The 120,127-nt window shown below is 43.6% G+C and overlaps 1 protein-coding gene and 1 long non-coding RNA gene across 2 annotated transcripts; both read right to left on the reverse strand.

Annotated features, from left to right (window-relative positions):
- Positions 1–18,460: 18,460 nt before the first annotated feature.
- LOC134035228 (uncharacterized) lies at positions 18,461–19,288 on the reverse strand. Its single transcript, XR_009932329.1, has 4 exons — positions 19,100–19,288; positions 18,876–19,056; positions 18,754–18,840; positions 18,461–18,622 (listed from the first exon to the last, which is right to left on the reverse strand). It is a non-coding gene; the product is annotated as an uncharacterized LOC134035228 (long non-coding RNA).
- A 27,329-nt stretch (positions 19,289–46,617) lies between these two features.
- LOC134035285 (cyclic nucleotide-gated cation channel beta-3-like) lies at positions 46,618–117,531 on the reverse strand. The gene is made up of 18 exons (XM_062480277.1): positions 117,358–117,531; positions 116,689–116,740; positions 115,478–115,604; positions 106,319–106,479; positions 105,767–106,060; positions 105,335–105,543; positions 104,950–105,000; positions 104,677–104,763; positions 104,360–104,424; positions 103,805–103,927; positions 102,774–102,915; positions 55,735–55,894; positions 53,795–53,892; positions 53,540–53,623; positions 53,208–53,326; positions 52,340–52,492; positions 47,295–47,445; positions 46,618–46,822 (listed from the first exon to the last, which is right to left on the reverse strand). Exons 1-18 carry the CDS (start codon positions 117,523–117,525, stop codon positions 46,808–46,810), a joined length of 2,259 nt encoding a protein of 752 aa, XP_062336261.1. The 5' UTR covers positions 117,526–117,531; the 3' UTR covers positions 46,618–46,807.
- Positions 117,532–120,127: the final 2,596 nt, after the last annotated feature.

Here is a 120,127-nt window from a genome sequence, read left to right on the forward strand (position 1 = left end):
TTTCAACACACGAAATCACTGTACAAATGTCTGAGAAGCCTGCACCGTTTAAATCACACTGGAATCAAATTGAATTCCCATCACAATTATCAACTAGAGAGGGTACAATTTCTTGGGAAATTGTAGGGTGTGCTTGCTTGCGTCGGTTGCACAGGGGTCCGTTTTTGAATGAAATTTTTACAACTGATATTTCTGTATATTTTATATAAAAATACATACTTATTAATTATAAAGATTACATAGATTTAAAAGCATTTTATTTTGCTGCTCATTTACAACTCAAAATACGAGTGAAGTGTAGAATGAAATAGATGTCTTCTCATTTCCCCTGCAAGAGGCAGCCTCATAGCTGAATCAAAACGAATACATTTGGTAGACCGGTGTAAAAAATCAAGAGTCATTGTGATCCTTGAGAAAACTAACATCGGGTCAAGCGAACCATTCCTAAGTACCGTTGTAGTCCCGGAACAAGTGCGTCTTGAGCCTTTTCTTGAAGGTGGAGAGACAGTCAGTGTCTCTGATGGTGGTGGGAAGTTGATTCCACCACTGGGGGGCCAGACAGGAGAAGAGCTTGTGTTGGGACCGGGCGGTCTTGAGCGGTGGGACCACCAGGCGGTTATCTGAAGAAGACCGTAGGTGACGGGTGGGGGTGTAAGGCTGCAGGAGAGACTTGATGTAGACGGGTGCAGTCCCGTTCACTGCTCGGAAGGTCAATACCAGGGTCTTGAATCTGATACGGGCTATGATAGGTAGCCAGTGGAGAGAGATGAGGAGCGGGGTAACATGGGAGCGTCTGGGTAGATTGTAGACCAGGCGGGCCGCTGCGTTCTGAATCCTCTAAAGAGGGCGGGTTGCACATGCTCGGAGACCAGCGAGCAGCGAGTTGCAATAGTCCAACTTGGAGAGGACAAGTGCTTGGACTAGCAGCTGGGTGGAGTGCTCAGACAGGTATCTCCTGATCCTCCGGATGTTGTAGAGGGTGAATCTACACGACCGGGAGACCGCAGCAATGTGGGCCGTGAGGGAGAGCTCATCGTCCATGGTAACCCCAAGGTTCCTGGCAGAGGATGAAGGTGTCACCGTCGCAGATCCCAGGGTGATTGAGAGATCGTGGGAGATGGAGGGTTTAGCCGGGATGATGAGAAGTTCTGTTTTGGCGAGGTTCAGCTGGAGGTGGTGCTCGGTCATCCAGGCGGAGATGTCTGTGAGGCAGGCCTCAATCCTAGCTGAGATCCCTGGATCGGTCGGGGGGAACGACAGGTACAGCTGCGTGTCGTCAGCGTAGCAGTGGTAGGAGAAGCCATGGGAGGTGATGATTGGTCCAAGTGAGGTGGTGTACAGAGAGAAGTGGAGGGGTCCAAGGATGGAGCCCTGTGGGACACCAGTGGAGAGCTGGCGAGGGCCTGACAGTTTGCCTCCCAAGGAAACCTGGTAGGATCTTCCCGACAGGTAGGATGAGATCCACTGGAGTGCAGTGCCAGTGATGCCCATCTCAGAAAGTCTGGCGAGCAGGATCTGGTGGTTAACCGTATCAAACGCTGCAGAAAGGTCCAGCAGAATGATGACGGATGACCTGGAAGCCGCTCTGGCAGACTGGAGGGCAGTGGTGACTGAAAGGAGGGCAGTCTCTGTGGAGTGGCCAGTCTTGAAGCCCGATTGGTTGGGGTCAAGCAGGTTGTTCTGAGAGAGAAAGTTAGACAGTTGGTTAGATACAGCACGTTCAATTGTTTTTGAAAGGAAGGGTAACAGTGATACCGGTCTGTAGTTCTGGAGAACGGCAGGGTTAAGGGAGGGTTTTTTGAGTAGAGGGGTAACTCTAGCCTGTTTGAAGGCAGAGGGGAAGGTGCCAGAGGTAAGAGAGGAGTTTAGGACATGGAGAAGAAAAGTTATGATGGAGGGGGAGATGGTTTGAAAGAGAGGGGAGGGTATAGGATCAAGGGGACAGGAGGTGGGGCGATGAGAGAGAATGAGGTCAGAGATCTCTGCCTCAGACAGGGGAGAAAAAGAGTTTAGACATTTAGTTGGGTCAGTCATGGAGGGTGAGAGGGGAGGAAAGGTGGGTTTAGGGAACCGACTGCTAATGTCGGCGACTTTTTTCTCAAAGAAGGAGGAGAAGTCGTCTGCTGTCAGGGTGGAGGGAGGGGGTGGGGGAGGTGGGTTAAGAAGGGTGGAGAAGGTAGAAAAAAGTTTGTGGGGGTTTGAAGCAGAGTTAATTTTTTTCAGAAAGTAGAGGGTTTTAGCACCAGTTATGTGAGAAGAGAAGGATTTGAGGAGGGAGTGATACTTATCAAGGTCCAGACCGCCTTTGGACTTGCGCCATCTCCTCTCAGCTTCCCGAAGGGTGGACCGTTCTTCACGAATAACATCCGTAAGCCACGGGCAGGAGGGAGAAGATCGCGCAGGCCTGGTTGACAGGGGACAGAGAGAGTCAAGTGATGCAGTTAAAGTGGTTAACAAGGTGTCGGTGGCAGTGTTAGTGGGGTGGGACGAGAACTCGTCAATGGGGGGGAGGGAGGATGTTACAATAGAGGAGAAATGGGAGGGGGATAGGGAGCGGAGGTTGCGCCGGAAAGTTACAAGGGGAGGGGAGGTAGAAGGGAGAAGGGAGAGAGATAGAGAATTGGATAAAGTAGTGATCAGAAATATGCAGTGGGGTTACAGAGGTTAAGTCAGTGATACAGTTACGTGTCAGGATGAGGTCTAGCTGTTTGCCTGCCTTGTGGGTCGCCGGTGTGCTCAGCAGCGTCAGGTCGAAGGAGGTCAGGAGAGACAAGAAGTCGACGGCCTGAGTTCCTTGGAGGTGGATGTTGAAGTCCCCAAGGACTATCAGGGGGGTTCCATCATCCGGGAGGACGCTGAGGAGCATGTCCAGCTCCTCCACAAAGTCGGCTAGCGGGCCTGGTGGGCGATAAAGAACAATTAAGCATGCTTTGATAGGATCAGTTAGCATCGCACAATGGTGTTCAAATGATTTGGCAGTAACAGGGAGTGGTGTGGATGTGTATTTAATATGTGGGGAAAGAAGCAACCCTGTCCCACCACCCCGCCCGGTTGAGCGGGGTGAGTGAGTGAAGGAGTGGTTGACGGAGAGAGCAGCTGGAGTTGCAGTGTTCTCAGGGCGGATCCATGTCTCTGTCAGCGCAAGGGCATGAAGAGAAGCATGAGATGCAAACGCTGGGATGAAGTCTGCCTTGTTCACAGCAGACTGGCAGTTCCAGAGCCCTATAGAAAGAGAGAGGGCAGGTGGAGAAGATCTGGATAGGCAGGGCTCCAGACTAACTTGTTGCCTTGGTTGCACTGGTGCGCCTAACTTTTTTATTTAGGTGCACCAGCACAAAATTTAGGTGCACCCACATTTTTCCTTGCGTCGCCACAATTTCAAGGTCACCTTTTTATCACGCTCCATATACATTCATATATATTATGTAAATGATCTTAAACAAGAATAAGGTGTAGGTAAATATATTTTTTATTTGAAGCACAATCATACTGTATATATATTTAAAAAAAATCTTTTAAGTGCTTCACTGAGCTACCAAACTAAAACATTTTAAGCAAAATAAAACATTTCAAAATAGAAAGTGCTACTGTTTAAAAGTGCTTCCCTGAACTGAGACCTAACATTTCATGGCTCAAAGTCTTATAGCGGGTCCCACCTTGCTGCCGCATGCCCTTCAGATGGCCAACACCTGTAATTTGGCCTTCTTGCCCTATGGCCTTGGCTAAATCATCTTGCCACACTCTCCCTAGCATCAAAATCCTAGCTCCATGGGTTAGCTCCATGGCCCAGCTTCGTAACTCAGGGGTCCGCAATTCATTTTTACAAGGGGCCACATGAGAAACCTGAAATGTGTTGGAGGGCCTCATCAATTTGCTCACTATTCATTTTCTCCCATTGTAAAAAGCAGTAAAGTATATATTTTGATTAGCTGCTACTGGTTATCAGAAGAATAAGGATATTCTGTAAATATTTATATAAATATTTTAGATTTTGGTGTAGGTCAAATAGGAAAGATTATAGAAGTAATAAACAGTATAAACAACAACAACAGTGTTTCATTTTATTTGTAACCAGTTAATCTTCACAAACACTGAAAAGTTGTTTTGCAGTATGTTAAAGATGTGGAATTGATCAACTTTATACAAAAAGCAATACGTTTTTTCAGTTCATTTTGTTCTGTGAGAGAAATCCAGTGGGCTTGAACAAGTGCATCGAAATCTGTCTGAATGTCTGAGGTGGATATGCGAAGGACAGCTGACAGGTAATGATCAGGGTCTGCAGTTCAACTAGCAAACCATCAGCCCGCGCCCACTGAATCAGTCAAGTTCTTATTATGTCCGCGTTAGTTTTTTTTCTTCACAGCTTTCACTTTGACCTCAGTAAACAGATACTTAGAAGTCCATGTCTTGTTAAAAGTTAATCAGTGGCAAAGTTTTTCATTTTCGAGGGCTAACCAACAGCTAACTCTCCTGTCGGTGAGGTTGCGCAAGCGCACATATGTAAATCGCTTGATCACTGTAGTCTTTCAGGACTACATATTTACTACCGCTCAACACATTTATTTATTTTAAATTTTTGATTTACCTCACGCTGGCCGGATTGAGACAGCCTGTGGCCGGTTATGGCCCGCGGGCCATACAATGCCCAGGTCTGCTAAACTGACTCTGGTGCTCAGTTCGTAATGTCAATCACACAGCACGGAGCTACAGGAATATCTGGACCACAGCCAATCAGAGGCAAAGACCCGCCCATCTCTGTCTCTGATTGGTTTAGACCACGATATGATCCAACCATGAGTGTCAGTTCCGTCTTAGGATAACAAACGCTTCGTTTGTGGAGAGACAGCGGATGCGAGGAGGTTAGGTGCACCGGTGCGACCTAGGAAACAATTTAGTCGCACCCGTACACATTTTGGTCGCATTGTGCGACCAAATTGGTCGCACTCTAGAGCCCTGATAGGTAGTGAAGGTTAGAAGTTGACCGTATATACTTTGTGATATATCTACGTCTACGGGTAGGGTAATGAACGGGAATGCTGAAGAAACACATGCTAGCTATGAATATGTTCTAGGTGGATTAGAATACAGATAGGGTGATACTTATCAGAAGAGGTGATCCACCACGTCGGCCATCCTCGGTGGACTCCCGCAGGTAGACTCCCTGTCTTTGTTCGACCGAGTCGTCATGCACCGAGGCTGCCAGACGAGGCTGCTTCTGCAGTGCTAATCGCCTAAATATGCTAAAGGCGCAGCTGACAATGGCCCTAATTATGTAAACAAAGCCAGGGTCTCACTCGGCGGCAAGTACCCTGAAACTCGATCTCTAGCTAGCTACCTATTGACCAATTTAGCTGCTATACCCTTATCCTCTGTCCTTGCGGCAAAGTTTTAGCAAAACACAAATGAATGAAACAAACTCTGGTTACTTACAGTCAGATGGCAGTCACGAAGTACACTCAGTAAGACACTATTAGCTCTGTGACAATTGTGACAATTGTGTGTCATATCACAAAGTAAAATTAGTAAATAGTTATCACCCTGGCCTCTTTGCTTGTGGCGTTTCTGCAGCTGCCTTGCAGTAAAGCAGTTAGCTTAGCTATCTCCCAGAAGTTAACAAGCTGCTAAACTAATGTTCTGCTAGAGGTAGTCACGCGAGTTTTCGTGACGTTAGTGACGTAAGTAGCGTCATTGACTGTGGCTAGCAAGTTAGCCACCGTTAGCTTCACTTTTCGCCACAAAAACTTAATTTCCACTTAAACCATACAACGGAACGTAAATCCCAATAGAATCAACTCAATCGCTACCAAGACGAAACTTTTGACACATAGGTTGTCTATGTAGGCCAAATATTGACTGAGTTTTAGGGGGGCAAAAAGAATAAAAAGAATAATAATAATATATATGTGAGATAACAAAGGTTGTGCTCTCGCCGAAGGCTTGAGCACACCCAACTAGAGAGGGTACAATTTCTGGGGAAATTGTAGGATGTGCTTGCTTGCGTCGGTTGCACAGGGGTCCGTTTTTTAATGACATTTTTACAACTGATATTTCTGTATACTTTATATAAAAATGCATACTTATTATTAATAAAGATTACATAGATTTAAAAGCATTTTTTTTTGCTGCTCATTTACAACTGAAAATACGAGTGAAGTGTAGAATGAAATAGATGTCTTATTTCACCTGCAAGAGGCAGCCTCATCGTTGAATCAAAACGAATAAATTTGGCAGACCGGTGTAAAAATTGACCTAATCTCTATGACTTAAACGTCCTTTTAAGTTTTTCCCTTCTCGTGATATTTTAAGGAATTTAGCCTACTCATATTGCATTCATTCATGAATAAAGAACCCCTTTTGAAGATTATTCTACGACGTTACCGGCAGTAGAAGATGGAATCGCGATTCAAACAGTACCATCTGCTAACTGAAAATATCCTATAGGGGGGTTCCATCATCCGGGAGGACGCTGAGGAGCATGTCCAGCTCCTCCACAAAGTCGGCTAGCGGGCCTGGTGGGCGATAAAGAACAATTAAGCATGCTTTGATAGGATCAGTTAGCATCGCACAATGGTGTTCAAATGATTTGGCAGTAACAGGGAGTGGTGTGGATGTGTATTTAATATGTGGGGAAAGAATGCCCTAACCCTAACCCTAACCCAAAAACGTAAATAAGCTTGACATTTATTTAGTGGAAAATCGCTTTCATAAAAAGCTCACTGGTAGCGATCATTGTCAGTAACAACGCCAAGTGCGATACAGTATAGCCCTGTGTGGAGAAGCTGCCCCGGTAAATTGTACTACGGTACAGTACTAGACTACTGCTGTTTTGAAACCACATGTAATGATAATTTCACCCACAAATCGTTTACTTGTAATGTAATGTCATAATAAATCCTACAACGAAAATGTATTTGTGAGGAATGTTTATTTTAAAGATTGAAAACAGATGCATCATAGACCACTGTAGTATGTGTTGCCCGGGCAACAGAAGCTAATGTCATGATGCTAATGCTTCAGTGAAATAGTAGACTACCGTTTCCAAAAGTAGATGTGGGCCTACTTCCTTAATAATATCAGCTAATATTGTACATTACATTTAATAATTGTGTTTCACATCACAAAGTAAAATGAGTAAATAGTTATCACCCTGGCCTCTTTGCTTGTGGCGTTCCTGCAGCTGCCTTGCAGTAAAGCTATAGTTAGCCTAGCTATCCCCCAAGTTAACAGATGTGAAACGAATGTTCTGCTACAGGTAGTCACGCGTGTTTTCGTGACGTTAGTGACGTAGTGACGTTAGTAACGTCAGTGACTGTGGCTAGCAAATTAGCCACCGTTAGCTTCACTTTTCACCACAAAAACGCAATTTCTACTTAAACCATGCAACGGAACGTAAATAAAAATACAACCAACGCAGTCGCTACCAAGACGAACCTTTTGACACCGCCGTTGTGTATGTAGTCCAAATATTGACTGATCTTTAGGGGGGCGAAAATAAACAATAAACTAGAAAGGTACATTTCCTGAAGAAAATGTGTGTGTTTGCTGTAAGCAGTTGAAACGATTGTTTTGATGGCTTGAATAGTGAAGAAGGATTTTTTTTTTTTTTAAAGAGGTATGTGCTTTAAAAACAAAATGGTGAGAAAAAGTGTTAAAAGTATATCTGTCATTGTTATGCATTGCGATATTTTCTTACTATTGAAAATGGAGAAAAAACAGTGATGAAAAGAGTATCTTATTGACTTTCATACATTTTTAATCGTTAAAAGTAGTGGTGGGCATAGATTAATTTTTAGAAGCAAGAATAGAAGCAACTCAATCGCTACCAAGACGAAACTTTTGACACCTAGGTTGTCTATGTAGGCCAAATATTGACTGAGTTTTAGGGGGGCAAAAAGAATAATAAAAATAATAATATATATGTGAGAGAACAAAGGTTGTGCCCTTGCCGAAGGCAAAGCACACCCAATGATGCATGAGTTATCAGTCACCCGTAATCTATACTCGCACAAACAAAACCTCACTCCACACTTGACAAAGAATGAGTAAAAGATCATGCGGCTAATCTACTCTACACTTCACACTTAGACAATCATTTGGTCAAAACTCCTTCCGAGCAAGGATAAAATCACCAAATGTCATCTTTTAGTGCGACAATGCTAAGTTCACAACACTCACATGCTAAACATACATAACTCTCAACACAATTCATTATTACGACTATTCATTATAACATCATTACATCCCTAACGTAAGGAAGGCTCTGAACTTAAATCATCATTGCACACAAACAAATTTCAAGAAAGAGGATGTCTTCATCCGAGGTTCAGCCGAACTCGAATTCCTCTCTAGGTATGGCCTCTCCTTCTCCTCTCCTTCTCCATCTGTCCGACTCAGTTTGCACTCATAATTAGACATTTCATGACATGCAACACTATCTCTACTAATCAACATTGTCGATGGAATCTATGGACGAGAATGAACTTTCAGAAGAAGTATCGGAACGTCCTCTAATGGACTTGATGTTAACCGTAGTAATAACCGGCATGTTAGTGATGGAGTGCAGAGATCTCACCATCAGTGCTCGAAATATTGGAAAACAGCAACCCATGATCACTATAACAAGTATGATTACCAGAAACACTGGTGCCAAAATGCCTACAATCCATGTCAGTAGAGAATTGCCTTTGAACATGTTAGCTATGACATCCAAGATCTGATTATTATGATATCCTCCTAACATTCTGGCATCTCGATTGGTCCTAACGATGTTCTCCTGTATGTCTCTAATGTTGTCAATAGCTTTAGACAAATTACCAAGACCTTCAGATTCTGAGGGAAGATAGGTACAACATGAATCGTCACCTACAATAGCACAAACACCTCCCTGAGCGGCAGTGATTGCGTCCAAAGCAATTCTATTATTTATGGTAAATTCTCTAATTGCAGCAACTTCAGCTCCCAACGCCTGAAATCCCATAAGTGTAGCATTAGCCACTCTAGCAACATCATGACGAGTTAATGCTATCATGTAATGATTATAATATTGAAGTTCAGTATTCCAAAAGATGGTTTTGAACACTAGCTGAGTACGTGTAAATATCCTGAAATCACGGGGTAGAGCACTATATCTATCAGCCAAATCAGTTGCATCAGTGTTTTGCAAATGTACATAACCCATAGTTTCAACATTGGAACGCTTAGCTCTAGAACCAGTGCGATGATGTGTCATGAATTCAATAGGCTCGACTACATATAATAGATCGTTCAACGTACATACTCCACAAAGTCCTCTGAATAACAGTGGTAGACTTGTCCATACATTATCACCACAGCAGCAATTAAAACCTGGGGTGGGCGGAGTTCCCATTGCTGTAACGTGATATCCTAAGCCCGGATACTCAAAGATGCTCTGACACTGAGCGATTCGCAAGAAACCTACGTCTTTTGCTCCAAAAGAATCCTTCTCTACTCCTCTAAGGCAAACTTCATAACTTGAGGACGAATTGATATTAGCTGAAACTTTAGTAGGAACTACAGATAAATCATTAGGCAAGGAAACCATATGCTTCTTGTAGAATATTGTACATCCTACCAATGACGGCAAAACCTTAGGTACAGAGAATATAGTAGCATGAGAATTCTGTAAATCCGGCTCATTTCCCTGATTTATGGAAATATTTGTATAGATTATATACTGTGACATCATATTCAATAATCCTTTGGCTTTGACTACCATGTTACTAGATTTGGCTACGTAGCTGTTATTCAGCACAATAATTGGTCGTAATGGAATCTTTGAATTAGGTTGATCACCTAACAAAGGATGCTTTTGCAATACATACTGATAAGCAAGAAGGCACATGGATGGTAATCCTTCAGGACCTTGAAGTGGAACTGTCCAATAGGGAAACAATTCTTCTGTTGATTGAGGTAACATGGAGCATGCATAGCAAGAATTAGGTGTTAGTTTTCGAACCCTACCTTTAAGAGCGCTGTACCATAGATTAGATACAAAAGGATGATCCTTATTGACTGGCATATCCTCATCGGTATATTTTACTTCATCGTTTTCTTTAAAGGTCCCAGATAGATCATTAGGTTAACTTTCTGGCCATGATGTGGGAATTGTAACTCTCCCAAATACAGTACTAGGTGGTATCCAATAGGGAGCACATCTACCTTTCCAATAAAGTGGAAGATAAGTGTAAATGTTGTTATCACAAAGCCAAATCATAAGATCAGTAGCAGGCCACGGATGAAGTGTTCCCAGGAAGATCCTCTTATCTGGACAACCCTGAGTAAAAACCCATCTCATGCACTGTTTTAACGCCTTGTGTATAACTTAGACAAGTTAGAGGTGCCTTCATTCGTGTAGCTTTAATAACTATTGGTTGAATATTATCATAAGCATCCAAATCTCTCTGAACTAGAAACTTAGGAGTGAGCTTCTTCCAGAATGCATTACAGTACTCAACAGTAACTGTGCTGGGCTCGGTAAACATAAGTGCTTGACTTAGTATTAACACTTCTTCACCGTCAAGTGATTCGTATTCTGCCTTGATTGCTAGCGCTGTTTCCGTCATGATAAGATATTCCACTTTCTGAACATAGAATGGTTTTCTTCCTGTTGTCATCAACGGATAAATTAAACAAATCATGTCTGATTCATTCATAGGAATATGATTCTGTACTTCCACTCCAAGAATACTTGTAGTTGTTGGAACGTTACGGCGTACATGTGTATGAACATGCTGATCAGAGTTAGAATGTTCAGTTAACCCTCGTGCTGCCTTCGGGTCACATGACCCAAAGGTTCATAACGAACCATCATTGTGTTTACCCAATTTTACCCAATACAAAAACAAATTAAAATAATTTTCTTTTAACCTTTGCAATGTGGGGGGTCTGAGACAGCCCAACGGTTAAAAGAAAATGCTTCACTTTGTCTTTGTATGCGGTAAATCTGTCGCAATACGACGGTGGGTCACAATGACTGATGGGTCAGAATGACCCGAAGATAACACAAGGGTTAATTCTTTTTGAACCACTATCCCTGCCTTGGTATCTTCCCATGAATCATCATCCGAATTAGTAGGGTGTTCGAGCATGACCGCATAATTGACCGTAATCAACGCTAGTATGAAGATGATGCTCCGCACGACCACGAACTTGATCCGAATTCTCTGTGGAGTATCCCCCATCCTTTTTTCTGATCTTGTGGTGCTCACTGCTTGGTATTACCGCCAATATCTCCACTGCTATATATCATGAAACAGAAAGAGAAAAACAACACCATATCCATACTCAAGATAATGAAACATTTATGCTGAGGCGAGAAATATTTCCCATCCTTTGATGTTCTGTCTGCATCATTCCATAAGTCCTATATCGCATCTGCTATAGGAGGTGCTTGTCATAGTCGCGACGCATGGATCCATTGTGGTTGACCTTTAACCTTAACCCTTGTGCTGCCTTCGGGTCACATGACCCAAAGGTTCATAACGAACCATCGTTGTATTTAGACAATTTTACCCAATACAAAAACAAATAAAAATAATTTTCTTTTAACCTTCGCAATGTGGGGGGTCTGAGACAGCCCAACGGTTGAAAGAAAATGCTTCACTTTGTTTTTGTATGCGGTAAAGTTGTCGCAATACGACGGTGGGTCACAATGACTGATGGGTCAGAATGACCCGAAGATAACACAAGGGTTAACAGCTATTCTGGTTGCCAAAAGAACCTGAGTTGAAGGTCCAAACCTTGGCTGATCTTGCTGCGCCAATGTTTTTAAACTGCGTACTAAAACATAATCACCTGGCTTAAAACTATGAATACTCTGCTCACCTGGAGCGGGAAGAGAATTTGTTACTTGTTGATTATTGTCAGACACAAAAGACCATAACTGCTTCACATAATTTTGTTGAGTCTCCTGCAACAAGGTTAAATCATTTGCTGGTGTCTTGTCCATCAGCACACCTAAAGGAAAAGGTCTAGCCATTAAAACGTCATGGGGGGCCAATCCTGTACCTGAATTAGCCATAGCTCTGATTGATAGAAGAACCTGTGGAAGGGCGTCTATCAAGTCGTCTGTTTAGTCTGATGTAGTTTCACCAGTTTTTCTTTAATGGTCCTATTCGTTCTTTCCACTTGTGCTGAGCTTTGAGGGTTATAAGGAATATGAAATGTCCAATTAATCCCCAATGCAGCTGCCAATTGTTTAGTTACTCTAGACGTGAAAGGAGTGCCATTGTCAGAATCTATTCCATTTGGTATCCCAAAGCGAGGAATAACATGTTCCATCAAACACTTGACTACTGTTTGAGCGTTTTCTTTCCTTGTTGCGAAGGCTTCTGGCCATTTTGAAAATCGATCCACTATCACTAGAAGATACGAAAATCCTCTGCACTTGGGCATGTGAGTAAAATCTATCTGTAATTGTTGGAAAGGACCTTCAGGTTTTGGCAAATGATCTCTTTTAGCTGGATTGACATGTGGATTACAACGAGCGCATTAAGCGATTAAGCGCTTAACAAAATCTCTAACTTGTTGTTCCAATCCAATTGTGAAGAACAATTGTGAAATATAGTGCATGATGTTTTTATACCCCACATGAGTAACGCCATGTACATAGGATATTAAGGATTCATACGCTATTTTTGGTAATGCTATTCTGTCATCCACATTTTTCCATAAACCATCATCGCGCTTCACGCATCCTTTCTTCTCCTAAAGTTGAACTTCAGATTGCGTTGCCTGAGTCTGAAAAGATATCAAGTCATCAACAGTAAACGGAGGATCTGAAATTTGAATATTCACGAAAGAGTGATTCATCCACGGTGGGAAGGACGCATTTAACGTTGCTTCCTTTGCATGTTTGTCGGCCAAGTTATTACCTTTTGCAATATCAGAATCTGCCTTTGAATGACCCGCACATTTTACTATAGCAATGTTAGTTGGTAACATCATAGCATCTAATAATCCTCTTACTAAATCTGCGTGCTGTATGGGCCTACCTGCAGTAGTTACAAAACCTCTATTTTCCCAAATCTTACTGAAATCATGTGCCATATTTGGAGTCCGTATATGTGGTAACTGATTTATCTTTGGCGTATATACAAGATCTAGTTAACGCTACTAATTCGGCAGTTTGAGCAGAAGACACAGGTAATCTATGTGCTTCGATACAATTTCCAAAATTATCCACTATGGAATATCCTGAAAGAATAGTTTTATCATCTGGGCGCATAGATGAACCATCACAAAATAAAGTAAAATCACTATGTTCCAAAGCTGTTTGTTGTAAGTCTGTCCTTACACTGGATGACGAATTGATGATATCCATGCAATCATGAGGAACTACATCATCTAACTCTGTTCCATGCAATAAAGCTTTTAAATGCACAGCTGGATTAGTGTGTGTGGTCGTGGAAATAGTCAAATTTTGAGTTCCTGTCAAAATGTGTTCGTAATTGCTACGCCTTTGGCTTGTCATATGTTGTGTAGTAATATTCACTAAGATAATGTTCACGGTATGTGAAGTGTGTAATACCATGGGATGTCCAAGAACTATAGTTTGTGCCTTTTCCACCATCAAAGCAGCTGATGCTACAGCTCTTAAACACGGAACCATGCCTTTAACTATTAATGGCAACATTTTACCGTAATAGGCTACTGGCCTAACTCCATTTCCATGTTCCTGTCCCAGAACGGCTGAAACTACTTCACCATTATCTGCAACGTATAAATGAAAAGTCAGTTTGTAGTCGGGTAATCCCAGTGCAGGTGCAGTACACAAAAGATACTTGATGGGACGAAAAGCATGTTTCATTTCCTCATTCCACTGAATGACCTCTGGAGAGTCTTTGAGGGTGGCTTGATGAAGAAAGTGTTTTGTCCGTCTCTTCATAAACGGAGTGACTAAGTTCAGTTGAGTTCTGGATTTTAATAAGTATTATCAATCTGCAGATTGGGAGAGAAAACCAGACCTCTGACAATAAATGACCACACAACACCAGGCTTAGGTCTCAATCATGTCTCTCTCCGCTCTGAAAGCCGGAGGACCATCTTTTATAGGGCACAGGAATGTAAACATAGATAGTGACAGTCAGGCAGTAATGACGTTACAACAGTCTCAGAGGAAGAGATTCACAGCTCCCAACACATGACCACTCAGACTAGAGAGATCATAGTTGGCGCTCTCCTTGTAGTCATGACCAAGGACGTTTACCCAGTACTTTCTCCTGATCACGAACATCTATTAACCCTGACACATAGACACCATATACTGTTATTAATAGCAAGCTTACATGATAAACGTACTAACTAGTATCCAATGACTAGTTCTATTGATTAGTGATTAGTGTAAGCACACAGGAAATCCCAATTTCTTCCACAGGCTTTGCGCAGTTCTGCATCATGAACTGCGTATTCAGAAATCCAATGTCTGCAATAGTTCACCAATCCTAGGAAAGACAACATCTCAGTTTTGTTCCTTGGTCGTACAATGTCCTTAACCCTTGTGTTCTCCTCGGGTCGTTCTGACCCATCAGTCATTGTGACCCACCGTCGTATTGCGACAACTTTACCGCATACAAAAACAAAGTGAAGCATTTTCTTTTAACCGTCGGGCTGTCTCAGACCCCCCACATTGCGAAGGTTAAAAGAAAAGTATTTTTATTTGGTTTTGTATTGGGTAAAATTGGGTAAACACAATGATGGTTCGTTATGAACCTTTGGGTCATGTGACCCGAAGGCAGCACGAGGGTTAATGCTGTTCACTCTTTCCTGTGACAGAGATCGACAGCCATCCTTTAAAATATATCCCAGATAGTTCACCAATTCTTGACAGAATTGAAGTTTAGCAAGTGAGGCCCGGTGTCCACCTGCTGCCAAATGTTTGAGCAGGGCTATCGAATCTGAGACACATTCTGTCTCATTTCTGGCCGCCACCAGAATGTCGTCCACATATTGCAATAAGGTCGAGTTACATGGGAATGATAATTCTGCCAGATGCCTATTAACCATTGCACTATAGACAGCTGCTGAATCAACATAACCCATTGGAAGGCGTGTCCAAATATATTGTTGTTGTTGAAATGTAAATGCAAATAACGGTTGAGTGTTTTTATGAATAGGGATTGAGAAATATGCAGATGAGAGATCGACCACTGTGTACCATTGAGAGTCAGCTGGTAATGCTGTTAGTATTGAATTAATGTCAGGTACTATAGGTGAAATAGGTATGACTGGGACTGAGCTTTACATATAACGCCGTGCTGTAATAAACTGTCAATAACAGGTTTAATCCCCTCTTCTTTTTCTTTGGATAAAGGATACTGTTTAATGTAAACCGGATATTTACTCATGTTAACCTTAGCTTCATAAGGTGGTACATCCAATAATCCCACATGGTTTGCATGTAGTGCCCATAGAGTAGAAGGCACCTCACGCAACACAGATGGTGCACATAATGATATCTTAATATTACCATCATTACAAATCTGTGGTTTCACATCAGTTTGTACGTCTTTAATAAAAAAGTGAGTAGGTTCCAAGCCATACGTCCAGATGACACAACTTTTAGTCTCCTTTTTGAGTCTCCTCATGATCAGGGGACTTCAATAAATATTGATTAAAAGAATCAACCAAATGCGGGACATCCGAAAAATCATTCCTTACTGCACACACAAAGGTCTCAATGTTATCAGAAGTAGTCTTCCATAATAACAGAATCCCATGTGGTGAGATAAATATGTTCCTTGGCACTTCCTGTAAGGTGTCTGGATCTATAAGTTTATCTGAAAAAGGAACATCAACTGATTTCAGATTAACAATCCTAGCAGCTGCAGCAACATTACAAGAGGCCAATTTCTTAATACCACTAATGGTAGATAAAGTTTTCACAAACTCAACGTCTTCTAAAATAGACTTAGCTATATGGTATGTCTCAACACAACCAGAGAAAAGCTGATAAGCATTATTCGGGGGTATGTGGACCTCGATCCCATCCTGCGAACATAAGATGGTTGCATTCAATTTACTTAATAAGTCTCTTCCCAATAATGCCATTGGAGAAGTTGCGCTAACAATGAAAGAATGTTGTCATTTATAATCATCAAAATCAATCTGTAATGGAAGTGACATAGGGTCTATCTGAGGCTTACCACTGATGCCGACGGACTGGACAGTATTTTTACTCAGGGGACAATCAATATCTGTTTTCCTTAAGCAGGAAATGGTGGCTCCAGTATCAACCAAAAAGGGAATTCTTTTTCCTGCAATACTCAAACTTAATTGTGGTATTTCAGAGGGTTTATCGGAAATATGAAATTGTGGGGCATTAATGATACATTTAACATTGTTCAGATCCATCGATATACAGCGTCACTTATCCCACATCAAATTGGCTGGGGTGTCTGTGTGCTGTGTGGCCTGTGGTACCCTGATTGGCCTCTGGGGAGTGCATTCCATGATTGGGAGGGGCGAGGTACTTCTCGATCATGAACACCTCTCTCCTCATCCTGCATTCTTAAGAGACAATCTCTGAACCAATGACCTGGTCTGCGACAGTAGCGACATGTGCCTTTATTTCCTCAAAATGGTCTTTGTCCATTCCTATTGAAGTTGGAACAACCTCTATTTGAGGTGGAATTGTTCATGTTAAAATGCACATTCCTTCCTTTGATCCTTTGAGCTTCAGTATTGTTAGTCAGGTAGGTCTAATTGCACTGCCTGAAATTGTGACGATTGAACGTTAAACAATCCGACTGCCTCAAGTTCCCTTATTTTTCTCATCAATCTCACTGGACTCAATGAAAACAAATCTGGTGCAGACAATTTGAGTGTATGGGCCGATCTAGGATCCAATCCATTTAAGAACATGCTAACAAAGAAAGTATCTTCAGAGTCGTTAATGTCTAATTTAGCGTCATCTTTCCACGTTTTTTGAAAGCGATTGGCATATTCAGAAACCGTCTCATCAGATTTACGTTTACAATTTAGTACCTGAGTCACATCACGTTCTTGGAATGCGTGTTTCTGTAAGAATTCAGACACTTCCGCAATGTGGGCTTGTTTATGCGCATGCGTCAACTATGGATGGGCACTGGTCACTGGCGCTGGAGCGCTTTCCAGCACCCCTCCCAGAGACTCCAAAAAGGGTGGGTACTCTGCGCTGCCGTTTGGTGCGTAAGCACAAACAACAGTGAGGACCCGTCCCCCCCACCCGAAGGAGGGAGGCTACCCTCTCGTCCACCGGGGTGAACCCCAACGTATAGGCGCCAAACCGAGGGGAAACAAGTATTCCCACCCCAGCTCGACGCCTCTCACCGAGGGCAACTCCAGAGTGGAAGAGAGTCCAGCCCCTCTCAAGGATACTGGTTCCGGAGCCGATGCTGTGCGTTGAGGCGAGGCCGACTATATCTAGACGGAACTTCTCTACCTCGCGCACCAGCTCCGGCTCCTTTCCCGCCAGCGAGGTGACGTTCCACGTCCCTAGAGCTAGCTTCTGCAGCCGAGGATCGGACCGCCAAGGCCCCCGCCTTCGGCCGCCGCCCGTCTCACACTGCACCCGACCCCCATGATGCGGATGGTGAGCCCACTGGAAGGGGGTCCCACGTTGTCTCTTCGGGCCGTGCCCGACCGGGCCCCATGGGAAAAGGCCCGGCCACCAGGCGCTCGCCATCGAGCCCCACCCCCGGGCCTGGCTCCAGGGGGGGCCCCCGGTGACCCGCTTCCGGGCAGGGGCAACTGAGAACCATTGTTTGTTTTCTTCATGGTAGGTTTTTGAGCCACGCTTTGTCTGGTCCTTCGCCTGGAACCTGTTTGCCTTGGGTGATCCTACCAGGGGCATAAAGCCCCCGACAACATAGCTTCCAGGATCACTAGGATACGCAAACCCCTCCACCGCGGTAAGGTGGTGACTCAGGGAGGGGACAATGGATTTTGGTGTTTCAAAACCCATTGACACTGTATGACTATGTTTAGCCTGTGTTCTGCTCCTCTCATCATCTCATAAAGATGCAGCTAAGGAGGTAGATAAGTGCCTAAATGTGTTACAAATACAACATGTTATATATACATTACATTTAGTATGTAAAGCACTTTGAGCTGCAATTCTTGTATGAAAAGTGCTATATAAATAAAGTCTTACTTACGTTTACATTTAGTCATTTAGCAGACGCTCTTATCCAGAGCGACTTACAGTAAGTACAGGGACATTCCCCCAAGGCAAGTAGGGTGAAGTGCCTTGCCCAATGACACAACGTCATTTTGCACGGCCGGGAATCGAACTGGCAACCTTCAGATTACTAGCCCGATTCCTTAACCGCTCAGCCACCTGACTCCCTATATCTGAATTTATGAGTGACATGCAGTGTTGCCACAGTTACTTTGAAAAAGTAATCTGATTACTGATTACTCCTTTAAAAAGTAAGTACGTTACTTTACAGATTACTTGATTTTAAAAGTAACTAAATTAGATTACAAGTTACTTTATTAGTTACATTCAACAGCTGCCGACAACACCCCGGTTTTGCCAACACTCACTTTAAGAGAAGTGCATTTTTAACAGTAATGTACACAACAACAATGTACAATGTATCTCCTGACATTTTAAGTTGAACTTAATAGTGATTGTATTTCCAACTCGAAAATGGGCATCTCTCTCCTCCTCCATTGTTGTTTGTGTCTCTGCGTGGTACTTCAATTGTCTCCAAACATCTCCACTGTAACTTAACCGATGAGAGGCAAGACACAAGTGTAATGTTGATTTATAGACAAGAGTTTCTTTTGAAATGTTGACCTAAGAATGCACTTGGAAAAACGACTCAAGTCGTAGGCCTACTTTGGGGAAAAAAACAAACCATAAAAAACACCCCGAGTACAGTATATCTGAGATCATTTGCGAACCATTACTTTTAGAAAAAACATTGATTTAGTTGCGGTTTGTTGCATTTGTTCATGTAATAGTTTATTAATCTTATTGGTCTTTCTTATTTTTCACATATAACCAAATCGAGATGGCACCGGAGCAAAGGGGCTTGAGGAAAGTGGTGACTCAGAGACACTGGGAGGGAGTGGTAGGTCTATGTATATACACGTGACCCTCATGCTGAAAACGTGACTTAATTGTCGCATAGGCTACATGACTTCACTCCCAGAGACGCAAGAAGAAATCAAATATATATTTTACTATTAATGACAAAATAGTAACGCACAGTGACTTGGACAAGTAACTTTACTGATTACTGGTTTGGAAATAGTAACACGATAGATTACTCGTTACTGAAAAAAGTGGTCAGATTAGAGTAACGCGTTACCTGCATCACTGGTGAAATGCAAAAACTATTGGTCAGCTACTGCTATGTAAATGTACCAGAGAGAAAGAATTGAGGTAGATGTACAGTTACTGGGTCTTGAAACGGCTAGTGGAAAAAATCAAATCTGACAGTTAGCAAAGCTCTGAATGACTACATTTTGCCATCCTGTGGGGATTTTGTGGGAAATGGCAATCACTTGAGTATCACAGTGATTTACTGTAGTGTAATTTTACTTCGCTAAAATAAACATTTTCATTTGATTTCTTTTTCCTTGTCATGCTAAACGTTAAATTGCATTAGACATTTACAAACGTAAGTTAGCTCATTTCATGTCTACACAGCCAATGGTTGGAAAGTATAGATATTGTAAAACCCAATCAAGTCCTTCACTTCTCAAATTCATATTTTGTGCGGGACAATATGGCTACGGTGATTTGCTATGATAGCTCATGGACAAGGTTCCTTCCACTTCACCTCTTATTAGACAATGCATTGAAACTCATCATGCCAACAGTCCGGTGTAAACGGCACTACGGTGAGTAAATCCACACATTTGTTGTGTTGCCATTCATTCATAAATTGTATATTATCTTATACATCTCCAGGTTGAGGATAGGTCCAGTCCAGTGTTAGCGGAAGACAGCATTGAGGTTGATGACAGGCCCAGTCCAGTGGAAGAGAGAGTCAGGGAAGGCCAGGATGCCAGACCAACTTTTGATTATTTTAAGAGACCCAAGTCATAACACTTACACGTTTTCTTTAGTTTCCACCCAAAGCAGGAATCAAAAACCTCAGTGGTACAGAGGGTTTTCTGTGTTAAAAACGGCACAAATCGGAAATGGCTGTCATACAATGAAGAAAGCCATGCATTATACTGTTCAATTTGTATGGCCTTTGCAAAACCTACTGACAGCAGTACTTTTATGAGTGGAATGACTGATTGGAAACATGTTCACCAAAGGGTAGAGGAGCATGAGGAAAGTAACATGCACAGAAGTAAGTAAGTAAGTCAGGGAGTCAGGTGGCTGAGCGGTTAGGGAAGCGGGCTTTTAATCAGAAGGTTGCCAGTTCGATTCCCGGCCGTGCCAAATGACGTTGTGTCCTTGGGCAAGGCACTTCACCCTACTTGCCTCGGGGGAATGTCCCTGTACTTACTGTAAATCGCTCTGGATAAGAGCGTCTGCTAAATGACTAAATGTAAACGTAAGTAAGACTTTATTTATATAGCACTTTTCATACAAGAATTGCAGCTCAAAGTGCTTTACATAAAATCAACAAAAACAATAATACAAGTGTTGATCTAAAACATATAACAAACCAAACTAGCCGCACTCTATCTGCGGTCTCTCGAATCCGTCTTAGATACAGGCTGCCACTTGCAGTTTCTAATACACAAACATGTCAAGGGGGTAGACAGGACGGGAAGACAAGGTTAAATTTCAGCATAACATGAGGAGAGAGAGGAGAAAAAAAGGCAACCCCCAGACTATGCTCCTAGAGGAGTACAGTGTGGGAACAGGCAAAAAACACCTCAGCACATAAGCACAGACATTGTACAACATTACAGAACCACATGACTTGCAACGGGGAGGGGGGGAGGGGTATGGACAAGCAGCATCTGGACCTGCAGCCATAATAGGCACTGGTCACAGACCCGCCAGCCACACCGGGGGAACAAGCAGGCGAAGGCGTTGGATGGTGTTAGTTCGTTTCCTCCAGGATCACAATGACTCGTATTGAGAGACTTGTTGCTCTTGTTGGTTAGTTGTAACGGTTTCAAATTCTTGTACTCGCTGTGAAATATTTTACTGTTGATTGTTTTTTCTACAGGTACACTCTTGTGGGGAGTTTCATGTTGTTCAATTGTAACTTGTTTAACTGCATGCTCTTGGGGTTCTTCCCTTTGGCACTTATTTGGTTTTCCACAATGTATGCTTCATGCTTTGGCTGCTCGCAATGTTTGGGGCTATCTCGTTGTTATGATCAGTGACCTATGCTCTTTTGTAAAACTCTCTCTTGGAAGTCGCTTTGGATAAAAGCGTAATGGGGGAAGGGGTGTGATAGCATATCTGTAGTAGATGAAAGTTAGTGTATGAGTGTGCCTGGGTTGGCGCCTTCGCCTAGGCCACAATCACAGTCATATTCTCAGTTCGCAGATAGTATTGCCATGGAGACATCCTTGGTCATGACCCAAGACAGAGACGCAATCCACAGGTGTCTGTGGGAGGGGGAAGGGAAGAGACTACAGAGAGTCTCACTGCAGCGCTCTCCAGGGGAGTTGTTGTTCCAGCAACGACCTTGGCCAAGGCCTGAGCTGGTTACGGGGCCGAAAGCAGATAAGATTGGGGTAGTTGTTTGGTCGAGTAGGCGCCACGTCTACTCATCATTATGGCCTCCAAGTCGGTTCACTTTCCTTTGCAGAGCCGCTAGTGTTGCACACTTGAAGAAAGTGATACTCTCAACAGTGTGCGGGGGGAGATTGTCTTCTTTTATTCAAACTTTAAGGTTTCACTTACACACAACGACTGCTTCTTTGTCTTTCCCTCGACAACTCGTCTAGCTTAGCTTTTTTCTTCTTCCTAACCGTCATGCAACTGCAGTATCATTTCTTACTAACAGCGCCATCTAAGCCCAAAACATGCAACAGCATAGTAAATTAAGAAAATAAAAGGCCACAAAATCATGAAACGGGACCAAAGAAAAGACAAAATGGGGGGTATGCCACACTCCCCTGCTTAACTAAATGTCGTCCCGACATTTCCCGGCTCAGTTGCTTCTGTTTTAAACAGTTTGATCACTTACAGGTTCAAGTCCATTATTCAAGACACACATCTGATGACAGATTTCACATCACATCTATCTCAACTTAATGCCATGTGTTAAACAGAGGAAGTCATTGTGCACTACGACAACCATCCATTTACTCCGCTGTGTTCACGGGTAGCTTGTCTTGACTGGACTAGGCGTGACCTTTGACCTGTAGTGTAATCACATCACATAGAATCTCATACTTCAATGATACTAATAACACATCACTTTTCCTCATATCGTTTTGTTATAAGATTCTTTTCACAGTTAGTCTTTTCAACCATACTCCTGTAAACACATTATCTTAAAACCACCATTTCTTCTTCAATTATCCTTGTGCGATTCTAAGTGTACAAACTGACTTTGTGTGGGCCTATACAAACTAAAAGTAGCTTTTCTTAAACATTTTCTTCACAACACATTTCCATTTTCACTCCATCCTATGACTTTGACATGAACAGGAACTTACAAATTGCATCCATCCTAATACTGGATGGCAAGAACTGGCATCTCTAAAATGCATCATATGATCTCATAAACTTAATTCAGTTACGGTGGGCTGCCCCAACATATCATATGTGAATGTTTTGGGAGCATGTCTATTTCTGAAAGGATATTGTCTTGCAGGTGGTGAGGATGGTGGAGCCACTTCTCCCTCATTGCTTGCTGTCTTCAGCTCAGCATCTTCTATTTCCTCACTCGGACCTGCTGTCACCGTCACTTCATTTTCCAGTTCAGTCCCAATCTGTTCTTCCTGCTTTCTATCGGCATCTGATGTCCACAGGGTCTGTTCTCCTATCACATCATCTCCCTCAGGTGCTGGTGTTGCAGCCCGTGGCTGGAAGGCTGTAGCCTCTGGTCTGAGGTTGCTCCTGGTTTGTGCTGCGGAATCTCCTTTGGGCCATCCGGACATGCATCGCCAGTCATCCTCTTCAGAGTCAGATGAAGACTCGGGTTCTGCATTCTGTGTTGTTGATGTCTTTTTGTCTGTGTGTGTTCTCTCACCTCTTTTCTTTTCAGGCTTGTGTGACTCAACTGGCAGGAAGTCACAGGGGAGTAGCAGATTCCGATGAAGCACTCTGGTGCGACCCTGGCCATCCTCTGGTTGTACTTCGTAAACTTCCCGGGTCCACCTCTTTCGGTCAAGTTCCTTATGAGAACTCTGCAGCCAGGATACAGCTCGGCACCTTGAACCTTCCGGTCATACAGGTTTTTCCCCCTGTTTCCACTTGCCTTTGCAGCCTTGGAGGCTAACTGGTACGCCTCTTCCATCCTCTGTTTCCATTTCTTTGCATAGTCATCATGAGATGCACTGCCATCACTGTGAGGGATACCGAACAAGATGTCAATAGGCAATCTGGGGTTCCGACCAAAGAGCAGGTAATATGGTGCGTATCCGGTGGACTCATTGCGCATGCAATTGTAGGTGTGTACTACTTTGGCAAGAGAGTTTTTCCAATCTGCTTTAGCTTGATTATCCAGGTTACGCAGCATGGCTAGCAGGGTGCGGTTGAAGCGTTCCACTTGACCGTTCCCCTGTGGGTGGTATGGGGTGGTGCGAGAACCTTGGATGCCACAGTATTTTTGGAGCTCTGCAAATAACTTATTCTCAAACTCTCTACTCTGATCATGGTGTAATTTACTGGGGAAGCCGAATTTGAGAACAAAGTCACCAAATATCTTCTCAGCTGCAGTTCGAGCACTGTTATTTGTACACGCATACGCCTGAGTGAATCGTGTAAAATGATCCATGACCACCAGAATGTACTCATATCCTCCTTTACACTTCTCTAGGTGCATGAAGTCAATTGAGACCATCTCAAAGGGGTATGTTGTCACAATACTGGTAAGTGGTGCTCTTACTTTTACGTTTTCTGTGGTCTTTTCCATTTCACACAGTTGCACACCTTGTTGATGTGATGCTCAACGTCTCTCTGCATGTGAGGCCAGAAAAAGCGCTGACGGATTAGATGGAGTGTCCGTTCAACACCCAAGTGTCCCATCTCTTCATGCAGCTCTCTCACGATGAGGGGACGGAACTTTGGAGGCACAACCAGTTGTGTTCGTGTTGCTGTTTGTCTCCGGAGAACATCCTCAGCATCAATCACCAACTTTGCTTTCTCCCTTGCAAACACCACCAACTCACTGTGAGTGTCCTTCACCCTTGGCCACTGCTGTTGTGCGACCTGCTGTTTCACTTGCTTCAGCAGTGGATCCTCGTCTTGAGCTGTTCTCAGTGCTTGAGGGGCGATCTGCTTCGCTGCGCTCATCCCCGGCTCACTGCTCAGCTCTGCGATGGCTGTGGTGATGGTCACTGGACACAGCAACGGCTCTCTCTCCACCTGGTGGACTGACAACCCTTTGGAGACGCTGGACAAGATTTCAGGTTGTATCTGTTGTGAACATGTTAGCATATACTTCTCTATGTCAAGGGGCATTCTTGATAGGCCGTCTGCGTCAGAGTTAGCCTTCCCTGTCCTGTACTTAATTGAAAATCGGAAATCTGCCAATTCAGCCACCCATCTCAGCAGTGTAGCATTCAATTTAGCTGTTGTCAGCACATATGTGAGAGGGTTATTATCTGTATATACAACAAACGATGGAGTATAATACAAATAATCCCTAAACCTCTCGCATATGGCCCATTTCATTGCCAAAAACTCTAGCTTGCCAGAGTGTAGATGGTAATTCTTCTCTGGAGCAGAGAGTGTGCGGGAGCCATACGCGATGACCTTTAACCTTCCCTCCTGTCTTTGATAGAGCACCGCTCCAAGTCCCTCCTGGGACGCATCACAATGTGTAACTAGAGAGGGTAAAATTTCTGGGGAAATTGTAGGGTGTGCTTGCTTGCGTCGGTTGCACAGGGGTCCGTTTTTGAATGACATTTTTACAACTGATATTTCTGTATATTTTATATAAAAATGCATACTTATTATTTATAAAGATTACATAGATTTAAAAGCACTTTTTTTGCTGCTCATTTACAACTGAAAATACGAGTGAAGTGTAGAATGAAATAGATGTCTTCTCATTTCCCCTGCAAGAGGCAGCCTCATCGTTGAATCAAAACGAATAAATTTGGCAGACCGGTGTAAAAATTGACCTAATCTCTATGACTTAAACGTCATTTTAAGTTATTCCCTTCTCATGATATTTTCAGGCATTTAGCCTACTCATTGCATTCATTCATTAATAAAGAACCCCCTTTGAAGATTATTCTACGACGTTACCCGGCAGTAGAAGATGGAATCGCGATTCAAACAGTACCATCTGCTAACTGAAAATATGCCCCCCAAAACGTAAATAAGATTGACATTTATTTAGTGGAAAATCGCTCATTCATAAAAAGCTCACTGGTAGCGATCATTGTCAGTAACAACGCAAAATGCGATATAGCCCTGTGTGGAGAAGCTGCCCCGGTAAATTGTACTACTACGGTACAGTACTAGACTACTGCTGTGTTCGTCTTGGTAGCGATTGCATTGGTTGAATTGGATTTAACGTTCCGTTGTACGGTTTAAGATGAAATTAATTATTTTCATGAACAGATTGACAACGTTTAGGCTGTGGCAATGAAGTTCAGGTTAGTAGTTAGATAGACTTTTGATTTAAGTAAGGGGAGTGCCGAACATGTTCTGTCGCCGTTTGACTTCCTAAACAGCTGTGTAGTGTAGATGTTTTTGTAGTGTGTCTCGCGTAAGCTACAGCGTTGCAGTGAGCTACACTGGTTTGAAACCACAGGTAATGGTAATTTCACCAACAAATCGTTTACTAATTTCAGAATAAATCCTACAACGAAAATGTATATGTGAGGAATGTTTATTTTAACGATTGAAAACAGATAACGCTACATCATAGACCACTGTAGTATGTGTTGCCCGGGCAACACAGGCTAATGTCATGATGCTAATACTTCAGTGAAATAGTAGACTACTGTTTCCGAAAGTAGATGTACTTCCTTAATAATATCAGCTTATACTGTACATTACACATCACAATTGTGTGTCATATCACAAAGTAAAATGAGTAAATAGTTATCACCCTGGCCTCTTTGCTTGTGGCGTTTCTGCAGCTGCCTTGCAGTAAAGCTATAGTTAGCCTAGCTATCACCCAAGTTAACAGATGTGAAACGAATGTTCTGCCAAAGGTAGTCACGCGTGTTTTCGTGACGTTAGTGACGTAGTGACGTTAGTAACGTCAGTGACTGTGGCTAGCAAATTAGCCACCGTTAGCTTCACTTTTCGCCACAAAAACTTAACTTGAACCTAAACAATGCAACGGAACGTAAATTCCAATAGAAGCAACTCAATCGCTACCAAGACGAAACTTTTGACACCTACGTTGTCTATGTAGGCCAAATATTGACTGAGTTTTAGGGGGGCAAAAAAAAAAAAAAAAAAAATAATAATATATATGTGAGAGAACAAAGGTTGTGCTCTCGCCGAAGGCTTGAGCACACCCAATGAACGGTTCTTCAAAGTCTGGGTAGCCCATGACAGGAGGACTGGAGAGGTGATCTATCAGCTGACTGAGAACTGTACTGTGTTCTTCTGTCCACATGATACGCTGGTGTGAGGGTACCTGGCTTTGCTTTGTCTTTCTCACCACAGCCTTCTGCTTCTTCGTCTCTTTTGGGGTCTCACTGCTTGGCTTCTCAGCGCACAGCAGAGAATAGAGAGGCTTAGCTATGCGAGAGAAGTTTGGAATATAGGCTCGGTAGCATGAGATGAATCCCAGCACTTTCCGCACCTCACCCACTGTAGCTGGCTTCCTCCACTTCATATCTTGCACTGGGGCTACCTCTGCAGGATCCATTGTGTAGCCTTCCTTTGATACGATTTTTCCCAGAAATTTGACTTGGTTCTTGAAGAGCTCACATTTCTTTGCAGTCAATTTCACCCCGTGCTGTTGGTAGCGCTGAAGCACCTTTCTCACATCTTCCAGGTGATTATCAAATGTTTGGCTATGCACCAGGTTATCGTCTAGATATGGCTCGCAAATTTCATCTCTGAGTCCGGATAAGCACTCTTCCATGCTGCGCTGGAATTCGGAGGGTGCGGCCGACAAGCCAAAAGGGATTTGGATCCACTCGTATAGGCCCCAGGGCGTTATAAAGGCTGTGAGTGGTCTACTACTCTCTTCCATGAACCCTTGATGGTAGGCCTTGCCTTGGTCTAACACTGAAAACCAGGCACTACCATGTAAACTATCAAGCATATCTTGAATGCGGGGAATAGGATGGCGATCTGGCAGAGACTTACGGTTGAGTTCTCTATAATCACAGCACAGACGGAGGTTACCATCTTTTTTCCGCACACAGACAATGGGAGATGAGTAGTGTGACCTTGATTTTTGGATCCAGCCCCTGTTTAACAAGTCCTCTAAGTACTGTTTTACTTCTTTGTGAAGTGGCTTAGGCACAGACACATAGGTACGTCTTACAGGTTTTGTATCTGTGAGTCTGATTTTCAGTTGTAGGGAAGGGATGTATCCAACGTCATCATCGTCTCTGGCGAACGCTTTGCATTCCTCCCTTAACCCTTGTGTTATCTTCGGGTCATTCTGACCCATCAGCCGTGTGACCCACCGTCGTATTGCGACAAATTTACCCCATACAAAAACAATGTGAAGCATTTTCTTTTAACCGTTGGGCTGTCGCAGACCCCCCACATTGCAAAGGTTAAAAGAAAATTATTTTTATTTGTTTTTGTATTGGGTAAAACTGGGTAAACACAACGATGGTTCGTTATGAACCTTTGGGTCATGTGACCCGAAGGCAGCACAAGGGTTAACATCTGCTTCACTTGTCGCTGCTGAGCCAGGGGGAGGTAAGTCAGTGTGAGTGGTGGGTCCCACCGTTCCTCGTCCTCCGCTGTCCTTCTCTCAGGCTCAGGCTCGTCCTCTCTGCTGACCTCTGGACATTCAACGGGAGAAGCTGGCCGGGAAGTGACTGGCTTGGCGTCCACTGGATAGACAGCTTTGACAAGTTCAACCTGTCCCAACACTGTGCGTGGGCTCAGGGTGACATCATGACAGGTGTTATTGGTGATAGGCAGTGCTATGCGAGAATATCTCCCTTCATTCAAGAGTCATCATGCTCTCTGACATACTCAGGCCATCTGGCCAGGAGGCATGTTCATCAGGCAGAAAAAGAGCTTCTTGACTGGACAGTAGCGGACCTGTTCTCACTGCGCATTTTACAGTTCTCACCTGACCAGCTGGGATCACTTCCTTCTGCCTGCCCACTCTCACTAGGCCGTCACTGCCCTGAGGGTCACTGTTTTTAATAATGTTCACTAACATTTCAGTCTTCTTACAGTTAAAAGAGAAAGCTGTGCTCACAGCCTGTGTTATTACTTCATGTGGACCCTCCACACCCTTCTTTAATAACAGTTCAATTACATTGTAACCAATGATTGGTTCTTCTGCTGCTCCTTTCTCACCTGTCACGAGCATGGGCACTTGAAGCGTGAACTCTGGAGCATGTGATGGGTCTAGCTGGAACGTGACCTCCACCCACCCTAGGAAAGGGATGTCGGTCTGGTTGACGGCTTTCCCCACAAGTGAACCAGGGCCAAGGAGATCTTCAGTGCTCCGTACCTTCACCTTTGGGATGCACTTCTTCCTCCAGGTGTCATTGATGAGACACACTTGCGATCCAGTGTCCCATAAGGCTTGGGTCTTCACTCCATCTAGATAACAACTCACCATGCATCTCTTTCCAATAAGACACAGCAGCTGTGAATGATGTCGAGGGGAGATATGGCTAACATAAGCAGACCCTCCCAATCTTCCACCTGGGGAACACCTTTCTGCTCGCAGTCTCTCTTCTAATTGGAAAATGCTTTCTCTGAGAATAGTTGGGGTGTTGGGTGACCCGCTCTGTTGTTCTGGAGTGGCAGGGGAGGTATATTCTACGGTCTGTCCTTTGATATTAGCTGAATCAGTGCTACCTCTTGTGTTCCTTTGGCCTCTGCATCCTTTTGAGAAGTGTCCACTCAGGCCGCATTTGAAGCAGTGGTCACACTGTTCATCTTCTCCCCGGTCTTGACATCCTCTGCATGCCCTCTTCCCTCTGCTTTGGAACTGGCGAGATGGTCTTGCTGAGTACTGAACATTCTTTCTCAGCTCAGCCACTTCTTCTCTCAATTGTTTCACTGCATCCATCAGTTCAGTTTCTGCTGGACTTTTTGCAGCTTGTATCTTCTGGCTTTTAACACTGGCCTTGACTGAAGTCCTGTGTTCAGACGGCTGGCCAAAGTCTGTTTCCCTGTCACTATACAGCTGGTAAGTAGTTGTTTCTGTTTGTAGTTCATTTATTCTGGCTGGCTTATTCTGGATACTTTTCTTCAATTTATGCTGTGTCTCCCAATCAACAGCAGCAGCATCATTCATTTTCTCTATTAGTATCTCGTCAGTCACTCCTAGATCATCCAGGTGAGATTTCAGCTGCATTTTAACATTATCACTCAGTAGTCCTGTACTGACTGACCTAAGAAACTTCTTCTGAATGAGGTCCGGGCTATACTGTACGTCTGAGCTGGCATCTTTTGCAGCTGCCAGTAGCCTCTCTTTGAGTTCAACTGCACGAAAAAGAAAGTTTTGAGGGGATTCTTTTGCATCTTGAGTTATGTTAATGAGTCTGTGGAACATATCTGTAGTACGGTTTTCTTTGAAATGGGCTTTGAGAATCGTCTTCAAGTGCACCAGTGTCAAATTACTTTTAGCTTCCAGGGTGTCCATATGTGCACTTGGCACCAGGACGCCCGAGGTCTCAGTTCGATGATCGACTTTGTAGTCGTGTCGTCGGATCTGAGGCCGAATGTCTTGGACACTCGGGTGAGGAGAGGGGCGGAGCTGTCAACTGATCACCACCTGGTGGTGAGTTGGCTACGATGGTGGGGGAAGACGCCGGTCAGGCCTGGCAGGCCCAAACGTAATGTGAGGGTCTGCTGGGAACGGCTGGCAGAATCCCCTGTCAGAAGGAGCTTCAACTCCCACCTCCGGGAGAGCTTCGATCATGTCTCGGGGGAGGCCGGGGACATTGAGTCCGAATGGGCCATGTTCCGGGCCTCCATTGTTGAGGCGGCTGACGGGAGCTGCGGACGCAAGGCGGTCGGTGCATGTCGCGGCGGTAACCCTCGGACCCGGTGGTGGACGCCGGAGGTGAGGGATGCTGTCAAGCTGAAGAAGGAGGCCTATCGGACTTTGTTGGCTGGTAGGACTCCAGAGGCAGCTGATGTGTACCGGCAGGCCAAGCAGAATGCGGCTTTGGCGGTCGCGGAGGCAAAAACCCGGGCGTGGGAGGAGTTTGGCAAGGCCATGGAGAATGACTTCCGAACGGCTTCGAAGAGGTTCTGGACCACCATCCGGCGACTCAGGAGGGGGAAGCAGTGTACTGTCAACGCTGTATATGGTGGGGATGGTGCGCTGCTGACCTCGATGGGGGACGTCCTGGATCGGTGGAAGGAATACTTTGAAGACCTCCTTAATCCCACCAACATGCGTTCCGACGTGGAGGCAGAGTCTGGGGACATTGGGGGGGGGCCTTCTATCTCTGGGGCTGAGGTCGCCGAGGTGGTTGAAAAGCTCCGCGGTGGCAGGGCCCCTGGGGTGGATGAGGTCCGCCCGGAGTTCCTTAAGGCTCTGGATGTTGTAGGGCTGTCTTGGTTGACACGACTCTGCAACATCGCGTGGACATCGGGGACAGTGCCTCTGGACTGGCAGACCGGGGTGGTGGTTCCCCTCTTTAAAAAGGGGGACCGGAGGGTGTGCTCCAACTTTAGGGGGATCACACTCCTCAGACTCCCTGGGAAAGTCTATTCAGGGGTTCTGGAGAGGAGGGTCCGTCGGATTGTCGAACCTCGGATTCAGGAGGAGCAATGTGGTTTTCGTCCTGGCCGTGGAACTGTGGACCAGCTCTATACCCTCGGCAGGTTTCTGGAGGGTGCATGGGAGTTCGCCCAACCAGTCTACACATGTTTTGTGGATTTGGAAAAGGCGTTCGACCGTGTACCTCGGGGGCTCATGTGGGGGGTGCTCCGGGAGTACGGGGTACCGGACTCCCTGATCGGGGCTGTTCGGTCCCTGTACGACCGGTGCCAGAGTTTGGTCCGCATTGCCGGTAGTAAGTCGAACTTATTCCCGGTGAGGGTTGGACTCCGCCAGGGCTGCCCTTTGTCACGATTCTGTTCATAACTTATATGGACAGAATTTCTAGGCGCAGCCAGGGCGTTGAGGGGGTCCGGTTTGGTGGCCTCAGGATCGGGTCGCTGCTTTTTGCAGATGATGTGGTCCTGTTGGCTTCATCGGGCCGTGACCTTCAGCTCTCACTGGAGCGGTTCGCAACCAAATGCGAAGCGGCTGGGATGGGAATCAGCACCTCCAAATCTGAGGCCATGGTTATCGACCGGAAAAGGGTGGAGTGCAACCTCAGGGTCGGGGAGATCTTGTCCCAAGCGGAGGAGTTCAAGTATCTCGGGGTCTTGTTCACGAGTGAGGGAAGGATGGAGCGTGAGATCGACAGGCGGATCGGTGCGGCATCCGCAGTGATGCGGGCTCTGCATCGGTCCGTCGTGGTGAAGAAGGAGCTGAGTCGAAAGGCGAAGCTCTCTATTTACCAGTCGATCTACGTTCCTACCCTCACCTATGGTCACGAACTGTGGGTAGTGACTGAAAGAACGAGATTGCGAATACAAGCGGCCGAAATGAGTTTTCTCCGCAGGGTGTCCGGGCTCTCCCTTAGAGATAGGGTGAGAAGCTCGGTCATCCGGGAGGGGCTCAGAGTAGAACCGCTGCTCCTCCGCGTCGAGAGGGGCCAGTTGAGGTGGTTCGGGCATCTGATAAGGATTCCTCCTGGACGCCTCCCTGGTGAGGTGTTCTGGGCACGTCCCACTGGGAAGAGGCCCCGGGGAAGACCCAGGACACGCTGGAGGGACTATGTCTCTCGGCTGGCCTGGGAACGCCTCGGGGTCCCCCAGGAAGAGCTGGTGGAAGTGGCCGGGGAGAGGGAAGTCTGGGCCTCCCTGCTTAGGTTGCTGCCCCCGCGACCTGACCCCCGGATAAGCGGAAGATGATGGATGGATGGACAATTAAACAACATGAACCTCAAAAGTGCAAGAGTGTACCTGTAGAAAACCAAGCAACAATAATATATTATATATATATATATATTTCACAGCGAGTACAATAATTTTAAATCAGTTACAACTAACCAACAAGAGCAACAAATCTCTCAATAAGAGTCATTTGTGATCCTGGAGGAAACTGACATTACGACCAGCAAATCATTCTTAAGTACCGTTGTACTCCCGGAACAAGTGCGTTTTGAGCCTTTCTTGAAGGTGGGGAGACAGTCAGTGTCTTTGATGGAGGTGGGGAGTTGATTCCGCCATTGGGGGGTCAGACAGGAGAAGAGCTTGTGTTGGGACCGGGCGCTCTTGAGCGGTGGGACCACCAGACGCTTGTCAGAAGAAGACCGTAGGTGGCGGGTGGGGGTGTAAGGCTTGAGGAGAGACTTAGAGAAGATGGACTAACGTGACAAACGTTTTCAATTGGTAAAACCTTGTCTAGTGATGCCATCACTCCGGTGTTCTGGCCCTGCTCCCATCCATCCTCCCTGACGCGTATCGTTACGGTAGTTCCGCCCGGCCCAGCTATCGGTAGCCTATCTGAGAAAACTTTTTGGAAAAGACGGGCTATGAACCCAACCAACTCTATTTGGGAGGGGAGAACTCCCTCACATGGTACAACCCATGCAGAGGCTGCGGTGTCAGAATGCGGAACGTGTGTAGCCTACTCTAAGAGAAGATGGACTAACGTGACAAATGTCAACAAACAAAAAATCCTCGACCGACCCAAAAGTGAAGCGGCCCACCGGCCCAAAAGTAAACTGCCCACGGGAACTCTCCCGATTACCCACCCCGGGCCTGCACGCAATCCCAACTGCGGTGAGAAGCGCGTGTCCATGCTATTCTCTTACATGCACTCTAACAATCACTGCTGATAAACGGACACAAATTTTGTACAGCCCTATTTCTGATACCGTGGCGGCAGAAATTTAGGAGTTACTGCGAGAACGGAACAGGATGAAGGACAAACTTGATGACTTGGAATCGAGGTCTAGAAGGAATAATCTGCGAATATACGGCATACCAGAAGACACAGAGACAACCTCGGTGCTGTCGTTTGTGGAAGAGTGACTCCGCACTGAATTATCGATTGATAGAGACCTCCAGATTGAACGTATTCATAGAGCGCTTGCTAAGAAACCGAAAGCGGAGGAGCCTCCACTGTCACTGGTGGTCAACGTTCTCCAATACACAGAGAAATAGCTATTTTTGAGCAAAGCATGGAAGAATAAAATCATCACGTTGGGAGTCAATCGCATTCATTTTGACATGACTACAGTGCGGGAGTGTTGCGAAAGCGCAAAGCATACGCAAAAGTGAAGACGGTTTTGAAAACCATGAAGGCATTCACTTCCAGACACTGTTTACCAAAATGCGTATTCACTGGGCCAACGGTCAGAAAACATACAATACAGCAGAGGAGGCTACCGAAGACCTACGAAAGAGGGGAATTGAAGTGGAAAGTCCAGCATGTCAGAATGGTCCTCCCCAACTTGAATGGCTGCTGTCATCCAAAGCTGCAGCCTGGCAGCGCGTTGGACGGGATGGAATCTGGGGAGTCAGGTGGCTGAGCGGTTAGGGAATCGGGCTAGTAATCAGAAGGTTGCCGGTTCGATTCCCCGCCAGGCCAATGACGTTGTGTCCTTGGGCAAGGCACTTCACCCTACTTGCCTCGGGGGAATGTATCCTGTACTTACTGTAAGTCGCTCTGGATAAGAGCGTCTGCTAAATGACGAAATGACTTAAAATGAAATGAATCTCGGAAACAAGAAGACGGACCAGACAGAAGTTCACGTTTCCTAGAGGACAGGATCTTACGCACAACGTGTCCTCTTATCGTGGATGTCCACGATAAGAGGAGGCGGCGGGACAGGAGAGACATGAGGAGAGTGGGGAGAGCGCAACACGGGTTTGACACGGGACACGTGGAACACGGGATGGATGCGATGCAGCCCATGAGGCAACCGAAGCCTGACCACCGCCGGACTGACCACCTTGGTGATGGGATAGGGCCCAATAAACTTGGGAGCCAGCTTGCGGGAGGGAGCGCGCAGCGGCAGGTCTTTAGTGGAGAGCCACACTTTCTGACCACTGACGTAAGATGGGGCCCTAGTCCGGCGTCGGTCAGCCATCTGTTTGGTGCGTTCCCTGGTATGGAGCAACGCCTCTCTGGCTCTCCTCCAGGTACGGCGAGCCCGTTGCACAAACGCCTGGACCGAGGGAACCGCCGCTTCGGCCACCTGGGACTGAAAGAGAGGAGGTGAGTAACCCAGACAACAGTGAAACGGAGAAAGCCCAGTAGCAGGCACCGGCAAAGAGTTGTGGGCATACTCCACCCACGGTAGCTGCTGACACCAGGTAGAGGGGTTGTGGGAGACCATACATCTAAGTGCCCGTCAGAGATCCTGGTTTGCCTGCTCGGTTTGGCCGTTGGTCTGTGGATGGAACCCTGAGGACAGACTGACGGTAGCACCCATCTGTCGACAGAATTCCCTCCAGAAGTGAGAGGTGAACTGGGGCCCCCTATCAGAGACCACATCCTCCGGCATGCCATGGAACCGGAAGACGTGGTCGATGACCATACGGGACATCTCTTTCGCGGAGGGGAGCTTGGGAAGGGGAATGAAGTGAACCGCCTTAGAAAAGCGGTCAACCATGGTGAGAATCACAGTATTGCCACTAGATGGAGAAAGACCGTGACGAAATCTAGGGCAATATGCGACCAGGGACAGGATGGGGTTGTAACAGACCAGCGGGAGGCGAATTGGAGGTTTTATTTTGAGCACAAACCGAGCAGGCCCCCACGAACCGACGGACATCCACGGCCATCAAAAGCGCTGGCGGATGGCTGCCAACGACCTCCTCGTCCCGGGATGAGCCTGGAACGTGAGCCTGGAAGAGTGACCCCACTGGAGGACATCTGCCCGCACCGACCCGGGAACAAAGAGCAGACCCTCCGGACACCCCTCGGGCACCTCAACTCCAGCCAGAGCCTGCCCGACGCGTGCCTCCACATCCCAGACAAAGGATCAGGTGTTATGAGGATAGGAGCCGAAGTAAAATGGGCTTTGAGCATACCAAATGCAGCTTGGGCTGAAGGAGACGACAGAAACAGAACCTTCGTGGAGGTCAATGACATCAGCGGACCTGCAACCTGGCTGTAGTTGCGAATGAATCGCCTGTAAACGTTAGCAAAGCCCAAAAACTGCTGAAGGGCCTTGCGAGAGCCAGGTTGCGGCCAGTCGGTGACAGCCCTCACCTTAGCAGGGTCCATGCGAATCCCCTCCACCGAGATGATGGACCCCAAGAACGGAACCGACTGGACGTGGAACTCGCATTTCTCCGCTTTAACGTAAATCTGGTTCTCCAGCAGCCTCTGAAGCACCTGCCTGACGTGCTGGATGTGTGCCTGGAGAGATGCAGAAAAGATGAGAATATCATCCAGGTACACAAACTTGCTTGTTGATCATGTCTCTTAGCACGTCATTGACAAGCACGTGGAAGACGGCTGGAGCATTGGTCAGCCCAAAGGGCAGAACCAAGTATTCAAAGTGCCCCACAGGAGTGTTAAAAGCCGTCTTCCATTCGTCCCCTTCACGTATCCGAACCAGGTGGTAAGCGTTGCGAAGATCCAACTTTGTGAACACCCTTGCCCCCTGCAAGAGATCGAAGGCCGATGACCTAAGCGCCAGGGGGTACCGGTTCTTATCGTTATGTCATTCAACCCCCGATAATCTATACAGGGGCGCAACGAGCCCTCCTTTTTCTTCACAAAGAAGAACCCCGCCCCGGCCAGAGACGTGGAGGGACGAATGATACCCGCTGCTAGAGAATCATCCAAGTACTTCTCCATGGCCGCCCGCTCAGGGGCAGACAGGGAGAAAAGACGGCCAGAGGAGGTGAAGTGCCGGGGAGCAGGTCAATGGCACAATTGTAGGGCCGGCGAGGAGGGAGAAATGCAGCCCGTGACCGACTGAAAACAACCCGCAGATCATGGTACACAGCTGGGACCCCGGAAACGTCCATGTCGTCCTGTAACACAGGAACAGAAACAGGCACAGAAGGACAGGCAGACACAAGACAATGGGCATGACAATAAGGACTCCAAGACAATATGGACGACGCCGACCACTTAATATGAGTATTATGGAAGGAGAGCCAGGGGTGGCCCAAAACCATGGGCACAGAGGGAGAGTCAAGAACAAAAAAGGACATGTTCTCTCTGTGGTTACCCGAGGTCACGAGACCCACGGACTCGGTGACTTGGGTGATGGTGGTAAGTTCCGTGTACACACCGCTAATGGTGTGTACACGGTACACACCATTAGCGGTTACACACCTGTTCTTAACGGCCCAGCCAATGTCCATGAAATTCCCCTCTGCACCCGAGTCCACCAAGGCAGAGCAGGAGAGGGACAAACGATCCCATGACAGGGTAACAGAAATCAGTGTACGGGCACCGACTGATGGAGAGATAGAAGAACCGCTCGCCAGGACTCCCTTGTTCACCGGCGAGCAGGAGCTTTTAACTGACACTTTTAACTGACACAAGTTAACAGAATTTTCAAGAGGCAGAATCCCTGCAAAGCAGCTGGGCCGGACTCTGTCTCTCCAGCCACCCTCAAGCACTGCGCTGACCAGCTGCCTCCGGTGTTTACCTACAGCTTTAACACCTCCCTTGAGATATGCCATGTGCCAGCCTGTCTCAAGTACTCCACCATCATCCCTGTGCCCAAAAAGCCAAGGCCAACAGGACATAATGACTAAAGACCCGTCGCCCTGACCTCTGTGGTAATGAAGTCTTTCGAGCGCCTGGTGCTGGCACACCTTAAATCCATCACAGACCCTCTACTTAACCCCCTGCAGTTTTCCTACAGAGCCAAAAGGTCTGTGGACGATGCAGTTAAAATGGCCCTCCACTTCACCCTACAGCACCTGGACTCCCCAGCATCCTATGCCAGGATCCTGTTTGTGGACTTCAGCTCTGCCTTCAATACCATCATCCCCACCCTGCTTCAGGACAAGCTCTCCCAGCTGAACGTGCCTGATTCCACCTGCAGGTGGATCACAGACTTCCTGTCTGACAGGAAGCAGTGCGTTAAGCTGGGAACACAAGTCTCTGACTCCCGGTCCATCAGCACTAGATCACCCCAGGGCTGCGTCCTTTCTCCTCTGCTCTTCTCACTGTACACCAACAGCTGCACCTCTAGTCATCCGTCCGTCAAACTCCTGAAGTTTGCGGACGACACCATCCTCATTGGGCTCATCTCTGGTGGAGACGAGTCTGATTATAGGTGGGAAGCTGACAACCTGGTGACCTGGTGCAGCCAGAACAACCTAGAGCTCAATGCTCTTAAGACAGTGGAGATGGTTGTGTACTTCAGAAAGAATACAGCCCCACTCACCCCCATCACCCTGTGTGACTCCCCAGTCAACACTGTGGAGTCCTTCCGCTTCCTGGGCACTATCCTCTCCCAGGACCTCAAGTGGGAACTGAACATCAGCTCCTTCACCAAGAAAGCACAACAGAGGATGTACTTCCTACGGCAGCTGAAGAAATTCAACCTGCCAAAGACAATGATGGTGCACTTCTACACAGCCATCATTGAGTCCATCCTCACCTCCTCCATCACCATCTGGTACGCTGCTGCCACTGCCAAAGACAAGAGCAGACTGCAGCGTATCATCCGCACTGCTGAGAAGGTGATTGCAATCTGCCTACCCTTGAGGACCTGCACACCTCGAGGACCCTGAGGCGAGCGAGGAAGATTGTGGCCAACTCCTCCCACCCTGGTCACTCCCTGTTTCAGTCACTCCCCTCCGGCAGAAGGCTGCGGTCCATCAGGACCAATACCACACGCCACAAAAACAGTTTCTTCCCTTCCGCTGTTGGCCTCTTCAACATGGCCAAGGGTTCACAGTGACTTCATGCCTTAATGTCCTTAAAACACACTGCTTTTTGCACTGCACTACACAATCTTGTACCATTTGTATTTTTTGTAATACTTGTATTTTTATATTGTAAATTACTGCAACTTATATTTTATTTTATATTTTATTGTATAGTTTATTTTAATTCTAATTCCACTTAGTATTGCTAGTTATGTACCCTTAGTATAGTTAGTCCTCATATTTAAATTTTGGATTCCTATATGTTTAATGTTTGCACTTTCCTGCCAAAGCAAATTCCTTGTCTGTGCAAACTTTCATGGCGAATAAAACCCATTCTAATTCTGATTCTGACTTACAAACTAGGTGGCGTAGTCGGCTCAGCACTACACACCGGCCACACATACATCACCCTTAGGGTAACTTCCCTGTTAATACACACAAGGCAAGACCTGGGCGGACCACCCCTTGTATTTCGGTTAGGGCGCCTTGTGCGTGTGCCAGGTTAGTTTTAGAGTGTAGTTAGGTAAGGGGTGGAACTTCTAAGTTTTAATTTCTTTGCTTTGGTTCCGTCCAGCCCCTTCCCTAACATTTACCATGGGTAAATTAAACCCTTTGTTTTTACGGTACATTTTTGCCTTTGTGTCCTTGCTCACACCCACGACTCCATGCCCTTTTCACTGTCCTGAGTGTCATTGAGCAGCGGGCTTTCGGTCCCCACCATCCTGGGTGGTGTACGTAACAATTGCCAGTAAAAAGGGCTGTACAAATAAATTTGATTTGATGATGAACTGATTTTAATATTTATATTGTATATTTAAGGATAGCACACACACTTTAAGATTCAATATGTTTATTATATGTTTACTGTACGCACCTACCCACCACAGTAAAGTCCTTGTTTGTGAACACTTACTTGGCGATTAAACACAATTCTGATTCTGAGTGTGTTAGATGTTTGTTTAGAGTGCAAATGGCTTTCTGTTTGATGTATTCCTACAGTAACAATAGCTCTATAACTCCATGACAGGTTAAATGATTATTACAAAAGTGGACTTGCATGTAAAATTGTCAGAATTAAATATGGATTTTGACAAAGTATATAGAGAAACGATTTATTAAACAGAAGTAATGCTACATTTAGCTGACGGAAGGCACATTCCATCTGTACAAATAAAGTAGGTTCCATATCTCTTTAAGGTAAACAAAGCTGTGTGTGGTCTCAAGAAGCTACTCTTAAATTCATTACGATTAACTTCTGTTTTTCTGCTCAGCCTAAGGTAATCAAAAGCAACACAGCAGCAGATCATCACTTCTTGTGATACCTATGACTATGTCCCTTCCCTGCACTTTATATTTGTGATCTTGTTACACAGTCTAGCAAGAAACTGCACTCACAAGTAATCGATTTTGCACAGATATGTTGTTGTTTCTCCTGCATTGTACTTAGCACTGCACTTCACAAGGCATTACAGTAATTGAGATGTCATTGTAAGCTTGTAGTTGAGTAATTAAGAAGTTATTATTGCACTATTGTTCAGAACAACGTGACAATCAGCAACAGTGTAAAACGAGGGGTTTGAGAATAAGTGTATAATTTGCACGTGAACACTCTACCCCTGACCTTCTTAAATCATAAATACTGCTAAGCCTATAATCTCCTCCAAGCTTCTTTTGGAAACGCAAGCTGCAAGTCATAGTGTGAACAGCAAGGTAAACAATCTGCATACGCAAGCCATCCTTTCTCAACTGTAGGCATATCAAATGTAGGAACCATATAGTATGTACTGTGTGTCCGTGTAAGTTATACCGGTCTGGAAAAAATTGAGAGACCACTGCTCTTTTTTCTTTCATAAAAAAAGTTGAGAAGGACCAATTTGAGTGTGGAACAGAAGAGTAAAATTATATTTAAGGGTAGGCTACTTGACTTGATATCAAATCTGCCGATTCACTACTTGATTAGGAGGGGGGATGGGTATGTACTTTGTACAAGCAAATACAGCCTACATACGAAACTTTACAGCTAGTACCACCGCGCTAGCATAAGTAGGGTAGTAGTAGTAGGGAAAAACCGTCTGCACCGTGATATAAATCAAATCACATCACGCATGATGCACCCATGATTTAACTGGAAGCTTAGGTAAACAATAACAAATGTTGAGTATTTAGTGATCCTAAACTTGTTGATTATTATATTGAGTGGCTTCTTAAATACTTTCAGTTGTAAAAAAAATCGGTTGTGTTTGCATTCCACACAAAAGAATCATATGAAAAGTATTAAACAGGAACTTTGGAGGAGTTTGTTTTGCTCTGAATTGTGTGATCTGAATTTAAAAAGGTAAGTAACTAATAGTTTTGTTTTGCACTGAGATACAAGTATAACCAGACTTCAGGGCCATGATTATTGCAGAACCTTCAGCTTCACAGTCTAAGATTAAGGCCAGAGCTGCCAACTCTCACGGTTTCGCTGTGTGACACACGCATTTCAACCATTTCTCACGCTCTCACGCCACACATTGTATATCTCACGCTGAAAAGGCAACGCCAAACAAGTAGCCAAGCTAACGTTGTAAACAGTAACGGACGAGGCGCAGGTTAACGGAGTGAAGCATCATTGACGCGCAAACAGCCGTGTAAACTCGCCTGGGGGTGGAGTGAAGCTCGCGAAAGCTCGCCTAAGGGGGGGGGGGGGGGGGGTGTTGTGGGGGGTGAAGCTCGCAATAGCTCGCCCCTGGGGGGGGGGGGGGGGGGGGGGGTGCTACCAAATCTCACGCCAAGGTTTTTGGAAAAGTTGGCAGCCCTGTAAGGCTGAATCCCAATACTCTGTCTTACCCCTACCCCTTACCCCTACCCTTTACTTTAGCGCGTTCACATGAGAATAAGTGGTGTCCCAATACTCTTTTTGCTCGAGGGGTAGGGCTAAGACAAAGGGGTATACACCCCTTAAAACCAAGTGTTTTCGGGAGCTTTGTTGAAACCGAGGGGTAGGTGAATACTGCGCAAACTGCAACAATCCCATTAAAAAGTCCCATAAATGTAATATTTTCTGCTTAAATAATTGATAAAAAAATTAGGATAGTCTTGTTTTGTGCTCGACACAGTCCTGTTCATATGTATTTGCAACCATGTTCTTAATTTAAAGGTTTTAAAAAATCGCTAGTTTGCTACGCTAACGTTACATTGCTGATTTGCACAACAGTCCCGCATTTCTCTGATTAGCCTTGAATGGACTCCATGCATGTCTACAGTTTTAATTAAACTCCATTAGCAGTGAATTTAATTTGATATCAGTGCATAACACTACTTGCTTTGGAGACATCGATATACGTAACCAAGTGGTGTCTCATTTCATAGGGCTATGTAGCCCTTACCCGTCCGTTTCGAGGGACAAGGGCTAGGGGTAAACTAAGGGGTAGGGGAAGACAGATAATTGGGATTCGGCCTAAGTCTGGGATACATAACAAAAAATCTTCACACATAGTAATCGTTCCAGACCTAGTGGCTTCTTAGGCTTTGGCTTATCTGACTCAGTTGCTGGGGTTTGATGTATTTCTATGGAATCACCGTGCTGACTAAGGAGAATAGATAGTGACTGCTCATAGATTGAGACTCAAGGGAAACCTAATAAGAAACAATAAACCAATAGAATTATTTTATTTTCATTTTAAACCTTTGATGAAAAATTATGTAAAACCTCCTGCATGCATAAAAATCCATACTACTGTCACAAATACAATACATTAAATATTCAATGTTTGGACTTATGGAACTGTAACATTTGTTTTAATTAACCAATTGAGCACTTTTAAAACACATATTAATCATGAATTAGTTGTTTTTCATTTATTATTGAACCAGGTATTATTCACAGATAACTGTTAACACTTAACAGTGTAAATCAGCAGTTTAGTCTCACACAACTCCAGCTCCAGTAGCCATAGTTGTGTAAATGAGTAAAAACATAAAGGTTTTACCTTGTCTGATGCAGGTGTAGCATCAGCAGCCACCAACACTGAGTGTGATTCTTGTGCCTCAAACAGCTTTTTTAGCTTGCTGAACATGGTGAGTAGTTGTGTGGGCAACAGCAAAGAAGCAAGCCCATCCAGTTCTCTATTCCTTGTGTTGTTATTCCTTGTTGTTTCCTCTACCACTTCAGCCTTGCTGTGTCCTTGGGCAAGGCACTTCACCCTCAGCCAACGGTCCTCACAGTCCCCACCAGCAAACAATGGAAGGAACAGATGCACGCTAGCCTGTGGTTATTAATTCTCATTAATCCCTGAAGTAACTGCCTCTTGTCTCATGGGTAGACAGAGATCAGCCATCACTGCCGCCGTTCCCAATTCGTGTTCTCGTGTTCCTGTGACACCTGCTAAGTGGACATACCCGACAACAAATGTGTTTCCTTTTGTCCACTTTGTCCCCTGCCATTGGCTGCATTTAAAAACCCTAAAACTGAGGTAATCTCCCACCCTGGTCACTCCCTGTTTCAGTCACTCCCCTCCGGCAGAACGCTGCGGTCCATCAGGACCAATACCACACGCCACAAAAACAGTTTCTTCCCTTCCGCTGTTGGCCTCTTCAACAAGGCCAAGGGTTCACACTGACTTCATGACTCAATGCCCTTAAAACACACTGCTTTTTGCACTGCACAATACAATCTTGCACTGCATAATACAATCTTGTACCATTTGTTTTTTTGTAATATTTGTATTTTTATATTGTAAATTACTGCAACTTATATTTTATTTTATTGTATTTTATTGTATAGTTTATTTTAATCTAATTCCACTTAGTATTGCTAGTTATGTACCCTTAGTATAGTTAGTCCTCATATTAATTTTTTTTGATTCCTATATGTTTAATGTTTGCACCTTCTTGCTTGTCTGTGCAAACTTTCATGGCGAATAAAACCCATTCTGATCTATCATCATCAAACAAATTAAATTCAGTATGATGATGGTTTACCAAATTAAACAATATAAAACAACTCTACAGTAACTCAAAAGCAACTCAGATCTAAAGAGAATGTATCTATGCTTACACAGAGAAAGCAAGCAACACACTTATTTACCTTGTCACTCTGGATGCACTTCATCCCTTACCACAACTTTTTCCTGGGGCTATTTTTGTCTTGCCTGGCTGTTGAGCAGATACCAAGGCCGTAATCATAATACATATTGGGGGGGACACATCCACCCCCCCCCACCCCCCCCAAAAAAATATTCAAATCTGGTCAAAATGTCCCCCCCAATACATTGATATAAAAATTTAAATGAGACCATTTACTTAAACAAACCTCAAAATATCCTGGTGTCTGAGAAATTCAGAATGTAATGTTGTATTCTGAAAATACTGGTACTTGGCATTTCTTGTCAGCAGAGAACCCTCTCCCCACATGACCTATAGATAACACTAGGCTTGCGTAAACAAACTGACTTAGACTGACCATTATCTTACTAGAGGTGCAATAAATATGTTTAACCCTTGTGTTATCTTCGGGTCATTCTGACCCATCAGTCGTTGTGACCCACCGTCGTATTGCGACAACTTTACCGCATACAAAAACAAAGTAAAGCAATTTTGTATTTTTGTAAGCATGCGTCAGACCCCCCACATTGCGAAGGTTAGGCAATGCTTGATAGATTAATATTTCTGACACCTGGGGCCCATTCTCCGTACGTCGCTAACTCAGTTAGGCAGTCTGGCATCTACACAATCTTTAGCTCATAAAAAAGAATGAGTCCTGCTAAGCTACCAAAAAAAAGTTTGTCGCTGAAATTCCAGTCAATTGTCGATGCGTCTATGTTTTATGCAGAACTAGTTTCTTCAGAGCGTAATAGGATTTTGGTGGCACGGTTCGACACATGATCCTTCTACACCAATAAGGTAGCTGCTTTTTGTCAACATGGATGGATATGGTTGTCAAATAGAGGATGGGACCTTGCACGTTAGTGTTTCCTATGTTTATTTTGCCGTGGCGGCCCGCCACGACTACAGTTCTTCTGCCATGGTATCAGAAATAGGGCTGTACAAAATTTTAGGACGTCTATGTGATTGTTAGAGTGCATGTCGGAGAATAGCATGGATACGCGCTTCACACCGCAGTTGAGATTGTGCGTCTTTGAGAAGTCGTATAGCTAACTTGTCAGTTAATTTAAGCCTGTTATTGTATTAGTCTATATTCTTGCTAATTTAAATTAAGTTAACTAGTGATCTGTATTATTCCCCTGCTAGCTAAATTGCACATGTCTGTTGATTCGATAGCGATTGCTGCCTTTGCTTACGTTTGTATTTTTGGTGCATTACTATGCAGAAGTAGTTTTAATTAATAAATAGTGGGTTTATTGTCATTATTTGCTACAGAATGCTTAGCCTATCAAGCTCAAATGAAGCAGACAGTGTACATGCTTTCGAGTACCTTAATCGATAGGCTACTGACCAATTATTAATACGTCAATTAATAATTTGCAGCATTATGCCATTTAGAACATACTTTATGAGTGGAAGGTCTCTAAGTAGCCTAACCTTATTGCTTTAGGGGAAATAGTACGAAAATATGTGCAATATTACATTAGTTATTAACCCTCGTGCTGCCTTCGGGTCACATGACCCAAAGGTTCATAACGAACCATCGTTGTGTTTACCCAATTTTACCCAATACAAAAACAAATTAAAATAATTTTCTTTTAACCATCGCAATGTGGGGGGTCTGAGACAGCCTAGCTGTTAAAAGAAAATGCTTCACTTTGTCTTTGTATGCGGTAAATTTGTCGCAATACGACGGTGGGTCACAATGACTGATGGGTCAGAATGACCCGAAGATAACACAAGGGTTAAACTAGGCTATTACATTAACCTGGGGGGGGGGGGACAGACTTATGTCGTTGTTGTAACATTCATTCATTCATTCTTCCACAAATGAAAACACTGATCAACCATAAAAACAATCGTAATGAAAAATATGAAATATGATACATAAAACTGTACAAAACAGAATAAGTAATAACAGATTAAGGACACTCAGTCCTCACTGTCAGTGTCAGGACAGTTATCTCCCAGTTCCTCAGTTTCTTTTGTGTTGGCACAATTACAACAACGACATAAGTCTGTGCAACACAGTCCTGCAGAAAAACATGAACATCTGCCTGTCTCACACACACTTTTGCAGCCGCAGTGTATCACATGCAAAACACTGTCAGGGGCCGAATTTCTGTTACGTGCAAGGTCCCATCCACTATTTGACAAAAATATCCATCCATGTTGACAAAAAGCAGCTACCTTATTGGTGTAGAACGATCACGTGTCGAACCGTGCCACCAAAATCCTATTACGCTCTGAAGAAACTAGTTCTGCATAAAACATAGACGCAATAATCGACTGGAATTTCAGCGACAAACTTTTTTTTGGTAGCTTAGCACGAATCGTTCTTTTTTATGAGCTAAAGATTGTGTAGATGCCAGACTGTGGAGCGGGAATCATTTTATAAAATACTTTTCGTGGTTCACCTTGCAGCCTATTACAAGCAGAGGTGATACAGGAAGTCTGTCACAGACATGTCTTGTCCGTTTTTACTACAGGAACCTGTTGCAGAAGGTGCAAGAATAATTAGCAGAATTTAACATGAAACCGAATTAATTGCTCATTGCGTGATAGCTCCTTAAGCACAGCGCGATATTATGCTAGCCTATACTTTTTGAGAGGATAACCGATCGTTTTTTTGTGAGGGTGTCATTTACATAATAAATTTGTTGAAACCACATCATATGACATTAAAGATGATAAATGAAAATATGAAAGTATGAAAATAAAAAAAAACATAGGCCTAGCTTACTGTAATAAGCAATAAAACGCGTCACTCCTCTACATTTAATTTGGTCTGCTACTTTTTGCCAGCCCTCTTTCTTGGACTTTGCAGACTTTGAGGTGTTCCCTGGCGTTCTGATAAAATCTTCAAATTCGGAGTAACCTTCGAACAAGCTGTTGCTTTGTTGGCTCTGTTGCGGAAAAAACAGGGCGCTCATTTTGGCCACGGTGAGCAGCCATAGACTTATGTGAGCAGCCAATATCAGCGTTGCTGATCAAGGTTTCTACTATCGATACATACCCCCTTTTAGACCAACGTATAACTCAATCCAGCTATACTAATCATAAACAACAAGTGTGTTCAAAGAACCGAATTAGCCAGATCATGATAAGCAAGATGATGTCATCTTGGATGTGTCATTTGATCTCGGATGTAATAAGTGACGTACGGAGAACGGGCCCCTGCTGGTCAAGCTAAGGAGATTACAGTCCCACAACTAACTGACCTCACTCTCTGCTTCTATGCACAACAGTGACATAGAAACATGCTATGACACAAGAAGTTGCTATAGATACATAAATCCTGTGATTGGCACTGCAATAACTCCTGACAACGAACTACATAATTCAGTCAACAAAACAAAGATGTGCATGGCAGAAACAAATGCTGAACTTTCAAGTATCATTTAATTTATTTACACACTGTACTTCACAGCTCAAACATAGTTCTGGACAAAGCAAGTTGTGTGATGCAAACTGAAAATGTTTCCTCTGGCATCACAATCTAAAAAAATACAGCTATTCACAATCAAACATTTGCACAAGGTAATAAAAAAAGAAAAATTATGGTTTTGGCCTTTATGAGGAGGCATTCTGAAAAAAGAGGGAAAGAGGGAGAAGAAAAGAGAGAAGACAAACTTCATTATTAATCTCATTCACTTTTCTTAACCAAAAAGACAACCTTCAGAAAAGTTTAGTATAGGATAGAAAATGTAGGCAGGATAGTTGAGACTGTAGAGGAAATTCTGGGCTTAAGTATGAAGGTTTGAATATAAGCTTCTTTGTTCATTAATAAAGAACTGCCAGTGACTAGTTTTAAGTGAAGTGTAAGAGGCTGAGGCTCTGCAGGATACTTTGCTCTGTAGAATGGATGTAGCAGATAGTCTTAAGGTATTATACCTAACGAAGAGCCAGAGGGCAATTTTCTCAACTGCTTATTTCCTCAGCTTTTTACCAAAACACATTGTCATGACAATGACAAAGGCAATTTCTTGAGATTCACCCTTAGTTCCCCTTCTTATTCCATCGTAGTCAATCCAGCAGGCTAATAAGAAATGAAAGTTACCTTGAGTCTTTCCATAAAATTTTTGTTGAAATTGCCTCCAAAGGCACGCAGAAGTTTAGGTGTAGGAGGTTTGGGTCCAAATAGTGCCAGTCCTTTTTTCTTATCTTCCTCAGCCTTAGCAGCTGCGGGACCTTTGGCTTTCATCAGTTTTCTTCAAAAAAACACACAACAGTCAGCAACTCTTAACATTTAGTTCCCATGCACACCTTAGAACTTGAGCTCTGAGCATAAAAAAAAAAAAAAAGAATGTTTGTTTAAAATTCAATGACCATTTTCTTGCCTAGTTTCATCAACAGAGCTAGAAATTGTTTAGTAAACTTGTATTGAGATACTATCTTAATACTTTTGTCATGTGACAAATGATTCTGGTAAAAAATACACAAATTAGTATTTAGCTGGTGCAATTTAGCCAGACGTCAATGAGACTGTGCTCATCAAATGGGTGGATCAGGGCTCTCAAGTCTCACGCATTCGCCATGAGACTCACGCATTTCAACCATTTCTCAAACTCTCACGCAACACCTTGTATTTCTTACACATTTCAACCATTTATCACGCTTAGAAGTAAGGGATAACTTGTCCTACTATATACACTTAATGGACGAGGAGCAGATTTCTACCGAGTTGATAGTTTACTCGAGTTATATAGTTAAAAACCAGAAACATCACCATTTGTAATATTTGTATAACTTATTAAAACACCACTTCACTTATGAATTGTGGCATTACCTATTAGAAAGGTGTTGATTACTTATATATTTGATAAACTAATCCAACTGATAACCAAACCTATTAAAGAGGCAATGCTAATACAAATTATTTTACACACTTACATCCAAACATGTCACATTATGACTTCATATAAAATTCTATTCAGCTAATAAAACACTTTGTAGATTTAATGCTACTGAGGTTTTGATTCTTCCCCTGACACCTCTTCCCAACACGCCCATAACTTGTTCCACCTACTCTGAGTAAAACGTATCCAAAGTTAAGGCAAACCCATTTTGAATCACATGGAAATATTCAAATGACAGGAACATTGGAGGGTGTCTTTGATAGAGCAACATACCTTTCATGCCAAGTGCACGATGCACAACTACAAAATTAGCTACATTTGCTTAAATATAGGAGTTCACAAACTACAGTACACAACTGAACACAGACAATGTTGGAAAATCTGGAGGGACCTGGCTTTTACAAAACTCTGCTGTCTCTTAAAAACACGAGAAATAAATGTTTTCGTGTTTTTCCTTTTCAACAAAATGGAGGCTGAAAAGAAATTCCGCTTCCCATTCAAGTTGTTGAATGAAAGTTGTATTAATGCTTTCTGATTTGCTTATTGGCTGCAGATGTTCTCACTACATGACACCATATACCTATTATTAAGTAGACCAAACATCAAAGATGTTTAAAGATGATTTTCTATTAGTTTTAATGAAAGTGCTCAGTGGCACATTGAGGCTCGAAAAACCAAGATAAGGCCAATGCCATATTGATCTTCCAGCAAGTCCGGTCGTGCGCAGTAAAGTGGCTTGCTGATTTCCAGGCTTGATAGTAAGTCTATGCTGTCTTTGACTTTTCAAAAAAGATGGAAGATAGAATAAAATCATAGTTGAGTCAGTTGCTAATGTCTTTGGTTGCTAGTGCCTTCTTCCTGGCAAATGTTTTGTGGTATCTATGCAAACATTAAATGGGAGTCAGGTGGCTGAGCGGTTAGGGAATTGGGCTAGTAATCCGAAGGTTGCTTGTTCGATTCCCGGCCGTGCAAAAATGACGGTGTGTCCTTGGGCAAGGCACTTCACCCTACTTGCCTCGGGGGGAATATCCCTGTACTTACTGTAAGTCGCTCTGGATAAGAGCGTCTGCTAAATGACTAAATGTAAATGCTTGGAACGTAAAAAATGTCACAAAAGCAGGAGCAAAATGTTGCCCTCTACTTTTAAGAGATGTACTGGTAATTTCAAACATGGTTGAAAATATGCACCGTTACAAAGCAGGATGCAATTTTTAACAGGTCTCACTTAACAAGCATCGGGGATGGGAGCGAGCATCAACATGGCACCTACGTAGTTTTTTTCTTCAAAGACCTACTAAATCTTACTGAAACAGCAAGATGTGTAAAAGTGTGTCGTGTGCACCTTGTATTACTAAAGAGAAGTGTTACGCGCACGCCTAGTGGCAGGGTGTTAAGAGAGGTTCATATTCCTTTTTTCGGGAGTAACTTTTAAATATAACACTTTAGTGGCACAGCGGCCTTGCACATGGTGGTGATTGGAGGGGAGTGGAACGGTGTCCTGATTGGGGCCCAGGTAATTAAGAGGAGGAGTTTATTATTTTTGAACTCCCAGATGGCGGAAAGACGTGGGAAACCTTCTCCTTTAATTTCCTTGTGTACATCATCACCTGCACAACAGTTCACTCCATTGTCAAAATCTTTCAGGCACATAATACCATGAAAAACATCATGGTATATACTGTAATATGGATCTCTTGGATCAACTGGTTACAGTCATTGTCAGGTGCAACTAGAACTTTACTAAACAAGGGGACACATCCGATCACCAATCACACAGTAAGTTTAGTTAGCTGACAGGAGCTATCCAGGAGTATAAATGCTTCCATCCAATATATAGAGCTTGTCCCAGGGCAGCTCGGGGGCAACATCACCATGTATGCTGCCATTTTCAGAGAAATTCCCAGTCTTGGCCCATACAATACCCAGAAGCAACTGGTGTTCTTGGACCACCTGCACTCCGATCTTATCCCTCTACATGAGAGGGGTTTGGTAGGGCCTCACTTGCTTACATTTGTCATTGTGTGGGACAATGTAAGCTTCCACCGTGGCCCAGTCATCAGGGTTCACTGCCCATCCAAGAATGCTTATGGTGCTCTTATCACCTTACTCCCCATTCCTCAATCCTATCGAGGAGTTTTCTTCTGCATGTATGTGGAGGGTCTATGAGCATTGGGCTCAAAACCAGAGGTCCCTGCTCCAGGCAATGGATGCTGCTTGTGACGATGTCACAGCAGATCAGTGTAGGGGATGGTTGCGGCATGCACAATGATTCTTCCCCTGTTGCATCGCAAGGGAGAACCTCAGATGTGATGTCGATGAAATCTGTGGCCAGATAGACAGGAGCGTGAGGATGAGCAGGAGAGTGAGGACGACAACTAGTGAAACTACTTTCTTACTGTATGTGTTGGTAGTGTAGGTTATACATTTTGATGTGCTTATTGTATGACATTATATTGTGCTGTACACATCTCATGTTACAGTAACCACAATGTATGGCAATTACAGTAAGAATTTCAAAAGCAGTGTGAGTGCAATATGTGATGTGAAACCTTGTAGGCTACTCTTGAATTACTGTAATCTTTTTTCTGTTTGATACACATTTACATTTAAATTTTATATTTATTCATTTAGCAGACACTTTTATCCAAAGCGACTTCCAAAAGAGAACTTTACAAAAGTCAATGATCAAGTCAAGGTCAATAATCATAAACAATGAGGTAGCCCCAAAAACATTGTGGGTAGCCAAAACATGAAGCATACATTGTGAAAAGCAAATAAGTGCCAATGGGAAGAAACATAGTTCTTGAAGGTGGAGGTGGGGAGGTGATTCCACCATTGGGCGGCCAGACAAGAGAAGAGCTTGGGTTGGGAGCGGGCGCTCTTGAGAGGTGGGACCACCAGACGGTTGACAGAAGAAGACCGTGGGTGGGGGTGTAAGGCTGGAGGAGAGACTTGATGTAGTCGGGTGCAGTCCTGTTCACCGCTCGGAAGGTCAGTACCAGGGTTTTGAATCTGATACAGCCGTGATGGGAAGCCAGTGAAGGGAGATGAGGAGCGGGGTAACATGGGAGCTGGTAGTCTGGGTAGATTGAAGACACATAGTATTCTGGAAAGAAAACATCTACTACAGTAACTGTAGCACAGTGCACATGAGGGATATTTTTAAGGTCCACTGCCATACTGACAAAACATCTAATCATTTTAACCTGCAGTGTTTACACAATGCCAAAGTGACTTTTCATTTTGGGGGCACTGACTATTTGTATGAGAAAAGGATTTAGTTTTGACTGATGAATTGTCTGTTTTAGGAGAAAGATGACCCTTTGCAGGTGTGCCATGGTGTTTTGCTGAACCATCTAGGTTATTTTGGCAAATGTATTGTAGTGTCTTGTATGTGTTGATTTGTTCAAGTTCATGTTCATTGTGATGTATGTGGGCCTGTGTGCTGGTGTCCTTGCTCTCTGTCAGCAGCGGAAGCTCATGTGGGGGTTGCTAGGCACTATGGGGGGGGCTGGCAGAGGAGCCGGGGGGCGGGGACACCTGAATAAGTAAATGTGTTTTCTGGTTGATGAGCCTCTTCGTGCTCACGGTTTAGTAGCAGTGATTTACGTGCATTGTTGTGAAGTAATAAAGTGCTCGTTCAAGAAAAACCTCTCTTCGTAGTGACTGAGATCGCTACAGTATTTAAAACTTTGAGAATGTCCTCTTTTTTCTCTAGATGAGCCAAAGCAATCGAGAAGGAACTTTTCATTTTGGGGGCACTGACTATTTATATGAGAAAATGATTTGGTTTTGAAGCATGAGTTAACTGTTTTGGGTGAGATATGAACTTTTGAAGGTGATCTATGTATTTGTGCTGAACCATATAGGTTATTTTGCCAAATGCACTTAGAGCTTTGAGAATGTCATTTCTGTTCCAAGAATTGAGCCAAAGCAATGGAGAAAAACTGTAAAGTACCAAATACATAATATCAGGATCAACACTACCAACCGTGAGCGAGCTGTCTGCCGAACGGCGGCTTGGGCTGTCCTGGAGACCGGGGTGGGAGTCTACCTGAGTGTAGACTCCCACCCCGGTGTGGGAGTCTACACTCAGGTAGAGTGTTCCAGTTTCTCCTTCCGCTCGTCACCTGTCTGGGCCCGCCACGGTTAGCTCTAGCATCGGTCTCAGTCGACTAACGTTTCCCCCTAGACAACGACGACCGAACAGAAGAAATATGCTAAATTAATCCCAGCCCTTTCTTACCTTCCCTTCCTGGCCAAGACTTTCTGTGATTCAGGGTAGTGAACCAAGATGTCTGTTAGGTCCTTCTTATCCAGTACAAAGAGGTTAGCAAAGCCGTGAGCTTTGACATTAGCTGTTCTCCTGTTCCCTCCATCTTTGGATGACTGCAACAGACTGAAATATGTTTAGATTTTTAATGCATGATGGAACTAAAGTCTATAATTTTGCAGTTCGGGGTAGGGATGCACCGAATCCAGATTTTTGGGGTTCGGCCGAATACCGAATCCACTGGTTAAGATTCTGCCAAAACCGAATCCTACTCCCATCCTCCAGTCCATTAACACAGTAAACACATTAATGAAGTAAACAACGACCACAGCAGTGTATTTTGACAATTACCATATGCCTATGTTTACCCTATCTCAAGATCCAATCAATATCCAAAATATTAGCCATTTACATTTCTTGAATTTCTTTCGTATGTTTCATACGCAAATGTTTTAACAGTGAATATGTTGTGTATTGTTTAGGGTCCTTGCCACCACGAGACAAATCAACATTGCAAATTGAACATGTAGCTTGACTTGAATCACCTTCTTTTGACTGAAAGTACTGCCAAACAACACTTTTTCTGCTCACAAGATCCATTTTCACTTTCTCTCAGCCTACTGCATTGAATGGTCCACCTAGGCCTACGTAAACACATTCCCGTAATCAATGGCGGCGTCATTATGTCGACCAGCGTAGCGTGCGTAGTGCAAGCGTAGGGTTCGGTGGAAAATAATTCTATGGTTCGGCCGAAACTGAACCCCGTCAAAAAGCCCAATACTCGGCCGAATCCGGAACCTGGATTCGGTGCATCCGTAGCTCAGGGTGCACATCCCTTTACCTGATCTCTCCAAACACACAACCAGCCTTCAGAGTGACAAAGACTATGGAATTGTCAGGTCCTCCCACCACCTGCACCGCTCCACTTTTGATGATGTACATCTCTTTACCAATATCTCCCTAGGTGGAGGAAAAAATTGTGTTCAGCAGAATGTTGTCTGTTATGTACAGTGGCAAAATTTTGGTAATTTCAAGAGATTACAACAATACTTATGCAAAGGAAATCCCTGGAAACTTCCATCCTTTTGCAACTCTACTGCTTTTCAAGCAGTGGTTTTAAATAGTCAGATACTGTTATGAGAGTTTCATTTTAAGACAGACACACACACTTACCTTCTTCACCACAAAGTCCCCTGGTAAATAAATGATTGACTTCAGCCTCAGCAACATGTCCACTAACATCTGCTGATCGCAACCCTTAACATATAACATTTATTCACAAATTAATTTAAACATTAAGGACCAAAAGAGTACGTGATTTGGTATTCCAAAGAAAAGTATGGATTTGAAGACTTTCCTATGATGTATGAGCCAAATAGACTACAAAGATGTCATGTTTAAATTTATTGTTGACTTTAGATTTCTGACCTTAAATAGATCTATCTTCTGGAAGGTAGTAAGATTAACGTCCACAGCGATGGCTGTTCTCATCACCAGAGGCATCTGGTCCAGCAGCTCAGACTCATCTAATAGCAGAGTGTACATTGTATATTTTAGTATGTATCCATAATAATGCATCTTCATAATAACAGTCAAATCAAAACAAATACGAAACTCATAAACTTGAGGAAGCCCGAATTGTTTTAATAGTCAATTGAATAAATAGGAATAATAATAATTGTATTTGTAATGCACTTTATATTTAGCTAAATCTCAAAGTGCTACAGGTGAATATTACTATATAATATGTAATATATATTAAAGTACTCTTACTTTATATTTTACGTTTTATTTAATATTGTACAGTATTTGATTGTATTTCTTAATCTTATATTTACAGTGAGGGAAAAAATTATTAGATCCCCTGCTGATTTTGTACGTTTGCCCACTGACAAAGAAATGATCAGTCTATAATTTGGGTAGGCTTATTTGAACAGTGAGAGACAGAATAACAACAACAAAATACATAAAGACGCATGTAAAAATTGTTATAAATCGATTTGCATTTTAATGAGTGAAATAAGTATTGACCCCTTCTCAATCACAAAATCTCAGCTCGTTACCTGAATAAAAGACACCTGTCCACAGAAGCAAGCAATTATTACTTGGTGACAACCCTTGTTGGCAATCACAGAGGTCAGACGTTTCTTGTAGTTGGTCACCAGGTTTGCACACAGCCAAGAGGTATTTTGTCCCACTCCTCTTTACAGATCTTCTCCAAGTTATTAAGGTTTTGAGGCTGACGTTTGGCAACTCGAACCTTCAGCTCCCTCCACAGATTTTCTATGGCATTAAGGTGACTGGCTAGGCCACTCCTGGACCTTACACCTTAATGTGCTTCTTCTTCTTCTCCTTTGTTGCCTTGGCCGTGTGTTATGGGTCATTGTCATGCTTACATACCCATCCACGACCCATTTTCAATGGCGTGGCTGAGGGAAGGAGGTTCTTCAGATGTTCATTGGCAAACTTCAGACGAGCCTGTATATGTGCTTTCTTGAGCAGGGGGACCTTGCGGGCACTGCAGGATTTCAGTCCTTCATGGCGTAGTGTGTTACCAATTGTTTTCTTGGTGACCATGGTCCCAGCTGCCTTGAGATCATTGACAAGATCCTCCCGTGTAGTTCTGGGATGATTCCTCACCACTCTCATGATCATTGCAACTCCACCAGGTGAGATCTTGCATGGAGCCCCAGACCGAGGGAGAATGACATTTCTTTTGTGTTCCTTCCATTTGCGAAGAATCGCACCAACTGTTGTCACCTTCTCACCAAGCTGCTTGGCGATGGTCTTGTAGCCCATTCCAGCCTTGTGTAGGTAGCCTTGTCCCTGACATCCTTGGACAGCTCTTTGGTCTTGGCCATGGTGGAGAGTTTGGAATCTGATTGATTGCTTGCTTCTGTGGACAGGTAACAGATTATATTGGTAACAAGCTGAGATTTTCTGATTGAGAAGGAGTCAAATACTTATTTCACTTATTAAAATGCAAATGCAAAAAAAATGAAATTAGTTTTTCTGGATTTTGTTGTTATTCTGTCTCTCACTGTTCAAATAAACCTACCATTAAAATGATAGACTGATCATTTCTTTGTCATTGGGCAAACGCACAAAATCAGCAGGGGATAAAATAATTTCTTCCCTCACTGTAAGGACTGCACACACTTTTTAAAGCATCTTATATATTTACTGTATGCACCTGCCCACCAAAGTAAATCCCTTGTTGCCGATTAAACTTTATTCTGATTCTGATCTTGGAAAGGATAGAGACCTTTTCTCAGCAATCCATAAATCCCAGCTTCATGGTTTCACCCATCTCAGTATATCTCTATTAGTAATTAAATTCAATAGAAGTAGTTTGCTGGGAAACCTACCCAGCATACCCTGAGCATCCCAGGTGTAGTTGTACCAGGTACGGACTCTGTTCTGCACCAACTTGGGGATGTGGTTGGTCACCATATACGACACACAGCCATCCATGGAGGCACGGAAATACGTCTCTCCAGCCGTAGCTGCACCAATGACATCTCTCATCTGAGATTGGTGACAGAAGATGCACATTTTTGGGGGGAAATTACAAACTATCATTGACTTGAATGAAGCTTAAATTGCAAAATTCTGACATATCTTATACGGTCAGGGTTAGCAAAGAGACCTAAATAATCTTAATTTGAATTCCACATTTTAAATATAGACGTCTGCCCATCATCTGGACTGTTTTAAAACTCTACCTCATGATTCAGATAACATAAAATATTATTATTCATAGGTCTGACAACTCATCGTTTTCACCAAACATTTATCTTACCACTAAGAGATCTCCCAAATAGTAGTAATAGGTTTTATTTAAGAGCTGAAAACCTGTTCACAAAGCTGCCGTGACCAACTTTCCCTATGGAATTAGGAGAAATCTTAAACTAGAAAAAGGGCACCGTGGACCTCATTACATTTACATTTAGCAGACACTCTTATCCAGAGCGACTTACAGTAAGTACAGGGACATTCCCCCTGAGGCAAGTAGGGTGAAGTGCCTTGCCCAAGGACACAACGTAATTTTTGTCGGCTGGGAATCGAACCGGCAACCTTCTGATTAATAGCCCAACTCCCTAAGTGCTCAGCCATCTGACTCCTAATTACTATGGATTTATTACAATGGCTCACAGTGATAGGCTGGTAAAGGATGGGTCTCTGTCAATGATTTCATCATAGAAATACTGTACTAAGGTGCTATCATGTTGTCGTATTCAATTTGGCGACATGATAGCATCTTAGTACAATATTCATTCCATTGAAAGTTGGTATACATGGATGGCTATTGCTCATCGGGAACAAAAACGTCTCAGAAACCCATGATGTCCAAATTATAGATTGTTCTAATTTGTAATTTGTGAAAACCGAAAACCGTAAAAAAAATTACTTAAAATCAACCATTGTTGCCTTGAAAAGTTTTCCACGTGTGGGACTATGTCACTCTACCATGTCAAAAAAAAATTGTCTGCAATTTTCAGGAGGAATCCATCATTACTTCTTGCAGCTACATTTATATTGTAAGGGGCTGTTTACACAATGGTTTCAACTAGAAACTGAAAATTTTTTATGCGTTTTGGCCGTTTGTTTACACGACAATGGTGTTTTGGGGACAGAAAATGCAAACATATCACAACGGGCTTCAAAGTGCAAGTTTTTTTGGTTATAATATCTGTGTAAACAGACTAAAACATTGTGAAAATTATGATGTATTCAGTCTATACGCATGTGCTTGAGTACTTCTAAACAACCCGTGAGAAAACTACAATCCCTTCTGTGGAGGAATACTTGTGTGCAGTGTTTCTTTACAAAGTGACATCGCCAACTACTGGCCTGGCATGCATTATACAGCATTTTTTGTAGTTTCTGCGGATCTGTGTGAACAGGAAACTTAAAATGATTTGGACATGTGTTCCATCTATAGCACCAACTACACAGGGTAGTCCAGCTACGGGCATGAAGTCTGTTTTGTTTCATTGTCATTGGCGAACATCAAGAGGAAACCGTGAATAGCTGGATGATGTTTAGAGAGGGCATTTATTGTTTGATGGAAAATTCTGACAGATGAGAGCCTATACCTACTTAAATCTGTAAAAATATGTTAAATGGGAGTTTAATACATTTTCACCTGGCTATATTTATCTTTTTCTCAGAAGTGTTCCGAAAATGTACTTATGACATGACTATTCACATAGGCCTGCTTTTTCACAGATTTATTTTTGTACTTATACACAAATATACAATGTGTGCTTCTACTTTGTAATTATACTTTAAGTATAATTTTTTGGGGGCTTGGGTAGTTTGTCTGCGCTGCATAGCTGCATTCTCATTGTGGCCAACTAGCGTAAAACCTCAGGTTTTGATCTCCGGCGTTATTGGGTTGTTTCTGTTGGTTGACGAAGTGACTGCATCCCTGACTAGCTCTACCCTTGTGATTCAGGCTACTCCTTTTTAAAAGATCAGTATCACTAAATGTTAACCTGATTACGAGGAAGATTGCAGAAAGTTAGGATTGTTTGTGATTAGGTTAAATACGACTTTTCACAGATTTAGAATCTGGTTTTAGCGCTAAAATGCTTTGTGAAATAATCTTGCACCAAATAATCCTAGAGTCCAAAAAGCACTGACACGCTCATTGATAAAATGTAAATTCTGGAGAAGGCAGGCCGGAAGGAGTCACGACAAAGGAAAGGAGTTGACGTTGGTTTATTAGTTGAGCGGCCCGGATCAAACAATCAGTTCAAGACAAACTGATGGCATGAGTGAAAACTCTGTCTCTCAGCCGTGCTTAAATACATGAGTTGGACAGTACAGATATAGAATGCACAGAATTGCTTCCTTAACGGGTCTTCAGTGGTCAGTGTATTGACACACTAGAACGTTCAGCAGGTGAAGTGGTCGTTAATCACATAAGCCCTATTTGTACATGATTTTCCTTACTGTTTCCCCTAGGGATGCGTATTGATAAGATTTTAACGATTCCGACTCCTTATCAATTCCTGCTTATCGATTCGATTCCTTATTGATTCTCTTATCGATGTTCCCCTCTACAGCCAACTAGGTCTGTGCGTCATGCACCCCCCCACACACACACTCGTTCTAAACGAATTTCTCAAACTGGCTTTGACTGGCTCTGAAATTAGCTAATACCTACCACCTCTAGGCCTCTTCAGGCCTCTGTTTTCAAAACAAAATCTAGTCGGAGATAGAAACTTTCAGTTTCCTTGTGTTCAAGCTTCTCTTACTCAACACCAGTAGGACTTACAGGGGTCCTAACAACAGGGGAAATAACTTCAGTGTCACCTTTCAAAAGAGACCATTTACATGCATGCACTCCAAATGGTTCAACAACAGCTTTCAATGTACTTTGGGTATGTTGTTTAGGCGTTTTCAGGCACATTTAACAGGACTATTAAAAGGTTAAACAATTAAAATGCTAAGTTTAATAATGGATTAAAAATCTATATGCTCAGTTTAATAATGGGACACGCGAACGTTTGCTGATAAACACACGCCGCCCCAATAACGTGAAATGATCAATACTAATGGGAGACGAATTCCGGAGCTAAAATGTATGCTTCAAACGACGGGACAGAAGATAACTAGATCGACTACACACAATAAAGGCAAATTGCTTCACACAGTAACAAGTGGTTGTGATCACTTTTGAGCAGTTTAGCTCTACCTTAGATAGTTAGAGATGAAGCACGAACGTTAGCTGCGCTGCTGCATGCATCGAACACAGTAACTTCATTCCATGCTGTGTGTTCAAATGCTTCTTCATATTTGTAGTATTTCCTCCCTTCGACGAAATAGACTTTTTACATGCGTTACAAGTGGCGATGTTGTCATTTTGTCGTGTGAAATACAACCAAACTTTAGAACACTTCTGCAGGGCTCTAGAGTGCGACCAATTTGGTCGCATATGCGACCAAAATTTGTACGGGTGCGACTAAAAATTTTACTAGGTCGCACCGGTGCACCTAACCTCCTCGCATCCGCTGCCTCTCCAGGAACGAAGCGTTTGTTTCTTCTTTGACGGAACTCGCACTCATGGTTGGATCATATCGTGGTCTAAACTAATCAGAGACAGAGATGGGGCGGGTCTTTGCCTCTGATTGGCTGTGGTCCATATATTCCTGTAGGCCTACACTGCTCCGTGCTGTGTGATTGAAATTACGACCTGAGCACCAGAGAATCAGTTATGGCAGACCTGGGCATTGTACGGCCCGCGGGCCACAACCGGCCCGCGGGCCACAACCGGCCCACAGGCTGTTCCAATCCGGCCCGCGTGAGGTAAATCAAAAATTAAAAATAAATAAATGTGTTGAGCGGTTGTAAATATGTAGTCCTGAAACACTTGTGATCAGGCAATTTACATATGTGCGCTTGCGCAACCTCACCGACAGGAGAGTTAGGTGGTTAGCCCTCGAAAATGAAAAACGAAAGGTTGATACAGAATGTAGAGTTTTTAACCCTCGTGCTGCCTTCGGGTCACATGACCCAAAGGTTCATAACGAACCATCATTGTGTTTACCCAATTTTACCCAATACAAAACCAAATCAAAATACTTTTCTTTTAACCTTCGCAATGTGGGGGGTCTGAGACAGCCCGACGGTTAAAAGAAAATGCTTCACTTTGTTTTTGTATGCGGTAAAGTTGTCGCAATACGACGGTGGGTCACAATGACTGATGGGTCAGAACGACCCGAGGAGAACACAAGGGTTAACAAGACATGGACTTCTAATTATCTGTTTACTGAGGTCAAAGTCAAAGCTGTGTTCTTAGTTTTGGAGAACAGGTCGCTGTGTTGAAGGATTACAAATTGAATCGGCACTAAGGGACTCAAGAAAAAAACGAACGCGGACATAATAAGAACTTGACTGATTCAGTGGGCGCGGGCTGATGGTTTGCTAGTTAAATTGCACACTCGGATCATCACCTGTCAGCTGTCCTTCGCATATCCACCTCAGACATTCAGCCAGATTTCGATGCACTTGTTCAAGCCCACTGGATTCCTCTCACATAACAAAATGAACTGCAAAAAAGTATTGCTTTTTGTATAAAGTTGATCAGTTGCATATCTTTAACATACTGCAAAACAACTTTTCAGTGTTGGTGAAGATTAACTAGAAAATGAAACACTGATGTAATGATTATTTTAGTTTTTACTGTTACTTCGATAGTCTTTTCCTAGTTGACCAACATGTAAAATATTTATATAAATATTCACAGAATATCCTTATTCTTCTGATAACCAGTAGCAGCTAATAAAAATATATACTTTACTGCTTTTTACAATGGGGAAAATGAATAGTGAGCAGAATTAAGTTCAAGTTATCGTTGATGCGGCCCTCCAACACATTTCAGGTTTCTCATGTGGCACCTTGTCAAAATTAATTGCCCACCCCTGAGTTACGGAGCTGGGCCATGGAGCTAACCCATGGAGCTAGGATGTTGATGCTAGGGAGAGTGTGGCAAGCTGGTTTAGCCAAGGCCAAAGGGCAAGAAAGCCAAATTACAGGTGTTGGCCATCTGAAGGGCATGCGAGCAAGGGGGGACCCACTATAAGACTTTGAGCCATGAAATGTTAGGTCTCAGTTCAGGGAAGCACTTTTAAACAGTAGCACTTTCTATTTTAAAATGTTTTATTTTGCTTGCAATGTTTTAGTTTGGCAGCTCAGTGAAGCACTTAAAATATTTTTATATACAGTTTAATTGTGCGTCAAATAAAACCAATATTTACCTACACCTTATTCTTGTTTAAGGTCATTTACATAATATATATGAATGTATATGGAGCGTGATAAAAAGGTGACCTTGAAATTGTGGCGACGCAAGGAAAAATTTGGGTGCACCTAAATTTTGTGCTGGTGCACCTAAATAAAAAAGTTAGGCGCACCAGTGCAACCAAGGGAAAAAGTTAGTCTGGAGCCCTGCTTCTTCCTAGTTGCCATGTTTGTCTGCAGTCTGTCTTTTATAGTTTATTCAGACAGACGTTTGCGTGTCCCATTATTAAAATGAGCATATCGATTTTTAATCCATTATTAAACTTAGCATTTTAATTGTTTAACGGCACAGAGAATTGTTAACAGAATAGTTAAGGAATTTTGCTAACGATTCCAAGGAATCGATTCACTGGGAACCGGCGGTTCCCAGTCCCTTGTCTCCCCACTGTCTGGACTGCATGCTATATTCTGCTCAGAGGGGGCCTCGCTGCATGACCTCTTGACCTTACAGAGGCTCAAGCTGTACATGTACCCAGAAACTCTGCCTTACACTCATAATATTTATGAGGTTTTCAACAAATTGGGAGATATCTTTAGCCTTAAGATGTTTTGTCAATACAGACCATAGACTGTATATATAGATATATATCCACTTCCTCCCACTGTACAAAAACGAAGCCAAAATATCCCTGATACGGGTGCTGCCATCTTGCTCTGGTGATGTAATTTGGAGCCAAAGTCTGCGCAGTAGTGATCGGGTTGTGGAGCGGCGGTATCAAGGTCCCACCCTTAAACTGTCCCGACCCCGACCTAATCGCAAGCACACGCCTCCTGAACTTTTTATACAGCTTGGTTGCTCAAATGTTAGAGATATAAGTCTTTCCCGCTGGTTGTACTGGGACTGAAGGCTTGTTAAAATAACGTAAATACAACAACTAACCACAGTCATATTTCAAAAGTCACACATCTTAACATGCTATATTTCTCACGTAATTAGGTGTGCTTGCCTTTGACAACAAAACCTATTGTAATCTCACATATATATTTATTATCATTACTTCTTTTACCACCCCTAAGGCTCCGTAAATGTTTGCACTACATAGACAACATTGGTGTCAAAATGTTCGTCTTGGGTCACGATTGCGTTGTTTGTATTGGATTTTACGTTCCGTTGCACGGTTCAGGCTTAATTTAAGTTTTGCTGGCGAAAAGTGAAGCTAACGGTGGCTAACCACCTAGCCACAGTCACTAACGTCACTAACACACGCGTGACTACCTGTAGTAGAACATTAGTTTAGCAGCTTGTTAATTTCTGGGAGATAACTAGGCTAACTACCTAAATCGGCAAGACAGCTGCAGAAACGCCACAAGCAAAGAGGCCAGGGTGATATCTATTTACTCATTTAACATTGTGATAAAAAAAAAACACAGTTGTGAAATGTAATGTACAATATGATATACGCTGATTATTAGGCTAGTACATCGACTTTCGGAAACGGTAGTCTGTTATTTCACTGAGGCGTTAGCATATCACAGCGGTCTGTTATACATCTGTTTTTGATCGTTAAAATAAACATTCCTCACAAATAAATGTTTGTTTTAGGTTTTATTATGACATTAGATTACAAGTAAATGATGAATGATGAGTAAATTGTGACCTGTGGTTTTAAACCAGTGTAGCTCACTGCAAAGCTGTACGCGAGACACTGGTAAGAAAAACGATTTCACCGCTGTTCAACCCTCACGCTCTCCTCATTGTCTATGCAGCTTGAACTGTATTTATTTATCCTTCACGCTGTCTCCGGGTCGTTGTGACCCACAGCGTTGTCTATTACGCCACCTTCGCGCTGTCTCGGGGTCGTTGTGACCCACAGCGTGGGAATAAAAGGTTTCACTTTTTTTTAATTATGAAACGTTGTCAGAAGACGGCTGTGGGTCACAAAGAAGCGGAGACAGTGCGAGGGTCGCGTAATAGACAACGCAGACGATGCAGTATCTAACAAAAAGGCAGAGACAGCGCATTGAACAAGCATCTCCCTGGTGGTCTAGTGGCTAGGCTGTGGGGCTTTCACCTCTGCGGCCAGGGATGGCTTCCCGGTCAGGGCAAATCTGGTTTCTTTTTAATTTTTATTTTGACAGATGTTTCACTTTTATTTTTGTATTACGAAAGGTTGTCAGCACGAGAGTGGCTTAACAGACTAGGTATGGTTAGTCACAACGACTAGGATACAGTGCGAGAGTGGCCTAATAGGCTAGGCAGACAAGGCAAGAAATAAAAGTTTTCACAACGTCACTTTGACTCACCACGAACCCGAAACGGCACGAGAGTGCCGTGATAGACTAGGCAGACAACACAAGGAATAAAATAAAATGTTTCACTTAATTTGTTTTGAATCATGAAAAGTTGTCACACCATGCATGACACCGTGCTTCACAACGACCCGCAGACAGCGCTAGGGATAACCCTCCCGCCCGCCATCCTGATACATCATCTATACATCCCATGCATGTGGTGGTGGTAGCAGCACTGTGTGACTTGAGCAAAGCCCTCTTCTGCACTCGACTCAGTTGTTCAGTCGTCTGCATGTATACTGCATGTGGGGCAGTCTCAGTCTCGGATTCCTCCGATACGCAATCGAATACCATTCCATTTTGCCCTTTTTTCGACACGAAAGTATCTCTGTCGATTTGAGGGGCTTGGTCGTTGGCGGCGGTGGCGTCGGAGTCGTTGACTGCGTTGTACTCTTGACCATCTTCTTCTTCCTCTTCCGCCACATTCTCTGCACACTCTTCCCCGTCTTCTTCTGACACATCCTCGGCATCCTCTTCAGACTCACTTTGCTCGATATTGGCAAACATCTGCTGTAGAACTTGCAGCGCACTGAAATCCCGAGCCAAAGCTGCGTCGCCCTAGACAACAGCTGTCCTGACCCCCACGGAATGTGTGTTAGTAGCACTCCCCTACGGCTTATGTGATTACATGGACAAATGAGTCTAAGGACACCTACCTAATTCTACCGCCAAAGAGGGATCGCGGATCGTCGAATCGTAAAGGCCGTCTTTGGACTCAATCAAATAGATAAAGGGGAGATCCCTCAGGAGGCCTGTTGGTTCTCTGCGGGTTCTCTGACGCCAGACGTAACGTCACCTGTCTCATTCCGAGGCCTGTGACGATACCGCTCGACCGTGGGCTTGGCAGAGAGGTCTGGCTGCGGTTTCTCTGACGCCAGACGTAATCAAACTTATCATGATTTCAACGCACAACATTATCAATTTAATCTAGGTCAACGTCGGCTGTCTCATTCCGAGGCCTGCGACGAACCCTCTCAACCGTGGGCTTGGAAGAAAGGTCCGGTTGCGGTTTATCCGACCTATGGCCATTTCTCCCGCCGAGAGGGATCGCCGATCGTCGAATCGCAAAGGCCGTGTTTTGACTAAATAAAGTTGCTGAGACGAGGTGTTTGATACGCGTTGATTTCATTTGTCTCCCGTCGTTCCAACCTTATTAATTTATTCGAGGTCAACGTCGCCTGTCTCATTCCGAGGCCTGCGACGATACCTCTCGACCGCGGGCTTGGCAGAGAGGTCCGGCTGCGGTTTCTTTGATGCCAGACGTAATCAAACTCATCATGATTTCAACGCACAACCATATCAATTTAATCAAGGTCAACGTCGCCTGTCTCATTCCGAGGCCTGCGACGATACCTCTCGACCGTGGGCTTGGCAGAGAGGTCCGGCTGCGGTTTCTCTGACGCCTGGCCAATTCTCCCGCCGAGAGGGATCGCCGATCGTCTAATCGTAAAGGCGTCATTAGACTCAGGGTAGATGTTGGAGGCGTATCGGAGATGTTAGAGGCGTGGATCCAATCTCGTCAAGTTGAGCGAGCCCAATGACGCCTACATAATTCGACCGCCGTAATTGACAACGCAGACACTGTGGTGGGTCACAACGACCCGGAGACAGCTCCACCTAGTGTTAACTTGTGATATAACCTGATATAGAAACTTCTGGGGCGGGCGGCGGGTTCATAATTGACAATGCAGACACTGCGGTGGGTCACGACGACCCGAAGGTAGCACAAGGGTAAAAAAAAATAAAAAATGCTTCACTTTATTTTCGTATTAAGTTGTCGCAACACGACGGTGGGTCACGATGACCCGAGGACGGTGCGAGTGTTCCTCCTAGTTTTAACTAGTGATATTACGTGATATACCCCTCCCCTACGTATCTACGTTTTTGTATTAGGAAGAGTCGCACCATCACGGCGGTAGCAGGGTTTATACAAAAATAATACTTCTTTTTTTTTATTAGTTAAAGGTATCGCTACACGACGGTGGGTCACAATGACCCGAAGGTAGCACAAGGGTGAGGTAAAGGTATCGCTACACGACGGTGGGTCACAATGACCCGAAGGTAGCACAAGGGTGAGGTAAAGTTATCGCAACACGACGGTGGGTCACAATGACCCGAAGGTAGCACAAGGGTTAAAGATCCTGTAAAGCAAATTCCATGATTTGCTTCTCAGTACATTATATACGTGTGAAATTAGTTCCTGAAAGCATGTGCAAAGCGTGAAAACTTTGTCCCACTGAAATGTGGAGTTAGACCGTTAAACAGTTTCTCTTCCGTTTTCAGCTCAGGTTTTGTATAGGCGGAGCCAAAACCCGACCGATCTACGTCACAGCGACCTATCTACATCAGATCACAGACCTCAGATCTGAGAATTTGCGTCACTCATTTTGGTCGGAGTTTACATGGCGCCGAGTCCACAGGTTTAAGAGGCCCAACGCATGCTCGCCGACCAGATTCTGAGTGTGGAGCGAGCAAACCCGGATTCCCTTGTTATAGTACTCGCCGACTTTAACAAAGGTCATCTCAGCCACGAACTCCCTAAATACAGACAATTTATCAAATGCCCAACCAGAGAAGAGAACACTCTGGATCACTGCTACACTACAGTCAGTAGAGCCTACCACGCCGTCCATCGTGCAGCACTGGGTCACTCTGACCATACCATGGTCCATCTGATTCCTGCATACAGGCAGAAATTAAAGCTCTGTAAACCTGTTGTGAGGACATCAAAACAGTGGACCAGTGAGGCTATGGAGGATCTGCGGGCGTGCTTGGACTGTACTGACTGGGATATGTTCACGACTGCTACCAATAGTCTGGATGAACTCACAGAGGCTGTGACATCATACATCAGCTTCTGTGAGGACTGCTGTATTCCAACACGCACCAGGGTGAACTTCAACAACGACAAGCCCTGGTTCTCAGCAGAGCTCAGAAGGTTGAGGTCAGAGAAAGAGGAAGCATTTAGGAATGGGGATAGAGACAGATTCAAGGAGTCGAAGAACAGGTTTAGCAAGGCAGTGAGAGAGGCTAAACGACTGTACTCAGAGAGACTGAAGCGCCAGTTCTCTGCTAACGACTCTGCTACTGTCTGGAGAGGGCTCAGGCAGATTACCAACTACAAGCCCAGAGCCCCCCACTCCACTAATGACTCCCGCCTGGCCAACGACCTGAACGAGTTCTACTGTAGATTTGAAAGACAATTGGACTGTCCTGATTTACCCCCTCCCCCCCTCTACAGTGACGACTCTCTCCATCCAGGAGGGTGAAGTTAACAGACTTTTCAAGAGGCAGAACTCCCGCAAAGCAGCTGGGCCGGACTCTGTCTCTCCTGCCACCCTCAAGCACTGCGCTGATCAGCTGTCTCCGGTGTTAACCAACATCTTTAACACCTCCCTAGAGACATGCCATGTGCCAGCCTGTCTCAAGTCCTTGTCCATCATCCCTGTGCCCAAAAAGACAAGGCCAACAGGACTCAATGACTACAGACCCGTCGCCCTGACCTCTGTGGTAATGAAGTCTTTTGAGCGCCTTGTGCTGGCACACCTCAAATCCATCACGACCCTTTCCTGGACCCACTGCAGTTTGCCTACAGAGGAAACAGGTTGGTGGATGACGTCGTTAACATGGCCCTCCACTTCACCCTACAGCACCTGGACTCCCCAGCATCCTACGCCAGGATACTGTTTGTGGATTTCAGCTCTTCCTTCAACACCATCATCCCCACCCTGCTTCAGGACAAGCTCTCCCAGCAGAACGTGCCCGACTCCACCTGCAGGTGGATCACAGACTTCCTGTCTGACAGGAAGCAGTGCGTTAAGCCGGGAACAAAAGTCTCTGACTCCCGGTCCATCAGCACCGGATCTCCTCAGGGCTGCGTCCTTTCCCCTCTGCTCTTCTCCCTGTACACCAACAGTTGCACCTCCAGTCATCCGTCTGTCAAACTTCTGATGTTTGCGGACGACACCACCGTCATTGGGCTCATCTCTGACGGGGACGAGTCTGATTATAGGTGGGAAGCTGACAACCTGGTGACCTGGTGCAGCCAGAACAACTTAGAGCTCAATGCTCTTAAGACAGTGGAAAGGGTTGTGGACTTCAGGAAGAATACAGCCCCACTCACCCCCATCACCCTGCGCGACTCCCCAGGCAACACTGTGGAGTCCTTCCGCTTCCTGGGCACCATCCTCTCCCAGGACCTCAAGTGGGAACTGAACATCAGCTCCCTCACCAAGAAAGCACAACAGAGGATGTACTTCCTACGGCAGCTGAAGAAAAATTCAACCTGCCAAAGACAATGATGGTGCACTTCTACACAGCCATCATAAACTCCATCCTCACCTCTTCCATCACCATCTGGTACGCTACTGCCACTGCCAAGGACAAGAGCAGACTGCAGCGTATCATCCGCACTGCTGAGAAGGTGATCGACTGCAATCTGTCTACCCTTGAGGACCTGCACACCTCAAGGACCCTGAGGCGAGCGAGGAAGATTGTGGCCGACCCCTCCCACCCTGGTCACTCCCTGTTCCAGCTACTCCCCTTCGGCAGAAGGCTGCGGTCCATCAGGACCAAAACCTCACGCCATAAGAACAGTTTCTTTCCATCTGCTACTGGCCTCTTCAACAAGGCCAAGGACTCCCATTGACATTCATTCATTATTTAACCCAGTATCTGATTGCACTATGTTGACCACACATGCTGCTCATTGGGTGTGCTTTGCCTTCGGCAAGGGCACAACCTTTGTTCTCTCACATATATATTATTATTATTGTTTCTCTTCACACCCCTAAGTCTTCGTCAATATTTGGACAACATAGACAACGTCAATGTCAAAAGTTTTGTCTTGGTAGCGATTGAGTTGCTTGTATTTGTATTTACGTTCCGTTGCACGGTTTAAGTAGAAATTACGTTTTTGTGGTGAAAAGTGAAGCTAATGGTGGCTAACTTGCTAGCCACAGTCAATGACGCTACTTACGTCACTAACGTCACGAAAACTCGCGTGACTACCTCTAGCGGAACATTAGTTTAGCAGCTTGTTAACTTCTGGGAGATAGCTAGGCTAACTGCTTTACTGCAAGGCAGCTGCAGAAACGCCACAAGCAAAGAGGCCAGGGTGATAACTATTTACTCATTTTAAAATTAGTAAATAATTTTAAAGTCGATAATCTTCAAAGGGGGTTCTTTATTAATGAATGAATGCAATATGAGTAGGCTAAATGCCTGAAAATATAACGAGAAGGGAAAAACATAAAAGGACGTTTAAGTCATAGAGATTAGGTAAATCTTTACACCGGTCTGCCAAATGTATTCGTTTTGATTCAACTATGAGGCTGCTGATCACCATTCCCTCTTGCAGGGGAAATGAGAAGACAACGATTTCATTCTACACTTCACTCTTAGTATTTTGAGTTGTAAATGAGCAGCAAAAAAAAATGCTTTTAAATCTATGTAATCTTTATAAATAATAATTATGCATTTCTATAGAAAATATACGGAAATATCAGTTGTAAAAAATGTCATTAAAAAACGGACCCCTCTGCAACCGATGCAAGCACAGCCTACAATTTCCCCAGAAATTGTACCCTCTCTAGTTCTTATTCTTATTTTTATATATCTTTTATTTTATATTTAAATTGTTTTATTCTTAGATTGTTTAGTTCTTAGGAATAGTTAAACTTCTGTACCTTTACTTAATTTAAGATTCGTATATGTTTAGTGTTTGCACCTCCCTTACACAGTAAATTCTGTGTTTGTATAACATACATGGTGAATAAACCGAATTCTGATTCTGAGACGGTTGCATTCTGTTACTCAACTGGTACGATGCAAAGACAAAGTAATTAATACATAAAACACTCAGAGACTGCAGGTAGGTCTGTTCTGATATCTGCAATTGATTTAGCTAGTGTTGCTGTTGTAGCTAAATTCAATAAACTCGAGGTTAGGAATTAGGAAGCCAAATGGCAATAGAAAAGTTTTGGCACTCCCCTTACTTAAATCAAAAGTCCCAGATTAGTTTTTCAATTGGTGAAACAATCTGAGTACTAACCTGAACTTCAATGCCACAGCCTAAATTTGTCTATCTGTTCACAAAGGTCTACCTATTGTAGAACATTAGTTTAGCAGCTCTTTAACTTCTGGGAGATAGCTAGCTACCTAAAACAGCCAACAGCTGCATAAACACCACAGGCAAAGGCCAGGGGGGTGTTCCATCAACGTTGATTAAGGAAAAGCGAGACTTATTTTGCCAAGTCTCACTTACTTTAGCGAGAGTTCCGTTCCATAAAGGTAGCTTATTTTAGTTCTAGCTACGTAACCAAGGTAACTTATACTTCGGAACAAGCCTGATCCGTGTCAGGCTAAAAGTCAAGCTAAACTAAAATGTGTTGCAAATAATTTCAAACAGGCGTAAACAGAATCTAAAGACAGTTCCGTCGAGTAAATTCCTGCGCGCAAAGCACTTCCGCGCAAAGTCTGTGTTCGGAAACGTAAATTCAGACTTTTTAAAGTGCAGACATGAATGATTTACTTGTTTACTTCATCTCCAAAAAATATATTAATTTAAATAAACAAGTTAAGAAATAATGTCACTTTAACTGTTTTCAAAAGCCATTGGTTAATTTACATAAAATAAGGCCTTAGAAAGTAAGCAGAGCGTCTAGACAAGTTACAATCAATTATGGCGTATCCGTTCTTTGACAACCCTGTGGTGGATGAAGGTGCTCAGATTATACAGAGTGTTTATCCCACCAGCCCCAAGGGTCTTCAGAGACAGAAGTAATGCTTCCCTGACCAGTATCTGTGGAAGAAGTATAGGTTCAGCAGGCCCAGCATAGTTTATCTAGATATTTAATTGTCATTCTTAAAAATAAAAAAATACATAAATATAAATATATATATGAAATAACACTTTAGCAACTCTTAAGGATGGCGATGAACACATAAGAGCAGCCTACCATCCTTTGTAGAAAGTAATAGAAAGGAGAGTAGTAGACTATAATAGTAGAAAGGAGAGTAGTAGACTGCAGTCTATGTAGGTAGGCCTAGACTATGTTGTCTGCTGGAATCACACACAAGGAAGCAAACTCACTGTAGCCAAGCCTTGACACTGTTCAGTCTGTCTGCATATCTGTGTGTCTTTGCATGTGGGACATTCTTGAATGGGCAACTATGCCAGGAAATATGAAGGGTATACCTTGCTCCAAAGCAGTACCTGAAAACTTTTAAAAACTGATTTTCATCAGTTTTTCAGGTCATCTTGAAACACAAAGAATCAAGGAGACTTTTTATTCAATTGTATAAAGTATTTTCATTGTTTAAAGCAGCCTATATGTTGACAAGCCTCTATATTACCTCTCCTTCTGGCTTCCCCAATATTATAGGTGCAATATACTGTCCCCATGGGTGTATCCAGGCCCCCTGGAAGACTCAGGGGGTGACTGCCTGGCAGGGGTGAAAGTAGTTTTTATTTCTTGGTGGTACTATGATACAGGTTTAAAATTTCACTTAGCCTAATTATTTATTATTTATTTATTTGTTTATTTACTGTATTATAGTCTACTTATCAAGCATTCACTAGGACTTCTTATCACTCTAGTATCACTCTTTAACCCACCTGTATCTTTTTTTGATTATGAATAAATTGCAAACACTTAATTTCAACATTTATTTATTTATTAGCTGAATAGTTAGAACAGAACAGTGGAACAGAACAGAAAAGGTAAAACACTTAGAATAAATTCCAAAGAGGCTTGAAGTAGCTGTCCTCATCTGCTTGACGACGAGCCATGCCTTGGGTTGAATGAGCAGCTCTCCTTCCTTTGCCAAGCCAAGTCTTCACATAAGGAAGGGCATCCCACTCCTTACATGGAGGACCCACTGTGTTTATGAAGAGGAGGTTTGCTGCATTTTTTGTTGTTAGTTTGTTTCTGTATTCTGTTATAATGGTGTTCATTGTGCTGAACCCCCTCTCACAGTCTGCATTACTTGCCGACAGTGTGTCCACAGCAATGAGCAATTTCCTCAACCTCTTGGGAACACTTCTTCCTCCACTTGCCTTGAATTCAATGAACCCAAGGTGTGCCTCCTTTTCGTTCAGGTGAAAAGCATTACACAGATCCCTTACCTCTTTTTCGCCATACCGAGGGTTGTCATGGTCCCATTTGTCAGGATTAAGAACCCATTTTACCGATGAGGCTATTGTAAGCCTCTTTTCTAGTGGCTTTGACACTGGCCTGTGCCCTGTTTGCTGTGGTGGTGAAGAGTGTCTTTCATACTCTCTGCTACTGCTTTGATGAACTTTGAGTCAATGATGGGGGACTTGCCAACACTTTTCTCCCTTGAATTCCATAATTTCTTCTGCCTTGCTTGCTTCAACAACATGTTGGCCTGGGTGTGTACTTTGGCTCTCGATACGTTTCACATACAGTGACATGATGTCATGGGCCTTCTGAAGTGTGGTCTTCCTGTCCTGAAGAATTTCTGACAAGTTCTTCAGTTCAATGAGAACATCTAACATCAGTGCAAGACTTGTCAGGAAATTAACAGAGCACAATTTTGTAAGCAGCCCCTTGAATTTGGCCCTCTCTCTGCCATCCCTGGAAGTGTCCTCTGATGCCTCCCGGAAATGTTGTGCCAAGGCTGGATAAGACTGCCATACAGCTGTGACTGCCCTACATGAAGAAGCGACCGAGCGGACACTGAACACTCTCCCAATCCTGTTGAGGGTGATGTGCAGGTTGTGAGCACATTCACTCAGCTGTCGCACATTTTTTGGTGACTGGCTATATAAAGAATACAGGGTGTCAAGGAATGCCTGAAAGTCTTTTGTTCCCCCTGTTGAGTCCAGTGCCTGGTCCACAGCAAGCTCCAGTCTGTGATTAAGGCAGTGCCACAGCATGATGCCTGGGAAGTCATCCTGGAGCAGCTTCCCCACACCTGACTTCACACCTAACATTACATTGGCCCCATCACTGCAAAACCCTATGAAGACTTCCTGCAGCAACTCAATAGTGAAGCCATTCTTGAACAGGCAAGTGGAGTCAGGTGGCTGAGCGGTGATGGAATCGGGCTAGTAATCCGAAGGTTGCCAGTTTGATTCCCGGTCATACAAACTGACGTTGTGTCCTTGGGAAAGGCACTTCACCCTACTTGCCTCGGGGGAATGTCCCTGTACTTACTGTAAGTCGCTCTGGATAAGAGCGTCTGCTAAATGACTAAATGTAAATTATCTTGTCTTTGATATGGGCAGCAGACAGACTATGCAGCTCAATCAGGTCCAAAGGAAAGGCAACAGGGTCCATGTTTCCATCAACACTGGTCTTCAAAAACACAATTAGTGTTGATTTGTGTCCTGGGGGGTATTCGTCGTAGCTTGCTAAGCGGTTTAGCGAGCTAATTTTCAGGCTAAGATAAAAAACGCCCCTCTTTTTGGTTCGTGGAAGCAACTTTCGATGAATCACCATAGTAACATATGAATTAGCACTAACCTGCTCCAGAGCAGGCTAACGTAAGTGTAGCTGGATAAGCTTGCCACATCCCCGGAAAATAACATGGCAGCTCCCTTTTTGAGAGACCCAGTTGACCAAGGAGCTATATTTTAGTTTGATTAGCTTTCCATACCAATAGAGTTCTTCGCGATTGCCAAGATCCTTTATTTCACACGGATGAGTTCTTGTTTGAGCGATATCGATTCAGCGGACAAGGACTCATTTATTTGCAAGACCTTCTCGGGCCGTACATTGCAAATATCACACGCCGCAGCAAGCTTTATGCTTTATTATGAGCTTATGCTGCTGTATGTGAATATGTAACGCTATGTTTTAGGAAATGTCTTGTCTTATCTGTTGTGCCTGTGCTTTTTATATGTTTCACTGTGGGAGAGTGGGAAAAGTCATCGATTCCTTTTTATGTCTTGACATGTGAAGAAATTGACAATAAACTTTAACTGTGCTTCAGACTCTGCATAGCCTTGAGTTTTTTTGCGTCAGGTATAGGCTAAATTTTTATACAGTATAGGCGATGCAGAAAACATTGGCAAAGCCGCAGCATGCGTTGCTGTAAGAAAAGTGTACTTGGCGCTTAACCAGCTGATGAATCAATTCATCATATTCCCTGGCCATGTCCCAGTCAATGAAATCAAAGAGGGATTTACACATAGGCCTACATGCATATACACATATATAGTACATGATATAAGCTCAGTAGCCTACATATATCCTCATAAGTGTCTATGAATTCGTATCAATTAGATACTCTTTGGCCTTGTTTTTATCTAGCCTACTTATTCTGAAAGAGTTGAGATCATTATTTTCGCTTGCAAGATCTCATTCGATTATTAATTTCCATTAAGCCTACTTAGGCTTAATGGAAATTAATAATCGAATGAGATTATTCAGGTACATTTAAAGAAATGTGATCTGATTGGGGTAATGAGGCACTTAAGATGAGCCTATACATTTCCCCAGAACTTTCGCATTTAGCTTATCGGCAATTTTTTCCCAAGCTGCTTGTTTTGCTCTGGCAGCGGTGGCGGTGTTTGACTTAGCCATGATAATATGCTTATTGTCTAGAGACTCATTATAATAGTTTGCTCGGATGGCGAGAATAGCCTATCACCGCTCTCTCTTTCGTCTTTTCCGCCATCATACCGTTAGAAAATCACGGTTTTGGTGATCGACCTTTCCTGCCTTTTGAAGTAGGACGTGCACGTGCAATTTCCCTGATAAGTTTAGCCTGATTGAAATTAACCACATGATTTGGATGCGGATCAGCCGTTGACGAACCGATATTTGCTGTTCTCACTCATCTCGCTAATGTTAACGGGCTAAAGGGACAATTGATTAACTTAGCTTCAACCCTTACGACGAACGGGGCCCAGAACTGGTTGACTCATCTGCTAGTATTGTGATCTTGCATCTATTTTCTATTATCTTTTTCAGAAGTGCAGTTTTCATTTGTGAAGACACATGATCAATTATATCAACACAGACAGTCTTACTGTGCAAAACACGGCCTAGATCAGAAGCATTGGCTTGCTGCAGGTCAATTAGGCTCTCGAAGTCTGTGAAAGGTTTGCTTTCTTTGGCCACATAATAAGCTGTCCTAAATACTCTTGCAGTGGTCTCATATGTAGCCTCCTCACTGGCGACATTCATGCTCAAAAGTATGTTTTTTTTTTTTTGCAGTTAGTTGAATTTAAATCGCTTCATTATGTGCTGCAGACTGTCTATGTTCACGATTTTCTTTTTGCAGTGATGAAAGTTGAACATCCCTTGATGTACCATCTTTCCTTTAGCCCACTGATTAGCAATATTGACACCACTGGATGCCATGACACCGAGATCTTTCACTTCTTGGCATGGGGTACAGCCAAGCATTCCTGATTTAGCATACAACCATTAATTTTTTTCCTTGAACTGCTTGTACTGTTCTTTTTTCCATACTGAGGGGTAAGCGGTAGGCCTAACATCATCATTATCACCTGGTCCTGCTGTACTTGTTCCTGAAGATCCTTCAGTTATTTCATTCTCCTGACTTTGTGACTCCTGGGTTTGAACTTCCTCTGAATCGTCTTCTGAATCATCTTCATCTTGAATTACCATTCTGCTAACTTTACCTGGGTTTTCTGTTTCATTGCTATGGACTTTTCTTTTAAACATATCATACATTTTTCTCTGCATTTTCTTTGTTCCACTTGTCCTCTATAGTAGACGACAGGACTTGTCCTCTACTAGGACTTGAATCTCTTTCGAAGCGTTGTGCGTCCGTCTGCTAAAACATGTTGGCACAATTACTGTAGGCTACTGTGCGCGCTATTCGGTTGTTAAGTCTGACGTCACACGTGACATTTAGCCTCTTCTGGGTCCAAGCGCTCCGCTCGTCTAGATCTAATAACAATGGCGGAACCTGTACATTTATTTACGATCACGTCCTACTTTAGTGATGCACCCTTGCTCACACAGTTTGTCGTTGCATTTTATTCTTAACCTTTTATTCTTTATTCTTGGGGCCCCAAGCCAGCTCGGCGCCCCAAGCAATTGCTTGTTTTGCTTGCCTTGTCGCGACGGGCCTGTGCGTGTGTCGTAATTTCTTACCGGTACGGCGTACCGGCCAGTACCGGCTTACTTTCACCCCTGCTGCCTGGTGCCCCCATGGTTGAAAAAGTGTTTCTAAAATGCCCTCTAGAGTGGCAAAAATTAGACCAAGTGCCCTACTGTCTGCCATTCACATTGTGAAATATGCTTGAGTGCACAGGATGGCCCATGCAATAAATTACAGTGTGCCCTCTATAAATGTAAAAACATGTCTTCATGAGTTCCTTTATAGTAGAGAAAATGTGATGCAGTACCCTATAAGGTGCCCTTACAATGGTCTAAATTGGACAGTTCCCATGCCCTTACTTCCAATGGAAAAGGGTGCTGTTATGAAGTGCCCTTTATGCTGCCCCTACATGACAGTGTCTCAAATGTTGCCCTTTCCAAAGAAGATGATTAGATGCTGTGCCCATCAGTCTCCCCTAATGTTCCCACTAGGGCATGCTTTCCCAAAGTGAAGCTGTGACAACCCTTGGCACAGCCACAGTCTGCCACTGTCCAAGCCCCCTCTGGATCTGTGGAGGCAGACTATGTTAATTGGAAATATGGAAATATGGGGCAGCTGTCCATACACTGTCAGCCAGAATAGTAATAATTGGATTTGAATTAAATATGCATGTGTAATATAATAATTATATATTCTTAGTCATGCTGAGCCATTTTAAATGACTGTTCTGCCAAGCAAAGTGTACTGCAGTTTGGGTCACCTTCTAATCTGAAAGTTTGTGCTGGATCTGTGCAATAATACTTATTTCAGTGAATCCCCATTTTAGTCATGGTTATCTTTCCCTTTTATCTTAAAGCTCAGCACTTAGACTGATTAACATCAGTTAATAAATGTGTGTGGCAAAGTTATTTTGAAGTAGGCTAATTTATTAATTTTGTTCAAGATGTGAAGACAAGAACATTATTAGCCCGCATCAAGTGCCATGGCCTTCTTCAGTGTTTTGAATTTTATCCTACAATTTTCTATTATTCTCAATCTCCTGTTGAGAATATTGGCCATAGGCTACTGTCAGAACGGTTTCAGACAGCTCATCAAATTACGCTAATTATCAGTAGGCCTAACTGCATATAGTTATGTTCAGGAGATTTGGTAGGCCTACAATTTACGCATTTTAACGTCCGTAATGGTTTGACAAGTTGTCTCCCTTGCCGTGTTAATTGCGGCAACATTGCCCTTTTTGGGGACAACTCCAAAAAAACTCAACTCAATTTATGCTGCTTAAAATAACGCCCCTCTGCTGGTTTACGCTTTGCTTTTTGTCTGTTTTTGTCCGTGTTGCACTAAGGGAAATGATAAGAACCCTGTTTCATTCTACACTTCAATCTTAGTATTTTGAAGTGTAAATGAGCAGAAACAAATGCTTTTTAATATGCAATCTTCATAAGCATGCATACTTATTTAAAATGTACATAAATATCAGTTGTAAAATGTAAGTTAAAAAACTGATCTGCAAACGACACAAAAACACCTCACAATTTCACCAGAAATGGTACCCTCTCTAGGTGTGTTTGCCTTTGGCAAGAGCACAACCTATTGTAATCTCAAATGTATTGGGTGTGCTTGTGTCAGCAAGGAGAGGTGTATTCGACTTATTAACCTATTAACATCACGAACACACGCGTGACTACCTATAGTAGAACATTAGGTGTTCCACACGTGCGCCAAGTCTATGCAAGGAGCCAATGAAGAGGAGCCATGGAACATTTGCATGCCTTTGTATTAACCAATGACTGTCAAGAGCGCGTCTGTTTAAATAGGTAGCTAGCACAACATGCTAGCAGACAAACTTTGTATTGCGATCAGACTTTGTCTCCTTGCTGGCAAGCATTAAACTATTGTACTTTCTTTGAATCCGACGACTCTGTGCATTACTTGAGAAATTATCTTAACAAATGTGTAAATTCTAGGCCTACCTAAAATGGCACGACAGCTGCAGAAACGCCCTTGCAAAGGCAAGGGTGATCACATGTATGTTTCCTGGCCGTGATATCAACACCCTGTATTTTTGTACACCCTTCGACTGGTTAGCGCCTGCCATTCCGACATACTGGTAGTCTCGTTAGATTAGCTGTAAAACAAACGGAGGATAGACGGAGCATAACCTGCTTCTCCTCCAGGTGAGGAAAATGGTGCATTATACCTGCTAGAATAATCAGTCAGCTTTGTCTACTCGTAGTTAGCTGAGTCTCTACCTGAGTACCTACCCCCCGGTGTTGTGCCAAAATCCCACTCCCTGCCGAAAAGTTTAACTGAAACAAAATCATAGGCTGAATCCCAATACTCTGTCTTACCCCTACCCCTTACCCCTAGCCCTTAGTTAACCCCTAGCCCTTGTGTCTCGAAACTGAGGGGTAAGGGCTACATAGCCCTATGAAATGAGACATCACTTGGTTACGGTTACGTATATCGATGTCTCCAAAGCAAGTAGTGTTATGCACTGATATCAAACAAAATTTGTTTGAAATTCGCTGCTAATGGAGTTTAATTAAAACTGTAGACATGCATGGAGTCCATTCAAGGCTAATCAGAGAAATGCGGGACTGTTGTGCAAATCAGCAATGTAACATTAGCGTAGCAAACTAGCGATTTAAAAAAACGTTTCAATTAAGAACATGGTTGCAAATACATATGTAGAGGACTGTGTAGAGCACAAAATAAGACTGTCATAATTTTTTTATCAATTATTTAAGCAGAAAATATTACATTTATGGGACTCTGGATGATCTGTCCGCCATTGTTGCAGGTAGAGCAGTATTCACATACCCCTTGGTTTCAAGTAAGCTCCCGAGCTCACTTTGTTTTAAGGGGTGTATACCCCTTCGTCTTAGCCCTAGCCCTTGATCAAAAAGAGTATTGGGACACCACTTACTCTCACGGGAACGCGCAAAACTAAGGGCTCGGGGTAAGGCTAAGACAGATTCTTGGGATTCGGCGTAAGTCTCCCCTGCTCGTGAACGCACTCTGTTTCTGCATTGCTGCGACTCACTTGTTTGTGGACTTTACTATTCACTTTGTAATCAATTTAGGATACGTTTCGTTGTACTTACTGAATAATTTTTTTTTTGGGGGGGGGGAGACCTTTAACCCGTTAAGGAGTAGCGTTGCACATATGTGATCGTTCGAATGCGGGTCTCACAGCGTAATGTCGCAAATGTGCGATTCTGAACATTCCAACCGACTATTTTCCGATAAACAAAAACTGTATGACTTCAAAATTTACACTTAGGAGGCTAACAAGTAACACTAGCAGGTAGTAGCATTGCTACAAGTATTATGCTAGGTTGCTAGGTAACAGAAGATAACTAAAGCTAGCTAGCTTCCGTTTTGGAAAAATAACTCACTCTGGTGGAAGCGTCGGAAATATTTAGAACTCACGCATCTAAGGGTTAAGACAACAGTTTAAATGATTACGTTTTCTGTGTTTTGTTATAGAAAATAATTGTGTTTCGTTTGCGGGAGTGACATGTATAGGCTAATGTGCAGTTTTCGCGAATGTAAATTTTGGCGATCTTTTTGGCATCTTGCCTGCCGAAAATCACCCCGTCTGGCTATCTTGACACTTAAAGGTCTGACACACTTGAGCGTCATTATGGTACCTCATGTTAACCAGTGGACTGTGCCACAAAGTCTTTCTTTCCAGTGACAAGGGAAGCAAGTTGTAGGGGGGGCACTTTTTGGAAAGCTCATATCTTGCCTGTGGCATAGTCTACTGGTCAACATGTATGAACATATATCATCACGTATCATATATGTCTTTATTTATGTTTTTGGGGGCATATTGGCAGCTTGCAGATGCTACAGTTTGAATCGCGATTCCAGCTAAGATACTGCCAGTGACAACGTTGTTAGAAGCTTGTTTCAAAGGGGTTTCTTTACTAATGAAATGCAATATGATTAAATGCTTAAAAATATCACCAGAAGGACAAAACTTGAGGGGAAGTTTATGTCATGACAGTCGTTTTGAGGCAACTGTTTTGAGGCTGCCACAGCCTATCACCATCCCCTCTTTCACTAAGGAGAATGAGAACCCTGTGAACGCTGGCACACGCTGCTGCCGCTGCTTGCCAGTAACTTTCGAGACACTTTTTATGGTTTTATGACCTAATCGGACAGTGTAATTGCCTTCATGTGCAATACTTTGGAATACATTTACGATCTGCCGGCACTACCATCTATGTGTGATTTGTGAGATTTCACTGTTAGCTTACCTACTCCGGTAAGCTTACCTGCTCCAGTTTAAGCCTCACCTGGCGTTTTCACCGGCGGTTTTACCGTTTTCACTGCGTCAACACTGATCCGTAATGTGGGCCGGTAGGACATACATCCTGCTTGTCTGTGCCTGGCTCTTTCTACTGCCTGTTCACCTGCTAGTGACGGGTCTGCTTCAGTACTCGGCCATTGACCTGCTCCGACTGCGTCAACTGCCTGGACCTACGCCGGAGACTTTCCGCTTTCACCCGGATTTTGGCTTCCACCCCCGCCGGAGATACATCCACCGAGGGTCCCGCCGGATTTCCCACCACAACAGCTCATCAGCAAGTCCATCTGGTCCAGCTCTCATCGCCCTCCCCGCTCCACCTACCGGGATGTCGACCACAGAGTGTTAGCCCGCCTAGCTCGGTCGGCTAGCACCGCCACCAGCTGTGACAACACATCACTCAACTTCGCTCTGCTCAACATCCGCTCACTGACAGGCAAGGGACATCTCATTCAGGACCTCATCTGTGATCGTAAGCTAGACTTTCTTTGCTTAACCGAGACATGGCAGCAGCCCAATGACTTTTTCCAGTTGAACTAATCCACTCGGAGTGGATTTGTTTACACCTGTCAACCCCGTGGCTCCGGCCGGGGAGGAGGTGTCGCGATGATCTACCGCGAGAACTGGAAAGTCTCACCGGTGTCTGTGCCTGTCTCCAGCTCGTTTGAATCTACTATCTGCAAGTTGTCTGGTCCCACTCCAACCATCATTGCTACTGTCTACCGCCCCCCTAAACCGAATAGTGAATTTTCAAATGACTTTGCTGTTTTTCTCACCCATTTATCCTCTCTCTCACCAAACATAATACTGGTGGGCGATTTCAATATCCACATGGACAATATCAATCTGCCTCTCACCAAAGACTTCACCTCCTTCTAAGAGAGTTTTGGATGTCGCCAACATACGACTCTCCCCACACACTCCAAAGGACATATTCTGGACTTAATCTGCTGTTCTGGTGTCACCCCTTCTAACCTTACAGCTGATGAACTCCCCATAACTGACCACTTTCTCCTCTCATTTGCAGTGAAACTCACTCTCTCCATCACAAAAATATCAAGCATTATTTCCTTTCGGAATATAAAGAATATCAACCCTGCCACTCTCACTTTAAGTATCCACTCCTCCTGTCTCCCTGAAACTGACAATCTATCCCTCACCCTCGACGAACTGGTCTCTCATTACAACACGGGACTCCACAATATTCTTGATTCCCTTGCCCCATTAAAAAACAGATCTGTCTCCTTTTCCGTCTCCGCCCCTTGGTTTCCCCCCCCCCCGATCTTCGTCTCATGAAAGCCAAAGGTCGCCAACTTGAGCGTCTTCACAGGAAAACCGGACTCACTATTCACAAAGAAATGTACAAAAACCACATCTTATGTTACAAGGGCTCCATTGCTAGCACCAAAACCCACTACTACTCAAGTATAATCACTGCCAATAAAGGAAAACTCCAAGTCACTGTTCTCCTTACTCAACAATATTACCCAACCCCAGGACATTCTTCCCCCTCACCTGTATACTACCTCCTTCTGCAACTCCATCATGTCCTTTTTCAATGAAAAAATCAAGAACATCCACCAGCACCTTGGATCAATCCCTCAGCTCAGCTTCTCAACAGACTACCACCCATCTACAGACTCATTCTCCTTCTTCCAGCTCCCCGCTCTTACAGATATCACTGAACTCATCCTGAAATCAAAGCCATCCACTTGCCAACTTGACCCCCTCCCCACACAATTTGTTAAAGCCTGCCTTCCCTCCCTGGTCCCCCTCATTTCTGCTATCATCCACTCCTCTCTCACCACTGGAATTGTCCCTAAATCCTTCAAAAATTCTGCCATTACGCCAATTCTGAAAAAACCTGGTGCAGACCCCTCCAACTTCAATAACTTCCGTCCTATATCCAATCTACCTTTCATCTCCAAAATCCTGGAAAAAACAGTTGCCTCTCAATTCCATTCTCACCTATCCCGCAATAACCTTTATGAACAGTTCCAGTCCGGTTTACGCCCACTCCATAGCACTGAAACAGCACTTCTCAAAATCACTAACGATCTCCTCATGGCAGCTGATTCTGGACTTTTAACCATCCTCATCCTCCTCAACCTGAGTGCAGTCTTTGACACCATCTGTCACACCACCCTCCTCAACAGGCTATCTTCGATCGGCATCACCCACACTCCGTTAAACTGGTTCACATCTTACCTTTCTGACCGCACTCAGTTCATCCAACTCAAGTCTTTTAAATCCACTCCCTCCTCTGTCACTTCAGGTGTGCCCCAGGGCTCTGTCCTGGGGTCCCTATTTTTCATCATTTACCTCCTTCCCCTTGGCAATATCTTTAGAAAATTCAACATTCACTTTCACTATTATGCTGATGACACCCAGCTCTACCTTTCTACCAAACCCTCGTCCACTCTCCCGCCCACCTCCCTTACTGATTGCATCACTGAAATAAGAATCTGGTTCACCCAAAACTTCCTCAAATTAAACAGTAATAAAACCGAGGTTCTCCTCATTGGCACCAAATCCACTTCATCCAAAACGGACAGTTTTTCTCTCATTATTGACAACTCCTCCGTTTCACCATCCCCCAAGGTTAAGAGTCTGGGTGTCATCCTTGACAGCACACTATCCTTTCAACCCCATATCAATAACATTACCCGGTCCGCCTACTTTCACCTCCGAAACATCAATCGTCTCCGCCCCTCCCTTACTCCCCACACTGCCGCCATTCTTGTTCACTTCTCGTCTCGATTACTGTAACTCTCTCTTTTTTGGTCTCCCTCACAAATCCCTCCATAAAATTCAACTGGTCCAGAATTCAGCTGCCCGCATTATATCTTGCACCCCCTCTATCCACCACATCACTCCTGTCTTACAACAGCTCCACTGGCTTCCGGTTCAGTCCCGTATACAATTCAAAATCCTCCTGTTTACATTCAAGGCCATCCACAACCTCGCCCCCCCCCGTACTTGTCTAATCTCCTCCAGGGTCCCACTACCTCCCGCTCCCTCAGATCCTCTTCCTCCATTCACCTGTCTGTCCCCTCTGCCCGCCTCACTACCATGTGGAGTAGAGCATTCAGCTGCTCTGCTCCCCGTCTCTGGAATGCACTACCACCCCAACTAAGAAATATTGACTCATTGTAGATTAAAACTACATATTCCATTTGATTTCAATTATGCTGCCTGCTTCTGTTGTTTTTAAAGCTGTTGTATTCTTTGTTTTTGCTTTTTTTAAATGTATTTTATATCCTGTACGGTGTCCTTGAGTGCCGAGAAAGGCGCTTTTAAATAAAATGTATTATTATTATTGGGTGTGCTTTGCCTTCGGCAAGGGCACAACCTTTGTTCTCTCACATATATATTATTGGGTGTGCTTTGCCTTCGTATTCTCACATATATATTTATTATTTGTGTATTTGTTTTCCTGTTTCTCTTTATTATTCCAACTTCTTAGTTCTTCCGTAGGTTTTTTGGCCTTTAACTAGTCCTGCATACTTTCACCGATTCCTACAATTTTGGTATCAAAACGTTCAGTTCCTTGAGGAAATGTTGGCTATGACTTTTGGTATTTCTCGCTTTTATACTTTTTAAAATAATAAGGTTTTTGTGCAAATTATTCTCCCATTAAAAGTAATGGTAAATCCTTTCAAATCATTAAAAAGCTTCCTCCTCTTTCAAACGTAACTACTTCAGCATACTTTCAGCTAGAGACACCATTCAACCTTTAAAATGTTCACAAGACATTCAGCTATTCCCAAATGATTCGGCTTTTTCAAATATTCAGCCAATTTTGAATTATGACAGTTTGAAATACATTAAAATGTTTGCTCCTTCTTGATTTTTATGAATGAGCAGCAAGCAGAGTGGCACACTGCTGCCTGCTCTTTTTCTGATATTCAACTAAATTGTCAAACAAATTCCTGTAACTTTCATATAGTTTAACTTACAGAAACAAGTTATACCTTAAAATGTAGGAAGAAATGTCCTCTTTCAGTCAATGTAACTACTAAAGAGCTCACATTTACAGATTTTCAGATATGAGCCTTGAAGCAAGAGCAGCCTTTCAAATTCTCTCACTAACTTCAATGGAGAGGTGGGTAAAATCCGTCAGAGAAAGCCGAAGGAAGAATATTTAAAAAACTGCCAATAGAGTCGTATTTCTGACCACACAGACATCGGCAGTTTTTTTTTTTACTTTATATGTATATAAAGGACATCTCTGGTTTCGGCATAGTCTTGGGTCTTGGAAAATATCCTTTTTTTGGGGGATTGGACGTATAGTTTTGCGTCTAGGTTAACTTGTTTGAGGTGTGGATGCTAGGTAAATTTCTGTTATTCTCTCTGCCCAGCTCGTTAGCGATCACAGCTGCGCCATCACCATGGCAACCAAACAGACACGCACCATGAAAGCAGAATTGGGTACACATTTTTGGAACTGCCGGTAGAGTCGTATTTCTGACCGCACAGACATATAAAGGATATCTCTGGTTTCGGCAGAGTCTTGGGTCTCGGAAAATATCCTTATTTTTTGGATTGGACGTACAGTTTTGCGTCTAAGTTAACTTGTTTGAGTTGTGGATTCTAGCTATATTTCTGTTATTCTCTCTTATAATCGAGCTAGCGCGATGGCTCTCCATAACTAAAAACGGTAGAACTTTTTTTCCACAATCGACCAAATTGGCCAAAAAAGGTATGTACATTGAGCTTAAAGTGTACATAATCTAGCTAGATCGTTTTTATTTTTGCAAGTTTCACAGAAATCTGCAAAAATCGAGGCTCAAGACTGTCATAGCTGACCGTCACGAACAGCCAAACTGGGGTCGCGCAACGTTAAGTGTTTGCTGCAGCTGGCGTTAATCCTACGAACAAACGCTTTGTAACTGGAAAGTTTTTACTTTTAATTGACAATATTGAACACAGATGTTAAGTAACTTGTCTTTACTCTAAATATCTTCTCAGTTTTCAATTTAAAGCAGTAAATCTAACACAGTGAGAATTCTCCCACAACATCCGCTCGCTCTGCTTTGACTAACAAATATGTTTTCTCAATCCACCATACATTAGACGAGCTAATTTTCAAGCACTTTCAATACAAGATACATGCCATGTTAGAGTTGATATACATCATACATACATAATTGTGTGGGCAATGTAGAACAGCAGACAGGTTTGAAATATTATCTTTTGTTTTAAAGTTATGGCTATTCTAGTGACACTACGACTGTCATCATAGCTGCCACAGAATGGCGAAACCAGGTCATACTGTACAGTAGCTAGCTACGTTCTTCCTACAATAACTATCGTTCATTACCTACAAACAAATGCTTCGTAACTAAAGAGTATTTACTTTTTATTGGCGATATTGACAACAGAGGTTAAGGAACTTGTCTTTAAATCAAAAGATCGTCTCCGTTTTCAATTTGAAGCAGTATCTAGCTTACTGTAGGAAATCTCCCATTGCATCCTCTCTCTAGCTTCGCTTCGGCTAAAGTCAGATGGACGACGATGACAAAGCATGCATTATTCACGCCTACGGTGTTAATACAGTCTGTACAAATACCACTTTGACACACTTGCAAGAAATGATCCGCTGGTTAGATGTAGCATGATCTTATTTAATACCCACAATACTGTAGTTCAGCTTTTTTTGCAGCAGCATTTTAATCTGAGTTCGAGTAGCTTTTGCAGTTGCACAACAAAGTCACGTAATGTGACGAGATTGAATTTAAAAGTATAACCAACTCACCAGTGAAAACGGCAACATCGGCAACCTTGCACCGTGGATTATTATTTTTATGTCATCTTTAAATTCAGTGTCTGAACAGGACTGGGTGTGCTGTGCAGGCACACATGATTAGTTTCTCCTCCACCTTGAACCTGAAACCTAGATTCTAGGTTAGAAATGTTGCCAATGACCAATGGTTGCTACGTTACAGGAAACAAGGAACCAATCTGATTGGCCAACGCTCTTCACTGTTCCACTGTCCTTCCACAAGTACTTTCCAGCTCTGAAAAGAGTTCCAGCAACTACATTTCTGCTCATTTTTCCCTTTTCTCTACTTATTTAGCATCTTTAGGTGACTTCATTTTATAAGGATTGAAAAAGAATTCATCTCCCATCTCCTTTAAACCTTCAACTTTTTCTGCTAGGACTTATAACTTTTTTTCAGCCATTTAATCAATTCTGCCTTTTTTTCCAGCAAGTTCAAGTCATTCCAGTATTGTCCTTTTTACCTTCAAATTCGTTCAACCTAGACTTCAGCAACTGGTTTTCTGCTAAATTTTCACATTGTCCTGCAGCTCATCTTTCAGAATTTTTCCCCTTTTTGTTTTGCATTTTTCTTCTTCTTTTCTTCTGTTTTCTGCCTTCATCTTGCTCCAGGTCCTTTCAAAAATACATTTCACAGCAGTACCTTCCAACTGCCAGTACTTTTGCATTTTTCTTCTCTTTTCTGTACTTTTCTGCCTTCATCTCGCTGCAGGTCCTTTCTAACATACATTTAAGGCCTTTTGAAACCTGAGCAAATGATTTTCTACTAAATTTTCAAATTCTTCTGAATTATTTCTCTTTTTGCATTTTTCTTCTCTTTTCTGTAGTTTTACGCCTTTGTCCAGCTCCACCCCCTTTCAAAAATACCTTTCGGGCGCTTTGAAGCTTCAGCTTATAACTTTCTACTAAATTTTCACTATTTTCTGTTTTTTTAGCATGGTCAGCTATCCCCATTCAGGTTTTCAGCATTCTTACTGCTGTTTCGCAGGAACAGCCGTTTCTAGTTTATATAAAAATGCATAGGCCTACTTATTATTTATAAAGATTACATAGATTTAAAAGCATTTTTTTTCTGCTGCTCATTTACAACTGAAAATACGAGTGAAGTGTTGATTGAAATAGATGTCTTCTCATTTCCCCTGCAAGAGGCAGCCTCATCGTTGAATCAAAACGAATAAATTTGGCAGACCGGTGTAAAAATTGACCTAATCTCTAGCTATGACTTAAACGTCCCTTTAAATTGTTCCCTTCTCGTGATATTTTCAGGCATTTAGCCTAATCATTGCATTCATTCATTAATAAAGAACCCCCTTTGAAGATTATTCTACGACGTTACCGGCAGTAGAAGATGGAATCGCGATTCAAACAGTACCATCTGCTAACTGAAAATATGCCCCCAAAAACGTAAATAAGCTTGACATTTATTTAGTGGAAAATCGCTCATTCATAAAAAGCTCACTGGTAGCGATCATTGTCAGTAACAACGCAAAATGCGATAAAGCCCTGTGTGGAGAAGCTGCCCCGGTAAATTGTACTACTACAGTACAGTACTAGACTACTGCTGTGTTGGTCTTGGTAGCGATTGCGTTGGTTGAATTGGACTTAACGTTCCGTTGTACGGTTTAGGCTGAAATTAATTATTTTCATGAACAGATTGACAAAGTTTAGGCTGTGGCAATGAAGTTCAGGTTAGTAGTTAGATATACTTTTGATTTAAGTAAGGGGAGTGCCGAACATGTTCTGTCGCCGTTTGACTTCCTAAACAGCTGTGTAGATTTTTTTGTAGTGTCTCGCGTAGGCTACAGCGTTGCAGTGAGCTACACTGGTTTGAAACCACAGGTAATGATAATTTCACCCACAAATCGTTTACTTGTAATCTAATGTCATAATAAATCCTACAACGGAAACGTATTTGTGAGGAATGTTTATTTTAACGATTGAAAACAGATGCATCATAGACCACTGTTGTGTTGCCCGGGCAACAGAGGCTAATGTCATGATGCTAATACTTCAGTGAAATAGTAGAGTACTGTTTCCGAAAGTAGATGTACTTCCTTAATAATATCAGCTTATATTGTACATTACATATCACAATTGTGTGTCATATCACAAGGTAAAATTTGTAAATAGTTATCACCCTGGCCTCTTTGCTTGTGGCGTTTCTGCAGCTGCCTTGCCGAAAAGCAGTTAGCTTAGCTATCTCCCAGAAGTTAACAAGCTGCTAAACTAATGTTCTGCTAGAGGTAATCACGCGAGATTTTGTGACGTTAGTGACGTAAGTAGCGTCATTGACTGTGGCTAGCAAGTTAGCCACCGTTAGCTTCACTTTTCGCCACAAAAACTTAATTTCTAAATAAACCGTGCAACGGAACGTAAATCCCAATAGAAGCAACTCAATCGCTACCAATACGAAACTTTTGACACCTAGGCTGTCTATGTAGGCCAAATATTGACTGAGTTTTAGGGGGGCAAAAAGAATAATAATAATAATATATATGTGAGAGAACCATAATAATACTAACAATAACAATAGGTTTCCTCCTTACGGAGGTTACCATTGTGATTATACTGCTAGACAGCTACTGTGGCGTACCTGGCTTCGCTAAACAGATAATCCTGTATCACAACATGCTTGACGACTGTGGCTGGAATCGATCCTACGACCTTGTGTTTCAAAGGAGCACATCTTATCCCAGTGAGCTATTCTCGCTGCTGGGAAACGCTGTGTTCGGTTACTTTATAAAAAAAATGAAGCCGTTTCTCCCGTGGCGAGCTGTGTCAGATTTGACCCAAGTATAAACAGCTGTAATTCAGTCATATTTGGACATATTAAGGTGATTGTGGTAGGAAGATGATTAGATGACATGCTCGCAATGACATTTCCAAAGTTTCGTCTCCATACGGTAAACCGTCGCAGAGACAAGGCCTCACGTCCGCATTGGCGTGCTCTTGGTCAAAATCGTTTGCGTGCAACTCGTGAACGGTTTCACTTATCAATGCCATTTTGATAACTTTTTGTCTGCATGGTCTGAAGATGATCTCTTACAATTTTCATGAAAATCGGAGCAACGGCCTAGGAGGAGTTTGAAAAAGTTGGCATTTCTTAAAATGCAAATCACGGAAAAACCTTCGGGACGACAATGGGTTCAGTCGAATCGTCTGCGTCTGCCGAAACCAGAGATGTCCTTTATATGTCTGTGCGGTCAGAAATACGACTCTACCGGCAGTTTCAAAAACGTGTTCCTTCTGCTTTCTCTGAGAAATGTGTCACCAGATTTGCATTGGTCTCTATGGGGCGAGAGTTGGACTTTGTCTCGGTCTTGTGGGGCTCTGATCAAATGTGTAAGTCTGTTTGATTCCACAAACTGTCTACGACCAGAACAAGATTACCTATCTATTGATCCAAAAACGAAGCATGAAGAGTGAAAATTCTGGCAATGCTGGCAAACTAGAAATATTTTTTCAACGACATCCGAAGCTCCTCTTCACTGTAACAGTGCGTTCACACTGCAGCGACGCGATGCGAGCGACAACATGTTTTTGCTAGCGATGGCCAATCGGAGTGTTTTCTTGTTTCTCGTAACGTAGCAACCATGGTGAACATTTGTAGCTTTCTAGGTTTCAAGGTGGAGGAGAATCTAATCGTTTGTGTGGCTGCTTACCCAGTCCTGTACGATACATAGCTGTATTCGTACAGAGATGTTAATTAAAATAAACGATGCATGGCGCAAGGTTGCCAAAGTTGTTGGTGCTTGTACTTTCAAATTCAGTCTAGTCACATTACGTAATTTCGTTCTGTGGTAACTAGCTAGCTAGCCCGGCTGTAACTCCCTATTGTATTGACAGATTAGCAGAGACTTTGAGTAATATAATGAAACGTTTTTTACACATGTCAACGTGTATGTCTATTAAACAGTTTTGTATTTTGTATACAAGTTGTATTTTGATCAATGTTGCGAGTACGTAAACCCAAGTCTGCACACTTGGCCATGACAACTACAACAGTATGGAAGCAAATCGTTACCAAAATTCAAATGCATTTCTGGAAATGCATTTGCATTTTAAGAATGTGGCTGCATTATTTGACTCATAAATGAAATTAGTAATCAATCATCCTATTTGCATTTTAATTTTCTTCTTCAAGAGTGCTCAATCTTTCACTTAATTAAAATGAAAAAGAAATAGACATTTGAGATTTAATTTTCAAAACATGCCCCAGCAAATAGATACCACAATTCAAATTCAAATGCATTTCCAGAAATGCATTTTCATTTTAAGAACCCAGGTGGTGAGAATGGGGAACTGTTTCGGAATCGAAAGGGCTACTGCTCAATTAATGTCCAAGTTGTGTGTGATGACCAGGCCCACATCACACACGTTGTTGCAAGATGGTCAGGGGCCCGTTCTCCGTACGTCGCTTATTACATCCGAGATCAAATGACACATCCAAGATGACATCATCTTGCTTATCATGATCTGGCTAATTCGGTTCTTCGAACACACTTGTTGTTTATGATTAGTATAGCTGGATTGACTTATACATTGGTCTAAAAGGGGGTATGTATCGATAGTAGAAACCTTGATCAGCAACGCTGCTATTGGCTGCTTACATAAGTCTATGGCTGCTCACCGTGGCCAAAATGAGCGCCCTGTTTTTCCGCAACAGAGCCAACAGAGCAACAGCTTGCTCGAAGGTTAATCCGAATTTGAAGATTTTATCAGAATGCCAGAGAACACCTCAAAGTCTGCAAAATCCAAGAAAAAATTCTGCTAATTATTATTGCACCTTCTGCAACAGGTTCCTGTAGTAAAAACGGACAAGACATGTCTGTGACAGACTTCCTGTATCACCTCTGCTTGTAAAGCCTCAATCTAATCGTGTTTACATAAAATAAACCTGCTCCCGAGCAGGTTTATGTGGAAGCGGAGATTTCCATGTATACAGGAGGGACTCCGCACAAAATTGGACACTACCCTGACCATCATTGTTGCAGTAGCTGTTTTGTACAACTTTGGGAAGAGAGTAGGAGATGAGCTACCCGAGGAGGATGAGCACCCACTTGAGGATGATCTGGAAGATGCTCAAGTGCAGAATGCTGCAAACGCAAATGGCAATGCTGTCAGGAGAACACTGATTGATATGTGCACTTACACAATAGATTACCTTAACCCATACTTATGAACTAATATGCTTCTTACTTTCTCATCCATACAGGGAGGAACTAATAAGAACAGCAAGACAAGGGGACTGCCAATTTGATTGAAAGAAACATTTTACTCCAATAAATACAAATACATTACACAATTTCAGTTTCAGAATTCATTCAAAAATCTTTCTATTTCTTGTGACTGGCTTAGATCCAGTAGCCTCTGCTTCTGAAGAGTTAGGACCTCTTTCTGTAGCAACAGGACATCTGTTTTTATTTTTGCATTTTCTATGTCAAGCATGCATCTCTCCTTCTCTAATGTGAGAAGCTCCTGGTGAGAGCTAAACTCCAGTATGATGATAGTGTCAGCTAGACAAAACAAAAAAACATATAAACACATTAGGAGGCTACCTACAACTGTATATGCACAATGCACTTTACTCTTGAGGTCTCTTGAGGTCCAATGACATAGGAAATAACTAATTTAATAAATTACCATAGGCTACTAAAGAGAACATGGAACTGTTATTTCTGTAGTATGGTGTGCTATTCAATTTGAAAATTATTATAAACATCTGAGGGGTATAGTAAAACATAGGCTCTAACAAATGCTTTGTAGGTGAAATTATAGCCTACTTTCGTCATTTTTGTCACGTTATTGCTGCAACCAACGGCGTTGGAGTTCGTAGTTACTTACTTGCAGCTTCTGTGGCTTTACTAATGTCACTGTGTCATCTTATGCGCCGTCATCGTCGTAGGGGAGGGGGGAAATCTGCTGCGGGATCATATCAATGATCTTCTTTGACAGAGGATCCGTAGCATTGATTGGTGGTCGTCTGCCGGTTTGAAATTGGCTACGCCTCTCTTCCGCCGCATCTTTTTTGGCTTTCGCCTTAAGGTTTTTCCAGCAGGCTTTTAGTTGCGCCCTGTCCCTCGTCTCTTTAATACCGGTAGAGCCATTGAAAGGAAATCTAATTCATTAGATTTAAATAACGTTAAAATAATGCTTTACACATCCGCCGGTCCAAAACTAATACTCTGATTCAATCACAAATTCATATGAAGACTCTTGAGAATGTTTAGTACACAAATCGGATAAAAAAAGTTGACTGTAAGATGAAAACTAGATTTTTTTGTGAATATTTGAAATATGCATGCTTGGCTAATTGCTAGAAATATTTCCAATGAAATGTCTCCCCTTGCTCCTCAGCGCGCGCGCTCCAAATTCTCACACACTCAGCCTTTCCCTTGACACACACGCGAGCTTGGCGAGACGCACACACACACCATTTCAGGAGATTGTGGGCTGACCAAGCCCCCACTCATTCCTTGGCTTGAAGCAAAGGCCCTTGTGGATCTTGATGGTATTGCATTTCAGATTTGGTATCCCATTTGTTGTAAAATGGTGCGGCTCCTTTAAGAACAGCACGTACAGGGTGGGTGTGGCAGAGCGAGGAAGAGAGAGAGAGAGAGAAGAAAGTGGTGATGCTAACGTATAAGTTTGGTATGCAACGACCGGAGCATACGTGTGTGCATGTAACTGGATTTCAGTATCAATAATAAATCGAAACCAAAGAACACAGTGGGCATTTATTTTTCTAACCAGCAGCAGACAGAGAAGAAAGGGAAATTAACCCCGAAGTCTAGCTAATACTTCGGCCCTGGAACGTTTAACAACGTCTCCCCTGCAATCTCCAACTACGGTCAGAGACAGAGCTGGAAAGGTTAACACTGGCGACCACGAAGGGACTGAGAAATACAAAGATATCTGCTGTGGTAAGCACACTGTGAAAATAACCGGTGAGATAAACCGGAGCAGTTAGCATAACAGTACTGTTTTCCCATACAACGTTAGAACGTTAGCCAAGATGTCAGCCTCCGGTCAGCGCCTCGTGACTGAACGTGAACAAAGTTTACATGGAAAAGTGACCAGTCACTCCACCCGCCCAATGTCATTCACTGCAATGGAGGAAGTTGAAATAAAAACTGACTGTACTTGAGAAACGAATATGACTGGCTCGATAACCCTTTCTCATGCGATGGGCGTACTGATGCATTGACGGGAAATGCGAGTGAGGCATGTGATGTACCCAGTGGACCAATCAAGTTATTAGACACTAACCCGTTTAAAGCTGATGTGGTAAGAGACTATGGGACCGATGTGAGATGGAAAGAACCATGCTCACACATGCATAATCATGGTGGTTACACCCCGGCAGCGCCATTAACGACCACCGTTGCAACTCCCAGCACTAACCCCTTTGCCACTGCCCACTCAGGGAGTTTCATTCATAGCACTCCAGTCTCCTGTCATCCTCCATGCCCCATATATGAGCCACATAAGTCATGTGCACGCCGGCCTTGTTCCATACGCCATCAAGCTTCCTCTGAGAGTGAGGATGAGTATGACTCCAGGGAAAGAATCCCCACCCTGCGTCCTGGCCAGTATGATGGTACTACCCTGTGGAGGGAATTCCTGCACCGTTTTGAGAGCTGTGCGAAGGCGAATCGCTGGACTGAAGATACCAAGGGCACTCAGTTAAAGTTCTGCCTGGTGGGTGCAGCAGGGGCCATTGTCCGCAGGAACCCAAGGTCAGCTCGGTGGGATTACAGCCGCCTGGTGGAGGAAGTTGAAATGGCCTATGGCCCATCCTCAGAGCATGCCGCTGCAGTGGCTATCGAGTTGAGAGCGTGTGTACGCAAACCAGGTGAATCTCTCCATCTGTTAAGGGATGACATATATGAAAGAGTGTCTGTGGCTTATAGTGACAGGACTGAAAAAGAGCAAGATGCCATAGGTGTAGAAGTTTTCACTCATGCTATTGGGGATGCACAGATTGTGCAGAAGTTGTTGGAGAAGCGGCCCCACACACTAGCCCAAGCCTACGACATCGCCCGCCGTTATGAAACCACCAAGCGGGCAGCGTTAAGTGTCACCAGCTTCACCCATACAGGGATACGTGGGTTGTCTGAGCAAAAGCCCCGTACAGCTGTGGTGAGGGAAGGAGGAGACGTGGATGTTGTAGAGGCTGCCCCGGAAGCAAGTTTCAAATCAACCACACCTGAACGCCAGCGTGTGTCAGTCTCACAGAAAGGATATAAGGATTTTAAGTGGGATGAAATTCGTTGTCATAACTGCTCTGGGATTGGCCACATGAAAAGAAATTGCCCTTCTCCAAGGAAGACTACCAGGGGTCAATCTCCAGCTGTTCCCCGTCACAACCCAGAGTCCACTGTGTTTCACTTTAGAACCCACAGTCAGGAAATGAGCATTCATCTGAAAATCAACGAGTTAGATGTCTGTGCTGTGTTAGACAGTGGGGCGCGGAAGAGTGTGCTGCCCTTGCACCACTACAATGCCATCCATCCTGACGTCCAAACTCCACTTCAACCATCAGCTGTGAAGACGTTGCTGGGTGTTGGGCCTGGTGATGTTCCGGTGATCGGTGAGGTTCACGTTCCTGTCCAGATCAACAACCGGCAGGTGAGCGTGCACTTCTTGGTGGCTGACATCACAAGCGAAGAGGCCCTCCTGGGTCATCCGTTCCTCACCCAGGCCCAAGCACGCCTTGACTTTGGAAATAGCCGCATCATACTCTTTGGCGAGGAAGTGCCATACTTTCACAGCATGGGCCCGTCAAGGACGCGGGTGGTGAGAGTGGCCAGGACGGTGGTGGTTGAGGCTGGATTGGAGTATGTAGTCAGAGGCAACACTCGTCTTAAAGACCAGCTCACAGGCGAAATGATGTTGAGCCCCACCAAGGGCTTTGTAGAGAAATATAAGGTGCTAGTTGGCCGTGTCCTGGTGGAAGCCCAACCCTCCAAAAGAGTGCCCCTCCGCATCTTCAACCCTGGAGACTCAGCTGTAACCATTAGAAGGGGAGCTATCGCGGGTTTCCTCCAACCCGTTGAAGTCCTGGTGCCTGCCAATGTCACAGCCAGTGCCAAAACGTCGGAACATCCTATTGTTCCCCAGCACCTGCAAGAGATGTACGACCAGAGTGCAGCCGAGCTTAACCCTTGTGCTGCCTTCGGGTCACATGACCCAAAGGTTCATAACGAACCATCGTTGTGTTTACCCAATTTTACCCAATACAAAAACAAATAAAAAGAATTTTCTTTTAACCTTTGCAATGTGGGGGGTCTGAGACAACCCGACGGTTAAAAGAAAATGCTTCACTTTGTTTTTGTATGCGGTAAAGTTGTCGCAATACGTCGGTGGGTCACAATGACTGATGGGTCAGAATGACCCGAAGATAACACAAGGGTTAATCAGGAAGAACAGCTTCAGCTAGCCCAACTGCTGTGCACCTATGGCAATGCATTCTCTACTGGACCAGGTGATCTGGGCCGCACTAGCCTGGTGCAACACGACATCATGACCCAGCCAGGAGCTCCAGTCAAGCAACCTCCACGTCGGATGGCACGAGAGAAGCAGCAGGATGCTGATCAACAAGTACAGCAGAGCCTGGAAGTCGGTGTGGCCCGTCGCGGAAATAGCAGCTGGGCCTGAGAAGCTTGGTGAGTACGACTTTGAGATCATCCATCGGCCAGGCCGGCTTCATAACAATGCTGACAGCCTCTCTAGACAGCCTTGTCGTCAGTCCTGCCCTTGTAAGCTTCCTGGCCCTGCCCCACCGCCCAAAAGTGTCTGTCACCAAGCTGTGCAGTGTGAGTTGGACCCTGTTATCAGTAAGGAGACACAGAGTCCAGTGGGGGTAGAGGTGCAACTAGACCCAATAATGGTATGTCCAGTGGGGGTAGTGCAGGAACAAATTCTTGTGACTAAGACCAACGAGCCTGCACTTTTCTGTGGGTGGTCTGTGGAGGAGTTACAGGAGGCTCAGAAGGCTGATCTGGACATCGCGCCAATCAGGGAATGGATGGAGGCCAATGAAGAACGGCCCACTACTGTTGCCCCATACAGTCCAGCCACAAAGACATACTGGAGCCAGTGGAGACGGCTCTACATCCGAGATGGCGTCCTGGTCAGAAAGTTCTATTGTCTGGATGACATTCAGTTCTATCCACAAATCGTGCTACCCCGTGCCCATCAGCCTGCAGTCATGAAGCAGATGCATGACGGACCAATCGGTGGACATTTTGGAGTTGAGCGCACAGTGGCACAGCTCCAGACTAGATACTACTGGCACAGAATGAGAGAGAGTGTCACCCTCTGGTGTCAAACCTGCATTAGCTGTGCTTCCAAAGCCAGGCCCCGCAAGACTCCACAGGCACCCATGGGAACCGTCAGGGTGGGGGCCCCTATGGAGCGTGTCGCATTGGATATTATGGGACCCCTAAATGAGACAGAGCGACATAAGTCTTACATACTTGTGATACAGGACTACTTCACCAAATGGGTGGAAGCCTTCCCCTTGGCCAATGAAAAAGCTGAAACTGTGGCTGAAGTGCTTGCCTCGGAGTGGGTGTGTCGTTACGGGGCCCCGCATGTCCTGCACAGCGACCAAGGCCGCAATTTTGAGTCTGAAGTGTTCCAGAAAATGTGCTCATTATTCGGCATTGAAAAGACACGCACCACACCATTCCGACCACAGTCTGACGGCCAGGTGGAACGATTCAATTCCACCCTAAAACAGATCCTAGCCACAACGGCTGAACGTTGCCACTGGGACTGGGATCTTATGATTCCTTATACAGTCATGGCCTACAGAGCAACCAGGCACAGTGCTACCCATCTCACCCCTAACTATATGATGTTCGGCCGGGAAGTAAGTGAGCCGGTGGACCTGGTGGTTGGCCTACCTCCTGACTCTGATGCAGCCCCTACTGCCCCTGAATACGTCCAAAACCTCCGTCAACGGCTGGAGCTGGCACATCAGATTGCCAGAAACGTGCTCGGGGAGTCGGTGAAACGTGCAAAGAGACAGTACGACAAGAATTGCTGCCGGACACAGTTCGAAGTTGGAGATGCCGTGTGGTATCTCATAAAGGGCACCCGGAAAGCCAAGAACAAAGTCAGGAAATTTCTTCCATCATATGAAGGACCATTTTTCATCCTGGGAAAACTGGATGACCTGGTGTATCGGATCCAAAAAGGCCCAAAGACCAAAACTAAGGTGGTCCATCATGATCAGTTGAAGCCCTATCGCAGCCGTGAACAACTGGATAAAACCTGGGCCATGGAGCTGGCCAGGGCCTGGGCACCAGTGGAGGTGCCAAACCCAGTCATGGACATGGACTCTGCAGACTTGGAGCTGTCTGGCCTGTTCTCCAGCACAGGTGGAGAACGACAGGCCAGCAATGCTCCAGAGCCAGCAGGAGGCGCTACTGCTATTGAAACCTTGCCCTCCCTCATCTCTCCTGAATTGGATTCTTCTTCCACCAAGGACGCTCAGGACAGTGGGGGTGGCGTGACAGAACACCCTCACCAGGGTCGTCACAAGCAGGGTCGCAGACATAGGCCTCCAGTCAGGTTTGGTGAGTGGATGGCTCACTGAGTCCGTTCAGGGACAGTTCCTGAGTTAAGGTATTGTGATGTACCATGTTATGTATGACACAAAGGCTGTCAGGTGGTGTTTTACAGTAGCCTATACTGTTATAGCTGTCAAAGCTAGTGTTCATTTTTTTTGTATATGTTCTTAAAAAAAAGAGAAAGAGGTTTGTTTTCCGGTAAACTGAGATATTTTATGGTGAATTGCTCTTACATACTCTGTTCGCATAAGTAGTGTTATGACTAGTAAGTGACTTGTGTAGTACATGAGTGCCTTGTCAAGGGTTGTACCGCGCCCCGCCCTATGTGTGCCCTGCACGAAGGACTGCCACTTTTCACTGTGAAACTATGCCACCGACTGTTGCGCCTTCTAATGGACTGTGGAAGACAGGTTGCCCAGACCACCGGGAATGAACTCTGCAAATGGGGGCTATGTACCTGTGAAAAAATAATAATAATAACAATTGTAAGGTTGAATTACATGTTGATGTATGTTGGTATGTTGTGCTGGAGTGGCATTACGTTAGGTGATTGCCATCCAGAGTGGGGGTAGTGTTGTAAAATGGTGCGGCTCCTTTAAGAACAGCACGTACAGGGTGGGTGTGGCAGAGCGAGGAAGAGAGAGAGAGAGAGAAGAAAGTGGTGATGCTAACGTATAAGTTTGGTATGCAACGACCGGAGCATACGTGTGTGCATGTAACTGGATTTCAGTATCAATAATAAATCGAAACCAAAGAACACAGTGGGCATTTATTTGCTAACCAGCAGCAGACAGAGAAGAAAGGGAAATTAACCCCGAAGTCTAGCTAATACTTCGGCCCTGGAACGTTTAACAATGTCTCCCCTGCAATCTCCAACTACGGTCAGAGACAGAGCTGGAAAGGTTAACACATTGGTAACCTCGCCAAAACAGAACTCCTCATCATCCCGGCCAAACCCTCCATCTCCCATGATCTCTCAATCACCCTGGGATCGGCGACGGTGACCCCTTCATCCTCTGCCAGGAACCTCGGGGTGACCATGGATGACGAGCTCTCCCTCACAGCCCACATTGCTGCGGTCTCCCGGTTGTGTAGATTCACCCTCTACAACATCCGGAAGATCAGGAGATACCTATCTGAGCATTCCACCCAGCTGCTAGTCCAAGCACTTGTCCTCTCAAAGTTGGACTACTGCAACTTGCTGCTCGCCGGTCTCCCAGCATGCGCAACCCGCCCTCTCCAGAGGATTCAGAACGCGGCGGCCCGTCTGGTCTTCAATCTACCCAGAAGCTCCCATGTTACCCCGCTCCTCATCTCCCTCCACTGGATTCCCATCACGGCCCGTATCAGATTCAAGACTCTGGTACTGACCTTCCGAGCGGTGAACGGGACTGCACCCGACTACATCAAGTCTTAGTTTCCTTAATTTTTTCTGCCTTGTTTTTGCTTTCACAATAAACGCCTCACCAAAAATGAACATTGTGTAATAAACGCCGCCCTTGATTAAACGCTGCACCAAAAAAAATCTGAAAAAGGTTATTTAATGGGTTAACTTAAAACACAGTATTTATTACACAAGTAAATCACAAGTGTACAATATAGCGAGGTAGCTGACTTCGCAACTCGCGAATTTGCCTGTCATCAGCCCCAAGTTCACGTGCTACAAATCTGTTGCTGCTGGTGAGTGCTTTCTGCATAGCTTTCTGTTTAAAAACTAAAGTGTAAGAACGTTTCGGCATGCGGCTTCAATTTTACACAAGGCTTTGTGTTAGACCTCCTTGTCTAGGCCTATTCTTTGTTTGTCTATGGCCGTACTGCAGCTACAATTCACTAAATCTCTCTTACTAATTACACACCACCCTCGAATAAACGCTGCACCAAAAATGAACATTGTGTAATAAACGTGACATGACATAAATCTGATGCCATAGGTATAGTCTACTCAAGTCAAGTTACTGTCAATATTCCAAGCATTCCAATGCTTACACAGCTCTTTCACCACCTCAAGAATAGGCTTCCTTTTGCTTTGTAAGATGTTTAGAATACTCATTTACTCATTTATTGTAACTCACTTGACTCATTTATACCTCTTGATATTTCAGAAATAAATTTATGTATGTGTATCCGCTTTACAAAACATAGGCTACTTCATTTTACCATTACAATTATTGTTGGCGCTTATGTCATAAGAATTGCACTTAACTGTCTACACACAAATGGTTATGTAGTGAACTTCATAGAATTCCATAAAATTGTTGTCATAATTATGCATAGGCTATATATTTAGCTATACATATACATCTTATTTAGGTTATAACCATCTGAATTACATATTTGAGCAAGGGAGTCCTTGCAACATCTGCTGATAGAAAAGCGAATCGCAGCCTTGAAGAAAATGAAAACATTTCAGAAGGCCCAGCCGGCAGCAATTGAACAGAAACAGGAAGAAAATAGCTTTAAACTATTTCAAAAATATAAAAAATACTGGGTGATAAAAAACATATATAAGTCAAGAAAGCTGAATCCTGGAATTGAATCGGGTGCGAAAATATATGTTTTTTTTCTTCACTGCGGTGAAATGTTGCTCTGCGCTTCTAATGATTAACACAAAAACAATCACACCCTGTCTGAAGGCGTGAAAAGGTAGAATATTTTATTTTCTAATTACAGGTTAACCAACCTTCAGATACATGTTTCTTCTTCAACTATTTTCATATTTCCATGTATGACACATCATTTGAAAGCTTTCAATCTGCACTTTCGAAACCTGTAAAAATCAGTATCACCTGACCCTAAAACCAAGGTACATAACGAAACATGACTTCTCTGTGCCGATCATAGGCGTAATTTTATGGGGGGACAGGGGGACATATCCCCCCCCCCCAATATTTGATCATACTGTATGATTATTCAGGCAATATCGATGTGATTGCTAGTACGTCTTTCTTTCCAGCTCAGAAAATATCAAGTCCCGGCCGGTCCATTTCCCAAATCCATTTGAGAAATTCCATTCTACACTCAGGGGCGGTGCCAGATAATTTCTTATGCAGGTGCTGAGGGGGTACTATCATATTCGGCAGCGTTGCCACAACCGCAGAATAGCTTTGCTCGCATCTTTCTCCACCCCCATTACTGAACTCAGTGTGCGAATTATACAATGACAATCGGGGGGGTCAACTCAGTGCCCCCCCCCCCCGGGACAAAGTTCAACCCTGCCGCCGCCCCAACCAAGCAAACGGCACGACAATGGCACACGAACGCACTACTAAAACTACAAACACTATTGTTTGTAGTCATTTCTTTCTGAAATAAAAAAGTTGATCTTTACAAAATTAAAACATATCTGAGGAACATATCTGACTGTTCATTACAAAATAAGGTTGTTGGAAATCTCTCCAGATTCTGACAAGCAATGACAGACAAATGAAGCTATCTTGCTTGATATAGAGCTAGTGATAGCTATCTTCTAAGTTGGTGGTTAACCATGTTTCTATCATTAACATTCTTGTGAATATTCTACAGCTAATTGCCATTACAAATACATTCTTGACAGATTGTTGGGGTATTAGATAGCAAACTTGCCTTTCTTGCACTTTTAGGTCTGGTCTTTAAGCTTCTGTATTGCACATTGCCTGGTCACTCGCACGCGGTGTTTCTTGAGTTTTATTGGGCACTGGTCACTCGTGCTGTGTTTATTGAGTAAATTTTGACTATGGCAGTCAGTGTAATAGTGTGTGATATTCCCTGCCATAAAGTCAACATTTCTGTGTATCGCCAACCTGTTATTGAATGAATATGGTAACTATATTGTGATATTTACGATTACAGGTAAGAACAATATATAAATGTATCGACCCCCGACTTGTGGTTTTTACCTCTTTTGGAGGGGGGTCCGAGCCTTAAAGGTGACATGACATGAAAACTTCACTTTAGGAGGTTATTTAACATTAATATGAGTTCCCCTAGCCTGCCTTTGGTCCCCCAATGGCTAGAATTTTCGATCGGTGTAAACCAAGCCCTGGGTGTTCTTCTCCGCCTTTCAGAAAATGAGAGCTCAATTGCTCTGTTTGAAAATCTCCTCTTTGTTACGTCACAAGGAGGAAGGTTACTTCCCCTCTCTCTGCTTTACCCACCCAGAGAATCTGGCCCGCCCATAAGAAACTGAGCTACGACCGTGCAAGTGTTTTTATCCTCGAGAGACATCATGGCTTACAAACGAACGAAGCATTACATTTGCTCAGTTTGGATGTACAAAGGAAAACAAAAATATTTTTACAGTTCCTTCATCCGAGCCTCTGAAGACCCAGTGTCTTAATTTTATTTTCTCTGGAAATGGGCCTACACAACTTCTGTTGTAGGCGCATTTGTTTTGTATGTCTGCGCCAAACACTTCAGCAACGACTGTTTCCTCAACTTGAGCTAATACAAAACTGGCCTTGCTGAAATTAAATTCTGGATCAGTACTAACTCTCCTTCATCCAGCTACTAACCTCGGACAAGTAAGTTAACTTATGGTTAATATGGTTACCTAGCTTGCTACCCTTAGAATGTGGCTGTAACATTAGCTATGCAGCTAACAGCTGAGTTACTGTCGCTAATGTAAAGGTAGATAGCATCAAGTATGTGTGTAAATACACATGCTGTAACTGAGTGTTGTACAGTTCTTTGTTATTTGGATAACCGTTCTGCTGTTGGTGTTATGGCGCGCGTGAATCCGCCTTTCCCCTCATTGAAATGACTGAGTGTGTACCTCTGCAAACCAGGGTTATCAGATGAGAATGGGCAAATTCGAGGCATCTTACAGCAACGGGGCTACAGCCATTGCATACATCCATTGTAAACATTAGTGCATGGTGCCGCCCCTCCGCTCCTCATTAGCATTTAAAGCTACAGACACCAAAACAGCGCGTTCTGAGGAAAGCTCCTTGTGGGACTGCTAGTAGTGGCTGTAATTCTGCACCAAGGCTGAATTTCGGGAAAGAGACTTCTGATACAGTATTAGGGGACCACTAAGGCCTATATAAAAGCATCCAAAAACAGCCTGTCATGTCACCTTTAATCGGGGGGGTCAGACCCCCCCAAACCCCCCCGTATTTCGCACACTGACTGAACTACAACTCAAACTAGTGCACGACATCAACGTCATCGTTCTCAGCCACTCCCTCTGTTCGCTGATTGCTCGGTTGAAAATCAAACAGAAAAATCTGACTTACGTTCCGAATGGCCAGACCTAGTACAGAAGCTAAATCCAAATTGAGCGGAAGTACGTAGGAGGGCAGAGCCAGGCTACATACACCCCTAATACCTGGTAATAGTTGTATGAATGACACATGATAAAAAAAAAAACTAAATACAGACACTGTATTAGTTTAAAATGAAAATATCCCGTTAGTATTGTAAGAAATGTGTAGGAAAGGCAAATCTTTTCAATTTCCACTTCATTTAGTTTTGGGTTTAATTTCTACCTCTATAAAGTAAAGTATCTATGGCAAACAACTAGATGATACTAAAAACTACTAGTAACAATCTAGAGACTTCCAATCTATCCTACAGGAATGCTACATTTATTCATTTTACCTGTCCAATCAAACTGGAGAAGACAAAGACACCCGTAAAAAAGTTTGACATCTGAAAGGTAATCTCAAAGACGGTGTGTGGTTCAGGCAGACCCCCGATGTTAATCAGACTGCGAACAGCAAAGTAGTAGCAACGCAGGTACCTTGGGGGGAAGGGGAAGGGCCTGAAGGTTAGGAGGACTGCAAGACTTTGAGGTTTAGTGGTGGATATTACCTGAAACGTCTGTCTGCTGTGCATTAGAGGATGTTGAAGTGTTACTTGGTCTCATGATGGTTTAATTCCCCTTTGACTTGTATGAGCAACTACTTTGCTCATCCAAATGTACTAATTAGCTTTTCTGTGCAGAGACTACTAACACTGTAAAAGTGAAGAAGAGTTACAGAAGTATAAAACAAATATAAAAAGAAAAACAAGTGCAGTACAGTAAAAAAGGGCTACCTGTCCAAGAAAGGTGGACAAAAAGAAGGCCCCGAAAAAGTAGTTGGCCATCTGAAACATCTGGCCGAACATGGTGTCGGGGAAAGGCAACTCAGCGATCATCAGCAGGGATTTCTCTGCATAGAAGAAACTGCTGAGGTAGCTACAACAGCATTAAAAAATATAAATTACAGTGCTTCACATTTAGTGTGTATTGAAATATTTATGACGCCAATCGATTAATAGATAAATGGATCATAAATTGTAAAATCAGAGTCATTTTAATCTCTGCATCCCTTTCAGGATAACATTTCTTTGAAAGTTTTCATAATTGTTTTGCATGACAAAATAGTTCAAAGGATTTCCGCAATATCATTGCTATAGTTAGTGTTACTTGCCTATGACAGTTAGAACAAATATGTTTTGAATTTACAAGCTTTTTAACAGTACAGATATAACTTACTGTACTGTTTACTTTACTGACTGAATATTATTGTAGGATGTGTGCTCATGTATACCTAGTGTCATTAATAGATCATTTTAAAAAGTCTGAGTAGCGCTCACCTCTCAAGTTACTATTTGACCTGTTGAGTGCATGGTTTTGATGTACATACGCGCTGCCTTTGCCAGTGTAGACCCATTTGGTTTTGCCAATGCCCTGGTAGTCGGATGCAACATAGTAGAAACAGGCGTTGAGGTGGAGCATGAACAACAGGTAACCAATGGTGCGGATCACTCTGTCAACAATAAAGTTTTCTATTACCTACTGTTATGTGTGACATCATTACCAGCAGACCAAACATGATACACCTGTTCTTCATTTGGTCCTAGATTATGAAAAACACAATGTTACTCTATCTTATTTGCAAAAAGGCCAAGTGTATGGGCTACGTAGAACAAATGTTATATTTTTTTTAATTCTACAGGCTGTGTACTCCTTATTTTTACTAACTCAGGTGGGAGTCAGGTGGCTGAGCGGTTAGGGAATCGGGCTAGTAATCTGAAGGTTGCCAGTTTCGATTCCCGGCCGTGCCACATGACGTTGTGTCCTTGGGCAAGGCACATCACCCTACTTGCCTCGGGGGGAATGTCCCTGTACTTATTGTAAGTCGCTCTGGATAAGAGCGTCTGCTAAATGACTAAATGTAATGTAAATGTACTAACTGTACCTCCAGATGTAGGCCTTTGTCAAGATGCTCTCTAGTCGATCACTGAACTCAAAGAAGGTATCCACCTGCAAAGAAAAGTTCAAATTTACATTTACATTACAGGTCCAGCAAATCATTCCTAAGTACTGTTGTACTCCCGGAACAAGTGCGTCTTAAGCCTTTTCTTGAAGGTGGAGAGACAGTCAGTGCCTCAAATAAACAACAGCATGTGAACCCTACTAATCCCCACTCTCTAAATTGTATGTACTGCGGAGGCAGCTAGTTAAAAGTTCACAACATCAAATGTGGTATAAAGTCAAGTCTCTATTGACTCTTACTTTCAGAAGACGATTGGCTCTAAAGATGGACTTGTACCCAAACTGGAGGCAGAGTAAGTCCAGTGGAAGGAGGGACAACAAGTCAAACTGTTGAAGGGGAGATTAAGTTGGAGTTATCTTCGAACATCCACCTGTACACATTATATCTGAGGTCAACCAAATGTTTTGAATTTGTAGGCCACCAATATGAAAAATAATATTGCAGTCTCTCTCACTCTTTCTCTATATATAGATAAGTAAAACAGTTTCCTCTGGGAGTCTTTTCATTTATACCGTGAATCTTTCAGAGTCCCTGTAGTTCTTCTTTGTTGGAATTCTGTCTTTCTGAAAGAGAAAAGAACCAGAGCCTGTTTTTTTTTATCTGGGTGCAATACATTTACAACAATAACTACACTAAGTTGATAATGCCTCAATGCTTTCCTATTTATAACAAGTACAGATACACAGGTACATTGTAATGCTTTGGTCCTGCTCCTATTGACAATACCTGGCGACCTATCTAACCCTATTCTAAATAATCTACAGTGCTGTATATTAGCTACTATCCCTATTGATAACATGTATAATGAAGTAAAACATTCAAACTAATAAACCATTTTAATGTACAGTCTCCATTGAGATAACACAAGGCGTAATCTGTGCTAACCCGAAGACTTACTATAACATCCCCTCCTTTTACAAACTGTTTACGGGGCTGGAAGAGAATTAGATCAATAAGGTAGATGAAGTCAGCCAAGAGGTCAAGGCCTATCCAGAGTGGGATAGCCTCTGGTGTATGGTAAGGGAAGCAAAGGCGAGCAGTTATGAACCAGGTGTTATAGTTGAAGGCCAGGGTCACAACACTGAGCCACGCAATGTACCTACGATCTAGAGAGAGAAAAAATGAGGACAAGTTCAAGAGATTGGAGAGGGAAGGAGATAGATGGAAAAGAAGGATTGTGTGAGAGGGGAAACAATTTCCTTTCTAATTCATCACAATAAAAAAGATAAACCATTTAACAAATGAAACCATAAAATAAAACTATTAAGAGCGCATCCATATGTTACAAAGTGGGTCAGTGAAGACTAAGAGAACTCCATTGAAGCCTACCAGTAAATGGATCTATGGTGTTCCCTAAGACTGAGTCCATCCTGTCCTCGATCGGTTTCAGCAGAATATCAAAAAATGAACAGGTGAAAGAAGAAAGGAAGGATGGTTTGGGCTCATCCTCTTTTTTTTCATCTTTCTTCTCCTCTTTTTTTTTCTCTTCTGCCTCTTTTTTTTTTTTCTCTGCCTCCTCCTTCTTTTTCTTATCTTCTTCTTCTTTCTTTATTCTAGCCTCCTCAGCTTTTCTTTCCCTCTCAGCAATTAATTTGATGTAATCGTTTTTACGATAAACAGGTGCTGAAAATGAAAAATGAATTGAGGTAAGATGCAAATAGGCCATTATCTTTATCTATTCTTTACAAATTGAAATATATTATCATGCAAAGCTGCATCAAATTATGTTTCTTAATACTGTGAAATAGTTTTGTTTGCTATTGTTTATCCAGAAACATGACAATCATCCACAATTGTAACTTTAATGCATTTATTAAGTCAATCAAACACACCTTAAATACTGTAAAACACACTGTATAGACTCTTGGTTTGTAGACTTACTGACAGGAGGGCTGTGCTCAGGGGAGGAAGCATACTGGTCAATAACTTTCTCCTTAAAAAGATCGGTTCTTTCTCTCATCCGTTTTACGATGTCTCTCAGCTGCTCATCGGAATACTTGTTTATCACGATAGGTTGTGGAGGTAACTGAGGGCCTTCCTGTCTGTAAGTGGGTGACATGGAAATAGTTATATCCTTGTTTACAGGTTCTCACATACTATTATTGTACTTCTATTAACATTTTGAACAATGCTTTATTTGTTTAATTTAACCTTTTAAGGCAGAATTATTGTTTTCGACAATGGCCTGAATACAGATAAATATACAACAAGTACACATGGCATCAATATAGGAAATGTTTAAATTGAATTAGAATAAAACAGGGCAGCATGGTCATCTCTCAAAAGCCAAAATTCTCTGACAGACAAAAAACACCCACAGTACAATAATTTGCCCAACAAACATCAGGTTTATACAACTACTGTTTGGCACCATGGCTACAACAGCACCTGCTAAAATACATAAATATTTCACAGCTTCTAACTTTTAGAGTATAGTTTTATTTTTTATTTTTTTATGTTTTCTACACAATGTAATGACTAAAAAAGTGACTGAAGCCTGAGATTGTCCTGTCGGTCAATCCATGTCACTGCAGCACAATGTTTAAAAGCAGCTTTCAATAAATTAGACTCAAGGGACTCAAGAGACCTCCAGGATAAGGTAAGCTTGTGAGCACGTTTTGTAGTTTGAACTTCTCCACATAAGACATGACAGATATAGAGGGAGATTTTTTAATGGGCATCTCCTGCAATTTAACTAATGGTGCTGTGATCGAACAAATCTAAATATATTTAGGGTTCCTCCGGTAGGAGGGAACCTATTGTTTTTGTTAGTATTCTTATTAGGGTTCCTTCGGTAGGAGGGAACCTATTGTTTTTGTTAGTATTCTTATTATTATTAGGGTTCCTCCGGTAGGAGGAAGCCTATTGTTTTTGTTAGTATTCTTATTATTCTTCTTATTATATTTCTCTGCTAAATGGCCCAATAGCTCAAAAAGTCCTTGGCCCGATTTTTTCAAATTTGGCCCAATGATACAACAGGTCACTCACTACTCCCAGACCACTAATGGCCCATGTACGCCCATAGGTGGCGCTATAAGCCACGCCCAAAGTCTATGTGATTTCCCCAGTGCCCCATTATTCCAAAATGCCTGAAAATTGGTATACATGCCTATTTCTCATGGGGAACAAAAAAGCCTCAAGAACCCATAAGGTCCACCATGAAATGGAATAATAAATGCAATACAAAATGTCTGAAAGGGGTGTATTTATGTAAATGTCCACATTGCCACAATATCTTTGTGTTAATAAATCAAATATAATTTTGACTGATGGTTTTTCAAACCTTTGTGCCTTCAAGATGACATCATTCTGAAGTACCATACCCAATTTCACCTTGATATGTCAATATATGATTGAATTCAATTGAATTGCTCCATAGCGCGCGTGCTCCAAATTCTCAGACTCATCCTGCCCCTTGACACTAAGGTGACCGCCTGTCGCGCTTTGCGTTGTCCCGCACAGCATTTTCACCCCTTGTCCCGCACGTCCATATTGAAAATGCTGTGCGAAACAGCGCAAAGCGGGACAGGTGGTCACCCTACTTGACACACGCGCTAGCTTGGCGAGACGCACACACATCATTTCTGGAAATTGTGTGCTGACCAAGCCCCCACCCTCTGTTTTTAGCTCCTGTTTCATTTCGCTTCCAATCGCAGCTCGCAGTTACGAATATAAATTATTTTTCGGCGGCCATTGTTGTTTTCAACTGGAATCGCCTGATAGTGTTGGAGGCAGCCACGTTCGGTAAGTCCTATTTTTACACATTTTAAGCTAGAATCAATGATTGGTTTCGTGAAAGTACACTACTCTTGAATTATGGTGAAGGTTTTAGCACTTTTAGACCTTTAGATCGTGAGTCTGAAGTGACGGAAAACCGAACTCGAAAAGTAGCTACTGTAGCTCTAGCTTTTTTCCTCTGTGTTTTTAATTAGTGAGTCATTTTGCATCTCGGCGAATTGTTCATCAAAGAGGTCGAGGACGGCAGCCTTTAGGAGAAAAAGCAATTCCCCACAGACCTGTCGGCTCAGAATTTTGATTTGGGGCGTGAAAGTCTTTGTAATAAGCCTATGCGCCAGGGAGACCGCATAGGCTTAGGCAGCAGCCATGTTTTTCGCTCGACCTTTGCCTGTTTACAGGCAAAGGTCGAGCTGGTCTTTGGTCCGATGTGTATATTGACCAGTTTAGAGCTAAATACTATTGCTAGAGCCTGGAATCGAACCAGTGTTTTGAGTGACTTTGCATGGGTCTCCAACACATTTGGATTCAAGCTGGCCTGCCCTGCCTGCCTGCCCCTGCCTTGATATCTCACAAGATCACTGAATTACAGCTGTTTAAACTTCAGCCAAATCTTATAATGCTTGCCACAGGACAAATAGCTTACTTTTCTATACAGTAACTGACCACAATGGTTCTCAACACTGAGAATAGCTCAGTAGGCTAAGACAGTAAAGTAAGTAAGTAAAGTAGGACTTTATTTATATAGCACATTTCATACAAGAATTGTAGCTCAAGGTGCCTTACATAAAATCAATAAAAACAATAATACAAGTGATAAAAGTAATAATTAAAATAGCAAATTATAAAAACAATAATATAACTAATAAAAGTAGTAAAACCCTTCTGAGATAAAATTACTTAAATGCTTCGGTAAAAAGGTAGGTTTTAAGCTGTCTTTTAAAAATGTCTAGCGTATTTGCTTCCCTAATATTTATGGGTAATTTGTTCCATAGTTTTGGGCAGTAATTGACAAAGGCCGAATCACCAATCTTCTTATGACTGCTTCTGGTGACCTCTAATAGGCCTGCATTTGATGATCGCAGTGTTCTAGCTGGTGTGTAGTTTATAAGGGAGTTAGCAATGTAGCTAGGTCCTTGTCCGTGTAGAGCTTTGTATGTGAGGAAAAGGACCTCAAAGTCAATTCTGAAGGTAACTGGAAGCCAGTGTAAAGTGGCTAGGACAGGACTAATGTGTTCTCTCCTTTTAGTTTTGGTTAATAATCTAGCTGCAGAATTTTGAATGAGCTGGGTTTTAGGGTTTAGGGTTCCTCCGGTAGGAGGGAACCTATTGTTTTTGTTAGTATTCTTATTACGGTTCCTCCGGTAGGAGGGAACCTATTGTTTTTGTCGTCGTCGTCATCTGCCGCTTGTCCGGGGGTCGGGTCGTGGGGGCAGCAACCCAAGCAGGGAGGCCCAGACTACCCTCTGCCCGGCCACTTCCAGCTCAAGGCGTTCCCAGGCCAGCCGAGAGACAGTCCCTCCAGCGTGTCCTGGGTCTTCCCCGGGGCCTCTTCCCAGTGGGACGTGCCCAGAACACCTCACCAGGGAGGCGTCCAGGAGGCATCCTGATCAGATGCCCGAGCCACCTCAACTGGCTCCTCTTGACGCGGAGGAGCAGCGGTTCTACTCTGAGCCCCTCCCGGATGACCGAGCTTCACACCCTATCTCTAAGGGAGAGCCCGGACACCCTGCGGAGAAAACTCATTTTGGCCGCTTGTATTCGCGATCTCGTTCTTTCGGTCACTACCCACAGTTCGTGACCATATGTGAGGGTAGGAACGTAGATCGACTGGTAAAAAGAGAGCTTCGCCTTTCGACTCAGCTCCTTCTTCACCACAACGGACCGATGCAGAGACCGCATCACTGCGGACGCCGCACCAATCCGCCTGTCGTTCTCGCGCTCCATTCTTCCCTTACTCGTGAACAAGACCCCGAGATACTTGAACTCCTCCGCTTGGGTCAAGATCTCCTCCCTGACCCGGAGATTGCACTCCACCCTTTTCCGGTCGATAACCATGGCCTCAGATTTGGAGGTGCTGATTCCCATCCCAGCCGCTTCGCATTTGGTTGCGAACCGCTCCAGTGAGAGCTGAAGGTCACGGCCCGATGAAGCCATCAGGACCACATCATCCGCAAAAAGCAGCGACCCAATTCTGAGGTCACCAAACCGGACCCCCTCAACACCCTGGCAGCGCCTAGAAATTCTGTCCATATAAGTTATGAACAGAATCGGTGACAAAGGGCAGCCCTGGCGGAGTCCAACCCTCACCAGGAAGAAGTTCGACTTACTACTGGCAATGCGGACCAAACTCTGGCACCGGTCGTACAGGGACCGGACAGCCCCGATCAGGGAATCCGGTACCCGTACTCTCGGAGCACCCCCCACATGAGCCCCCGAGGGACATGGTCGAATGCCTTTTCCAAATCCACAAAACATGTGTATACTGGTTGGGCGAACTCCCATGTACCCTCCAGGACTCTGCCGAGGGTATAGAGCTTGGTCCACTGTTCCACGGCCAGGACGAAAACCACATTGCTCCTCCTGAATCCGAGGTTCGACAATCCGACGGACCCTCCTCTCCAGGACCCCTGAATAGACTTTCCCAGGGAGGCTGAGGAGTGTGATCCCCCTAAAGTTGGAGCACACCCTCTGGTCCCCCTTTTTAAAGAGGGGAACCACCACCCCGGTCTGCCAGTCCAGAGGCACTGTCCCCGATGTCCACGCGATGTTGTGTCAACCAAGACAGCCCTACAACATCCAGAGCCTTAAGGAACTTCGGGCGGACCTCATCCATCCCAGGGGCCCTGCCACCGCGGAGCTTTTTAACCACCTCGGCGACCTCAGCCCCAGAGATAGAAGGCCCCCCCCCCCCCCCCCGATGTCCACAGACTCTGCCTCCATGTCGGAAAGCGTGTTGGTGGAATTAAGGAGGTCTTCAAAGTATTCCTTCCACCGATCCAGGACGTCCCCCGTCGAGTTCAGCAGTGCACCATCCCCACCATATACAGCGTTGACAGTGCACTGCTTCCCCCTCCTGAGTCGCCGGATGGTGGTCCATAACCTTTTCGAAGCCGTTCGGAAGTCATTCTCCATGGCCTCACCGAACTCCTCCCATGCCCGGGTTTTTGCCTCCGCGACCGCCAAAGCCGCGCTCCGCTTGGCCTGGACGAAGCTCTCCCGGAGGTGGGAGTTGAAGCTCCTTCTGACAGGGGATTCTGCCAGCCGTTCCCAGCAGACCCTCACATTACGTTTGAGCCTGCCAGGCCTGACCGGTGTCCTCCCCCACCATCGTAGTCAACTCACCACCAGGTGGTGATCAGTTGACAGCTCCGCCCCTCTCCTCACCCGAGTGTCCAAGACATTCGGCCTCAGGTCCGACGACACGACTACAAAGTCGATCATCGAACTGAGACCTCGGGTGTCCTGGTGCCAAGTGCACATATGGACACCCTTATGCTTGAACATGGTGTTCGTTATGGACGAACACCATGTTCGTCCATAACGAACATGGTGTTCTAGCTCAGAAGTCTAGCTCAGAAGTCCAACAACAAAACACTGCTCGCGTTCAGATCGGGGGGGCCGTTCCTCCCAATCACGCCCTTCCAGGTCTCACTGTCGTTGCCCACACAAGCATTGAAGTGCCCCAGGAAGACGAGGACATCTCCGGGAGGAGCTCTTTCCAGCACCCCCCCCCAGAGACTCCAAAAAGGGTGGGTACTCTGAGCTGCCATTTGGTGCGTAAGCACAAACAACAGTGAGGACCCGTCCCCCCACCCGAAAGCGGAGGGAGGCTACCCTCTCGTCCACCGGGGTGAACCCCAACGTACAGGCGCCAAACCGAGGGGGAACAAGTATTCCCACCCCAGCTCAACGCATCTCACCTAGGGCAACTCCAGAGTGGAAGAGAGTCCAGCCCCTCTCAAGGAGACTGGTTCCGGAGCCGATGCTATGCGTCGAGGCCAACTATATCTAGCCGGAACCTCTCTACCTCGCGCACCAGCTCAGGCTCCTTTCCGGCCAGCGAGGTGACATTCCACGTCCCTAGAGCTAGCTTCTGCAGCCAAGGATCGGACCGCCAAGGCCCCCGCCTTCGGTCGCCGCCCGTCTCACAGAAATATCAGTTGTAAAAATGTCATTCAAAAACGGACCCTGGTGCAACCGACGCAAGCAAGTACACCCTAAAATTTCCCCAGAAATTGTACCCTCTCGTTATTCTTTCTTTTTCCACCCCTAAGCATCCGTCAATATTTGGACTACATGGACAACGTTGCTGTCAAAAGTTTCGTCTTGCTAGCGATTGAGTTGCTTGTATTTTTATTTACGTTCCGTTGCATGGTTTAGGCGGAAAATACGTTTTTGTGGCAAAAAGTGCCTTGTGTCAACAAAGGGAACTCAGTGCCAGCCTACGCCACAACGTCAGCACACGTTAGCAACGACGCATGGATACAACGTGATAGAGACGTTCTAGCACGCAAATTGGAGCTTGGATTATGAGTGAAAAATGCCACCCCAAAAAATTACCAACCATTGGGCTTTGTTAAGAAAGCGATTCAAAGTGGAACTGCAATCTCGGATTTTTGATTTAAGTCGTGAAAGTCTTTGTAATTTGAGCGAGTGCGGGTTGCCCGTGAGACCACCTAGTCTTAGGTGGCCGCCATGCTAGAAAGCGTCATAGTAGTATTTTCGTAATTGTATAGTTCGTTCTATTTTACACGAAAAAAACAGAAAGAGGGAAATGTTAAGTCGATATGACTATTGTGAAGACAGCCAGGTGGTGAGATTTTAATGTAGGTTGTAAAAACGTCAATTTGTTTGCTACGTGAGAGCCCCGTCAGCCTCCATTGACGATTGCGGCATCACGCCTGGGACACACTGGCTGCGAAGCGCCTGGACGCGCAGTGCAGCGCCACGATCGGCTATGATCGGTTACGACTGAGCAAAAGCTGTTCACACCAGACGTGCATTTCTCCGCGCCAGTCACCAAGCCTTTCAGCTACTCTGAGCTTTCCTTTACGCTGACATGGTACATAAACATGGCATTGGCTATATCCCAGCATTGATCCTTATCTTGTAAAATTGTTGCTGACATACAACTCCCTGTGCTTTTCAACTTCGAGAATTCATTTGATGCTGATTTTAGAAATCGACTTGGGGGTTCTCTCTTGGTAGGCTTTGTCTGCGCGTGTGTTGTGTGCAACGCGTGACAACTCGTTTCTCTAAAACAAACAAAACAACTACGGGCATGCTAGCTCAACGGATCAATCCGTTTATTTTCATTCGTTTTCATCAGGGTAACCACATGTAAAGGACGTTCGTTCCAACATTGTGTAATTATAAAGTCTACAACTTTACAAATGTTCACCGTAGTCTACAATTAATGGAGTAAAATCTTAATAACATGTTTTTTTATTCAAATATATCAACTAATATGGTGTATTTCATCATCCTGCAGCCGATTTCGCAAGCGTCTCGCGAAAAAATTCGACCAGCTGCCGAAACGATCGCAGGCGATCGCAGCGCTTCGCAGCCAGTGTGGTCGGTCCCATATATAACATAGATAACATGGGCACCGAAAGAAAAAAGGAGGCGCTTCCAGGCGCATCGCAGCAGATCGCAGCCGATCGCAGGCAGTGTGTCCCAGGCGTCAGTCGATCTGCGTCTGATGAGTATTTTCTTCATTTCGTACCAGGGTCAATTCTACATCAAAAGGGAGGGCAGTGTTTTAAAGATATGGCTATTGCGAAGACAGCCAGCGGGTCAGCATATTTTTGTGATTTGTGTAAAACTTTGAGTGAGACCGCGTCTTATTTTGACTTTAGCCTCAGAGTCAGACTCGGCTCGCCCACTGCACTGGCAGTGTGTTGTACAGTCTTCAATGCCACAGGTATGGCTTAACTTTTATGTCAAAAGAAACATTCTCATTTCCGGCGCTTTCATACAATAAGGGAAGTGTGGCTAGCAACAGCAGCTAGCTTCTTTTGAATTAGCCATGTCCCCCTAAATTAATTTCAAACTTATTTACGTTTTGGGGGGTATATTTTCAGTTAGCAGACGGTACTGTTTGAATCGTAATTCCATCTGAAATACTGCCAGTGACAACGTTGTTACAGTAGCTTGTTTCAAACGGTGTTCGCTTGTTTCAAAGGGTGTTCTTAATGAATTATGCAATGAGTAGGCTAAGTTAAATGCTTGAAAATATCACTAGAAGGGAAAACGGACCCACCTGCAACCGACGCAAGCAAGCACACCCTACAATTTCCCCAGAAATTGTACCCTCTCTAGTTTCTTAAGTTGTTTATTTAAATTAATACATTATTTGGAGATAAAGTAAACACGTAAATGAATTCATTCTGGGTCCTGTTGTGAGAAAAAAAAAGTCTGCACTTATGTTTCCGAACATCAACGTGAGAACAATGAGCTTCGAGCGCTGAAATACACTCGCCTTCTTTGCAACATAACTAAATTTAGCTTGACTTGTAGCCTGACACGGAGCAGGCTAGTTCAGAAGTATACGTTACCTTGGTTACTTAGCTAGAACTAGAATAAGCCACATTAATGGAACGGAACTCTCGCTGAAATAAGCTAGACTTAAATCAAAATAAGCCTGGCTTTTCCTTAAGCTACGTTGATGGAATACCCCCCTGATGTTCTCACTTTGTTTTTATGCTCTGCTGTAGGCTACTGTGTCAGCTTCAACAGCACTGTCTTATCAAATTACATTTCACCTTTAAACTTCTTGAGTTATTAAGGGTGACTAGGGTCACCCCCATCACTGTTCTTACATGGCCTGAGGCTGCAGTCAAAATAGTTTTATTGGTTTCATAGCATTGTCCCACTCCAGTGAGCTTCTTAGACTGCAAAAGATGTAAATCTGGTTCATCTCCTTTCAGGTCGTCTCTCCTATAATGTTTTACCTTAATACAGACTGTAGATGCAAAGGGCTGTGTTAGTAGCCTCCAGCACACATACTCCCTCCATTTGTCAACTCGGTATGTATATAATTATTACAATTCAATGGAACTTTAATTTGATACTTTTTGTAGCTCTCTTGCCAAACATATATTTGGGAAAAGGAGGGTAGCCATAACTTTTACTCATATTGGGGTAGTCTTTCATTGTGTTTCAAGACATAATGTGTTATCTCTGTCAACGCTAAGTTGCTTTTTTGTCTTTTGAGCATGACAGATTCCAAGCATATTCTCAACATATATTCTATATCCTAGATATTTCTAAGGAAGACCGTGTACATGGGACAGGACTTACCCCTCTCCTTCTTGACCAGCAGTTACATCTGCAGGCTTGTCCTCAGGTTTTGGGACTGGAGTTAGTTCTGTGGCTGGTGCAAGTATGGGGGTGGGTGCTAGGGCTGGGGCTGGAGCCTGAGTCGGCTCTTTACAGAAAGGTAGGGAAGGAAGAGGATAGTTGTTAAAAGCAATTTTCAATGTTTCAATGTCAATGTTTACCTCACACTGAAGCAAGTTGATAAAAACCTGGACATGGAAGTTTATACAGGCTTTATACATGACTTGCCAGCATCCCCCCCCCCCCCATTTACCATCCAACCTGACATTAGATTGAAAGACAGGCAATTCCTACAACAACAGCCACTGAGTACAGAAATGCTTGAAAGCTGTGAGATCTTCACCTCTCTGCTCTGCTAATTGTACAGACAGTAAAAATGGACAGATGAGTGGCCTGGGCTTAAGTCCAACAAACAAGCTTGTGTGAAGAAGTGGGGCAACTTACTTCTCCCCTCTAAGTTGGAGACTGAATCCTGCCCTTTGCTACTTTTCCTGTATTAGTCTATGCTACCCCAAGTTCCTCCTCGGATTCACACTGTGCCATCAAAATAAATGAGTGAAATGCCTATCTTTTAAACAATTGTTAAAAAGTATTTCTTATCATGAGAAATTCTTAATAAAACGTGCAACAACAGCTTTTACAAATAGTCTACCTATACTCTATATCCTATGGAATGATAAGTGTTTTAGCACACACAATGGTTCCAATGTAGCTTACAATGGCATCAAGGATATATAAACTCAATTCAGGGATCAGATCAGGTTTATTGCCAAGTAAGTTTACACATACAAGGAATTTGCTTTGGTGGGTGGGTGCATAACAATAAACATAGTAAGTAGATAAAACAAGTAATGAAAAATAAAATGATAAATTAAAAACATTAAAAAAATACAATAAGATTCAAGGAAAATTAAAATAAACTACAAGTTACAATATGACTTTTCCCCCAAAAAAATCACAGTATGAGGTTTAAGAAGATTGTGTGCAATGTGGAAACATTAATCCAGAAGAAGTGTGTTAAGTACTTACAGTAACTAATTAACTAAGTATCTGTCAATCTATCTGTTAGATATGGCATTATTCCATCCACTTCAGGTCGTATACCATCCTGAAAGGTATGAAGTACAATTTCAATAGACTTGTGAAGTCCTATCAGAGAAGGAGTGTCTTACCAGGTTGGTCCTCTTTCTTGGCCATATTATCTTTGTCTGCAGGCTTGTCTTCCTGATTGGATGACAGGAATTACATTAACACAACATTTTATACTATTGTCAGCAGTGGCAAGTTGGGGACATTTTAAGTCAGAGACCATTTGCTAACTGACTGTTACATTTACGGTTGGGTGACAAAATGTTTTAACTGCATGATACAGCTAATAATGCAGTAAACCTGGACTTCAAAGATAAATACAATTCAACAAGGAAAATGAAAAGCATATAATGACTTGGACAAGACAGTTGGAAAACTCATTACACTATGTGTTTTCTACACAAGGGATTCCAAATACAACTAAAATGTTTTACTGGTTTAAAAACTGAAAGTAACCTGATTATTTGTTGTAGTTACTTGAGTCAAAGGGCTAGCATGTGCAAGCTTAATTTCATAAATAATTTACTACTTTTTGTTTTGCTAGGGTGAATTATTTTAATTCCGATACAGATAAACTTTGACATTTGTGTCAAATCTCAGAATGTTTACACACATTCTTCATATTTAATAAATATCACTATATATGTATGTATATATATATATATATATATATATATATATATATATATATATACATGCCGTGTGATTTTGTCACACATTGTTCAATTGCAAACAGTTAGTCACCTTCTTACCTTGTCAGGGCCAGATGGTGGTACAGATGCCAGTTTTGGGGTTTCTGCTGGCAGTGGTGGGCCTCCAAAGAGACCCTTTAGCTTGTTGAACATGTTTGGAAGAAGAACTGGCGTGACTGACTCCTGGAGATAGATGATGCTATTGAGATTCCCTGCTGGCTGATCCATCTGTTAGCCTGTTCACTACAGTCTTTCCTTAAGAACAACATACTGATGCAATTAGTACTTTTAGACCCACTAATACCCCCTACAAGCATATCCCTACCTCAAGGGCCATCTAACCCATCACCACCTTGAAGCCAACTACTGAGGTGGGGGTAGGGGATTTCCTGAGCTGGTGTATTTTTGTTGTTGTTGTTGCTGCTACTAACTACTAATGTGACTACCAATGTATTTACTTGAGTGTTGGAGTTATAAATATATTATTCACATTGGCAAACTATATATTTGAAAATGGGGCCAGGGAATCAAATGGAAACATATAGGTCACTGTACGCTTACAACTGCCTGATGTAACAGAACACCATCTTAGCTCTCAATTTAATTAGAAAACACAGGCCAGTAGAGGATTACTTTTTTTGCTGAGGTGAGTCAGACAACCACAAGCTAAAATCCACAGATTATATGTTATCATGAAGCCTAAACGCCCTGTGAACTGCACTAAGATGTACTTTCTATTAAATTAAGTAATTTGAATGTTATAAAACGTATCCATAGTATGTTGACTTAAATGTATATTTATGTTACCATTTGGGGTCAAAATATTATAGTAAGGTGGAAGACCTGCGTGAAGTTGGCCCCCCACCCAACGCAAAACATTGTCAAAATAGTCTCAACAATCGCTTGTTCACCGTTTGTGCTGCAATTATTTTTGTTTGTGCTGCTTTAATTTTTTAGATATTAAAGAATGTTTTATAAGTCATCCTGCTAAGATTGTCAATGTTGATTGAACAGAAAGCTCATTGCTAATACTATTTTTGCTAATGTAACTATGAAATGCTAATTACAGGTAAATTACGAAAATGTTAACGGCACAAACGAAGCACAAACGATTGAGACTATTTTGGGTTCCTTCGGAATATGTGGGGGGCTGAGTGACCTCAGGATGACCTATAAAATATTCTTTCATAAAAAATAAAATAAAAGCAGCACAAATGAAAATAATTGCAGCACAAACGGAGCACAAACGATTGTTGATACTATTTTGACGATGTTTTGTGTTGGGTGGGGGGCCAACTTCACGCAGGTCTTCCACCTTTCTATAATATTTTGACCCCAAATGGTAACATAAATATACATTTAAGTGCAACACAAACCAGCACAAACGGAGCACAAACGATTGTTGATACTATTTTGACGATGTTTTGCGTTGGGTGGGGGGCCAACTTCACGCAGGTCTTCCACCTTTCTATAATATTTTGACCCCAAATGGTAACATAAATATACATTTAAAGATCCTGTAAAGTAAATTCCATGTTTTGCTTCTAAGTACATTATATACGTGTGAAATGAGTTCCTGAAAGTATGTGCAAAGCGCTAAAACTTTGTCGCACTGAAATGTGGAGTTAGACCGAAGAACAGTTTCTCTTCCGTTTTCAGATCAGGTTTTAATGGGCGGAACCAAAAAATGCCCTATCTACGTCATTTCGCCCCTACGTCAGATCACTGAATGGCTCCTCCTGCTGTACTGTTATTGTAGCTTACATCAGCTAGCTAGCTAGCTTCAGGATGTCTCCCACCACCCGCAACTGCATCTTCCCTGGATGCAAGAACTCCAGCTGCGCTGCAACGCCATTTAAGTTCCCTGTTGATAATGAAAGGAAAAATAGGTGGATAGATTTTGTGAAGACCCACGCTCATGGAAAGCTTTGGATAAACTCCAACAGCCGCCTCTGCGCCACTGACCATTTCACGGCGGACAGTTTTAACATGGACCAGATACAGACGGGGTTCACCAACACACGGCTTCTCTTGCAGCGCGGAACCGTACCGAGCATCGCCCCCCGGCCGTTCATCCTCCGATCGCACCTGGACCATCCACCGCCGCCAGCAGTTCATCACTCAGTTCTGTGTGCTTGTTATAATTATAATAGATAACTTTTCCAGAGGTATCTCTGCTATAATTAGTGCAAACCGCTAACTTGATATTAGGCTACTCGGTGTAGAATGATGGTATTTTGGTGAAACGGTAACCTAGCTAATGTGCTAGAAGTAGTTGGAGAGCTCACTGTCTGCTGTCTCTGCTGTAAATGTTTACTCCTGTGTTACAGCTCAGGGGAATATTTCATTTATATGCATCTGTATGTTTCACTCATTGAACAAATACATTCTAATTCTATACTGTTTTGTTCGGCTTGACGTAGCGTTCATTATCTGGGTCGTAGGTAGCTTACTTGAGAGGCGGCGCCTTCCAGCGAGGAGGCCGAGCTTCAGCTCCTTCAGGCGACACGCCCCCCCCCCAGTCTCAAACAGAGAAGACTGCTGATTTTTTTACGATTTCAAAGCCTAATTTAACATACTTGTCGGTGTTTTTTTTCATTCGAGTTTGGATGGGTAGTTTATAATACATTATTCTGTGGTGTGGTGAACTTGAAACTTGTTTTTAATTCCACTTTACAGGATCTTTAAGTGCAACACAAACCAGCACAAACAGAGCACAAACGATTGAGACTATTTTGACAATGTTTTGCGTTGGGTGGAGGGCCAACTTCACGCAGGTCTTTGACCTGGAGTCCGGCAGGAGGAGGCGGAGGATGGAGATTCAACTTCC

Source organism: Osmerus eperlanus, chromosome 15 (genome assembly GCF_963692335.1).
Source record: "Osmerus eperlanus chromosome 15, fOsmEpe2.1, whole genome shotgun sequence".
NCBI lineage: Eukaryota > Metazoa > Chordata > Actinopteri > Osmeriformes > Osmeridae > Osmerus > Osmerus eperlanus.

Bases quoted from the DNA above. Each gene is read 5' to 3' on its own strand.
- LOC134035285 (XM_062480277.1), bottom strand. From the start codon at position 117,525: ATGGATCAGCCAGCAGGGAATCTCAATAGCATCATCTATCTCCAGGAG. The intron at 105,544-105,766 runs GTAGGCTTCAAT...TTCTCTCTCTAG, and splicing joins CACCATAGATCCATTTACTG to ATCGTAGGTACATTGCGTGG. The intron at 55,895-102,773 runs GTAAAATGAATA...CACCAATCTCAG, and splicing joins TCTCCAGTTTGATTGGACAG to ATGAGAGATGTCATTGGTGC.